Genomic DNA, 144179 nt, shown 5'->3' with positions numbered 1-144179 from the left:
GCAGACATACAGTGAAAGAGAGAGAGAGAGAGAGAGGGACAGAGAGATAGTGGTTTGAGTGAGAGAGCGACTGAGTGAAACAGAGACAGAGACACAGACAGACATACAGTGACAGGGAGAGAGAGAGGGAAAGAGAGATAGTGGTGTGAGTGAGAGAGAGACAGATAAACAGAGACAGACACACAGACAGACATACAGTGACAGACACAGTGAGAGAGAGAGAGAGGGACAGAGTGATAGTGGTGTGAGTGAGAGAGAGAATGAGAGAAACAGTGACAGAGACACAGACAGACATACAGTGACAGAGAGAGAGAAGGACAGAGTAATAGTGGTGTGAGTGAGAGAGAGACTGAGAGAACCAGAGACAGAGACACAGACAGACATACAGTGACAGAGAGAGAGGGAGAGGGACAGAGAGATAGTGGTCTGTATGAGAGACAGACTGAGAGAAACAGAGACAGAGGCACAGACAAACATACAGTGACAGAGAGAGAGATAGCGAGGGACAGAGTAATAGTGGTGTGAGTGAGAGAGACTGATAGAAACAGAGACAGAGACACAGACAGACATACAGTGACAGAGAGAGAGGGAGAGAGAGGGACAGAGTAATAGTGGTGTGAGTGAGAGAGAGACTGAGAGAAACAGAGACAGAGACAAACACAGACATACAGTAAAAGAGAGAGAGTGAGAGGGACAGAGAGATAGTGGTGTGAGTGAGAGAGAAATTGAGAGAAACAGAGACAGCGACACAGAGAGACATACAGTGACAGAGAGATAGCGGGGGACAGAGGGATAGTGGTGTGAGTGAGAGAGAGACTGAGAGAAACAAAGACAGAGACACAGACAGACATACAGTGACAGAAAGAGGGACAGTGTATTAGTGGTGTGAGTCAGAGAGAGACTGAGAGAAACAGAGAGACACAGACAGACATACATTGACAGTGAGAGAGGGAGAGGGGCAGAGAGATAGTGGTGTGAGTGAGAGAGAGAATGAGAGACAGAGACAGAGATACAGACAGACATACAGTGACAGAGAGAGAGGGAATTGGACAGAGAGATCGTGGTGTGAGAGAGAGACTGAGAGAAACAGAGACAGAGACACCGACAGACATACAGTGACAGGGAGAGAGAGAGAGAGAAAGAGAGGGACAGAGTAATAATGGTGTGAGTGAGAGAGAGACTGAGAGAAACAGAGACAGAGACACAGACAGACATACAGCGACAGAGAGGGAGAGAGAGGGACAGAGATATAATGGTGTGAGTGAGAGAGTGAGAGAGAGACTGAGAGAAACAGAGACAGTGACACATACATAGATACAGTGACAGAGAGAGAGAGGGACAGAGATATAGTGGTGTGAGTGAGAGAGCGACTGAGTGAAACAGAGTCAGAGACACAGACAGACATACAGTGACAGGGAGAGAGAGGGAGAGCGACAGAGAGATAGAGTTTTGAGTGAGAGAGACACTGAGAGAAACAGTGACAGAGACACAGACAGACATACAGTGACAGAGAGAGAGGGAGAGGGACAGAGAGATAGTGGTGTGAGTGAGTGAGAGACTGAGAGAGACAGAGACACAGACAGACATACAGTGACAGGGAGAGAGAGAGGGACAGAGAGATAGTGGTGTGATTGAGAGAGAGACTGAGAGAGACAGAGACACAGACAGACATACAGTGACAGGGAGAGAGAGAGGGACAGAGAGATAGTGGTGTGAGTGACGGAGAGACTTGAAATAAACAGTGACAGTGACACAGACAGATATACAGTGACAGGGAGAGAGTGAGGGACCGAGAGATAGTGGTGTGAGTGAGAGAGAGACAGAGAAACAGAGACAGAGACACAGACAGACATACAGTGACATGGAGAGAGAGCGAGAGGGACAGAGAGATAGTGGTGTGAGTGAGAGAGAGAGAATGAGAGAAACAGTGACAGAGACACAGACAGACATACAGTGACAGAGAGAGAGAGGGAGAGAGTAATAGTGGTGTGAGTGAGAGGGAGACTGTGACAACCAGAGACAGAGACACAGACAGACATACAGTGACAGAGAGGGACAGAGAGATAGTGGTGTGAGAGAGAGAGAGACTGAGAGAAACAGTGACAGAGACACAGACAGACATACAGTGACAGAGAGGGAGAGGGACAGAGTAATAGTGGTGTGAGTGAGAGAGAGACAGATAAACAGAGACAGACACACAGACAGACATACAGTGACAGACAGAGTGACAGAGAGAGAGAAGGACAGAGTAATAGTGGTGTGAGTGAGAGAGAGACTGAGAGAACCAGAGACAGAGACACAGACAGACATACAGTGACAGAGAGAGAGGGAGAGGGACAGAGAGATAGTGGTCTGTATGAGAGACAGACTGAGAGAAACAGAGACAGAGGCACAGACAAACATACAGTGACAGAGAGAGAGATAGCGAGGGACAGAGTAATAGTGGTGTGAGTGAGAGAGACTGATAGAAACAGAGACAGAGACACAGACAGACATACAGTGACAGAGAGGGAGTGGGACAGAGTAATAGTGGTGTGAGTGAGAGAGAGACTGAGAGAAACAATGACAGAGACACAGACAGACATTCAGAGACAGAGAGAGAGGGAGAGAGAGGGACAGAGAGGTAGTGGTGTGAGTGAGAGAGAGACTGAGAGAAACAGAGACAGAGACAAACACAGACATACAGTAAAAGAGAGAGAGTGAGAGGGACAGAGAGATAGTGGTGTGAGTGAGAGAGAAATTGAGAGAAACAGAGACAGCGACACAGAGAGACATACAGTGACAGAGAGATAGCGGGGGACAGAGGGATAGTGGTGTGAGTGAGAGAGAGACTGAGAGAAACAGAGACAGAGACACAGACAGACATACAGTGACAGAAAGAGGGACAGAGTATTAGTGGTGTGAGTCAGAGAGAGACTGAGAGAAACAGAGAGACATAGACAGACATACATTGACAGTGAGAGAGGGAGAGGGACAGAGAGATAGTGGTGTGAGTGAGAGAGAGAATGAGAGACAGAGACAGAGATACAGACAGACATACAGTGACAGAGAGAGAGGGAATTGGACAGAGAGATCGTGGTGTGAGAGAGAGACTGAGAGAAACAGAGACAGAGACACCGACAGACATACAGTGACAGGGAGAGAGAGAGAGAGAAAGAGAGGGACAGAGTAATAATGGTGTGAGTGAGAGAGAGACTGAGAGAAACAGAGACAGAGACACAGACAGACATACAGCGACAGAGAGGGAGAGAGAGGGACAGAGATATAATGGTGTGAGTGAGAGAGTGAGAGAGAGACTGAGAGAAACAGAGACAGTGACACATACATATATACTGTGACAGAGAGAGAGAGGGACAGAGATATAGTGGTGTGAGTGAGAGAGCGACTGAGTGAAACAGAGTCAGAGACACAGACAGACATACAGTGACAGGGAGAGAGAGGGAGAGCGACAGAGAGATAGAGTTTTGAGTGAGAGAGACACTGAGAGAAACAGTGACAGAGACACAGACAGACATACAGTGACAGAGAGAGAGGGAGAGGGACAGAGAGATAGTGGTGTGAGTGAGAGAGAGACTGAGAGAGACAGAGACACAGACAGACATACAGTGACAGGGAGAGAGAGAGGGACAGAGAGTATGTGGTGTGATTGAGAGAGAGACTGAGAGAGACAGAGACACAGACAGACATACAGTGACAGGGAGAGAGAGAGGGACAGAGAGATAGTGGTGTGAGTGACGGAGAGACTTGAAATAAACAGTGACAGTGACACAGACAGATATACAGTGACAGGGAGAGAGTGAGGGACCGAGAGATAGTGGTGTGAGTGAGAGAGAGACAGAGAAACAGAGACAGAGACACAGACAGACATACAGTGACATGGAGAGAGAGCGAGAGGGACAGAGAGATAGTGGTGTGAGTGAGAGAGAGAGAATGAGAGAAACAGTGACAGAGACACAGACAGACATACAGTGACAGAGAGAGAGAGGGAGAGAGTAATAGTGGTGTGAGTGAGAGGGAGACTGTGACAACCAGAGACAGAGACACAGACAGACATACAGTGACAGAGAGGGACAGAGAGATAGTGGTGTGAGAGAGAGAGAGACTGAGAGAAACAGTGACAGAGACACAGACAGACATACAGTGACAGAGAGGGAGAGGGACAGAGTAATAGTGGTGTGAGTGAGAGAGAGACAGATAAACAGAGACAGACACACAGACAGACATACAGTGACAGACAGAGTGACAGAGAGAGAGAAGGACAGAGTAATAGTGGTGTGAGTGAGAGAGAGACTGAGAGAACCAGAGACAGAGACACAGACAGACATACAGTGACAGAGAGAGAGGGAGAGGGACAGAGAGATAGTGGTCTGTATGAGAGACAGACTGAGAGAAACAGAGACAGAGGCACAGACAAACATACAGTGACAGAGAGAGAGATAGCGAGGGACAGAGTAATAGTGGTGTGAGTGAGAGAGACTGATAGAAACAGAGACAGAGACACAGACAGACATACAGTGACAGAGAGGGAGTGGGACAGAGTAATAGTGGTGTGAGTGAGAGAGAGACTGAGAGAAACAATGACAGAGACACAGACAGACATTCAGAGACAGAGAGAGAGGGAGAGAGAGGGACAGAGAGGTAGTGGTGTGAGTGAGAGAGAGACTGAGAGAAACAGAGACAGAGACAAACACAGACATACAGTAAAAGAGAGAGAGTGAGAGGGACAGAGAGATAGTGGTGTGAGTGAGAGAGAAATTGAGAGAAACAGAGACAGCGACACAGAGAGACATACAGTGACAGAGAGATAGCGGGGGACAGAGGGATAGTGGTGTGAGTGAGAGAGAGACTGAGAGAAACAGAGACAGAGACACAGACAGACATACAGTGACAGAAAGAGGGACAGAGTATTAGTGGTGTGAGTCAGAGAGAGACTGAGAGAAACAGAGAGACATAGACAGACATACATTGACAGTGAGAGAGGGAGAGGGACAGAGAGATAGTGGTGTGAGTGAGAGAGAGAATGAGAGACAGAGACAGAGATACAGACAGACATACAGTGACAGAGAGAGAGGGAATTGGACAGAGAGATCGTGGTGTGAGAGAGAGACTGAGAGAAACAGAGACAGAGACACCGACAGACATACAGTGACAGGGAGAGAGAGAGAGAGAAAGAGAGGGACAGAGTAATAATGGTGTGAGTGAGAGAGAGACTGAGAGAAACAGAGACAGAGACACAGACAGACATACAGCGACAGAGAGGGAGAGAGAGGGACAGAGATATAATGGTGTGAGTGAGAGAGTGAGAGAGAGACTGAGAGAAACAGAGACAGTGACACATACATATATACTGTGACAGAGAGAGAGAGGGACAGAGATATAGTGGTGTGAGTGAGAGAGCGACTGAGTGAAACAGAGTCAGAGACACAGACAGACATACAGTGACAGGGAGAGAGAGGGAGAGCGACAGAGAGATAGAGTTTTGAGTGAGAGAGACACTGAGAGAAACAGTGACAGAGACACAGACAGACATACAGTGACAGAGAGAGAGGGAGAGGGACAGAGAGATAGTGGTGTGAGTGAGAGAGAGACTGAGAGAGACAGAGACACAGACAGACATACAGTGACAGGGAGAGAGAGAGGGACAGAGAGATAGTGGTGTGATTGAGAGAGAGACTGAGAGAGACAGAGACACAGACAGACATACAGTGACAGGGAGAGAGAGAGGGACAGAGAGATATTGGTGTGAGTGACGGAGAAACTTGAAATAAACAGTGACAGTGACACAGACAGATATACAGTGACAGGGAGAGAGTGAGGGACCGAGAGATAGTGGTGAGAGTGAGAGAGAGACAGAGAAACAGAGACAGAGACACATACAGACATACAGTGACATGGAGAGAGAGCGAGAGGGACAGAGAGATAGTGGTGTGAGTGAGATAGAGAGAATGAGAGAAACAGTGACAGAGAAACAGACAGACATACAGTGACAGAGAGAGAGAGGGAGAGAGTAATAGTGGTGTGAGTGAGAGGGAGACTGTGACAACCAGAGACAGAGACACAGACAGACATACAGTGACAGAGAGGGACAGAGAGATAGTGGTGTGAGAGAGAGAGAGACTGAGAGAAACAGTGACAGAGACACAGACAGACATACAGTGACAGAGAGGGAGAGGGACAGAGTAATAGTGGTGTGGGTGAGACAGAGACTGAGAGAAACAGTGACAGAGACACAGACAGACATTCAGTGACAGAGAGAGAGGGAGAGGGACAGAAATATAGTTGTGTGAGTGAGAGAGAGACTGAGAGAAACAGAGAGAGACACAGACAGACATACAGTGACAGAGAGGGAGAGAGGGAGAGGGAGAGAGAGATAGTGGTGTGAGTGAGAGAGAGACTGAGAGAAACAGAGACACAGACAGTGACAGAGAGTGAGTGGGGGAAAGAGAGATAGCGTTGTGAGTGAGAGAGAGACGGAGAGAAACAGAGACAGAGACACAGGCAGACATACAGTGAAAGAGAGAGAGAGAGGGATAGGGACAGAGAGATAGTGGTGTGAGTGAGAGAGCGATTGAGTGAAACAGAGACAGAGACACAGACAGACATACAGTGACAGGGAGAGAGAGGGAGAGCGACAGAGAGATAGAGGTTTGAGTGAGAGAGACACTGAGAGAAACAGAGACAGAGACACAGACAGACATACAGTGAAAGAGAGAGAGGGAGAGGGACAGAGAGATAGTGGTGTGAGTGAGAGAGAGACTGAGAGGAAAAGAGACAGAAACACAGACAGACATACAGTGACAGGGAGAGAGATGGAGAGGGACAGAGAGATAGTGGTGTGAGTGAGAGTGAGAGACTGAGAGAAACAGGGACAGAGACACAGACAGACATTCAGTGACAGAGAGAGAGAGAGAGGGACAGAGAGATAATAGTGTGTGTGAGAGAGAGACTGAGAGAAACAGTGACAGAGACAGACATACAGTGACAGGGAGAGAGAGAGGGAAAGAGAGATAGTGGTGTGCGTGAGAGAGAGACAGAGAAACAGAGACAGAGACACAGACATACATACAGTGACAGACAGAGTGAGAGAGAGAGAGAGATCGACAGAGAGATAGTGGCGTGAGTGAGAGAGAGATTGAGAGAAACAGTGACAGAGACAGAGACAGACATAGAGTGACAGAGAGAGAGGGACAGAGAGATAGTGGTGTGAGTGAGAGAGAGACTGACAGAGACAGACACACAGACAGACATAGAGTGACAGAGAGAGAGAGGGACAGAGAGATAGTGGTGTGAGTGAGAGACATACTGAGAGAAACAGAGATAGAGACACAGACAGACATACAGTGACAGGGATAGAGTGTGCGAGAGGGACAGAGAGATAGTGGTGTGAGTCAGTACGAGAATGAGACAAACAGTGACAGAGACACAAACAGACATACAGTGACAGAGAGAGAGCGGGACAGAGTTATAGTGATGTGAGTGAGAGAGAGACTGAGAGAAACAGAGACACAGACAGACATAGAGTGACAGAGAGAGAGAGGAACAGAGAGATAGTGCTGTAAGTGAGAGACAGACTGAGAGATACACAGACAGAGACACAGACAGATATACAGTGACGGAGAGAGAGAGGGAGAGGGACAGAGAGTTAGTGGTGTGAGAGAGAGAGACGGAGAATAACAGCGACAGGGACACAGACGGACATACAGTGACAGTGAGAGAGGGAGAGGGACAGAGAGATAGTGGTGTGAGTGAGAGAGAGACTGAGAGAGAGAGACAGAGATACAGACAGACATACAGTGACAGAGAGAGAGGGAATTGGTCGGAGAGATCGTGGTGTGAGAGAGAGAGACTGAGAGAAACAGAGACAGAGACACCGACAGACATACAGTGACAGGGAGAGAGAGAGAGAGAGAGAGAGGGACAGAGAAATAGTGCTTTGAGTGATGGAGAGACTGAGAGAAACAGTGACAGAGACACAGACAGAGATACAGTGACAGAGAGAGAGAGGGACTGATTAATAATGGTGTGAGTGAGAGAGAGACTGAGAGAAACAGAGACAGAGACACAGACAGACATACAGTGACAGAGCGGGAGAGAGAGGGACAGAGATATAATGGTGTGAGTGAGAGAGTGAGAGAGAGACTGAGAGAAACAGAGACAGTGACACATACATATATACAGTGACAGAGAGAGAGAGGGACAGAGAGATAATTTTGTGAGTGAGAGAGCGACTGAGTGAAACAGAGACAGAGACACAGACAGACATACAGTGACAGGGAGAGAGAGGGAGAGGACAGAGAGATTGTGGTGTGAGTGAGAGAGAGACTGAGAGAAACAGAGTCAGAGATACAGACAGACATACAGTGACAGGGAGAGAGAGGCAGCTAGTCAGAGAGATAGTGGTATGAGTGAGAGAGAGAGACTGAGAGAAACAGTGACAGAGACACAGACAGACATTCAGTGATAGAGAGAGAGGGACAGAGAGATAGTGGTGTGAGTGAGAGAGAGACTGAGAGAGACAGAGACACAGACATACAGTGACAGGGAGAGAGAGAGGGACAGAGAGATAGTGGTGTGAGTGACGGAGAGACTAGAGAGAAACAGTGACAGTGACACAGACAGATATACAGTGACAGGGAGAGAGTGAGGGACCGAGAGATAGTGGTGTGAGTGAGGGAGAGACAGAGAAACAGAGACAGAGACACAGACAGACATACAGTGACAGGGAGAGAGAGCGAGAGGGACAGAGAGATAGTGGTGTGAGTGAGATAGAGAGAATGAGAGAAACAGTGACAGAGACACAGACAGACAGACAGTGACAGAGAGAGAGATAGCGAGGGACAAAGTAATAGTGGTGTAAGTGAGAGAGACTTAGAGAAACAGAGACAGAGACAAAGACAGACATTCAGTGACAGAGAGAGAGGGAGAGGGACAGAGAGATAGTGGTGTGAGAGAGAGAGAGACTGAGAGAAACAGTGAAAGAGACAGACAGACATACAGTGACAGAGAGGGAGAGGGACAGAGTAATAGTGGCGTGAGTGAGACAGAGACTGAGAGAAACAGTGACAGAGCCACAGACAGACATTCAGTGACAGAGAGAGAGGGAGAGGGACAGAAATATAGTGGTGTGAGTGAGAGACAGACTGAGAGAAACAGAGAGAGACACAGACAGACATACAGTGACAGAGAGTGAGAGAGGGAGAGGTAGAGAGATAGTGGTGTGAGTGAGAGAGAGACTGAGAGAAACAGAGACACAGATAGTGACAGAGAGTGAGTGGGGGACAGAGAGATAGCGTTGTGAGTGAGAGAGAGACGGAGAGAAACAGAGACAGAGACACAGGCAGACATACAGTGAAAGAGAGAGAGAGAGGGAGAGGGACAGAGAGATAGTGGTGTGAGTGAGAGAGCGACTGAGTGAAACAGAGACAGAGACACAGACAGACATACAGTGACAGGAAGAGAGAGGGAGAGCGACAGAGAGATAGTGGTGTGAGTGAGAGTGAGAGACTGAGAGAAACAGTGACAGAGACACAGACAGACATTCAGTGACAGAGAGAGAGAGAGAGGGACAGAGAGGTAGTAGTGTGTGTGAGAGAGAGACTGAGAGAAACAGTGACAGAGACAGAGACAGACATAGCGTGACAGAGAGAGAGGGACAGAGAGATAGTGGTGTGAGTGAGAGAGAGACAGAGACACAGACAGACATACAGTGACATGGAGAGAGAGAGGGAAAGAGAGATAGTGGTGTGAGTGACAGAGTGATTGAGAGAAACAGTGACAGTGACACAGACAGACATACAGTGACAGGCAGAGAGAGAGAGGTACAGAGAGATAGTGGTTTGAGTGAGAGAGAGACAGAGAAACAGAGACAGAGACACAGACAGACATGCAGTGACAGACAGAGTGAGAGAGAGAGAGAGAGCGACAGAGAGATAGTGGTGTGAGTGAGAGAGAGAATGAGAGAAACAGTGACAGAGACACAGACAGACATACAGTGACAGAAAGAGAGAGGGACAGAGTAATAGTGGTGTGAGTGAGAGAGAGACTGAGAGAACCAGAGACAGAGACACAGACAGACATACAGTGACAGAGAGAGAGGGAGAGGGACAGAGAGATAATGGTGTGTATGAGAGACAGACTGAGAGAAACAGAGACAGAGGCACAGACAAACTTGCAGTGACAGAGAGAGAAAGAGTAATAGTGGTGTGAGTGAGAGAGACTGATAGAAACAGAGACAGAGACACAGGCAGACATAGAGTGACAGAGAGGGAGAGGGACAGAGTAATAGTGGTGTGAGTGAGAGAGAGACTGAGAGAAACAATGACAGAGACACAGACAGACATTCAGTGACAGAGAGAGAGGGAGGGAGAGGGACAGAGAGGTAGTGGTGTGAGTGAGAGAGAGACTGAGAGAAACAGTGACAGAGACACAGACAGATATACAGTGACAGAGAGAGAGAGGGACAGAGAGATAGTGATGTGAGTGAGAGACATACTGAGAGAAACAGAGATATAGACACAGACAGACATACAGTGACAGGGATAGATTGAGCGAGAGGGACAGAGAGATAGTGGTGTGAGTGAGAGCGAGAATGACAGAAACAGTGACAGAGACACAAACAGACATACTTTGACAGAGAGAGAGAGGGACAGAGTTATAGTGATGTGAGTGAGAGAGAGACTGAGAGATACAGAGACACAGACAGACATACAGTGACAGAGAGAGAGAGGGACAGAGATATAGTGGTGTAAGTGAGAGACAGATTGAGAGAAACACAGACAGAGACACAGACAGACATACAGTGACAGAGAGAGAGGGAGAGGGACAGAGAGTTAGTGGTGTGAGAGAGAGAGAGATGGAGAGAAACAGAGACAGAGATACAGACAGGCATACAGTGACAGAGAGAGAGAGGGAGGTGGACAGAGAGATCGTGGTGTGAGAGAGAGAGACTGAGAGAAAGAGAGACAGAGACACCGACAGACATACAGTGACAGGGAGAGAGAGAGAGAGAGAGAGAGAGGGACAGAGAAATAGTGATGTGAGTGAGAGGGAGACTGAGAGAAACAGTGGCAGAGACACATACAGACATACAGTGACAGAGAGAGAGGAAGAGGGACAGAGATATAGTGGTGTTAGTGACAGAGAGACTTAGAGAAACAGTGACAGAGAGAGAGAGGGACAGAGTAATAATAGTGTGAGTGAGAGAGAGACTGAGAGAAACAGACTCAGAGACACATACATGTATACAGTGACAGAGAGAGAGAGGGACAGAGATATAGTGGTGTGAGTGAGAGAGCGACTGAGAGAAACAGTGACAGAGACACAGACAGACATACAATGGCAGAGAGAGAGGGAGAGGGACAGAGAGATAGTGGTGTGAGTGAGAGAGAGAGACTGAGAGAAACAGAGTCAGAGACACAGACAGACATACAGTGACAGGGAGAGAGAGGCAGACGGACAGAGAGATAGTGGTATGAGTGAGAGAGAGAGACTGAGAGAAACAGTGACAGAGACACAGACAGACATTCAGTGACAGAGAGAGAGGGATAGAGAGATAGTGGTGTGAATGAGAGAGAGACTGAGAGAGACAGAGACACAGACAGACATACAGTGACAGGGAGAGAGAGAGGGACAGAGAGATAGTGGTGTGAGTGACGGAGAGACTAGAGGGAAACAGTGACAGTGACAGAGACAGATATACAGTGACAGATAGAGAGTGAGGGACCGAGAGATAGTGGTGTGAGTGAGAGAGAGACAAAGAAACAGAGACAGAGACATAGACAGACATACAGTGACAGGAAGAGAGAGCGAGAGGGACAGAGAGATAGTGGTGTGAGTGATAGAGAGAGAATAAGAGAAACAGTGACAGAGACACAGACAGACATACAGTGACAGAGAGAGAGAGGGAGAGAGTAATAGTGGTGTGAGTGAGAGAGAGACTGTGAGAACCATTGACAGAGACACAGACAGACATACACTGACAGAGAGAGAGGGAGAGGGACAGAGAGATAGTGGTGTGTGTGAGAGGCAGACTGAGAGAAACAGAGACAGAGACACAGACAAACATACAGTGACAGAGAGAGAGATAGCGAGGGACAGAATAATAGTGGTGTGAGTGAGAGAGACTGAGAGAAACAGTGACAGAGACACAGTGAGACATACAGTGACAGAGAGGGAGAGGGATAGAGTAATAGTGGTGTGAGTGAGACAGAGACTGAGAGAAACAGTGACAGAGACACAGACAGAAATTCAGTGACAGAGAGAGAGGGAGAGGGACAGAAATATAGTGGTGTGAGTGAGAGAGAGACTGAGAGAAACAGAGACAGAAACACCGACGGACATACAGTGACAGGGAGAGAGAGAGAGAGAGAGAGAGAGAGAGAGAGAGGGACAGAGAGATAGTGGTGTGAGTGAGAGAGAGACTGAGAGAAACAGAGACAGAGACACAGACAGACAAAAATTGACAGAGAGAGAGAGAGAGAGAGAGGGACAGAGAGATATGCTGTGAGTGAGAGAGACACTAAGAGAAACAGTGACAGATGCACAGACAGACATACAGAGACAGGGAGAGAGAGAGAGAGGGACAGAGAGATAGTGTTGTGAATGAGAGCGAGACTGAGAGAAACAGTGACAGAGACACAGACAGACATACAGTGACAGGGACAGAGATAGAGAGGAACAGAGAGATAATGGTGTGAGTGAGAGAGAGACAGAGAGAAACAGTGACAGAAGCACAGACAGACATACAGAGACAGGGAGAAAGATGGTGAGGGACAGAAAGATAGTCGTGTGAGTGAGAGAGAGACTGAGAGAAACAGTGACAGAGACGCAGACAGATATACAGTGACAGAGAGAGAGAGAGGGACAGAGAGATAGTGGTGTGAGTGAGAGAGAGACTGAGTGCAACAGTGACAGAGACACAGACAGACACACAGTGACAGAGAGAGAGGGGGAGAGGGACAGATGGAGCGAGGGAGACTGCGAGACAGTGTCATATTGAAATGAAGAGAGAGAGATAGACTGCAAAAGAGGGGAAAAGAGAGGAAGAGAGAGAGAGTGGAGAGACTGAGGTTTGTCTCGTCCATTCCCGGGGACTGTACAGTGGTCACATTTTGGACCTACAACAACATCTTATATTTATATAGTGACTTTAACATGGCGAAACATCCCAAGATGCTCCATATGTATTATGAAATAAACAAACTTGACACTGACCCTCACAAGTATAAAGTAGTGCAAGCGATCAAGAGGAAGATTATAAGGAACATCTTTAAGGGGATAAAGAGTTCGGGAGGTGGAGATGATTAGGGACAAATTCCAGAGTTGGGGCCCAGGCAGCAGAAGTCATGGTCACCAATGGTGGAGCGATTATAATCGGGAAAGTCCAAGAGAGCAGAATTAGCGTGTTGCAGACATCTCCAGGTTTGTGGGGTGGAGGAGATTACATAGATAGAGAGGGGCTAAGGGCAATGGAGGGATTTTAAAACAAGAATGAGGATTTTGAAATCGAGGCGTTGTTTAACCGGGAGCCAATTTAGTTCAGCGAGCACAGGGGAGATGGGTGACAGGAATTTGATGCGAGTTGTGTCATGGGCAGCAGAGTTTCGGATTATCTCTAGTGTACGTCGGGTAGAATGTGGGAGGCCTTCCAGGAGTCTGTTGGAATAGTCATGTCTATAGGTTATTGATGAACGGACGAAGGTTTCAGCAGCGGATGAGCTGAGGCAAGGAGCTGAGATCTGCGATGTTACAGAGTTGGATATAGGTGGTCTTAGTTCTGCTGCAGATATGTGGTGGAAAGTTAATTTCAGGATCACATGTAACAGCAAGGTTGTGAATAGCCTGGTTCCGTCTCAGACAGTAGATGGGGAAAGGGATGGAGTCAGGAGCTCGGGAACGGAGTTTGTGGCGGGGACTGAAAATAATGGCTTTGGTCTTCCAAATATTCAATTGGAGAAAATTTCTGCTCATCTGGAACAACACAGGTGGAGGTGCAGCACATGTTGTGTGATTGCTGGGAGGAGGCTAAATACAACAATCCTTAGGCTCACGGAGTCCCCAGCTCAGTTCCAGTTACATTCTGCGAGCTTCTGGTCCCTTTTTTGAAAGTGTTTCTCCGGGTTATTCCAATCATGTTACGAGAGACGGGATAAGGTTTGTGGACCAGCTTGTACCTCAGAGTCTGTGAGAGAAGGAGGGAACGGCAGCAGACAAAGAGAAAACAACTTCTCCAAAACTGATCCCAACTCCTCACCAAGTCTGAGGGTAGATAAGTTCATCGCCTTCTTAGGAAGTTTCATCACTTTATTCACCTTCTTATTTGAGCTCTGTTTGGAATCCGTTTATTTTATTATTCTTGTTGAGTGTTTAACGACAGCATTGAAGTGGGTCAGAGAAACTTGGAGCAGTTTATTCTCACAATGCTACAACCAGACTAGAAAGAGTTTAAGATTTTTAATGAACCTTTCACAAAATGAAGCTTTGAAAACACGTTTCCTCCTAAGTTTCGAAGATGATTTCGGAAGAAATCAGTTTTTGCCTTCTCTAAATAAGTCCCAATCTGGTCTTAAAATCCAAACGCTTCTAAAGAGGGTCCGAATTGCTCAACACGTTTAAAATTGATGGTCTTCAATATTTGATGTTGATCGATTGAATAAAGTGATCAGCTTTACACAAACACACACCCCATACTGTTGAGGAGGGAAGGGCAGTGGAGGATGTCTAGGAGTTACACGTTAATTTTTATTGACATTAAAAAGTATCATTAAGCTGTTTAGGAAGAGAAGCAAGAAAAGATTTTAAAACACAAACCTTTTTATTTTATATAACAGAAAACAGAAATTGCAGGAAATACTCAGCAGGTCAGGCAGTAACTGTGGAGAGAGAAACAGAGTTAATGTTTCAGGTCTGTCAACTTTCACCAGAACTGTAAAATGATCGAGATGTAACAGATTTAAACCAGGTGCAGAGGCAGAGAAAGTTCGGAGGGAGGAAAGCAAAAAGGAAAGGTCTGTGTTGTGGTGGAAGACAGACACAGTTAATTCTTCCACCTTTTTCCGAAAACTCCTCACACTGAGGCACAGACCCTTCAGGCTTGCCGTTTTAACACACTTTGCCCCTTTAGAATTTTTCTGTAATGTGACCCTTTTTGCCTTGGGTTTCTCTGCCCTTCACTTTTACTATTCTCCTTTCCATCTTTTGCTTCTGCCTCCATTTTATTTCCCTCTGTCTCCCTGCATAGTTTTCCATTGCCGTGCCATGTTAGTTTAACTCCTCCCCAACAGCGCTAGACAATACTCCCCCTAGGACATTTGTTCCGGTCCTGTCCAGGTGCAGACTGTCCGGTTTGTACTGGTGCCACCTTCCCCAGAACAGGTTCCACTGTCCCAGGAATTTGAATCCCTCCCTCGTGCACCACTCCTCAAGCCACGTATTCATCTGAACTACCCTGTGATTCCTACTCTAACTAGCAAGTGGCACTGGTAGAAATCCGGAGATTTACAGTAGAATACCCGAACACTATAGCTCTCCCACTCTTTTTCGTGCCCTCCTGTGAAGCAGAGCCACCCACAGTGCCATGAGCTTGGCTGCTGCTGTTCCCCCCTGATGGGTCATCCCAACAAAAGTACCCAAAGCTGTGTATCTGTTTTGCAGGGGAATGACTGCAAGGGTCTCCTGCACTACTTTTCTTGCAATGCTCTTCCTGCTGGTCACCCATTTACTATCTGACTGTGTACCCTTTACCTGCGGTAAGACCAACTCACTAAACGTGTTTTCACGTCATCCTCACCATCTTGGATGCTCTAGAGTTCATCCACCCGCAGCTCCATTGCCGCAATGTGGTCCATCAGGAGCTGGAGGCGGATGCACTTCCCGCACACGTCGCCGTCATGGGCACCGGAGGCTTCCTGTACTAACCACGTAGTACAGGAGGAGCACAACACGAGTCCAAGCTCTCCTGCCATGTCTTAACTTGGCAACAACAAAGCTAAAAGATTACTTACTGATCGAGAAAGAAAAATTAAAAACTACTTACCAATTGTGCATTAATCGAATAACATATCAGTGGAGTCTAAAACAGGCCCTAAATGCCCAGCAACTGTATTCAGGCAGGAGGGTCTGAGAGCTACAGAGAAGCCCATGACCTGATCCCACACTTCCAGGATGGTGTTTCAATCCAAATCCAAACCCTTCCCTTACAGCATAACCCTAACTCTGATTCAAATGGGCTGACACATGGCAGATTAATTTAACACTGAGAATTGTGAAATAAGGTATGTTGGTAGGAAGATTGAGGAGAGGCAATATGAACCAAATTGTACAATTTAAAGAGAGAGCAAGGAATTAGCGACCTGGGGTTTATTTACACTAATCTTTGAAGGCTGCCGGTAAGTTGAAAAGGATGTTAAATGTCCTTCTGTGCCATTTGCTTCATTAAGAGAGCAATAGAGCACAAAAGCAAGGAAGTTATGTTAAGATATTTTAAAACACTGCTTCGGCTTCAGCTGGGGTATGGTGTTCATTTCAGGGCACCTCACGTTGGGAAAAATTTAAAGGCATTGGAGCATGTACAGAGGAGAAATTCTAGAGTGTTCCATGGATGAGGGTCTTCAGTTACGTGGAGACACTGGAGAACTGGGGATCTTCTCCTTAGAACAGAGGATGTTAATGGCAGATTGATCAGAATGGTACGAGGAATGGGGACGTCAGTTATATAGATTGACTGGAGATACTGGTGTTGTTCTGATATGAGCAGAGATGGTCAAGTATTTCTCTCGGTATATCAAAAGAAAAAACGGCTAATGTAATTGTTGGTCCCTTTGAGGACGAGACCTGGGAACTAGTAATGGAGAACATGGAGATGGCAGTAACTCTGAACAATTATTTTGTATCAGTCTTTACAGTAGAGGATACTAACAATATTCCAACAGTGGATATTCATAGGGCAATAGCGGGGGAGGAACTAAACACAATCAAAATCATTAAGGAGGTGATTCTCAGTAAGATAATGGGACAAAAGGCAGGTAAATCCCTTGGACCTGATGGCTTGCATCCTACGGTCTTAAGAGAAGTAGTGGCAGGGATTGTGGATGCATTGTTTGAATTTACAAAAATTACCTGGATTCTGGAGAGGTCGCAGCAGATTGGAAAACTGCAAATTGAACGCCTCCTATTTAAAAAAGGAGGCAAACAAAAATCAGTAAACTATAGACCAGTTAGCCTAACATCTGTGCTTGGGAAAATGTTGGAGTCCATTATTAAAGAAGCAGTAGCAGGACATTTGGATAAGCAAAATTCGGTCATACAGAGTCAGCATGGATTTATGAAGGGGAAGTCATGTTTGACAAATTTGCTGGAGGACTTTCAGGATGTAATGAATGGGGTAGATGAAGGGGAAGCAGAGGATGTGGTGTATTTCGAATCCCAGAAGACATTTGACAAGGTGCCACATAAAAGGTTACTGCACAAGATAAAAATTCACGGGCTTGGGGGTAATAGTTTATCATGGTTGGAGGATTGGCTAACTAACAGAAAACAGAGTCACGGTAAATGGTTCTTTTCTTGGTTGGCAATCAGTAACTAGTGGGTGCCAAAGGGATCAGTGCTGAGACCCCAACTATTTACAATCTATACTAACGAATTGGAAGAAGGGACTGAGTGTAATATAGCCAAGTTCACTGACGATACAAAGATGGAAGGAAAAACAATGTTTGAGGAGGACACATAAAATCTGCAAAAAGACATAGACAGGCTAAGTGAGTGGGCAAAAAATTGGCAGATGGAGTATAATGCTGGAAAGTGTGTTATCATGTACTTTGGCAGAAAAAATCATAGAGCAAGTTATTATTTAATGTAGAAAGTTTGCAAAGGGCCGCATTACAGCGGGAACTTGGGGTACTTGCGCATGAAACACAAAAGGATAATATCCAGTTACAGATATTTATCAGGAAGGCCAATGGTATCTTGGACTTTATTGCAAAGTGGATGGAGTATAAAAGCAGGGAAGTCTTGCTACAGTTGTACAACGTATTGGTCAAGCCACACCTGGAGTACTGCGTGCAGTTTTGGTTTCCTTATTTACGAAAGGACATACTTGCTTTGGAGGCAGTTCAGAGAAGGTTCACTCGGTTGATTCCGGGGATGGGGTAGTAGACTTATGAGAAAAGGTTGGGCCTCTATTCATTGCAGTTCAGAAGAATGCGAGGTGATCTTATTGAAACGTATAAGATTATGAGGGGGCTTGACAGGGTGGATGCAGAGAGGATGTTTCCACTGATGCGGGAGTCTAGAACTAGAGGGCATGATCTTAGAATAAGGTGCCCCCCATTTAAAACTGAGATGAGGAGGAATTCCTTCTCTCAGAGGCTTGTAAATCTATGGAATTTGCTACCTCGGAGAGCTGTGGAAGCTGGGACATTGAATAAACTTAAGACAGAGATAGACAGTTTCTTGAGCGATAAGGAGATAAGGAATTATGGGGAGTGGGCGGGAATGTGCAGCTGAATCCAGGATCTGATCAGCCATTATCTTATTGCATGGCGGAACAGGCTCGAGGGACCGAATTGCCGACTCCTGTTCCTATTTCTTATGTACTCATGTACTTATGTTAATGAGAGATTGACCAGAATGGTTCCCGGAATATGGTCCTTTAGTTACGTGGAGAGACGGGAGATGCTGGGGTTGTTCTCCGTAGAGCTGAGATGGTTAAAGGAGATTGACCAGAATTGCTCCATGGATAGGGGATTTCAGTTATGTGGAGAGATTGTAGAAGCTGGGTATGTTGTGCTGAGAGCAGAGAAGGCTAAGAAGAGATTCAATAGACGTCTTCAAAGTCCTAAATTGTTTCAATAAAGTAATAAAGGAGCAAATGTTGCCAATGACAGGTGGGTCGGTAACCAGAGGACACAGATTTAATGTGATTGACAAAACAACCAGAAGCGACTGAAGGAAGATTTTGTTTAAATAGCGAGATGTTGTGATCTGAAATGAACTGTCTGAAAGGGAGGTGGAAGCAGATTCAATCGTAACTTTCAAAAGGGAATTTGGCAAAAATACTTGAAGTTAAGAAGATACAGGGGATAGAGCAGAGGAATGGGATTAATTGGAAAGATCCACCAAAGAGACAGAGCCGGCACGATTTGCCCAATGGACTCTCTCTGCGCTGAACAATTCTATGATTCTACAATCACCGACACCTGAGGAAATAAGAAACTGAATGGGCCAGAAGATCAAAGTGAATTTGTGGTTCAGGTGAACAAATCATTAAAAACTGTATCGCAGGTCAGCAAAGCGATTCAAGTGAAACAGTGAATTAGGGTTTATTTCTAAGCCAATTCAAATCAAAAGCATTGAAACTGGCAAAGGTGAGAAGTGATGTTCCACAAGCATCGGTGCTGGGACCACTCCTGTTCAACATTTACATAACCATTCGGACTCGGGAATCGGGAGTGACATTTCAAACGTTGTGGATATGTATCGTTAACACTGAGGAGCTAAGCGGCAAAAACATTCAATATATTAATAAACTTGCAAACTTGGCGTGTAATTGGCAAAGGAACTTCATTGTGTATCTGTAAAGCAAGCACTCCCATGTTCCACCACCAGGTAGCGCATCCCCTGAAGTCCCAAGGGATCGCAGCATTTGTTGGGAGCACTGTATATTAGCCGGTTGCAAGGCCTGTTCCTCACTCTGGAGTGTCGTAATAAAGACTGATGTCACTGTTACTTTAACCTCCCTGTGTGTCGTATCATCTGTGTTAGGAAAACAATACATCAATATAGAGGAGTGTGAGTTGGTGAGTTTTAATAGGAATAATATGAAGGTGACATTCTCCTTGGAAAATAATGATCTAAACGTGAATGAGGAACAGAGGGATGGGACGGTACAGTTATGCAAATCACTAAATGTAGTGATGCTGGTTCATCAATCCATAAAAAACAAAGAACAGGCTTGTGTTCATGTCTAGAGGGATAGAATTGTAAAACATTGAACTTATGTAAGCTTGTTTGGATCCTTGGTGTATATATTATAAAATGACATCGAGGCACTGGAGAAGGTGCAAAGTATATTCCCTGGAATTATTACAGAACTGAGAGGGTGTATTCTCAGGAAATGTTGAACAGGCCGTGGCTCTTTTCTTTAGCAAAGAGAAGACTGAGGGATGTTTAGAATGTGCCTTTCAGGATATGAAAGTCTTTGATCGGGTAGAGGGAGAAAATATGTTTCCACTTGTGGGAGAGACCAAAACTCAGGTGCATAGATAGAAGACAGCCATTAATAAATCCAACAGGGAATAGAGGACTTCTTAACATCGAGGCACAAAAGGACGTTTTAGACAATAATCTTGATCAAATATTTAGTCTTAACGGGAATCGTAAAGGAGGTGGAGAGTTAGAGACGAATAGAGGTTAGGGAGGGAATTCCAGAGCTTGGGAGCTAGGTAGCTGAAGGAGGAGGAGAGTTCGCGAGGTGGAGATGTTTCAGGAGAGAATCTCAGAGCTTGGCACCCAGGCAGCTGAAGGCGAAGGAGAGTTCCCATGGTGGAGAGGTTTAGGGAGAGAATCTCAGAGCTTGAGGCCCAGGTAACTGAAGGAGGATGAGGTCGCGAGGTAAAGAGGTTTAGAAAGAGAATCCCAGAGCTTGGGACCCAGGTAGCTGAAGGAGGAGGAGAGTTCGCGAGGTGGAGAGCTTTAGGGAGAGAATCCCAAAGCTTGGGACCCAGGCACCTGAAGGAGGAGGAGATTTCGCGAATTGCAGAGGTTTCGGGAGAGAATCCCAGAGCTTGGGACCCAGGCAGCTGAACGCTTGCCTAACATTGGTGAAGCAGTTTAAATCGGGGATGTGCAATCTGCCAGATTTGGAGAAGCGCAGAGAATTCGGGAGGTCTAAGTGCTGGTGCAGGTTACAGAGGCTGTGAAGTGATTTGAAAACAAAAATGAACATTTTGTAATTGAGGTGCTGTCGGACAGGGAGCCAATGTAGGTCAGCGAGCACAGATGTGATGGGGTATTGCGATAATGTGTAAGTTAGGACACAGGCAGCAGAATTTTGGATGAACTCAAGTATATGGATGGTGGGAGATTGGAAGCCCACCAGAAGAGCATTGGAGGAGTTATATGTGGAGCTAAAAAGGCACGTATGAAGGTTTGAGCAGCAAATGAACTGAGACAGGCGATGTAACAGAGGCACACAGATGCCCTCCTGGTGATGGAGTGGATATGGTGTCAGAAGACCATCTCCCGATCAAATAAGTCACCAAGGTTACTAACGGCTGGGTTCAGTCTTAGACTGGTGACAGGGAGAGGGATGGAGTCGGTGGCTAGGGCAATGGAGATGGTAAAGTGGGCCACTAGTACGGTCTCACAAATGTTTGTTCGGACAGCACCAGAACTGAAAAATAACAGTTATCAGGAACGATTGAACAAGTTGTGCATGGTTCCTGTAGAAGACAGAACATAGAGGAGTCCTGATCGAAGTCTTTTAAATTCTGATTGTTTTGGACCGGGTCGATGGGGAGAGAAAAGGTTATACTCGTGGGAGCATCCTAATCTGTGGAGCCACCAATGCAAGATAATCACTAATAACACCAATAGGGAAGTAAAGAACAATTCTTTACTCAGAGAGTAGTTAGAATGTGGAACGCCCTCCGTCAGGAAGTGGTTGAGATACATAGCTCAGATGCTGTCAAAGGAAAACTAGACGAGTAAATGAGAGAACATGAAATAGAAAGATATGCTGTGAGGCTGAGACGAAGTATTTGCAATGGGAGGAGTATGGTCTGGAACATAAACACAGCACAGACCAGTAGGGCCGAACTGTTTGTTACTATGCTGTATATTCTATGTCATGTAATCCTCTGAATTACAGCTCCACGCTGCCTACTACCTATTGACGAGCCTCTCACTCTGGAAGCTGCAATGAATTCCTTCATTAAATAGATGTAGTGACCCTTTACAGAAGAGCTCGGACAGAATGCAACAAGCTCGTGGTGCTGACCAGAAAGATAAGGTGGGAAATGTCAACCAGAAACAGTGCCGTGACCTAAACAGGTCGCTGGGTGTATTATCAGATCACCAGCCATTCCTGGTGTAATTCAGTGGATGGAAGTCTGTGGCTAAATATTATATTCCTGGACTGCAAACACTGGGACCCGCCTCTGGGCAGTGCTCAGTTGTTCTGTTTATTAATTAATTGTATAATTGATATAAACGGATATTTCACCGCGCTCTTCAACTGCTCTCTGAACTTGGACTGGGTCACACCGTAAATAACTGTGTTTGTGCAGCAACTTAAATTCCGCAGTATAAATCCAACTTGTGCAAAGGTATATAACGAATCACTGTAATCACTGGGATTTTTTCCTGCAATGATATAATATAAGAAATCTATAACAATTATCAGCCACAGCAGTATGAAGCTGCCGGATATGGTGAAGAGTAAAATCACAGACCTCCTCCTGCTCTCCATCTCTGGGTCACTGCCATTCTCCCCCTTGCTCTCATCCCTCAGTCTCTTCCGGACTCGACTGGCCACTAAAATGTGTCTGACTGTCAGAGCATTGAGCAACAAAATTACAGCGAATGGGAGCAGTGGGGTTAAAACCGTATCAAACCCGTCAAATCCCAGCCATCCGGGCTCAGTATAATAGGCTGGCATTGACAAACAGAACCACTGAACATTGTCGATTATATATCCAGGTACAATTGTAAAGTAGTGAGGAATGTTTTTTGCAGAGAGCAGAATGCAGCTTGTTCCCAGAACCACAGCCGCTTTTCTCCCGGTGCAATATTTGGTTTTCAGCTTCTGCCAACAAATGGCCACAAATCGATCAAAGGTGAAAGTGACGGTGAACCAGACAGAACAGTCTGCGGATACACGGGTCAGGAGATATATAACAGTGCACACAGGGGTGATATCCAGGAAAGACCACGGGAAATAATACCGATTAATCCACCGTAGTATGACCTCAGCGATGACCACCAGTAGATCCGCCGCTGCCATTGCCACCAGGTAGCGAGTGGTGCAGGTGGACAGACCGCACTTTCCCCGGGACAGGACCACAATCGCCACTAAATTCACTGTAATAAACAGAAGGGAAAAGAGACGGTCAATTATTGGTCAAACATTGTCGGTGACTGAGCCCAGACAGTAAGGCCTGTCATTTAGCACAAAAACAGCCGGGTTGCCATCAGCTCAGGAGTTAACATGTAAAGTACATCATCTCAACCCAACCTCCCTCCAACCCGCTGCTTCCCAGTTTAGCAGAGACGGGGCAGTGGGAGGGAAGCCGAGCCAGCCCAGCGGCCGGTAGGGTAATATTAATAGAAATATAGAAACATGGAACATAGGTGCAGGAGTAGGCCATTCGGCCCTTCAAGTCTGCACCAACATTCAATAATATCATGGCTGATCATTCCCTCAGTACCCATTTCCTGCTTTCTCTCCTTACCCCTTGATACCTTTAGCCGTAAGTGCCACATCTAACTCCCTATTAAAAATACCCAATGAACTGGCATCAACAACTCTCTGCGGCAGGGAATTCCACAGGTTAACAATTCTCTGAGTGAAGAAGTTTCTCCTCATCTTGGTCCTAAAAGGCTTACCCCTTATCCTTAGACTGTGTCCCCTGGTTCTGGACTTCTCCAACATCGGGAACATTCTGAAACAATGTCCTCTAGTTCTAGATTCCCCCACAAGGGGCAACACCCTCTCTGCATCTACCCTGTCGAGCCCCCTCAGAATCTTATACCTTTCAATAAGATCACTACTGATTCCTCTCAACTCCAAAAATTATAGGCCCAGCCTGCACAACATTTCCTCAAAAGACAAGACCTTCATCTCAGGAACCAGCCTGGTGAACCTTCGCTGAACAGTGTATGGTCACTGCAGGAAGATAATCAACCAGAGGGGGTCGGGGACCGGAGAACCACCCCACTACTGTAGCCCTTCAGTCCGAATTATTGACTCAACTGGTCACTGTCTCCATTACTCTGCATCGTCCCTCCTCTCCTACCCGCTCCACACAAGGTTACAGGCCCACAGGTTCAGGACCACAGAGGACAGGTATCCTCAGCTCAGAAAAAGGAAGACATGTTGTAAGCACTGGTGTGGGAGGTGGCATCATCGGACAGATACAACGCAGTCAGCGACACTCGGAGAATGTAATAGAGTCCTTTCAGCAAGCTGAGTGAGAGGTCATATCATCAAGGTAGCTGGAGGAGTCGGCCGGATTATGGTAGATATTTGTACAGAGCTTGTCCTCGGAAATGGACTTAGAGATGTCGAGGAAGGGAAGGGTAGTGTCAGGCGGAGCATGTGAAGGACAGAGAGGGGCGTAAATTAGAAGCAAGGTTAACTACATAATTATAATTATAATAATTATTATTAGTAATAATATTAATATTAACTAATATTATTAATAATAATAACAATAACGTTTGTTTATATCACGCCTTTAATGTAGTTAAACATCCCAAGGTGCTTCAGAACACTGTTAACAGGACAACACAGATACATATGACACCGAGATAAAAAAGAATAAATTAAAGCACATGACCAAAAGCTTGGTAAAAGAGGTTGATTTTCAGGATATCTTTAAAATGGAAAGAAGGTTGCAGAAGCGGAGAGGTTTAGGTAGGGACTTCCAGAGATTAGGGCCCAAACAGCTGAAGGTAAGGCCACCGATGGTTGAGCAGTATAATGAGAGATGTTCGAGAGGGCATCATTTGAAGAGCGGAGATATCTTGAGGGGTTATGAGGCAGAATAATATTACAGAAGTCGGGAGATACAAGGCCATGGAGAGATTTGTAAACAAGGATGAGAATTTTCAAAAGCGTGATGTTCTTTAACCTGGAGCCTATATAGGTCAAAAAGCACAGGGCTGAGGTATGGGTGATCATGACTTTGTGCGAGTTCGGACATTTTCAAGTTCATGGCTAGAAAAGTAAATTGCCTGAACACAGTCATCAATGTACCTGAACAATATTTGAAGGAGAGACCGGAGTAGAATTGGTACAACGAATGATCCCTGTATCCCAAGAAAAGGCAGCATAGCTAGGAACCATCCGAGCTCCCATACCAGCACCAGTGGAGTGTGGGGATGGAACATTGTTCAGACCAGAGGTCCAGCACTTGTACTTTCAGCAGGGGCAGTTCACTGGGGTCAGGATCAGGATCAGCAACCTGCAAGGGTTTTCATTCCCAACCCAAAGCCGGTGAGGGCGAGAGGACTTCCAGTGTTAAATTGTAAATGGGGCACTCAGAATGTATCAGCGGCGATAGGCGCAGGGAAACTCGCCATCCGCTGCGAGTTTCAGGGGAGCTCGGGTTTACTGTACAATTGGACCATTTTCCAGACCTCGGGAGCCGACAGTCAACAAAGGCAGACTTTGATGGCAAAGTCCAACACTGCCTTCAGTATGTCACTGCAGACTTCGGACGCCTGAGGAAGAATGTGTTTGAAGACCAGGACCTCAAACCCAGGACAAAGCTCATGGTCGACAGGGCAGTAGTGATACCGGCCCTCGTATATGGTTCAGAGACATGGAATATTTACAGCAGGCACCACAAGGCACTGGGGAAGTACCAATGCAGTCTCCGCAATTTCCTGCAAATTAATTGGCCGGAGTGGCACACCAAAATCAGTGTTCTCGGTCAGGTTAATATCCCCAGCAGCGAAGCATTGACCACAGTCGATCAGCTCCGTTGGACGGGCCACATCGTCGGCATGCCTGACATGAGATTCAAAAAGCAAACGCTCCACACGGTGATTCGTTATTGCAAGCGAGCCACAGGTGGGCAGAGGAAATCTACCATCACACACTCAAAACCTCTTTTAATAATTGCAACGGCCCCACCTATACTTGGTAAACCCTCGCCTAGACAGCCCAAGTGGAGGAAAAGCATCCGTACGGTGCAGAGCACATCGAGTCTTATCGCCAAGAGCAAGCTGAAGCCAAGCGTAGATACTGGAAGGAGTGCGCAGCAACCCGGGCACCCCACACTGCCGTTCGTTCAACCAGCGTCTGCCCGATTTATGACAGAGTATGCAGGTCATGCATTGGACTCTTCAGCACTCTGGGAAATAATTGTTAGGTTGGAATCGAGTCATCCTCGAGTCCGAGTGTACGCCTCAGAAGCGGAAGTAGAAGAAATAGTGACCCACACTGAGTATATCCTACAGTGACAGACAGTCCCAGTAATACATGGTCACTGGGTACGGTGTTCCACACCGGTTAGTGACCCACACTCAGTATATCCTACAGTGACACACACTCCCAGTAATACATGGTCACTGAGTTATGGTGTTCCACACCGGTTAGTGACCCACACTCAGTATATCATACAGTGACACACACTCCCAGTAATACATGGTCAGTGGGTTATGGTGTTCCACACCGGTTAGTAACCCATACTCAGTATATCCTACAGAGACACACACTCCCAGTAACACATTGTCACTGGGTATTGGTGTTCCACACCGGTTAGTGACCCACACTCAGTATATCCGACAGTGAGACACACTCCCAGTAATACATGGTCACTGGGGTGCAGTGTTCCACACCGGTTAGTGACCCACACACAGTACATCCCACAGAGACGCACATTTCCAGTAATACATGGTCAATGGTGTACGGTGTTCCACACCGGTTAATGACCCACACTCAGTATATCCTACAGTGCAACACACTCCCAGTAATACATGGTCACTGGGTTATGGTGTTCCACACCGGTTAGTGACCCAGACTCAGCATATCCTACAGTGACACACACTCCCAGTAATACGTGGTCACTGGGTTATGGTGTTCCACACCGGTTTGTGACCCACACTCAGTTTATCCTAAAGTGACATACACTCCCAGTAATACATGGTCACTGGTGGTACAGTGTTCCACACCGGTTAGTGACCCACACTGAGTATATCCTGCAGTGACATACACTCCCAGTAATATATGGTCACTGGGGGTACAGTGTTCCACACCGGTTAGTGACCCACACTCAGTATATCCTACAGTGTCAGACTCTCCCAGTAATACATGGTCACTGGGGGTGCAGTGTTCCACACCGGTTAGAGACCTACAGTGAGTATATCCTACAGTGACAGACACTCCCAATAATACATTTTCACTGGGGTAGGTGTTCCACACTTGTTAGTGACCCACACTCAATATATCCTACAGTGACACACACTCCCAGTAATACATGGTCACAGGGTTCCGTTGTACGACACTGGTTAGTGACCAACACTGAGTACATCCTATAGTGACAGATACAACCTGTAATACATGGCCACTGGGGTACGGTGTTCCACACCGGTTAGTGACCCACACTGAGTATATCCTACAGTGACACACACTCCCAGTAATACATGGTCACTGATGTACCGTTTTCCACGCTGGTTAGTGACCCACACTCAGTATATCCAACAGGGAAACATACTCCCAGTAATAAATTGTCACGAGGGTACAGTGTTCCACAACGGTTAGTGACCCACACTCAGTTTATCCAACAGTGACACACACTCCCAGTAATACATGGTCACTGTGGTACGGTGTTCGACACCTGTGAATGAACCACACTCATTACATCCTCCAGTGAAACACACTTCCTGTAATACATGATCACAGGGCTACGGTGTTCCACACCGGTTCGTGGCACTCACTCAGTCTATCCTACAGTGACACACATTTTCAGTAATACATGGTCACTGGGGTAATTCTGTTCCACACCGGTTAGTGACCCACACTCAGTATATCCTACAGTGACAGACACTCCCAGTAATACATGATCACTGGGAGTATGATGTTCCACGTGAGGTAGTGACTCACACTCAGTATATCCTACAGTGCAATCACCGCTACTCATTCCTTCTGTCAGATAGTTGCGCGGAACAAGGAAAAATTCAAAGGTACACAATATTCCACGAAAGACAATAGTTGAATAATTCAAGCAGCCTGTTCGTTTCAAACACAAGTTTATGTTCAGATGTTGCAATGGAATCAAACCGCAGTGGTTATTGAGGAAATTTGGCTGAACGGAATGATATCACCGTTGAGGTTTCTATACCCGTGACCAATAGTCCAGGATGTAAAATTATCAGTCACAGAGCAAAACCAGAGACCAGCTCACAAACAGATTTGCACGACTTCAATGGTTACATAAGAACATAAGAACATAAGAATTAGGAACAGGAGTAGGCCATCTAGCCCCTCGAGCCTGCTCCGCCATTCAAAATGATCATGGCTGATCTGGCCGTGGACTCAGCTCCGCTTACCCACCCGCTCCCCATAACCCTTATTGGTTAAAAATCTATCTCTCTGTGACTTGAATACATTCAATGTGCGAGCCTCAACTGCTTCCATGGGCAGAGAATTCCACGAATTCACAACCCTCTGGGAAAATAAATTCCCTCTCAACTCGGTTTTAAATTGGCTCCCCGTTATTTTGAGGCTGTGCCCCCTAGTTCTAGTCTCCCCGACAAGTGGAAACAACCTCTCTGCCTCTATCTTGTCTATCCATTTCATTATTTTAAATGTTTCTATAACATCACCCCTCATCCTTCTGAACTCCACCGAGTAAAGACCCAGTCTACTCAATCTATCATCATAAGTTAACCCCCTCATCTCTGGTATCAGCCTAGTGAATCGTCTCTGTACCCCCTCCAAAGCTAGTATATCCTTCCTTAAGTAAGGTGACCACAACTGCACGCAGTACTCCAGGTGCGGCCTCACCAATACCCTGTAATGTTGTAGCAGGACCTCCCTGCTTTTGTACTCCATCCCTCTCGCAATGAAGGCCAACATACAATTCGCCTTCCTTATTCCCTGCTGTACCTAAAACTAACTTTTTGGGAGTCATGCACAAGGACCCCCAGGTCCCTCTGCACTGCAGCATGTTGTAATTTCTCCCGATTCAAATAATATTCCCGGTATACTGGGTTTTTTTCCAAGGTGGATGACTTCACATTTTCCGACATTGTATTCGAACTGCCAAACCTTAGCCCATTCGCTAAACCTATCTAATTCTATTTGCAGCCTATCTCTGTCCGCTTTCCCAATAATCTTTGTGCCATCTGCAAATTTTGTTACACTACACTCTGTCCCCTCTTCCTGGTCATCTATGTATATTGTAAACAGTTGTGGTCCCAGCACCGATCCCTGTGGCACACCACTAACCACCGATTTCCGACCTGAGAAGAATTCATTTATCCCGACTCTCTGCTTTCTGTTCGGCAGTTAGTCACTTACCAGGAACACCAATGACGGCAATGATCATGTAGCATATTCGCTGGGCATATAGAATTGGAAGCATTTTCTGCGTGAAACGAAGTACCCTTTTGTGCTGCAGGCAATCTCCCTGAATTATACTCTGAGGCGGAACAATTCCAGGGCCTTTAAGTTATACCTTGGGGGCTCTCCACGGGGACGTTGAGGTTGCAACATCGCTCAAAATAGTTATTGTTAAAACTTGAACAAACAGATTACGACAGGCAATTTATGTCCCTGTTGTGATTCAAATTTAAACTGCAAAGGCTGGACAATTCTACTCACATTAATTAACAAATTAACGTTTCCAGCTGTATTCTCCCAGCAATTGGTTTGTTGTTTCAAAAACCATTAGGCCAACCTGGAAATCGCATATAGTTTCTGGTAATATCTTTTGCACTGCTGTGTACATTCAGAAATTACATCCCAATGTTAGAGTTTCCCTCTCAGGGCTGCTGTACTACACTCTGTGATGTGGCTGCCTTCTTTAACTCTAGCTATTCAGTAATTACATTCCCACTGTTCGAGTTTCCCTCTCAGTGCTGCTCTACTGCATTCTGTGATGTGGCTGCCTTCTTTAACTGTAGCTATTCAGTAATTACATTTCCAATGTTATACTTTTCCTCTCAGGGCTGCTGTACTACAAAGTGGGTCGTGGCTGCATCTTTCAATGCAGGCATTCAGTACATAAATTACAAATGATAGAAAGTCCTTCTCAAGGCTGTTTTAGTGCGGTCCAGGAAGTGACTGATCTCTTTAACTATGGACATCCAGTTAAACAATTAAAGTGATGTATTTCTATGATAGTCCTCAAATTTATATAGGCCCTCATATTCATTAAGCCTCTCATACCCATACAGCACCTCATACACATGCGGTGCCTTATGCTCGTAGATTACCTAAAAATAATACAGCACCACAAACTCATACAGCAAAAACAATGCAAACTAATACAGCATTTCTCATCATGCAGTCACTGAAAATAATACAGCACATCAAACTAATAGAGAACCTCAAACTAGTACATCCCCACAAATCAAGTGAACCTCAAACTAAAACTACCCTTTAATATTACAAAGTACCTCAAATTAAAACTAAAACTAATACAACCCCTCAAACTAAAAGACAACATCAAACTAAAAGAGAACCTCAAAGTAATAGAAAACCTGAAACCAGTAAAGAATATCAAACTAAATTTTAATAAATCTATAGATAACCTCAACATAACATGGACACAAAATAATAATGAATCTGAAACTAATACAGACCCTCAAAAAAATAGAGACACTGAAACTATTAATGAAACTCACACTTATATTTAAATTCAAATTAAGAGTGAATCTGAAACTGATAAAATTAAACTAATAGGGAGCCTCAAAATAATCCACTCAAACTAATAGAGAATCTCAAACTAATAGGGAGGATCAAATAATCCAAATATTCAACGTGAGAGAGAAAATAAAACTAATGCAGCCCTTCAAACTAATACTGACCCTCAAACTAATACACTCTCTCAAACTAATAAAGACCCTCAAACAAATACAGTCCTCAAACTAATACCGCCCTTCAAACTAATATAATCCATCAAACTAATACAGCCCCTCAAACTAATATAGTCCCTCAAACTAATACAGCCCATCAAACTAATACAGTCCATCAAACTAATAGAGAACCTCAAACTAATACAGTCCCTCAAACTCATATAGTCCATCGAACTGATACAGCCCATCAAACTAATATAGCCGCTCAAACTAATTCAACCCATCAAACTAATACAGACCGTCAAACTAATAGAGAACCTCAAACTCATCGAGAAACTCAAACTAATACAGTCCCTCAAACTAATACAGCCTCTCAAACTAATGCAATCCCTCAAACTAATACAGTCCATCAAACTAATACAGCCCCTCAAACGAATACAGTCCATCAAACTAATACAGCCTCTCAAACTAATGCAATCCCTCAAACTAATACAGTCCATCAAACTAATACAGCCCCTCAAACGAATACAGTCCATCAAACTAATACAGCCTCTCAAACTAATACAGTCCATCAAACTAATACAGCCTCTCGAACTAATACAGTCCATCAAACCAATACAGTCCCTCAAACCAATACAATCCCACAAACTAATGCAATCCCTCAAACTAATAGACCCCCTCAAACTAATACAGTTCCTCAAACTAATACAGCCCCTCAAACTAATATAGCCCCTCAAACTATTTCAACCCCTCAAACTAATACAGACCATCAAACTAATAGAGAACCTGAAACTCATCGAGAAACTCAAACTAATACAGTCCCTCAAACTAATACAGCCTCTCAAACTAATACAGTCCATTAAACTAATACAGTCCCTCAAACTAATACAATCCCACAAACTAATTCATCCTCTCAAAGTAATACAGCCCCACAAACTAATACAGAGCCTCAAACTAATACAGCCCCTCAACCTAATACAATCCAACTAACTAATGCAATCCCTCAAACTAATACAGTCCATCAAACTAATAAAGACCCTCAATGGAATACAGTCCATCAAACAAATACAGTCCCTCAAACTAATACAGCCCCTCAAACTAATATAGTCTCTCAAACTAATACAGCCCCTCAAATTAATACAGACCGTCAAGCTAATAGAGTACCTCAAACTCATCGAGAAACACAAACTAATACAGTCCCTCAAACTAATACAGTTCTTCAAACTAATAGAAAACCTCAAACTCATCGTGAATCTCACACTAATACAGCCCGTCAACATAAAACAGTCCCACAAACTAATGCAATCCCTCAAACTAATACAGTTAATCAAACTGATAAAGTCCCTCAAAATAATACAGCCCCTCAATCTAATACAGTACATTAAACTAACACAGTCCCTCAAGCTAATACTGCCCCTCAAACTAATCCAGACCCTCAAACAAATACAGCCGCTGAAACTAATATAGACCCTCAATATAATAAAATCCCTCAAACTAATACAATCACTCCAACTAATACAGACCCTCAAATTAATACAGCCGCTCAAACTAATAAAGAACCTCATATTAATAGATATACTACTACCTGTAGCGGACCTTGGGCAACTACAGTCGCTTAAGATAATACAAGAATATAAACTTTTCCAGAAGCTCAAATTAATGTATTTCCTCAAAATAATAGAGAAGCTCAAACTAATGCAACCGCTGAAGCTATTGGAGAACTCAACATAATAGAGAAGCTCAAACTAATAGAGAACCTCTAATTAATGCAGACCCTTAAACTAATAGAAAACCTTAAAATAATGCAATAAATAGAGAACGTCAAACTAACAGAGAACCTCAAGCTAATTGAGGACCTAAACCCAATACATCAACTCGACCACACACAGAAAGTTATATTCATAGAGCCATTGAAACTCACACAGCATTTCCGATAAAACAGTCGATCAAACTAATGCAGCCCTTAGAACTAATATAGAACGTGGACCAAATACAACCGCTAAAACAATAAAGATCCTCAAACTAATAAATAACCGCAAACTACTAGAAAACCTCAAAATACAACAGCCCATGAAACTGAAAAATACTATCAAATTAATAGAGAATCTCAAATAAATAGAGCATGGTCAAATAAAATAACATTTCCACCATTTATAGAAACTCAAGCTAATATACAACCTCAAACTATGAAAGAAACTCAAACCAATATGAGAACTTCAAAGAAATACAGCCACCTAAAATAATACATCTCAAACTATTAGAGAAACTGAAACTAATACGTCCCTTCAAATTAGTACAGCCCCTCAAACTATTATAGACCCTGATACTAATAGAGAAGGTGAATGTAATAAAGAAACTACAACTAATAGATAATTAATAGCGCAGGAGATTTAGCATCTAGCCGACAATCACGAAGTGGGTGGATTTTTCATTTGAGTAGAACCGGTGGCCCAATGTCTTATTCCACGGAAAGCCAAGAACAGAGAACTGCTCATCAAGGACAGTGAGGCACCCGGTGCTGGCTTGAAAGATCACTTCGAGGATCTTCGCAACAAAGAATCCGACTTCGAAGTGAGTGTCCTTGACTTCATCCCACAGCATGCTACCCATCACCTCCTTGGCACAATCACAGCTCGGCACGAGTTTGTAAAGGCCTTCCGACAACTAAAAACAAAAAGGCCTCAGGAGCAGAATGAATCCCCTTGGAAGTACTGAACTTGGCGGTGAAGCACTAATGGCACGTATTCATGACCTTATCTGGAAGGAGGAGATCATGCCAGGAGATCTCGGAGTAGATTTAATTGCGATGATCTTGAAGAAAGGTGACGAGTCTGACTGCGGTAACGACAGAGGAATGGCGCTGCTCTCAACCAAAGGCAAAGTCATCGCAAGTATTCTCCTCAACCACCTTCTCCCTGTGGCTGAAGAACTCCTCCCAGTTTCGCAATGTGGATTCCGCCCACTAATTGGCATAATGGATATCAGCTTCACCACGCGGCAGATACTAGAGAAATGCAGCGAATAACACCAATACTGGAACATGGCATATTTTAAACTCACGAAATCCTCCAACGCTGTCAAACATGAGGGTTTATTGAGCGTCCTCCTCACATTCGACAGCAGTTCAAGGTTTGTCACCATGCTCCACCTTCTGCAGGATGAAATGTAAGCCGTGCTCCCGGTCACGGCATCCACCACAGAACCATTCCACATACAGACCGGGGTCAAGCAAGGGTGTGTCATCGCACGACGAGGGGAAGGAAGTAGCAGCCAAGTTCATGGCACCGTGGGTGGCTCTGCTGCACAGGAGGGCAGGATAAAGAGTGGAAGAGCGACAGTGATAGGGGATTATATTGTAAAGGGAACAGATAGGCGTTTCTGCGGTAGGAACCGGGAATCCAGGATGGTAAGTTGCCACCAGGTGCAAGGGTCAAGGATGTCTCGGAGCGGATGCAGGGCTTTCTGAAGGGGGAGGGTGAACAGCCAATTGTAACTGTGCATATAGGTACCAACGATATCGATAAAAAGCGGGATGAGGTCCTACAAACTGAATTTAGGGAGCTAGGTGTTAAATTAAAAAGGAGAACCTCAAAGGTAGCAATCTGAGGATTGCTACCAGTGCCACGTTCTAGTCAGAGTCGGAATCGCAGGATAGCTCAGATGAATCCGTAGATTGAGGAGTGGTGCAAGAGGGAGTGATTCAAATTCCTGTGACATTGGAACTGGTTCTGGGGGAGGTGGGACCAGTACAAACGGGACAGTCTGCACCTGTGCAGCACCGGAACCAATGTCATGGCGGGGGTGTTTGCTCGTGCTGTTGGGGAGGGGTTAAACTAACATAGTAGGGGAATGGGGACACAAGCAGGGATTGAGAGGGAGGTAAGATGGGGGCAGAAGCAAAAGATAGAAAGGAGAATAGCAAAATTGGAGGGCAGATAAACCCAAGGGAAAAATATAAAATACCACATTACAGAAACATTCCAAATGGAAACAGGGGGATAAAAAGACAAGTCTGAAGGCTCAGTGCCTCAATGCGAGAAGTATTCAGAATAAAGTGGATGAATTAACTGCGCAGGTAGCTCTTTATGATTATAATATAATTGGGCTTACAGAGACATGGCTCCAGGGTGACCAAGGCAGGGAACTCAACATCCAGGGTTTTCAACATTCAGGAAGCACAGACAGAAACGAAAGGGAGGTTAATTGGCGTTGCTTGTTAAAGAGGAAATAAGCGCAAAAGTAAGAAAGGACATTAACTTGAATGATGTAAATCCGGATAGTTATAGCTACGGAATATCAAAATAGAGAAAACGCGAGTGAGAGTTGTGTCCAGACAACGAAACAGTAGTAACGAGGTTGGAGATGGCATCAAACAAGAAATTAGGGATGTTTGCAATAAAGGTACGGCAGTTATCATGGGCGGCTTTAATCTACAGATAGATTGGGCTAACCAAACTGGTAGCAAAGCGGTGGAGGAGGATTTCCTGGAGTGTATTATTGATGGCTTTAGAGACCAATATGTCTAGGAATCAACTAGAGAGCTGGCCAACCTAGACTGGGTGTTGTGTAATGTGAGAGGACTAATCAGCAATCTTGTTGTGCGAGGCCCCCGGAAGGGTGACGATAATATGGTAGAATTCTTTTAAAGATGGAGAGTGAAATGTTAATTCATAGACTAGGGGCCTTAATTTAAGGAAAGGTTACTTCGATGGTATGAGACGTGGATTGGGTAGGATAGACTGGCAAATGATACTTAAAGTGTTGACAGTGGATAGGCAATGGCAGAAATTTATAGATTACATGGATGAACTGCAACAATTGTACATCCCTGTCTGGGGTAAAAATAAATAGGGGAAGGTAGAACCACCGTGGCTAACAAAGGAAATTAGAGATAGTGTTAAATCCAAGGAAGCGGCATATAAATTGGCGAGAATAACCAGCAAACCTGAGGACTGGGTGAAATGTAGAATTCATCAGAGGACAAAGGGGTTAATTAGGGGCATTACAATAGAGTATGAGAGGAAGCTTGTTGGGAATATAAAAACTGACTGCAAAAGCTTCTATAGATGCGTGGAGAGAAAAAAGATTAATTACGACCAACGTAGGTCTTTTGCAGACATAATCAGATTAATTTATAATGGGGAACAAAGAAATGACAGAGCAATTGAACAAAAACTTTCGATCTGTCTCCACTAACGAAGACGCAAATAACCTTCCAGAAATACCAGTGTTTCGAGGGTCGAGTGAAAAGGAGGAAGGGAAGGAAATCCTTATTAGTCAGGAAATTGTGTTAGGGAATTTGATCGGATTGAAGGCCGATAAATCACCAGGGCCTGATAGGCTGCAACCCAGAGTAATAAAGGAAGTGGCACTCGAAATAGTGGATGCTATGGTGATCATCATTCAATATTCCATTGAATCTGGATCAGTTCCTATGAATTGGAGGGTAGCTAATGCAACACCACTTTTTAAAATAGGAGGGAGAGAGAAAACGTGAAATTATAGATGGGTTTGCCTAACATCGGTGGTGGGGAAAATGTTGGAATCAATTATTAATGATGTAATAGCAGTCGTTTTGGAAATAGTGGCAGGATCGGTCCTAGTCAGCATGGAATTATGAAAGAGAAATCATGCTTGACAAATCTTCTAGAATGTTTTTAGAATGTAACTAGTCGAGTGGAAAAGGGAGAACCAGTGGATGCGGTGTATTTGAACTTTCAAAAGGCTTTTGACAAGGTCCCACACAAGAAACTAGCGGGATAATTAAAGCACATGGGTTTGGGGGTAATGTATTGACGTGGACAGAGAACTAGTTGGCAGACAGGAAGGAGCGAGTCAGAATAAACGGGTCCTTTTCAGAAATGCAGGCAGTGCCCAGTGGGGTGCCGCAGGGTTCAGTGCTGGGACACCAGCCTTTTACAATGTAAATCAATGATTGAGATGAAGGAATTGAATGTAATATCTCCAAGCTTGCAGATGACACTAAGCTGGGTGGCGTTGTGAGCTGTCAGGATGATGCGAAGAGACTGCAGGGAGACTTGAACAGGTTAGGTGAGTGGGGCAAATGCATGGCAGATGCAATATAATGTGGATAAATGTGAGGTTATCCACTTCGGTGGCAAAAACAGGAAGACGGAATATTATCTGAATGGTGACAGATTAGGAAAAGGGGAGGTGCAACGAGACCTGGGTGTCATGGTACATCAGTCATTCAAGTTTGACATGCAGGTACAGCAGGTGGTGAAGAGGCAAATGGCATGTTGGCCTTCATAGCAAGTGGATTTGAGTATAGGAGCAGAAAGGTCTTACTGCAGTTGTACAGCGCCTTGGTGAGGACAAACCTGGAATATTGTGTTCAGTTTTGGTCTCCTATCTCAGCAAGGATGTTCTTGCTTTCGAGGGAGGACAGCGAAAGTTCAACAGATTTATTCCTGCGATTGCAGGACTGACATATGTGGATCAACTGGGCTTGTATCCACTGGAGTTTAGAAGAATAGAAACATACAAACATAGAAACTTAGAAAATATTTGCTGGAGTAGGCCATTCGGCCCTTCTAGCCTGCACCAACATTCAATGAGTTCATTGCTGAACATGCAACTTCAGTACCCCATTCCTGCTTTCTCGCCTACCCCTTGATCCCCCTAGTAGTAAGGAATTAATCTAACTCCTTTTTGAATATATTTAGTGAATTGGCATCAACAACTTTCTGTGGTAGACAATTCCACTGGTTCACCACTCTCTGGGTGAACAAGTTTCTCCTCATCTTGTTCCTAAATGGCTTACACCTTGTCCTTAGACTGTGACCCCTGGTTCTGGACTTCCCCAACATTGGGAACATTCTTCCTGCATCTAACCTGTCCAAACCCATCAGAATTTTAAACGTTTCTATGAGATCCCCTCTCATTCTTCTGAACTCCAGTGAATACATGCACAGTTGTTCCAGTCATTCTTGATATGTCAGTCCTGCCATCCCGGGAATCAGTCTGGTGAACCTCCACTGCACTCACTCAATAACAAAAATGTCCTTCCTCAAGTTAGGAGACCAAAACTGTACACAATACTCCAGGTGTGGCCTCAACAAGGCACTGTAAAATTGTAGCAACACCTCCCTGCCCCTGTACTCAAATCGCCTCGCTATGAAGGCCAACATTCCACTTGCATTCTTAACTGCCTGCTGTACCTGCATGCCAACCTTCAATGACTGATGTACCATGACACCCAGGTCTCGTTGCACCTCTCCTTTTCCTAATCTGTCACCATTCAGATAATAGTCTGACTATCGGTTTTGTACCACCAAAGTGGATAAACTCACATTTAATCACATTATCCTTAATCTGCCATGCATTTGCCCACTCAACTAACCTATCCAAGTAACTCTTCAGCCTCATAGCATCCTCCTCGCAGCTCACACTGCCACCCAACTATTTTTCATTCGCAAATTTGGAGATACTACATTTAAACCCTTCGTCTAAATCATTAATGTACAGTGTAAACAGCTGGGGCCCCAGCACAGAACCTTACGGTACCACACTAGTCACTGTCAGCCATTCTGTAAAATACCCATTTACTCCTACTCTTTGCTTCCTGTCTGACACCCAGTTCTCAATCCACGTCGGCACACTACCCCCAATCCCATGTGGTTTAATTTTGCACATTAATGTCTTGTGTGGGACCTTGTCGAAAGCCTTCTGAAAGTCCAAATATACCACATTAACTGTTTCTCCCTTGTCCACTCTACTGGAAACATCCTCAAAAAATTCCAGAAGATTTGTCAAGCATGATTTCCCTTTCACAAATCCATGCTGAACTTGGACCTATCACATCACCTCTTTCCAAATGCGCTGCTATGATATCCTTAATATTTGATTCCATCCCTTTACCCACTACCGATGTCAGGCTGACCGGTCTATAATTACTTGTTTTCTCTCTCACTCCTTTTTTTAAAAGTGGGGTTACATTGGCTTTCCTCCACTCGATCGCTATTGATCCAGATTCGAGGGAATGTTGGAAAATGACTGTCAATGCATCCGCTATTTCCAAGGCCACATCCTTAAACACTCTGGGATGTAATCCATCAGGCCCTGGGGATTTATCGGCCTACAGTCCAGTCCCTCAGGGATCACAGACCTGTCCCACAGGGATCACAGCCCTGTCCCACAGGGATCAGAGTCAAGTCCCACAGGGGTCACAGTCCAGTCTAGTCCAACAGTGATCACAGGCCAGTCCCACAGGGATCACAGTCCTGTCCCACAGAGATCACAGTCCAGTTCCACACGGATCACAGTGCAGTCCCATATAGATCACAGTCTAATCCCACAGGGGTCAAAGTCCAGTACCACAGGGATCACAGTTTAGCCCCACAGGGGTCACAGTCAAATCCCACAGTGGTCACAGTCCAGTCGTATAGGGATCACAGTCCATTCCCACAATGATCAAAGTCCAGTCCCACAGATATTACAGTCCAGTCCAACAGGGATTAAAGCAAGGTCCCACAGGGATCACAGTCCAGTCCCACAGGGGTCACAGTCCAGTCCCACAGGGGTCACAGTCCAGTCGAATAGGGATCACAGTCCATTCCCACAAGGATCACAGTCCAGTCCCACAGGGATCACAGTCCAGTCCACAGGGATCGAAGCCGAGTCCCATAGGGGTCGCAGTTCTGTCCCACACGGGTCAAACTCCGGTACCACAAGGATTGCAGTTCAGTCCCACAGGGGTCACAGTCCAGTCCCAAATGGATCAAAGTCCAGTCCCACAGGGATCACAGTCCAGTACCACATGGGTCAAACTCCGGTCACACAGGGAGCACAGTCCATTCCAACATGGACCACAGGCCGTCCCACGGGGATCACAGTCCAGTCCCACAGGGATCACAATCCAGTCCCACAGGGATCCTGATCGAGTCCCACAGAGATCACATCCAGTCCCACAGGGATCACAGTCCAGTCCCTCAGGGATCACAGTCCAGTCCCACAGGGATCACAGTGCAGTCCATCAGGTATCACAGTCAAGTGCCACAGGGATCACAGTCCAGTCCCACAGGGATCACAGTCCAGTCCCACAGGGATCACATTCCAGTCCAACAGGGATCACAGTCCAGTCCCACAGGGATCACAGTCAAGTGCCACAGGGATCATAGTCCAGTCCCACAGAGGTCACAGTCCAGTCCTACAGAGACTAAAGTCAGTCCAACGGGGATCACAGTCCAGTGCTACAGGAATCACAGTCCAGTCCCACAGGGTTCACAGTCCAGTCCCACAGGGATCACAGTTCAATCCCACAGAGATCAGAGTCCAGTCCCACAGGTGTGACAATCCAGTCCCACATGGATCACAGTTCAGTCCCACAGAGATCACAGTCCAGTCCCACAGGGATCACAGTCCAGTCCCACAGGGATCACAGTCCAGTCCCACAGGGATCACAGTCCAGTCCCACAGGGATCACAGTCCAGTCCCACGGAGACCACAGTCCAGTCCCACACGGGTCACAGTCCTGTCATAGAAACATAGCAGTGAAACATAGAAACTAGGTGCAGGAGTAGGACATTCGGCCCTTATATCCTGCACCACAACACAATGAGTTCATGGCTGAACATGCAACATCATTACCCCATTCCTGCTTTCTCGCCAGACCCCTTGATCCCCCGAGTAGTAAGGACTTCATCTAACTCCCTTTTGAATATATTTAGTGAACTGGCCTCAACAACTTTCTGTGGTAGAGAATTCCACAGGTTCACCAATCTCTGGATGAAAATGTTTCTCCGCACCTCGGTCCGAAATGGCTTACCCCTTATCCTTAGACTGTGACCCCTGGTTCTGGACTTCCCCAACATTGGGAACATTCTTCCTGCATCTAAACTGTCTAAACCCGTCAGAATTATAAACGTTTCTATGAGGTCCTCTCTCATTCTTCTGAACTCCAGTGAATACAAGCCCAGTTGATCCAGTCATTCTTGATATGTCAGTCCCGCCATCACGGGAATCAGTCTCGTGAGACTCCGCTGCACTCCCTCAACAGCAAGAATATCCTTCCACAACTTAGGAGACCAAAACTGTACACAGTACTCCTGAGGCAGTTGTAAGGCCTCACCAATGCCCTAACAACTGCAGTAACAACTCCCTGCCCCTGTACTAAATCCCCACGCTCTGAAGGCCAACATGACATTTGCTTTCTTAACCGACTGCTGTACCTGCATGCCAACCTTCAATGACTGATGTACCATGACACCCAGGTCTCGTTGCATCTTCCCTTTTCTTAATCTGTCACTGTTCAGATAATAATCTGTCTCTCTGTTTTTACCACCAATGTGGATAAACTCACATTTAACCACATTATACTTCATCTGCCATGCATTTGCCCACTCACCTAACCTATCCAAGTCACTCTGCAGCCTCATAGCATCCTCTTCGCAGCTCACACTGCCACCCAACTTAGTGTCATCCGCAAATGTGGAGATATTACATTTAATCCCCTCGTCTAAATCATTAATGTACAGTGTAAACAGCTGGGGCCCCAGCACAGAACCTTGCGGTACCACACTCGTCACTGCCTAATTCTAAATTTCTCCCAGTCCCCGGGTTCACTGCGATTTTTGGTCAATTTGTATGCCACTTCCTTGGCTTTAATACTATCTCTAATTTCCCTTGATAGCCCCGGTTGAGCCACCTTCCTTTTTTATTTTTATGCCAGACAGGAATGTACAATGGTTGTAGTTCATCCATGCGGTCTGTAAATGTCTGCCATTGACCATCCACTGTCAACCCCTTAAGTGTCATTCGCCAATCTATCCTAGCCAATTTACGCCTCATACCTTCAAAGTTACCCTTCTTTAAGTTCTGGACCATGGTCTCTGAATTAACTGTTTCATTCTCCATCCTAATTTAGAATTCCACCATATTATGGTCACTCTTCCCCAAGGGGCCTCGCAAAATGAGATAGCTAATTAATCCTCTCTCATTACACAAAACCCAGTCTAAGATGTCCTCCCCGCTAGTTGGTTCCTCGAAATATTGGTCTAGAAAACCATCCCTTATGCACTCCAGGAAATCCTCCTCCACCGTATTGCTTCCAGTTTGGTTCGCCCAATCTCTATGCATGTTAAAGTCACCCATGTTAACTGCTGCACCTTTATTGTATGCAACCCTAATTTTCGGTTTGATGCCCTCCCAAACATCACTACTGCAGTTTTGAGGTCTGTACACAACTGCCGCTAACGTTTCTCGCCATATCCCTTGATCCCCCAGTAGTAACATAAGAACATAGAACATAAGAATTCGGAACAGGAGTAGGCCATCTAGCCCCTCGAGCCTGCTCCGCCATTCAACAAGATCATGGCTGATTTGGCCGTGGACTCAGCTCCACTTACCGCCCGCTCCCCATAACCCTTAATTCCCTTATTGGTTAAAAATCTATCTAACTTTGATATGAATACATTTAATGAGCTAGCATCAACTGCTTCCTTGGGCAGAGAATTCCTTCTCAACGAGGTTTTAAGTTGGCTCCCCCGTATTTTGAGGCTGTGCCCCCTAGTTCTTGTCTCACCAACCAGTGGAAACAACCTCTCTGCCTCTATCTTGACTATCCCTTTCATTATTTTAAATGTTTCTATAAGATCACCCCTCATCCTTCTGAACTCCAACAAATAAAGACCTAGTCTACTCAATCTATCATCATAAGGTAACCGCCTCATCTCCGGAATCAGTCTAGTGAATGGTCTCTGTACCCCCTCCAAAGCTCGTCTCTCATTTCTTAAGTAAGTTGACCAAAACTGCACACAGTACTCCAGGTGCGGCCTCACCAATACCCTGCACAGTTGCAGCAAGACCTCCCTGCTTTTGTACTCCATCCCTCTCACAATGAAAGCCAGCATTCCATTCGCCTTCCTGATTACCTGCTGCACCTGCAAACTAACTTGTTGGGATTCATGCACAAGGACCCCCAGGTCCCTCTGCACCGCAGCATGTTGTAATTCCTCCCCATTCAAATAATATTCCCTTTTACTGTTTTTTTCCCCAAGGTGGATGACCTCACATTTTCCGACATTGTTTTTCCATCTGCCAAACCCTAGCCCATTCGCTCAACCTATCTAAATCTCTTCGCAGCCGCTCTGTGTCCTCCGCATAACCTGCTTTCCACTAATCTTTGTGTCATCTGCAAATGTTGTTACACTACACTCTGTCACCTCTTCCAGGTCATCTATGTACATTGTAAACAGTTGTGGTCTCAGCACCGGTCCCTGTGGTACACCACGAACCACCGATCTCCAACCCGAAAAGGACACATTTATCCCGACTCTCTGCTTTCTGTGAGCCAGCCAATTCTCGATCCAAGCTAATACATTTCCTATGACTCTGCGTACCTTTATCTTCTTCAGTAACCTTTTGTGTGGCACCTTATCGAATGCCTTTTGGAAATCTAAATACACCACATCCATCGGTACACCTCTATCCACCATACTCGTTATAGCCTCAAAGAATTCCAATAATTTGTTAAACATGAATTCCCCTTCATGAATCCATGCTGCGTCTGCTTGATTGCACTATTCCTATCTAGATGTCCCGCGATTTCTTCCTCAATGATAGCTTCAAGCATTTTCCCCACTGCAGATGTTAAACTAACCGGCCTATAGTTACCTGCCTTTTGTCTACCCCCTTTTTTAAACAGAGGCGTTACATTAGCTGCTTTCCAATCCGCTGGTACCTCCCCAGAATCCAGAGAATTTTGGTAGATTATAACGAATGCATCTGCTTTAACTTCCGCCATCTCTTTTAATACCCTGGGATGCATTTCATCAGGACCAGGGGACATGTCTACCTTGAGTCGCATTAGCCTGTCCAGTATTACCCATTTGTGAAAGTGATTATCTCAAGGTCCTCCCTTCCCACATTACGTGACCAGCAATTTTGGGCATGGTTTTTTTTGTCTTCCACTATGAAGACCCAAGCAAATTAATTGTTTTAGGTCTCAGCCATTTCCACATTTCCCATTATTAAATCCCCCTTCTCATCTTCTAAGGGACCAACATTTACTTTAGTCACTCTTTTCCATTTTATATATCGGTAAAAGCTTTTACTATCTGTTTTTATTTTTTGCACAAGTTTACTTTCGTAAACTATCTTCCCTTTCTTTATTGCTTTCTTAGTCATTCTTTTCTGTCGTTTAAAATTTTCCCAATCTTCTAGTTTCCCACTAACCTTGGCCACCTTATACGCATTGCTTTTTAATTTGATACTCTCCTTTATTTCCTTGGTTATCGACGGCTGGTTATCCCTTCTCTTAACGCCCTTCTTTTTCACGTGATTATTTTTTTGTTGAGCACTATGAAAGAGCTCCTTAAAATTCCTCTACAATTTAATCTCTGTTCCCAGTCTAGCCAACTCTGCCCTCATCCCACTGTAGTCCCCTTTGTTTAAGCATAGTACGCTCGTTTGAGACACTCCTTCCTCACCCTCTGGACATTAGTTTCTTTAAAAAACTGTATTCTGAGCGTTGATGTCATAAAAATATAGGCGGGCGGTTAACTTAACTCTCGGCGTTAACGTGATGCCTCAACTAATGCTGGAAGTAAATGGGTAATAAATGGGCGATAAATGGATGTTAGTTTCCATTTTTTGGGTAAATAGGAGATAAACAGGCGTTATAGCATCAGAGCGTTTAAATGGGTGGTAAGTGGTCGGTAACGGCAGAAACTAATGGAAAGTCTAGCCCTAAATCATTGATCTATAAAACAAAACGCAAGGGACGTATTACTGAGCGCAGCCGAACCCCACTGGAAACAGTCTTGCAGTCACAAACACCCGTCAACCAGTCCCCGTTGCTTCCTGCCACTGGGACAGTTATGGATCCAACTTGACACTTTCCCTTCGATCCCAAGGTTTCTATTTTTATTCCATGTCGCAGTTTGTTGCAAGTAATGGATAAAATACATGCAGACTACATCAAACGCACTGCCCTCATAGATTCTCCTTGTTACCTCCTTAAAAAATTCAATCAAATTAGTTCGGCATGACTGTCCCTTAACAAATCCATGCTGACTGTCATTGATTAATCCGTGCCTTTACACATGATGATTAATACTGTAGCTCAGAATTTTTTCCAATCATTTACCCACGGTCTAACTTAGGCTCACACAGCTTTAATTACTCGGTGAATCCCTTTCTCCATTTTAAACAATGGTGCAACTTTAGCAATCCACCAGTCTTCCGGCACCACACCTTTATCCAGCGCGGATTGGAAATTGATGGTCAGAGCCTACGCTATTTCCTCCATTGATTATCTTAACAGACTGGGATACATTTCTTCTGAGCCTCGTGAAGTATCTTCTTTCATATATGATAAACTTCTTAACATTTCCTTTCTCACTACGTTCATCTAATCTAATATTTCACACACCAACCTCATAACTGATATGGCTGCATCGTGTCCCTTGTGAAGACACGAACAAATTATTAATTGAGGAAAATTCCCACGTCTTCCAAATCCATACACATGCACGTTTTTGGTCTCTAATAGATCATACACTTTCTTTAGCTAGGCTTTTGCCCTTTATGTATTTATAAAACATGTTTGTATTATCTTTGATTGCATTTGCCAATGTTTTTCATGCTTTCTCAATGTACTTTTTAATTCCACGTTCTACACTCCGCTTGGCTTTCTGCAGTATTTAGATTTATGTATCTACCTTAAGCTTCCTTTTTTGCATTATCTTATTAATTGACATACAGGAGGCTCGAGATGTTGAGTCCCACGCTTTTTCATTATAGGAAGATATTTGCTCTGAACCCTCACTATTTCCTCATTGAATGCCTCACACTACTCCGACACTGATTTATCTTCAGTAGTTTCCAGTACACGTTCCATAAATCACATCCAACCTCAGTAAAATTGGCCTTTCCCCAATTGAAAAATGTATCTCCTAGTCTATCTTTCTCCTTTTTAATAACTACTATAAATCTTAATGAATTATGATCAATACCACCAAAATACTCGCACTCACCCACCGAACTTCATTCAATAAAACTAAGTTCAGAACTTCTTCCTGTTTTCTTTGTCTTGCTAAGTACTGGCTAAACATGCTCACCTCAATATATTTTATGAATACCACGCCCTTTATATATTCACAATAATTCTGTGCCTATTAATACTACGGATTTTGTGGTTGGTGGCAAAGGAAAGCCTTCACACCTGGCCACAATTATGCTCCGCACAAGTATCTAGCAACCTCTGTGTCGGAAATTTCGAGTCCTCCGACGTGTAATACAAATCAGCGGATAAAAGTGGGGAACCCTAGATTTTTTTATTCATTCCGGGACGTGGTCATCGCAGGCAAATGCAGCATTTATAGCCCATCGCGTAATTACCCTTGTGAAGGTGGTGGTGAAGGGTCTTCGTGAACTATTGCTGTCCTGGTGATAAATGTACTATTGGGGAGTGAGTTCCGGAATTTTGACTCTGCGACGATGGAGGAACGGCAAAATATTACCATGTCAGGTTGCTGTGTAGCTTGGAGGGGGACATCCAAATGCTGATGTTCCAATGCGCCTGCTGCCCTTGACCTTCTAACTGGTAGATGTTGCGGGTTTGCGAGGTGCTTTCAAAGAAGCCTCGGCGAGTTGCTGCAGTGCATCTTGCAGATGGTACACATTGCAGCCACGGTGCACTGGTGTTGGAGGGAGTGAATGTTTAGGTGGTGGATGCTTTGCCAATCAAACGGGCTGCTTTTTCCTGAATGGTTTCGAGCTTTTTGAGTGTTGTTGAAGCTGCACTCATCCAGGGCAAGTGGAGAGTATTCCATCACACACCTGTCATGTGCCTTGTAGATGGTAGAAAATCTGATTGAGGAGGTGTGAAACTCGCCAAGAATACCCAGCCTCCTCCGTGCTGTTGTTGCCACATTATTTATGTAGCTGGCCAAGTTATGTTTCTCCTCAATAGTGACCCCCAGGATTTAATAGTCGGGGAATCCGCGATGGTAATGCTGTTGAATGTTAAGGGAAGGTGGTTAGACACCCGATTGTTGGTGGTTGACATTGCACGCCACTTTTGTGTTGCGAAAGACCAGTCTGGCAGCTATGACCTTCAAGACTCGTCCAGCACGGTCAATAATGGTGTTACTGAGCCACTCTTGGTGATGGTCATTGAAGTCCCGGACCCAGTTTACATTCTGTGCCCATTGTATGCTCAGTGCTTCTTCCAAGTGGTGTTCAACATGAAGAAGAATTGATTCATCAGCTGAGGGAGGGCGCTAATTGGTAATCAGCAGAACGTTTTCTTCCCTTATTTGACCTGATGTAGTTGATTTTGTATCTATGGATATTGCGAATGTATTCGACAAAGTGACACACCAGAGATCCTTAAGAAGATGGAAGCCCAGGGAATTAAATGGAAAGTGACGGTATGCATGCAAAATTAGCTCAGTAACACCATCAATGTAGGGTGGTGCGTCGTTGCTTTTCAGACTGTGAGGTGGTTTCCGTCGTGTTCCCCAGGTGCCAATTTTGGATCTATTATTTTTAAATTTTTATAAACGACCTCGAATCGGCTGTAGGGAGTGGAATTCTAAACGTTACTGATAATACAAAACTTGGCATAGTAATTGGTAGTGATGTCGACAGTTATAGGATGATTGAGATAGGATGTTGAAATGGGCAGAAGCAAGGCAGATGGACTTCAACTTGGGATACCCCTTGGGAACACGAATCTGGAAATATATTAAACTATAATTGGCACGATTTGGAAAATTCTAGATGAGCAACGAGACCTTGGTGTCCATATCCACAAATCCTTATAGGTGGCAGAGTAAGTTGAGAAATTGGTTAAAATGGATATCGGTTACTTGGGTTTGTAAATAAATGAATAGAATATAAAGGCAAACAGATCATGTTTTGAAGTATATATCCAATATCCTTTTGAAAGTTACTATTGTATCTGCTTCCTTACATTTTCAGGTGTTGTGTTCCAGATCAGCACAAAGCGATGCATAAAAGCAATCCTCCTCATGTTCTTTCTGGATTTTGAGGAAATGCTACCTGCTGTCGCATCTTGCTACCGAAACTCCTTCCAGTGGAAGCAGTTTCTCCATATCTAATCTACAAAAACCTTCATGATAGTGGCCGTCTTTGTCAAATCACGGCTTAAACTTATCTGCCGAAGGAGAACATTCCCAGTTCCTCTAATCTCTTCACATAAATGTCGTGTCTGGCAACAATTCAGGTTTTAAGACTGATAAGAATCCCCTTTAATTTGTGTTCCTTTTACTCTGTCCTGGAAATGGGATCATAACTAAAACATACTCCTGGGAGTGAGTTGTTTGCAGTGGTTCTGTGGAACAGTTTGTATATGCAGATGAGTTCTCAGGAATTGTGCCTTAAATCCCGGAAGTCTATAGAAAATGTAAATCTTTATTCAGATACCAATGATTGCATCACTATATACAGGGATGGGGCGTTTGGACACTTATCGGACAGGCTCCTGGATGTGTACCAACATTGGTGGGAAGCCCTCAGGGATGTTTCAATATTTAGAGCAGGTACATGTTCATATCTGACATTGTATAGGGTCAATGGTTGTACATTTCTGGGAACGATTCATCGGCATGACTACACTTTCGTTATAGTCTCTCGGCGGGTGTCAGCATTTTAAGGGCTGTGGAAATAGGGCAATGTTCGCCATCGGTCATCAGAAACGATATAAATATATTACCGGGGGTTCAACCACATAATCTGGTTTCACTGGCTAAACTTAAAGTGCATACTGAGAATTAGAGAGAAATGTTCTGAAATAACCGAACCACATTATAAAATAATTAATCACAATCCTGAAGCAAACCTGTTCTCGATCACCCAGTGCTGTCGGACTGAAAATTTCACATAGTCTTTTCTACCCTGGACTTTGGGGAGATTCACTTTCCATCTGTGCAATATCTGACGAAATGTAAATGTGATATTGCAACATTTATACTAAACAGAGATGAAGTGAATCTGTTTGTTTAGTCGCTGTAACTAATATCATTCTCCTTGCACCCTAATTATATCAGTGGAGATTAATCCCGCCTTACACAAGGGCATTCACTCAATGTGTTAATCCAAATTGTCTCTCGGAGTTTGGTCTGCAGAACAAACCGAAGCAGCGTTCTGCAGATGTAGAACGCATGGATCGGAGTCAGTCAGTTGAATATAAGATATCGAGGATAATTAAACGTACACAGAAAATGTATTTTCCAGCCCTCGCTTTTACTGCTGTTCCTGGTAAGTCTCCGGTTCCAGATACTAATTCTGTAACCATTTTAATTGCAATCCGGATTTTAACGTTAAAATCCCAGTTTCTGTCGATGTTCCTTTCAAATGACCATATCTCTATTTCATTATGTAAATATATTTAACTGTAAACATTGTGCTCATTTAACAAGTCTCCATATACAACAATTCATTGTATTCAGTTTATCCCTCTTGTTATGTGAATGGAAGTATATTGTTCCCACGACATTGTCACTGGGTGATTTACTTAATCAATAGTTTATCATCTGCTGTCGACTCTGAGTCCTGGAAGCAGATTTGAATCGTTAACATCTTGGCGTTAAACAACAACTGATAAGGCCAGTGGAATCAAAAGGGAGTGGATAATGATTTCCATAACAGAGAAACATAGAAAATAGGTGCATTGTAGGATATTCGTCCCTTCGAGCCTGCACCACCTTTCAATGAGCTCATGGCTGAACATGCAACTTCAGTACCCCATTCCTGCTTTCTGGCCACACTCTTGATCCTCCGAGAAGTAAGGACTACCTCTAACTCGTTTTTGAATATATTTCGTGAATTGGCCTCAACAACGTTCTGTGGTAGAGAATACCACATGTTCACCAATCTCTGGTTGAAGAAGTTTCTCCTCATCTCGGTCCGAAATGGCTTACCCCTTATCCTCAGACTTTGACCCCTAGTTCTGGACTTCCCCAACATTGGGAACATTCTTCCTGCATCTAACCTGTCTAATCCCGTCAGTATTTTAAACCTTTTGATGAGATCGCCTCTCATTCTTCAGAACTCCAGTGAATACAAGCCCAGTTGATCCAATCTTTCTTGATATGTCAGTCCCGCCATCCCGGGCATCAGTCTGGTGAACCTTCCCTGCACTCCCTCAATAGCAAGAATGTCTTTCCTCAAGTTAGGAGAGCAAAACTGCACACAATACTCCAGGTGTGGCCTCACCAAGGCCCTGTATAACTGTAGTAACACATCCCTGCCCCTTCACTCAAATCCCCTCGCTATGAAGGCCAACATACCATTTGTTTCTTAACAGCCTGTTGTACCTGCATGCAAACCTTCAATGACTGATGTACCATGACACCCAGGTCTAGTTACACCTCCGATTTCCTTAACCAGTCACCATTCCGATAATAGTCCGTCTCTGATTTTAACCAGTAATGGTCCTTGCATTGAATTTAAAGGAAGGTGAATGGGAAGGGTTTTATTATTGCTGAGCAGTCTGTTCCCCGTCCAATTATCATTGTGTGCTCCGGACAGGGGGTGTTAATTGTTTGACAGTGAAAAGCATATCACTTCAAATCAGACAGTTATTCATTCCTTTAAGGATATTGTTTTTATACCGACTGGGTAAACTGAGTGCTGTAGCTCTCCAATTGGCCAAAAAGCATTCCGCTTGATTTTACTTCCAATTGATTGTAAATGGAGTAATGTTTAGACTAAATTCCATTATGAATTAATCGCTTTATATTCCATCGATCAACACGATTCAGTTGTTACTCACAGTTGTAAAACAGCAGAATAGCATCGATCCCGTTCCATTCAGATACCTACTCAACTTCAAGGTGGAAGTTTATATTGTTAGTTACACCCTCAGCCAAATTATAGCAACCGGCATGATTAGCTTTGCGATATAAGTGGAAATTCTCATATTAAAGGAATTATTAGAAAGAGATAGATAGAGTTAAAGGGATGGGATGAGAGATAGATCGACAGATTGACAGAGAGACAGACAGTGAGATAAGGAGGGGGAGGCATATATATATATATATATATATAGATATATGGACAGATAGATAGATATTTTATGGAGATAGAGACATGGAGATATAGAGAGATAGAGATTAATGGAGAGATAGACAAACATTTAGACATACAGACAGATAGATTGTGCACAGCTCAGTAAATTCCTTTTCATTGATTTAAATTGTTAGCAAAGCCGAGTAGGGTTTTAGAAACATTGGCTCATGCGAGAGCATCCGGATACACCTCTTCGCCAAAGTTGAAATGTTGCCCCAGTGATCAATGACTGAAATGGGGCAGAGTAGAAACCCCTCAGTCAATCCGCTCCTGGCATTAAATAGCAAGGAGCAAAAGGGAAAATTCCGCTATTATTTCCAATACCCATTTTTTAAAATATGTCTCCCTCCTCCTGCCCCAAAGAATTTGAGACCTTTTTGAGTTTTCACAACGGAGGTACCTCACGTGCCACAGGTGATTTCATAATATTCTCATTTGGTGCTTTTTGCTGGTGTTATATCACACCCCAGATGTTTCTTGCCCAGATAGACAACATTCAGCCTCACTCTGTCTAAGCTGTTTGCTGGTGTTTGACCTCACAAACAGACCACTCACTGCTCATGGCCCGGTGTCCTCCTCTGCACCTTGAGCTGAAATCTTTAGGTAGAAGTATATCCTCTGAGAGTGATTATCGCTCTCTCGTCTTCCGACCCATCTCGTGGCTGATGTTTATTTTCAAATGTGTAATTGATGGTTTTAATTCACTCATGATCTCTGCCATTTCCATCTAATTTCAGATAAAACTTGAACCACAACCTCCAGACGGGAACAAGGCGAATTCTGGTCGCACAAATTTTACAGGCTGGCCGGTTTGCTTCCCATTGAATTCAATGTTGCGTGCAATTGTACGGGGAGTAAATCCGGTGTCAGACTTGAACCCGCACCATTCCCGCTGGCCGGGTGAGTTTAAATCGGAATTTAAACAGTACCTTGCTTGGTTTCAGTTCCAAGGCCCACTGTGAAATTACCATTCTTAAAGTTGATGCTAGGAACCCGCTGTAACAGGTCCATCTGCCACGGCACGTAACGTGGCTGACCAAACATTGATGTCCTCGAATATTCAAACCTTTTGCAGCAGAATGCTTTTCACACCGATCAGCATCAGCCCCCAAGTGATTATCCCAATATTTCCCACCATACCTGATCAGGACCAGGACACAGGAGAGTAGCCGCAACATATCCCCGTGAAACTGATCACCAGCAGGAACCAGGAGATTGCCCCAATAAATCCCAGCATCACTGATCAGGAGCAGGACACAAGGGATTGCCCCAATATATCCCAGCATCACTGATCAGGGGCAGGACCAGGGGATTACCCCAATATATACCATCATCACTGATCAGGAACAGGACCCAGGGGATTGGCCCAATATATCCCAGCATCACTGATCAGGAGCATGGGCCAGGGGATTGCTCCAATATATCCCAGAATCACTGATCAGGAGCAGGACCCAGGGGATTGCCCCAACATGTACAGAATCACTGATCAAGAACTGGCCCCGGGGCATTGTCCTAACATAAAGCAACATCACTGATCATGGGCAGGACTCAGGGGAATATCCCAATATATCCCATCATTAATGATCAGGGGCAGGACCGAGGGATTGCTTCAATATATACCAGCATCACTGATCAGGAGCAGTACCCAGGGAATTGCCACAATATATCCCAGCATCACTGACCAGTGGATGGACCCAGTGGATTGCTCCAATATAGCGCAGCATAAATGATCAGGAGCAGGACCCCGGGGATTGCCCAAACACGTACAGCATCACTGATCAAGAATTGGCCCCAGGGCATTGCCCTAACATAAAGCAACATCACTGATCAGGGGCAGGACCCAGGGGAATACCTCAATAAATCCCAGCATCACTGATCAGAGGCAGAACCCAGGGGATTACCACAACATGTACCAAGATCACTGATCAGTGGATGGACCCAGGGGATCACCCCAATATAACCCAGCAGAAATGATCAGGAGCAGGACCCAGGGGATTGCCCCAATATATATCAGCATCACTGATCAGGTGCAAGATCCAGGGGATTATCACAACATGTACCAAGATCACTGATCAGGGCATGGACCCAGGGAATACCCAAATATAACCCAGCAGAAATGATCAGGAGCAGGACCCAGGGGATTGCCCCAATATATATCAGCATCACTAATCAGGTGCAGGATCCAGGGGATTACCACGATATGTACCAAGATCACTGATCAGGGGATGGACCCAGGGGAATACCCAAATATAACCCAGCAGAAATGATCAGGAGCAGGACCCAGGGGATTGCCCCAATATATCCCAGCATCACTGATCAGGGGATGGACCCATGGGATTGCCCCAATATATTCCAGCATCACTGATCAGGGGCAGTACCCAGGGGATTAACCCAATATATACCAGCATCACTGATCAGGGGATAGACGCATGGGATTGCCCCAATATATCCCAGCATCACTGATCAGTTGCAGGACCCAGAGGATTACCCCAATATATACCAGCATCACGGATCAGGAGCAGGACCCAGCGGATGCCACAATATATAACAAAATAACTGATCAGGAGCTGGACCCAGGATATTGCCCCAATATATACCAGCATCACTGATCAGGGGCAGGACCCAGGGGATTGCCCCAATATATCCAGCATCACTGATCAGGGGCAGGACCCAGGGGATTGCCCCAATATATCCCAGCATCACTGATCAGGGGCAGGACCCAGGGGATTGCTCCAATATATACCAGCATCACTGATCAGGGGCAGGACCCATGGGATTACCCCAATATATGCCAGCATCACTGATCAGGGGCATGATGTGGGAATTACCCCAATATATCCCAGTATCACTGATCAGGAGCATGGCACAGGGGATTACGCCAATATATGCCAGCATCACTGATCTGGTGAAGGAACCAGGGGTTACCCCAATATATACCAACATCACTGATCTGGGGCAGTCCCAGGGGATTGCCCCAATATATCCCAGCGTCACTGATCAGGAGCATGGTACAGGGGATTACGCCAATATATCCCAGCATCATTGATCAGGAGAAGGACCCAGGTGAGTGCCCCAATATATACCAACATCACTGATCAGGAGCCGGACCCAGGGGATTGCTCCAATATATCCCAGCATCACTGATCAGGGGCAGGATGCAGGGGATTGCACCAATATATACCTGCATCAGTGATCAGGGGCAGGACCCAGGGGGATACCCCAATATATACCAGCATCACTGATCAGGGGCAGGACGCAGGGGATTGCTCCAATATATACCAACATCACTGATCAGGGGCAGGACCCAGGGGATTGCTCCAATATATACCAGCATCACTGATCAGGGGCAGGACCCATGGGATTACCCCAATATATGCCAGCATCACTGATCAGGGGCATGATGTGGGAATTACCCCAATATATCCCAGTATCACTGATCAGGAGCATGGCACAGGGGATTACGCCAATATATGCCAGCATCACTGATCTGGTGAAGGAACCAGGGGTTACCCCAATATATACCAGCATCACTGATCTGGGGCAGTCCCAGGGGATTGCCCCAATATATCCCAGCGTCACTGATCAGGAGCATGGTACAGGGGATTACGCCAATATATCCCAGCATCATTGATCAGGAGAAGGACCCAGGTGAGTGCCCCAATATATATCAACATCACTGATCAGGAGCCGGACCCAGGGGATTGCTCCAATATATCCCAGCATCACTGATCAGGGTCAGGATCCAGGGGATTGCTCCAATATATCCCAGCATCACTGATCAGGGGCAGACCCAGGGGATTGCCCCAATATATACCAGCATCACTGATCAGGGGCAGGACCCAGGGGATTACCCCAATATATCCCAGCATCACTGATCAGGGGCAGACCCAGGGGATTGCCCCAATATATACCAGCATCACTGATCAGGGGCAGGACCCAGGGGATTGCTCCAATATATCCCAGCTTCAATGTTCAGGGGCAGGACACAGGGGATTGCCCAATATATCCCAGCATCACTGATCAGGGGCAGGATCCAGGGGATTAGCACAACATGTACCAAGATCACTGATCAGGGGATGGACCCAGGGGATTAACCCAATATATTCCAGCATCACTGATCAGGGGCCGTACCCAGGGGATTAATTCAATATATACCAGCATCACTGGTCAGGGGATGGACCCAGGGGATTGCCCCAATATATACCAGCATCACTGATCAGGGGATGGACGCAGGGGATTGCCCCAATATATACCAGCATCACTGATCAGGGGATGGACTCATGGGATTGTCCGAATATATCCCAGCATCACTGATCAAGGGCAGACCCAGGGGCTTACCCCATATATATCCCAGCTTCAATGTTCAGGGGCAGGACAGGGGATTGCCCAATATATCCCAGCATCACTGATCAGGGGCAGGACCCAGGGGAATGCCCCAATATATCCCAGCATCACTCATCAGGAGCAGGAACCAGAGGTTTGCCGCAATATATACCAGCGTCAGTGATTAGGGACAGAATCCAGGGGATTGCCCCAATATATACCAGCATCACTGCTCAGGGGCAGTACCCAGGAGATTACTCCAATATATAGCAGCATCAATGATCAGGGGCAGTACCCAGGGGATTGCCCCAATATATCCCAACAACACTGATCAGGAGCTGGACCCAGGGCTTAACCCCAATATATACCAGCATCACTGCTCAGGGGCAGTGCCCAGGAGATTACTCCAATATATACCAGCATCAATGATCAGGGGCTGTACACAGGGGATTGCCCCAATATATCCCAACAACACTGATCAGGGGCAGGACCCAGGGGATTGCCCCAATATATCCCAACAACACTGATCAGGAGCTGGGCCCAGGGGCTAACCCCAATATATACCAGCATCACTGATCAGGAGCTGGACCCAGGGGATTGCTCCAACATATCCCAGCTTCACTGATCAGGGGCAGGACCCGGGGGATTGCCCCAATATATCCCAGCATTAATGATCAGGAGCTGGACCCAGGGGATTGCTCCAATATATACCAGCATCACTGATCAGGAGCTGGACCCAGGGGATTAACCCAATATATACCAGCATCACTGATCAGAGGCAGGACCCAGAGGATTGCTCCAATATATACCAGCATCACTGATCAGGAGCTGGACCCAGGGGAATGCCCCAATATATACCAGCATCACTGATCAGGAGCTGGACCCAGGGGATTGCTCCAACATATCCCAGCTTCACTGATCAGGGGCAGGACCCGGGGGATTGCCCCAATATATCCCAACAACACTGATCAGGAGCTGGGCCCAGGGGCTAACCCCAATATATACCAGCATCACTGATCAGGAGCTGGACCCAGGGGATTGCTCCAACATATCCCAGCTTCACTGATCAGGGGCAGGACCCGGGGGATTGCCCCAATATATCACAGCATTAATGATCAGGAGCTGGACCCAGGGGATTGCTCCAATATATCCCAGCATGAATGATCAGAAGCAGGACCCAGGGGATTACCCCAATATATCCCACCATCACTGATCAGGGGCAGGACCCAGGGGATTACCCCAATATATACCAGCATCACTGATCAGGAGCTGGACCCAGGGGATTACCCCAATATATACCAGCATCACTGATCACAGGCAGGACCCAGGGGATTGCTCCAATATATACCAGCATCACTGATCAGGAGCTGGACCCAGGGGAATGCCCCAATCTATCCCACCATCACTGATCTGTGACATGTCCCATTAGATTGCCACAACATATCTCAGCATCAGTAATCAGGAACAGGACCCAGGGGATTACCACAATATATACCAGCATTATTTATCAGAGACAGGACCCAGGGAATTGTCCCAATGTATTTCAGCATCGCTGATCAGGAGCAGCACCCAGGGGATAAACCCAATATATCCCAGCATCACTGATCAGGTGCAGGACCCAGGGGATTGCCGCAATATATACCAGCATCACTGATCTGTGACATGTCCCAGTAGATTGCCACAGCATATCTCAGCATCAGTAATCAGGAACAGGACCCAGGTGATTGCCGCAATATATACCAGCATCACTGATCAGGGGCAGGACCCAGGGTATTGCCCCAATATATCCCAGCATCACTGATCAGGGGCAGGACCTTGTGGATTGCCCCAGTATATCCCAGCATCACTGATCAGGGGCAGGACCTTGTGGATTGCCCCAATATATCCCCCCATCACTGATCAGGAGCAGGACCCAGGAGATTGCTCCAATATATCCAAGCATCACTGATCAGGGGCAGGACCCAGGCGATTGCCACAATATATCTTGGCATCACTAATCAGGAGCCGGATCCAGGGGATTGCCCCAATAAATCCCAACTTCACTGATCAGGGGCAGACCCAGGGGATTGCCCCAATATTTACCAGCATCACTGATCAGGGGCAGGAACTTGGGGATTGCCTTAATATATACCAGCATCAGTGATCAGGAGCAGGACTTCTGGGCAATGGCGAACAGAAGAGGCGGGAGTCAACATCAACCTAATGGAAAGAACATACAAACGTTGTCATAATAATCTCGTCCGAGTGGTCTGTCAGAGATATAACGAACAGACAATATAAGATACCAAGAGCTGCAAAGAAGTAATAAGAAATTAAACTTGCGATGGATATCATGAATAAAACATAACATTTTTATTATTGTGTCAGGAAAGAGAATTCAGTGGAAATGTGAGCCCTTTAAATCAGATGTGGGTCATATTGCAAATGAAAACAATGAAATAGAAGAGTTTTTGAGTAATTTTATTATGACCGCACAAATAGTAGAGAAAGTCGATACAGTACGTGAAATTACAGGAAAATGATTCCTGGATCAAGGACTGGAACTCACTGAAGTTAACGTAAGCAAGAAACTAGTATTAGAAAAATTAATATCATGAAAAAATGACAAACATCAATACCTGCTGGTTTCCACCAATTGTTATTGAGCAATTAGATCAACGTAAATGTTTAGTTAGAGCCAACATGGAATGAAAAAAGGTAGGTCATGTCTAACGATCATTTGTGATTTTTTTTTTGAGGAAATAACCAAATTATCAGGCAAGGGAATGTCTATGGACGTAGTTTATATGGACATCCAGAAGGCAATAAATACGGTTCCACGTTACGGAATGTTAGTTAAAGTGAGAAATAGAATTGAAGGCCAATAATTGAACCGGTTAGTAGACTGGTTGTTCAGGAGAATATAGAGAAGAAGAATCATTGTTGTGTACATGAATTGGAAGCAATAAATTAGTAATGTGCAGCAAAGCAAATGTTGGTCTCTCAGTGGACGAGATCAGGGAATTAGTGATGGGGAACATGGAGATGGCAGAAATTCTGAACAACTATTTTGAATCGGTCTTTATGGTAGTGTACACCATAAATAACCCAACAGTAAATAGCCAAGGGATTCTAGGAGGGAGGAACTTAACAAAGTCACAATAACGAAGGAGGTGTTATTCAGCAAAATAATGGGCCTCAATGCGGCTAAATCCGCTGGACATGATGGATTGCTGCCTATGGTCTTAAGAGGTGTAGAAGCAGGGATAGTTGATGCATTGACTGCATTTTACCAAACACTCCTGGATGCTGGGGAGGTCCCAGCTGTGGCAGTATGAGTGAGGTCAGTGATGTATCTGGATGTTCAGTGACAGTATCAGTGCGGTCAGTGATGTAACTGGATGGGTATTGACAGGATGAGTGAGATCAGTGATGCATCTGAATGTGCAGTGACAGTATGAATAAGGTCAGTGATACATCTGGATGCATACTGAAAGTATGAGTGAGGTCAGTGATGTATCTGTATGTGCAGTGAGAGTATGAGTGTGGTCAGTGTTGTACCTGTATGTGCAGTGAGAGTATGAGTGAGGTCAGTGTTGTACCTGGATGGGTAGCGAGAGTATGAGTGAGGTCAGTGATGTATCTGGATGGGTAGTGACAGTATGAGTGATGTTAGTGAAGTACCTGGATGGGGAGTGTTTGTATGAGTGAGATCAGTGATGTATCTGGATGGGAAATGAAATTATGAGTTAAGTCAGTGATGTATCTGGATGGCAAGTGAGATTATGAGTGACGTCAGTGATGTATCTGGATGGGTAATGACAGTGTGAGTGAGTTCAGTGATGTAACTGGATGGATAGCGACAGTATGAATGAGGTCAGTAATGTAACTGGATGGTTAGTGAGAGTATGAGTGAGGTCAGTGATGTACCTCGATGGGTAGTGACAGTATGAGTTAGGACAGTGTGTATGTGGATGGGTAGTGACAGTATGAGTGAGGTCAGTGTTGTATCTGGATGGATAGTGACAGTATGAGTGATGTCAGTGGTGTATCTGGAGGGATAGTGACAGTATGCGTGAGGTCAGTGATGTACCTGGATGGTTTGTGACAGTATGAGTTCGGTCAGTGATGTATCTGTATGGGTAGTGACAGTATGAGTGAGGTCAGTGATGTATATGGATGGGTAGTGATAGTATGAGTGAGGTCAGTGATGTACCTGGATGGGTAGTGACAGTATGAGTGAGGACAGTGATGTATGTGGATTGGTATTGACAGTATGAGTGAGGTCTGTGGTGACTCTGTATTGGAAGTGAATGTATGAGTGAGGTCAGTGTTGTATCTGGATGGATAGTGACAGTATGAGTGAGGTCAGTGGTGTATATGGATGGATAGTGACAGTATGAGTGAAGTCAGTGATGTACCTAAATGGTTTGTGACAGTATGAGAGAGGTCAGTGTTGTATCTGGATGGATAGTGACAGTATGAGTGAGGTCAGTGGTGTATCTGGATGTGTAGTGACAGTATGAGTGAGGTCAGTGTTGTATCTGGATGGGTAGTGACAGTATGAGTGAGGTCAGTGATGTACGTGGATGGGTAATGAGAGCATGAGTGAGATCAGTGATGTATCTGGATGGTAGTGACAGTATGAGTGAGGTCAGTGATGTAGCTGGATGGGTAGTGACAGTATGATTGAGGTCAGTGATGTACCTGGATGGGTAATGACAGTATGAGTGAGATCAGTGGTGTATCTGGATGGATAGTGACAGTATGAGTGATGTCAGTGATGTATCTGGATGGGTAGTGACAGTATGATTGAGGTCAGTGATGTATCTGGATGGTAGTGACAGTATGAGTGAGATCAGTGATGTATCTTGATGGGTAGTGATAGTATGAGTGAGGTCAGTGATGTATCTTGATGGGTAGTGACAGTATGAGTGAGATCAGTGATGTACGTGGATGGTTCGTGACAGTATGAGTGAGATCAGTGATGTACCTGGATGGATAGTGACAGTATGAGTGAGGTCAGTGATGTATCTGGATGGGTAGTGACAGTATGAGTGAGGTAAGTGATGTACCTGGATGGGTAGTGACAGTATGAGTGAGATCAGTGGTGTAACTGGATGGATAGTGACAGTATGAGTGACGTTAGTGATGTATCTGGATGGGTAGTGACAGTATGTGTGAGGTCAGTGATGTATCTGGATGGGTAGTGACATTAAGAGTGAGATCAGTGATGTATGTGGATGGTAGTGATAGTATGAGTGAACTCAGTCGTGTATCTGGATGGGTAGTGACAGTATGAGTGAGGTCAGTGATGTACCTGGATGGATAGTGACAGTATGAGTGAGGTCAGTGATGTATCTGGATGGGTAGTGACAGTATGAGTGAGGTCAGTGATGTATCTGGATGGCTAGTGACAGTATGAGTGACATCAGTGATGTACCTGGATGGGTAGTGACAGTATGAGTGAGGTCAGTGGTGTATCTGGATGGGTAGTAACTGCATGAGTGAGATCAGTGATGTATCTGGATGGGGAGTGAAAGTATGAGAGAGCTCAGTGATGTTTCTGGATGAGTAGTGACAGTATTTGTGTGGTCAGTGATGTATCTGGATGGTAGTGACAGTATGAATGAGGTCAGTGATGTATCTGAATGGGTAGTGACAGTATGAGTGAGATCAGTGATGTATCTGGATGGGTAGTGACAGTATGAGTGAGGTCAGTGATGTATTTGGGTGGGTAGTGACAGTATGAGTGAGGTCAGTGATGTATCTGGATGGGTAGTGACAGTATGAGTGAGGTCAGTGATGTATCTGGATGGGTAGTGAGAGTATGAGTGAGGTCAGTGATGTATCTGGATGGGTAGTGACAGTATGAGTGTGGTCAATGATGTATCTGGATGGGTAGTGACAGTATGAGTGAGGTCAGTGATATATCTGGATGGTAGTGACAGTATGAGTGAGATCAGTGTTGTATCTGGATGGATAGTGACAGTATGAGTGAGGTCAGTGATGTATCTGGATGGGTAGTGACAGTATGAGTGTGGTCAGTGATGTATCTGGATGGGTTGTGACAGTATGAGTGAGATCAGTGATGGACCTGGATGGGTAGTGACAGTATGAGCGAGATCAGTGATGGACCTGGATGTGTAGTGACAGTATGAGTGAGGTCAGTGATGTATCTGGATGGGTAGTGACAGTATGATTGAGGTCAGTGATGTATCTGGATGGGTAGTGACAGTATGAGTGAGGTCAGTGATGTATCTGGATGGGTAGTGACAGTATGAGTGAGGTCAGTGATGTACCTGGATGGGTAGTGACAGTATGAGTGAGATCAGTGATGTATCTGGATGGGTAGTGACAGTATGAGTGAGGTCAGTTATGTATCTGGATGGGTAGTGACATTATGAGTGAGGTCGGTGATGTATCTGGATGGGTCGTGCCAGTATAAATGAGGTCAGTGATGTACCTGGATGGGTAATGACAGTATGAGTGAGGTCAGTTATGTATCTGGATGGGTAGTGTCAGTATGAGTGAGATCAGTGATGTACCTGGATGGGTAGTGACAGTATGAGTGAGGTCAGTGATGTATCTGGTTGTGTTGTGACAGTATGAGTGAGGTCAGTGATGTATCTGGATGGGTTGTGACAGTATGAGTGAGATCAGTGATGGACCTGAATGGATAGTGACAGTATGAGTGAGGTCAGTGATGTATCTGGATGGTAGTGACAGTATGAGTGAGGTCAGTGATGTATCTGGATGGGTAGTGACAGTATGAGTGAGGTCAGTGATGTATCTGGATGGGTAGTGACAGTATGAGTGAGGTCAGTGTTGTATCTGGATGGGTAGTGACAGTATGAGTGAGGTCAGTGATGTATCTTGATGGGTAGTGATAGTATGAGTGAGGTCAGTGATGTATCTTGATGGGTAGTGACAGTATGAGTGAGATCAGTGATGTACGTGGATGGTTCGTGACAGTATGAGTGAGATCAGTGATGTACCTGGATGGATAGTGACAGTATGAGTGAGGTCAGTGATGTATCTGGATGGGTAGTGACAGTATGAGTGAGGTAAGTGATGTACCTGGATGGGTAGTGACAGTATGAGTGAGATCAGTGGTGTAACTGGATGGATAGTGACAGTATGAGTGACGTTAGTGATGTATCTGGATGGGTAGTGACAGTATGTGTGAGGTCAGTGATGTATCTGGATGGGTAGTGACATTAAGAGTGAGATCAGTGATGTATGTGGATGGTAGTGATAGTATGAGTGAACTCAGTCGTGTATCTGGATGGGTAGTGACAGTATGAGTGAGGTCAGTGATGTACCTGGATGGATAGTGACAGTATGAGTGAGGTCAGTGATGTATCTGGATGGGTAGTGACAGTATGAGTGAGGTCAGTGATGTATCTGGATGGCTAGTGACAGTATGAGTGACATCAGTGATGTACCTGGATGGGTAGTGACAGTATGAGTGAGGTCAGTGGTGTATCTGGATGGGTAGTAACTGCATGAGTGAGATCAGTGATGTATCTGGATGGGGAGTGAAAGTATGAGAGAGCTCAGTGATGTTTCTGGATGAGTAGTGACAGTATTTGTGTGGTCAGTGATGTATCTGGATGGTAGTGACAGTATGAATGAGGTCAGTGATGTATCTGAATGGGTAGTGACAGTATGAGTGAGATCAGTGATGTATCTGGATGGGTAGTGACAGTATGAGTGAGGTCAGTGATGTATTTGGGTGGGTAGTGACAGTATGAGTGAGGTCAGTGATGTATCTGGATGGGTAGTGACAGTATGAGTGAGGTCAGTGATGTATCTGGATGGGTAGTGAGAGTATGAGTGAGGTCAGTGATGTATCTGGATGGGTAGTGACAGTATGAGTGTGGTCAATGATGTATCTGGATGGGTAGTGACAGTATGAGTGAGGTCAGTGATATATCTGGATGGTAGTGACAGTATGAGTGAGATCAGTGTTGTATCTGGATGGATAGTGACAGTATGAGTGAGGTCAGTGATGTATCTGGATGGGTAGTGACAGTATGAGTGTGGTCAGTGATGTATCTGGATGGGTTGTGACAGTATGAGTGAGATCAGTGATGGACCTGGATGGGTAGTGACAGTATGAGCGAGATCAGTGATGGACCTGGATGTGTAGTGACAGTATGAGTGAGGTCAGTGATGTATCTGGATGGGTAGTGACAGTATGATTGAGGTCAGTGATGTATCTGGATGGGTAGTGACAGTATGAGTGAGGTCAGTGATGTATCTGGATGGGTAGTGACAGTATGAGTGAGGTCAGTGATGTACCTGGATGGGTAGTGACAGTATGAGTGAGATCAGTGATGTATCTGGATGGGTAGTGACAGTATGAGTGAGGTCAGTTATGTATCTGGATGGGTAGTGACATTATGAGTGAGGTCGGTGATGTATCTGGATGGGTCGTGCCAGTATAAATGAGGTCAGTGATGTACCTGGATGGGTAATGACAGTATGAGTGAGGTCAGTTATGTATCTGGATGGGTAGTGTCAGTATGAGTGAGATCAGTGATGTACCTGGATGGGTAGTGACAGTATGAGTGAGGTCAGTGATGTATCTGGTTGTGTTGTGACAGTATGAGTGAGGTCAGTGATGTATCTGGATGGGTTGTGACAGTATGAGTGAGATCAGTGATGGACCTGAATGGATAGTGACAGTATGAGTGAGGTCAGTGATGTATCTGGATGGTAGTGACAGTATGAGTGAGGTCAGTGATGTATCTGGATGGGTAGTGACAGTATGAGTGAGGTCAGTGATGTATCTGGATGGGTAGTGACAGTATGAGTGAGGTCAGTGTTGTATCTGGATGGGTAGTGACAGTATGAGTGAGGTCAGTGATGTACCTGGATGGGTAGTGACAGTATAAGTGAGATCAGTGATGTATCTGGATGGGTAGTGACAGTATGAGTGAGGTCAGTGATGTATCTGGATGGGTAGTGACAGTATGAGTGAGGTAAGTGATGTACCTGGATGGGTAGTGACAGTATGAGTGAGATCAGTGGTGTAACTGGATGGATAGTGACAGTATGAGTGACGTTAGTGATGTATCTGGATGGGTAGTGACAGTATGTGTGAGGTCAGTGATGTATCTGGATGGGTAGTGACATTAAGAGTGAGATCAGTGATGTATGTGGATGGTAGTGATAGTATGAGTGAACTCAGTCGTGTATCTGGATGGGTAGTGACAGTATGAGTGAGGTCAGTGATGTACCTGGATGGATAGTGACAGTATGAGTGAGGTCAGTGATGTATCTGGATGGGTAGTGACAGTATGAGTGAGGTCAGTGATGTATCTGGATGGCTAGTGACAGTATGAGTGACATCAGTGATGTACCTGGATGGGTAGTGACAGTATGAGTGAGGTCAGTGGTGTATCTGGATGGGTAGTAACTGCATGAGTGAGATCAGTGATGTATCTGGATGGGGAGTGAAAGTATGAGAGAGCTCAGTGATGTTTCTGGATGAGTAGTGACAGTATTTGTGTGGTCAGTGATGTATCTGGATGGTAGTGACAGTATGAATGAGGTCAGTGATGTATCTGAATGGGTAGTGACAGTATGAGTGAGATCAGTGATGTATCTGGATGGGTAGTGACAGTATGAGTGAGGTCAGTGATGTATTTGGGTGGGTAGTGACAGTATGAGTGAGGTCAGTGATGTATCTGGATGGGTAGTGACAGTATGAGTGAGGTCAGTGATGTATCTGGATGGGTAGTGAGAGTATGAGTGAGGTCAGTGATGTATCTGGATGGGTAGTGACAGTATGAGTGTGGTCAATGATGTATCTGGATGGGTAGTGACAGTATGAGTGAGGTCAGTGATATATCTGGATGGTAGTGACAGTATGAGTGAGATCAGTGTTGTATCTGGATGGATAGTGACAGTATGAGTGAGGTCAGTGATGTATCTGGATGGGTAGTGACAGTATGAGTGTGGTCAGTGATGTATCTGGATGGGTTGTGACAGTATGAGTGAGATCAGTGATGGACCTGGATGGGTAGTGACAGTATGAGCGAGATCAGTGATGGACCTGGATGTGTAGTGACAGTATGAGTGAGGTCAGTGATGTATCTGGATGGGTAGTGACAGTATGATTGAGGTCAGTGATGTATCTGGATGGGTAGTGACAGTATGAGTGAGGTCAGTGATGTATCTGGATGGGTAGTGACAGTATGAGTGAGGTCAGTGATGTACCTGGATGGGTAGTGACAGTATGAGTGAGATCAGTGATGTATCTGGATGGGTAGTGACAGTATGAGTGAGGTCAGTTATGTATCTGGATGGGTAGTGACATTATGAGTGAGGTCGGTGATGTATCTGGATGGGTCGTGCCAGTATAAATGAGGTCAGTGATGTACCTGGATGGGTAATGACAGTATGAGTGAGGTCAGTTATGTATCTGGATGGGTAGTGTCAGTATGAGTGAGATCAGTGATGTACCTGGATGGGTAGTGACAGTATGAGTGAGGTCAGTGATGTATCTGGTTGTGTTGTGACAGTATGAGTGAGGTCAGTGATGTATCTGGATGGGTTGTGACAGTATGAGTGAGATCAGTGATGGACCTGAATGGATAGTGACAGTATGAGTGAGGTCAGTGATGTATCTGGATGGTAGTGACAGTATGAGTGAGGTCAGTGATGTATCTGGATGGGTAGTGACAGTATGAGTGAGGTCAGTGATGTATCTGGATGGGTAGTGACAGTATGAGTGAGGTCAGTGTTGTATCTGGATGGGTAGTGACAGTATGAGTGAGGTCAGTGATGTACCTGGATGGGTAGTGACAGTATAAGTGAGATCAGTGATGTATCTGGATGGGTAGTGACAGTATGAGTGAGGTCAGTTATGTATCTGGATGGGTAGTGACAGTATGAGTGAGGTCAGTGATGTTACTGGATGGGTAGTGACAGTATGAGTGAGGTCAGTGATGTACCTGGATGGGTAGTGCCAGTACGAGTGAGGTCAGTGATGTACCTGGATGGGTAGTGACAGTATGAGTGAGGTCAGTGATGTCCCTGGATGGGTAGTGACAGTATGAGTGAGGTCAGTGATGTACCTGGATGGTTGTGACAGTATGAGTGAGATCAGTGTTGTACCTGGATGGGTAGCGAGAGTATGAGTGAGGTCAGTGATGTATCTGGATTGGTAGTGACAGTATGAGTGATGTTAGTGAAGTACCTGGATGGGGATTGATTGTCTGAGTGAGATCAGTGATGTATCTGGATGGATAATGAAATTATGAGTTAAGTCAGTGATGTGTCTGGATGGCAAGTGAGAATATGAGTGACGTCAGTGATGTATATGGATGGGTAATGACAGTGTGAGTGAGTTCAGTGATGTAACTGGATGGATAGCGACAGTATGAATGAGGTCAGTGATGTAACTGGATGGTTAGTGAGAGTATGAGTGAGGTCAGTGATGTACCTCGATCGGTAGTGACAGTCGGAGTGAGGACAGTGATGTATGTGGATGGGTAGTGACAGTATGAGTGAGGTCAGAGTTGTATCTGGATGGATAGTGACAGTATGAGTGATGTCAGTGCTGTATCTGGATGGATAGTGACAGTATGAGTGAGGTCAGTGGTGTATCTGGATGGATAGTGACAGTATGAGTGAGGTCAGTGATGTACCTGGATGGTTTGTGACTGTATGATTTAGGTCAGTGATGTATCTGTATGGGTAGTGACAGTATGAGTGAGGTCAGTGATGTATATGGATGGGTAGTGATAGTATGAGTGAGGTCAGTGATGTACCTGGATGGGTAGTGACAGTATGAGTGAGGACAGTGATGTATGTGGATTGGTATTGACAGTATGAGTGAGGTCTGTGGTGAATCTGTATGGGAAGTGAATGTATGAGTGAGGTCAGTGTTGTATCTGGATGGATAGTGACAGTATGAGTGAGGTCAGTGGTGTATCTGGATGGGTAGTGACCGTATGAGTGAGGTTTGTGATGTATCTAGGTGGGTAGTGACAGTATGAGTGAGGTCAGTGATGTATCTGGATGGATAGTGACAGTATGAGTGATGTCAGTGGTGTATGTGGATGGATAGTGACAGTATGAGTGAGGTCAGTGATGTATATGGATGGGTAGTGATAGTATGAGTGAGGTCAGTGATGTACCTTGGATGGGTAGTGACAGTATGAGTGAGGACAGTGATGTATGTGGATTGGTATTGACAGTATGAGTGAGGTCTGTGGTGAATCTGTATGGGAAGTGAATGTATGAGTGAGGTCAGTGTTGTATCTGGATGGATAGTGACAATATGAGTTAGGTCAGTGGTGTATCTGGATGGATAGTGACAGTATGAGTGAGGTCAGTGATGTACCTAAATGGTTTGTGACAGTATGAGTGAGGTCAGTGATGTATCTGGATGGGTAGTGACAGTATGAGTGAGGTCAGTGTTGTATCTGGATGGATAGTGACAGTATGAGTGAGGTCAGTGGTGTATCTGGATGGATAGTGACAGTATGAGTGAGGTCAGTGATGTACCTTGATGGTTTGTGACAGTATGAGTGAGGTCAGTGATGTATCTGGATGTGTAGTGACAGTATGAGTGAGGTCAGTGATGTATCTGGATGGTAGTGACAATATGAGTGAGGTCAGTGATGTAGCTGGATGGGTAGTGACAGTATTATTGAGGTCAGTGATGTACCTGGATGGGTAATGACAGTATGAGTGAGATCAGTGGTGTATCTGGATGGATAGTTACAGTATGAGTGATGTCAGTGATGTATCTGGATGGGTAGTGACAGTATGAGTGAGGTCAGTGAAATATCTGGATGGTAGTGACAGTATGAGTGAGATCAGTGATGTATCTTGATGGGTAGTGATAGTATGAGTGAGGTCAGTGATGTATCTGGATGGGTAGTGACAGTATGAGTGAGATCAGTGATGTACCTGGATGGTTAGTGACAGTATGAGTGAGATCAGTGATGTACCTGGATGGATAGTGACAGTATGAGTGATGTCAGTGATGTATCTGGATGGGTAGTGACAGCATGTGTGAGGTCAGTGATGTATCTGGATGGGTAGTGACAGTAAGAGTGAGATCAGTGATGTATGTGGATGGTATTGATAGTATTACTGAGGTCAGTGATGTATCTGAATGGGTAGTGACTGTATGAGTGAGATCAGTGATGTATGTGGATGGTAGTGACAGTATGAGTGAGGTCAGTGATGTATCTGGATGGGTAGTGACAGTATGAGTGAGGTCAGTGATGTACCTGGATGGGTAGTGACAGTATGAGTGAGGTCAGTGATGTATCTGGATGGGTAGTGACAGTATGAGTGAGGTCAGTGATGTATCTGGATGGCTAGTGACAGTATCAGTGACATCAGTGATGTACCTGGATGGGTAGTGAAAGTATGAGTGAGGTCAGTTGTGTATCTGGATGGGTAGTAACTGTATGAGTGAGATCAGTGATGTATCTGGATGGGGAGTGATAGTATGAGTGAGCTCAGTGATGTTTCTGGATAGGTAGTGACAGTATGAGTGAGGTCAGTGATGTACCTGGATGGGTAGTGACAGTATGAGTGTGGTCAGTGATGTATCTGGATGGTTGTGACAGTATGAGTGAGGTCAGTGATGTATCTGAATGGGTAGTGACAGTATGAGTGAGATCAGTGATGTATCTGGATGGGTAGTGATAGTATGAGCGAGGTCAGTGATGTATCTGGGTGGGTAGTGACAGTATGAGTTAGGTCAGTGATGTACTTGGAAGGGTAGTGACAGTATGAGTGAGGACAGTGATGTATCTGGATAGGTAGTGAGAGTATGAGTGAGGTCAGTGTTGTACCTGGATGGGTAGTGACAGTATGTGTGAGGTCAGTGTTGTACCTGGATGGGTAGTGAAAGTATGAGTGAGGTCAGTGATATATCTGGATGGGTAGTCTCAGTATGAGTGAGGTCAGTGATGTACCTGGATGGGTAGTGAGAGTATGAGTGATGTCAGTGATGTATCTGGATGGGTAATGACAGTATGAGTGAGGTTAGTGATGTATCTGGATGGGTAGTAACAGTATGAGTGAGGTAAGTTATGTACCTGGATGTGTAGTGACAGTATGAGTGAAATCAGTGATGTATCTGGATGGTAGTGACAGTATGAGTGAGGTCAGTGATGATTCTGGATGGTAGTGACAGTATGAGTTAGGTCAGTGATGTATCTGGATGGTAGTGACAGTATGAGTTAGGTCAGTGATGTATCTGGATGGTAGTGACAGTATGAGTGAGGTCAGTGATGTATCTGGATGGGTAGTGACAGTATGAGTGAGGTCAGTGATATATCTGGATGGTAGTGACAGTATGAGTGAGATCAGTGGTGTATCTGGATGGATAGTGACAGTATGAGAGAGGTCAGTGATGTATCTGGATGGGTAGTGACTGTATGAGTGAGGTCAGTGATGTATCTGGATGGAGTGTGACAGTATGAGTCAGATCACTGATGGACCTGGATGGGTAGTGACGGTATGAGTGAGGTCTGTGATGTATCTGGATGGGTAGTGACAGTATGAGTGAGGTCAGTGATGTATCTGGATGGGTAGTGACAGTATGAGTGAGGTCAGTGATGTATCTGGATGGTTAGTGACAGTATGAGTGAGGTCGGTGATGTATCTGGATGGGTAGTGCCAGTATGAGTGAGGTCAGTGATGCACCAGGGTGGGTAGTGACAGTATGAGTGAGGTCAGTGATGTACCTGGATGGGTAGTGACAGTATGAGTGAGATCTGTGATGTATCTGGATGGGTAGTGACAGTATGAGTGACGTCATTTATGTATCTGGATGGGTAGTGACTGTATGAGTGATGTCAGTGATGTATCTGGATGGGTAGTGACAGTATGAGTGAGGTCGGTGATGTATCTGGATGGGTCGTGCCAGTAAGAGTGAGGTCAGTGATGTACCTGGATGGGTAGTGACAGTACGAGTGAGGTCAGTGATGTAGCTGAATTGGTAGTGACAGTATGAGTGAGGTCAGTGATGTATCTGGATGGGTAGTGAAAGTATGAGTGAGGTCAGTTATGTATCTGGATGGGTAGTGACAGTATGAGTGAGATCAGTGATGTACCTGGATGAGTAGTGACAGTATGAGTGAGATCAGTGATGTATCTGGATGTATAATGACAGTATGAGTGAGGTCAGTGATGTATCTGGATGGGTAGTGACCGTATGAGTGAGGTCAGTGATGTATCTAGGTGGGTAGTGACAGTATGAGTGAGGTCAGTGATGTATCTGGATGGGTAGTGACAGTGTGAGTGAGGTCAGTGATGTATCTGGATGGGTAGTTACAGTATGAGTGAGGTCAGTGATGTATCTGGATGGGAAGTGAATGTATGAGTGAGGTCAGTGATGTTACTGGATGGGTAGTGACAGTATGAGTGAGGTCAGTGATGTACCAGGATGGGTAGTGCCAGTACGAGTGAGGTCAGTGATGTACCTGGATGGGTAGTGACAGTATGAGTGAGGTCAGTGATGTCCCTGGATGGGTAGTGACAGTATGAGTGAGGTCAGTGATGTACCTGGATGTGTAGTCACAGTATGAGTGATGTCAGTGATGTATCTGGATGAGTTGTGACAGTATGAGTGAGGTCAGTGATGTATCTGGATGGATAGTGACAGTATGAGTGAGATCAGTGATGAATCTGGATGGGTAGTGACAGTATGAGTGAGATCAGTGGTGTATATGGATGGGTAGTGACAGTATGAGTGAGATCAGTGATGTATCTGGATGGGTAGTGACAGTATGAGTGAGCTCAGTGATGTAGCTGGATGGGTAGTGACAGTATGAGTGAGGTCAATTTTGTACCTGGATGGGTAGTGACAGTATGAGTGAGGTCAGTGATATATCTGGAAGTGAAGTGACAGTATGAGTGAGGTCAGTTATTTATCTGGATGGGTAGTGACAGTATGAGTGAGATCAGTGATGTATCTGGATTGTAGTGACAGTATGAGTGACATCAGTGGTGTATCTGGATGGATAGTGACAGTATGAGTGAGGTCAGTGATGCATCTGGATGGTAGTGACAGTATGAGTGAGGTCAGTGATGTATCTGGATGGGAAGTGAATGTATGAGTGAGGTCAGTGATGTTACTGGATGGGTAGTGACAGTATGAGTGAGGTCAGTGATGTACCTGGATGGGTAGTGCCAGTACGAGTGAGGTCAGTGATGTTACTGGATGGGTAGTGACAGTATGAGTGAGGTCAATGATGTACCTGGATGGGTAGTGCCAGTACGAGTGAGGTCTGTGATGTACCTGGATGGGTAGTGACAGTATGAGTGAGGTCAGTGATGTCCCTGGATGGGTAGTGACAGTATGAGTGAGGTCAGTGATGTCCCTGGATGTGTAGTCACAGTATGAGTAAGGTCAGTGATGTTACTGGATGGGTAATGACAGTATGAGTGAGATCAGTGGTGTATATGGATGGATAGTGACAGTATGAGTGAGGTCAGTGATTATCTGGATGGGTAGTGACCGTATGAGTGAGGTCAGTGATGTATCTGGAAGGGTAGTGACAGTATGAGTGAGGTCAGTGATGTATCTGGATGGTAGTGACAGTATGAGTGAGATCAGTGTTGCACCTGGATGGGTAGCGAGAGTATGAGTGAGGTCAGTGATGTATCTGGATTGGAAGTGACAGTATGAGTGATGTTAGTGAAGTACCTGGATGGGGATTGATTGTATGAGTGAGATCAGTGATGTATCTGGATGGATAATGAAATTATGAGTTAAGTCAGTGATGTATCTGGATGGCAAGTGAGATTATGAGTGACGTCAGTGATGTATATGGATGGGTAATGACAGTGTGAGTGAGTTCAGTGATGTAACTGGATGGATAGCGACAGTATGAATGAGGTCAGTTATGTAACTGGATGGTGAGTGAGAGTATGAGTGAGGTCAGTGATGTACCTCGATGGGTAGTGACAGTATGAGTGAGGACAGTGATGTATGTGGATGGGTAGTGACAGTGTGAGTGAGGTCAGTGATGTATCTGGGTGGGTAGTGACAGTATGAGTTAGGTCAGTGATGTACTTGGATGGGTCGTGACAGTATGAGCGAGGTCAGTGATGTATCTGGGTGGGTAGTGACAGTATGAGTTAGGTCAGTGATGTACTTGGATGGGTAGTGACAGTATGAGTGAGGTCAGTGATGTATCTGGATAGGTAGTGACAGTATGAGTGAGGTCAGTGATGTATCTGGATGGGTAGTGATAGTATGAGCGAGGTCAGTGATGTATCTGGGTGGGTAGTGACAGTATGAGTTAGGTCAGTGATGTACTTGGATGGGTAGTGACAGTATGAGTGAGGACAGTGATGTATCTGGATAGGTAGTGACAGTATGAGTGAGGTCAGTGTTGTACCTGGATGGGTAGAGACAGTATGTGTGAGGTCAGTGTTGTACCTGGATGGGTAGTCACAGTATGAGTGAGGTCAGTGATATATCTGGATGGGTAGTGTCAGTATGAGTGAGGTCAGTGATGTACCTGGATGTGTAGTGAGAGTATGAGTGAGGTCAGTGATGTATCTGGATGGGTAGTGACAGTATGAGTGAGGTCAGTGATGTATCTGGATGGGTAGTGAGAGTATGAGTGAGGTCAGTGATGTATCTGGATGGGTAGTGACAGTATGAGTGAGGTTAGTGATGTATCTGGATGGGTAGTAACAGTATGAGTGAGGTAAGTTATGTACCTGGATGTGTAGTGACAGTATGAGTGAAATCAGTGATGTATCTGGATGGTAGTGACAGTATGAGTGAGGTCAGTGATGTATCTGGATGGTAGTGACAGTATGAGTTAGGTCAGTGATGTATCTGGATGGGAGTGACAGTATGAGTTAGGTCAGTGATGTATCTGATTGTAGTGACAGTATGAGTGAGGTCAGTGATGTATCTGGATGGGTAGTGACAGTATGAGTGAGGTCAGTGATATATCTGGATGGTAGTGACAGTATGAGTGAGATCAGTGGTATATCTGGATGGATAGTGACAGTATGAGAGAGGTCAGTGATGTATCTGGATGGGTAGTGACTGTATGAGTGAGGTCAGTGATGTATCTGGATGGGTTGTGACAGTATGAGTCAGATCACTGATGGACCTGGATGGGTAGTGACGGTATGAGTGAGGTCAGTGATGTATCTGGATGATAGTGACAGTATGAGTGAGGTCAGTGATGTATCTGGATGGGTAGTGACAGTATGAGTGAGGTCAGTGATGTATCTGGATGGGTAGTGACAGTATGAGTGAGGTCGGTGATGTATCTGGATGGGTAGTGCCAGTATGAGTGAGGTCAGTGATGCACCAGGGTGGGTAGTGACAGTATGAGTGAGGTCAGTGATGTACCTGGATGGGTAGTGACAGTATGAGTGAGATCTGTGATGTATCTGGATGGGTAGTGACAGTATGAGTGACGTCATTTATGTATCTGGATGGGTAGTGACTGTATGAGTGATGTCAGTGATGTATCTGGATGGGTAGTGACAGTATGAGTGAGGTCGGTGATGTATCTGGATGGGTCGTGCCAGTAAGAGTGAGGTCAGTGATGTACCTGGATGGGTAGTGACAGTACGAGTGAGGTCAGTGATGTAGCTGAATTGGTAGTGACAGTATGAGTGAGGTCAGTGATGTATCTGGATGGGTAGTGAAAGTATGAGTGAGGTCAGTTATGTATCTGGATGGGTAGTGACAGTATGAGTGAGATCAGTGATGTACCTGGATGAGTAGTGACAGTATGAGTGAGATCAGTGATGTATCTGGATGTATAATGACAGTATGAGTGAGGTCAGTGATGTATCTGGATGGGTAGTGACCGTATGAGTGAGGTCAGTGATGTATCTAGGTGGGTAGTGACAGTATGAGTGAGGTCAGTGATGTATCTGGATGGGTAGTGACAGTGTGAGTGAGGTCAGTGATGTATCTGGATGGGTAGTTACAGTATGAGTGAGGTCAGTGATGTATCTGGATGGGAAGTGAATGTATGAGTGAGGTCAGTGATGTTACTGGATGGGTAGTGACAGTATGAGTGAGGTCAGTGATGTACCAGGATGGGTAGTGCCAGTACGAGTGAGGTCAGTGATGTACCTGGATGGGTAGTGACAGTATGAGTGATGTCAGTGATGTCCCTGGATGGGTAGTGACAGTATGAGTGAGGTCAGTGATGTACCTGGATGTGTAGTCACAGTATGAGTGATGTCAGTGATGTATCTGGATGAGTTGTGACAGTATGAGTGAGGTCAGTGATGTATCTGGATGGATAGTGACAGTATGAGTGAGATCAGTGTTGAATCTGGATGGGTAGTGACAGTATGAGTGAGATCAGTGGTGTATATGGATGGGTAGTGACAGTATGAGTGAGATCAGTGATGTATCTGGATGGGTAGTGACAGTATGAGTGAGCTCAGTGATGTAGCTGGATGGGTAGTGACAGTATGAGTGAGGTCAATTTTGTACCTGGATGGGTAGTGACAGTATGAGTGAGGTCAGTGATATATCTGGAAGTGAAGTGACAGTATGAGTGAGGTCAGTTATTTATCTGGATGGGTAGTGACAGTATGAGTGAGATCAGTGATGTATCTGGATTGTAGTGACAGTATGAGTGACATCAGTGGTGTATCTGGATGGATAGTGACAGTATGAGTGAGGTCAGTGATGCATCTGGATGGTAGTGACAGTATGAGTGAGGTCAGTGATGTATCTGGATGGGAAGTGAATGTATGAGTGAGGTCAGTGATGTTACTGGATGGGTAGTGACAGTATGAGTGAGGTCAGTGATGTACCTGGATGGGTAGTGCCAGTACGAGTGAGGTCAGTGATGTTACTGGATGGGTAGTGACAGTATGAGTGAGGTCAATGATGTACCTGGATGGGTAGTGCCAGTACGAGTGAGGTCTGTGATGTACCTGGATGGGTAGTGACAGTATGAGTGAGGTCAGTGATGTCCCTGGATGGGTAGTGACAGTATGAGTGAGGTCAGTGATGTCCCTGGATGTGTAGTCACAGTATGAGTAAGGTCAGTGATGTTACTGGATGGGTAATGACAGTATGAGTGAGATCAGTGGTGTATATGGATGGATAGTGACAGTATGAGTGAGGTCAGTGATTATCTGGATGGGTAGTGACCGTATGAGTGAGGTCAGTGATGTATCTGGAAGGGTAGTGACAGTATGAGTGAGGTCAGTGATGTATCTGGATGGTAGTGACAGTATGAGTGAGATCAGTGTTGCACCTGGATGGGTAGCGAGAGTATGAGTGAGGTCAGTGATGTATCTGGATTGGAAGTGACAGTATGAGTGATGTTAGTGAAGTACCTGGATGGGGATTGATTGTATGAGTGAGATCAGTGATGTATCTGGATGGATAATGAAATTATGAGTTAAGTCAGTGATGTATCTGGATGGCAAGTGAGATTATGAGTGACGTCAGTGATGTATATGGATGGGTAATGACAGTGTGAGTGAGTTCAGTGATGTAACTGGATGGATAGCGACAGTATGAATGAGGTCAGTTATGTAACTGGATGGTGAGTGAGAGTATGAGTGAGGTCAGTGATGTACCTCGATGGGTAGTGACAGTATGAGTGAGGACAGTGATGTATGTGGATGGGTAGTGACAGTGTGAGTGAGGTCAGTGATGTATCTGGGTGGGTAGTGACAGTATGAGTTAGGTCAGTGATGTACTTGGATGGGTCGTGACAGTATGAGCGAGGTCAGTGATGTATCTGGGTGGGTAGTGACAGTATGAGTTAGGTCAGTGATGTACTTGGATGGGTAGTGACAGTATGAGTGAGGTCAGTGATGTATCTGGATAGGTAGTGACAGTATGAGTGAGGTCAGTGATGTATCTGGATGGGTAGTGATAGTATGAGCGAGGTCAGTGATGTATCTGGGTGGGTAGTGACAGTATGAGTTAGGTCAGTGATGTACTTGGATGGGTAGTGACAGTATGAGTGAGGACAGTGATGTATCTGGATAGGTAGTGACAGTATGAGTGAGGTCAGTGTTGTACCTGGATGGGTAGAGACAGTATGTGTGAGGTCAGTGTTGTACCTGGATGGGTAGTCACAGTATGAGTGAGGTCAGTGATATATCTGGATGGGTAGTGTCAGTATGAGTGAGGTCAGTGATGTACCTGGATGTGTAGTGAGAGTATGAGTGAGGTCAGTGATGTATCTGGATGGGTAGTGACAGTATGAGTGAGGTCAGTGATGTATCTGGATGGGTAGTGAGAGTATGAGTGAGGTCAGTGATGTATCTGGATGGGTAGTGACAGTATGAGTGAGGTTAGTGATGTATCTGGATGGGTAGTAACAGTATGAGTGAGGTAAGTTATGTACCTGGATGTGTAGTGACAGTATGAGTGAAATCAGTGATGTATCTGGATGGTAGTGACAGTATGAGTGAGGTCAGTGATGTATCTGGATGGTAGTGACAGTATGAGTTAGGTCAGTGATGTATCTGGATGGGAGTGACAGTATGAGTTAGGTCAGTGATGTATCTGATTGTAGTGACAGTATGAGTGAGGTCAGTGATGTATCTGGATGGGTAGTGACAGTATGAGTGAGGTCAGTGATATATCTGGATGGTAGTGACAGTATGAGTGAGATCAGTGGTATATCTGGATGGATAGTGACAGTATGAGAGAGGTCAGTGATGTATCTGGATGGGTAGTGACTGTATGAGTGAGGTCAGTGATGTATCTGGATGGGTTGTGACAGTATGAGTCAGATCACTGATGGACCTGGATGGGTAGTGACGGTATGAGTGAGGTCAGTGATGTATCTGGATGATAGTGACAGTATGAGTGAGGTCAGTGATGTATCTGGATGGGTAGTGACAGTATGAGTGAGGTCAGTGATGTATCTGGATGGGTAGTGACAGTATGAGTGAGGTCGGTGATGTATCTGGATGGGTAGTGCCAGTATGAGTGAGGTCAGTGATGCACCAGGGTGGGTAGTGACAGTATGAGTGAGGTCAGTGATGTACCTGGATGGGTAGTGACAGTATGAGTGAGATCTGTGATGTATCTGGATGGGTAGTGACAGTATGAGTGACGTCATTTATGTATCTGGATGGGTAGTGACTGTATGAGTGATGTCAGTGATGTATCTGGATGGGTAGTGACAGTATGAGTGAGGTCGGTGATGTATCTGGATGGGTCGTGCCAGTAAGAGTGAGGTCAGTGATGTACCTGGATGGGTAGTGACAGTACGAGTGAGGTCAGTGATGTAGCTGAATTGGTAGTGACAGTATGAGTGAGGTCAGTGATGTATCTGGATGGGTAGTGAAAGTATGAGTGAGGTCAGTTATGTATCTGGATGGGTAGTGACAGTATGAGTGAGATCAGTGATGTACCTGGATGAGTAGTGACAGTATGAGTGAGATCAGTGATGTATCTGGATGTATAATGACAGTATGAGTGAGGTCAGTGATGTATCTGGATGGGTAGTGACCGTATGAGTGAGGTCAGTGATGTATCTAGGTGGGTAGTGACAGTATGAGTGAGGTCAGTGATGTATCTGGATGGGTAGTGACAGTGTGAGTGAGGTCAGTGATGTATCTGGATGGGTAGTTACAGTATGAGTGAGGTCAGTGATGTATCTGGATGGGAAGTGAATGTATGAGTGAGGTCAGTGATGTTACTGGATGGGTAGTGACAGTATGAGTGAGGTCAGTGATGTACCAGGATGGGTAGTGCCAGTACGAGTGAGGTCAGTGATGTACCTGGATGGGTAGTGACAGTATGAGTGAGGTCAGTGATGTCCCTGGATGGGTAGTGACAGTATGAGTGAGGTCAGTGATGTACCTGGATGTGTAGTCACAGTATGAGTGATGTCAGTGATGTATCTGGATGAGTTGTGACAGTATGAGTGAGGTCAGTGATGTATCTGGATGGATAGTGACAGTATGAGTGAGATCAGTGATGAATCTGGATGGGTAGTGACAGTATGAGTGAGATCAGTGGTGTATATGGATGGGTAGTGACAGTATGAGTGAGATCAGTGATGTATCTGGATGGGTAGTGACAGTATGAGTGAGCTCAGTGATGTAGCTGGATGGGTAGTGACAGTATGAGTGAGGTCAATTTTGTACCTGGATGGGTAGTGACAGTATGAGTGAGGTCAGTGATATATCTGGAAGTGAAGTGACAGTATGAGTGAGGTCAGTTATTTATCTGGATGGGTAGTGACAGTATGAGTGAGATCAGTGATGTATCTGGATTGTAGTGACAGTATGAGTGACATCAGTGGTGTATCTGGATGGATAGTGACAGTATGAGTGAGGTCAGTGATGCATCTGGATGGTAGTGACAGTATGAGTGAGGTCAGTGATGTATCTGGATGGGAAGTGAATGTATGAGTGAGGTCAGTGATGTTACTGGATGGGTAGTGACAGTATGAGTGAGGTCAGTGATGTACCTGGATGGGTAGTGCCAGTACGAGTGAGGTCAGTGATGTTACTGGATGGGTAGTGACAGTATGAGTGAGGTCAATGATGTACCTGGATGGGTAGTGCCAGTACGAGTGAGGTCTGTGATGTACCTGGATGGGTAGTGACAGTATGAGTGAGGTCAGTGATGTCCCTGGATGGGTAGTGACAGTATGAGTGAGGTCAGTGATGTCCCTGGATGTGTAGTCACAGTATGAGTAAGGTCAGTGATGTTACTGGATGGGTAATGACAGTATGAGTGAGATCAGTGGTGTATATGGATGGATAGTGACAGTATGAGTGAGGTCAGTGATTATCTGGATGGGTAGTGACCGTATGAGTGAGGTCAGTGATGTATCTGGAAGGGTAGTGACAGTATGAGTGAGGTCAGTGATGTATCTGGATGGTAGTGACAGTATGAGTGAGATCAGTGTTGCACCTGGATGGGTAGCGAGAGTATGAGTGAGGTCAGTGATGTATCTGGATTGGAAGTGACAGTATGAGTGATGTTAGTGAAGTACCTGGATGGGGATTGATTGTATGAGTGAGATCAGTGATGTATCTGGATGGATAATGAAATTATGAGTTAAGTCAGTGATGTATCTGGATGGCAAGTGAGATTATGAGTGACGTCAGTGATGTATATGGATGGGTAATGACAGTGTGAGTGAGTTCAGTGATGTAACTGGATGGATAGCGACAGTATGAATGAGGTCAGTTATGTAACTGGATGGTGAGTGAGAGTATGAGTGAGGTCAGTGATGTACCTCGATGGGTAGTGAGAGTATGAGTGAGGACAGTGATGTATGTGGATGGGTAGTGACAGTGTGAGTGAGGTCAGTGATGTATCTGGGTGGGTAGTGACAGTATGAGTTAGGTCAGTGATGTACTTGGATGGGTCGTGACAGTATGAGCGAGGTCAGTGATGTATCTGGGTGGGTAGTGACAGTATGAGTTAGGTCAGTGATGTACTTGGATGGGTAGTGACAGTATGAGTGAGGTCAGTGATGTATCTGGATAGGTAGTGACAGTATGAGTGAGGTCAGTGATGTATCTGGATGGGTAGTGATAGTATGAGCGAGGTCAGTGATGTATCTGGGTGGGTAGTGACAGTATGAGTTAGGTCAGTGATGTACTTGGATGGGTAGTGACAGTATGAGTGAGGACAGTGATGTATCTGGATAGGTAGTGACAGTATGAGTGAGGTCAGTGTTGTACCTGGATGGGTAGAGACAGTATGTGTGAGGTCAGTGTTGTACCTGGATGGGTAGTCACAGTATGAGTGAGGTCAGTGATATATCTGGATGGGTAGTGTCAGTATGAGTGAGGTCAGTGATGTACCTGGATGTGTAGTGAGAGTATGAGTGAGGTCAGTGATGTATCTGGATGGGTAGTGACAGTATGAGTGAGGTTAGTGATGTATCTGGATGGGTAGTAACAGTATGAGTGAGGTAAGTTATGTACCTGGATGTGTAGTGACAGTATGAGTGAAATCAGTGATGTATCTGGATGGTAGTGACAGTATGAGTGAGGTCAGTGATGTATCTGGATGGTAGTGACAGTATGAGTTAGGTCAGTGATGTATCTGGATGGGAGTGACAGTATGAGTTAGGTCAGTGATGTATCTGATTGTAGTGACAGTATGAGTGAGGTCAGTGATGTATCTGGATGGGTAGTGACAGTATGAGTGAGGTCAGTGATATATCTGGATGGTAGTGACAGTATGAGTGAGATCAGTGGTATATCTGGATGGATAGTGACAGTATGAGAGAGGTCAGTGATGTATCTGGATGGGTAGTGACTGTATGAGTGAGGTCAGTGATGTATCTGGATGGGTTGTGACAGTATGAGTCAGATCACTGATGGACCTGGATGGGTAGTGACGGTATGAGTGAGGTCAGTGATGTATCTGGATGATAGTGACAGTATGAGTGAGGTCAGTGATGTATCTGGATGGGTAGTGACAGTATGAGTGAGGTCAGTGATGTATCTGGATGGGTAGTGACAGTATGAGTGAGGTCAGTGATGTATCTGGATGGGTAGTGACAGTATGAGTGAGGTCGGTGATGTATCTGGATGGGTAGTGCCAGTATGAGTGAGGTCAGTGATGTACCTGGGTGGGTAGTGACAGTATGAGTGAGGTCAGTGATGTACCTGGATGGGTAGTGACAGTATGAGTGAGATCTGTGATGTATCTGGATGGGTAGTGACAGTATGAGTGAGGTCAGTGATGTACCTGGGTGGGTAGTGACAGTATGAGTGAGGTCAGTGATGTACCTGGATGGGTAGTGACAGTATGAGTGAGATCTGTGATGTATCTGGATGGGTAGTGACAGTATGAGTGAGGTCGGTGATGTATCTGGATGGGTCGTGCCAGTAAGAGTGAGGTCAGTGATGTACCTGGATGGGTAGTGACAGTACGAGTGAGGTCAGTGATGTACCTGAATTGGTAGTGACAGTATGAGTGAGATCAGTGATGTATCTGGATGGGTAGTGAAAGTATGAGGGAGGTCAGTTATGTATCTGGATGGGTAGTGACAGTATGAGTGAGATCAGTGATGTACCTGGATGGGTAGTGACAGTATGAGTGAGATCAGTGATGTATCTGGATGTACAATGACAGTATGAGTGAGGTCAGTGATGTATCTGGATGGGTAGTGACCGTATGTGTGAGGTCAGTGATGTATCTAGGTGGGTAGTGACAGTATGAGTGAGGTCAGTGATGTATCTGGATGGGTAGTGATAGTATGAGCGAGATCAGTGATGAATCTGGATGGGTAGTGACAGTATGAGTGAGATCAGTGGTGTATCTGGATGAGTTGTGACAGTATGAGTGAGGTCAGTGATGTATCTGGATGGATAGTGATAGTATGAGTGAGATCAGTGATGAATCTGGATGGGTAGTGACAGTATGAGTGAGATCAGTGATGTATCTGGATGGGTAGTGATAGTATGAGTGAGCTCAGTGAAGTACCTGGATGGGTAATGACAGTATGAGTGAGGTCAATTTTGTACCTGGATGGGTAGTGACAGTATGAGTGAGGTCAGTGATATATCTGGAAGTGAAGTGACAGTATGAGTGAGGTCAGTGGTGTATCTGGATGAGTTGTGACAGTATGAGTGAGGTCAGTGATGTATCTGGATGGATAGTGACAGTATGAGTGAGATCAGTGGTGTATATGGATGGGTAGTGACAGTATGAGTGAGATCAGTGATGTATCTGGATGGGTAGTGATAGTATGAGTGAGCTCAGTGAAGTACCTGGATGGGTAATGACAGTATGAGTGAGGTCAATTTTGTACCTGGATGGGTAGTGACAGTATGAGTGAGGTCAGTGATATATCTGGAAGTGAAGTGACAGTATGAGTGAGGTCAGTGATTTATCTGGATGGGTAGTGACAGTATGAGTGAGATCAGTGATGTATCTGGATGGTAGTGACAGTATGAGTGAGATCAGTGATGTATCTGGATGGGTAGTAACAGTATGAGTGAGGTCAGTGATGTACCTGGATGGGTAGTGACAGTATGAGTGAAGTCAGTGATGTACCTGGATGGGTAGTGACAGTATGAGTGAGGTCAGTGATGTATCTGGATGGGTAGTGACAGTATGAGTGAGGTTAGTGATGTATCTGGATGGGTAGTAACAGTATGAGTGAGGTAAGTAATGTACCTGGATGTGTAGTGACAGTATGAGTGAGATCAGTGATGTATCTGGATGGTAGTGACAGTATGAGTGAGGTCAGTGATGTATCTGGATGGTAGTGACAGTATGAGTGAGGTCAGTGATGTATCTGGATGGTAGTGACAGTATGAGTGAGGTCAGTGATGTATCTGGATGGGTAGTGACAGTATGAGTGAGGTCAGTGATATATCTGGATGGTAGTGACAGTATGAGTGAGATCAGTGGTGTATCTGGATGGATAGTGAGAGTATGAGTGAGGTCAGTGATGTATCTGGATGGTAGTGACAGTATGAGTGAGGTCAGTGATGTATCTGGATGGGAAGTGAATGTATGAGTGAGGTGAGTGATGTTACTGGATGGGTAGTGACAGTATGAGTGAGGTCAGTGATGTACCTGGATGGGTAGTGCCAGTACGAGTGAGGTCAGTGATGTTACTGGATGGGTAGTGACAGTATGAGTGAGGTCAATGATGTACCTGGATGGGTAGTGCCAGTACGAGTGAGGTCAGTGATGTACCTGGATGGGTAGTGACAGTATGAGTGAGGTCAGTGATGTCCCTGGATGGGTAGTGACAGTATGAGTGAGGTCAGTGATGTCCCTGGATGTGTAGACACAGTATGAGTAAGGTCAGTGATTATCTGGATGGGTAGTGACCGTATGAGTGAGGTCAGTGATGTATCTGGAAGGGTAGTGACAGTATGAGTGAGGTCAGTGATGTATCTGGATGGTAGTGACAGTATGAGTGAGATCAGTGTTGCACCTGGATGGGTAGCGAGAGTATGAGTGAGGTCAGTGATGTATCTGGATTGGAAGTGACAGTATGAGTGATGTTAGTTAAGTACCTGGATGGGGATTGATTGTATGAGTGAGATCAGTGATGTATCTGGATGGCAAGTGAGATTATGAGTGACGTCAGTGATGTATATGGATGGGTAATGACAGTGTGAGTGAGTTCAGTGATGTAACTGGATGGATAGCGACAGTATGAATGAGGTCAGTGATGTACCTGGATGGGTAGTGACAGTATGAGTGAGGACAGTGATGTATGTGCATTGGTATTGACAGTATGAGTGAGGTCTGTGGTGAATCTGTATGGGAAGTGAATGTATGAGTGAGGTCAGTGTTGTATCTGGATGGATAGTGACAGTATGAGTAGGGTCAGTGGTGTATCTGGATGGATAGTGACAGTATGAGTGAGGTCAGTCATGCACCTAAATGGTTTGTGACAGTATGAGTGAGGTCAGTGATGTATCTGGATGGGTAGTGACTGTATGAGTGAGGTCAGTGTTGTATCTGGATGGATAGTGACAGTATGAGTGAGGTCAGTGGTGTATCTGGATGGATAGTGACAGTATGAGTGAGGTCAGTGATGTACCTGTATGGTTTGTGACAGTATGAGTGAGGTCAGTGAGGTATCTGGATGTGTAGTGACAGTATGAGTTAGGTCAGTGATGTATCTGGATGGGTAGTGACAGTATGAGTGAGGTCAGTGATGTACGTGGATGGGTAATGATACCATGAGTGAGATCAGTGATGTATCTGGATGGTAGTGACAGTATGAGTGAGGTCAGTGATGTAGCTGGATGGGTAGTGACAGTATGATTGAGGTCAGTGATGTACCTGGATGGGTAATGACAGTATGAGTGAGATCAGTGGTGTATCTGGATGGATAGTGACAGTATGAGTGATGTCAGTGATGTATCTGGATGGGTAGTGACAGTATGAGTGAGGTCACTGATGTATCTGGAAGGGTAGTGACAGTATGAGTGAGGTCAGTGAAGTATCTGGATGGTAGTGACCGTATGAGTGAGATGAGTGATGTATCTTGATGGGTGGTGATAGTATGAGTGAGGTCAGTGAAGTATCTGGATGGGTAGTGACAGTATGAGTGAGATCAGTGATGTACATGGATGGTTAGTGACAGTATGAGTGAGATCAGTGATGTACCTGGATGGATAGTGACAGTATGAGTGACGTCAGTGATGTATCTGGATGGGTAGTGACAGTATGTGTGAGGTCAGTGATGTATCTGGATGGGTAGTGACAGTAAGAGTGAGATCAGTGATGTACCTGGATGGATAGTGACAGTATGACTGAGGTCAGTGATGTATCTGAATGGGTAGTGACTGTATGAGTGAGATCAGTGATGTATGTGGATGGTAGTGACATTATGAGTGAGGTCAGTGATGTATCTGGATGGGTAGTGACGGTATGAGTGAGGTCAGTGATGTACCTGGATGGGTAGTGACAGTATGAGTGAGGTCAGTGATGTATCTGGATGGGTAGTGACAGTATGAGTGAGGTCAGCGATGTATCTGGATGGCTAGTGACAGTATGAGTGACATCAGTGATGTAGCTGGATGGGTAGTGACAGTATGAGTGAGGTCAGTTGTGTATCTGGATGGGTAGTAACTGTATGAGTGAGATCAGTGATGTTTCTGGATGAGTAGTGACAGTATGAGTGTGGTCAGTGATGTATCTGGATGGTAGTGACAGTATGAGTGAGGTCAGTGATGTATCTCAATGGGTAGTGACAGTATGAGTGAGATCAGTGATGTATCTGGATGGGTAGTGACAGTATGAGTGAGGTCAGTGATGTATCTGGATGGGTAGTGACAGTATGAGTGTGGTCAGTGATGTATCTGGATGGGTAGTGACAGTATGAGTGAGGTCAGTGATGTATCTGGGTGGGTAGTGACAGTCTAAGTGAGGTCAGTGATGTACTTGGATGGGTAGTGACAGTATGAGTGAGGACAGTGATGTATCTGGATAGGTAGTGACAGTATGAGTGAGGTCAGTGTTGTACCTGGATGGGTAGTGACAGTATGTGTGAGGTCAGTGTTGCACCTGGATGGGTAGTGATAGTATGAGTGAGGTCAGTTATATATCTGGATGGGTAGTGAGAGTATGAGTGAGGTCAGTGATGTATCTGGATGGGTAGTGACAGTATGAGTGAAATCAGTGACGTATCTGGATGGTAGTGACAGTGTGAGTGAGGTCAGTGATGTATCTGGATGATAGTGACAGTATGAGTTAGGTCAGTGATGTATCTGGATGGTAGTGACAGTATGAGTGAGGTCAGTGATGTATCTGGATGGGTAGTGACAGTATGAGTGAGGTCTGTGATATATCTGGATGGTAGTGACAGTATGAGTGAGATCAGTGGTGTATCTGGATGGATAGTGACAGTATGAGTGAGGTCAGTGATGTATCTGGATGGGTAGTGACAGTATGAGTGAGGTCAGTGTTGTATCTGGATGGGTAGTGACAGTATGAGTGAGGTCAGTGATGTATCTGGATGGGTAATGACAGTATGAGTGAGGTCGGTGATGTATCTGTATGGGTAGTGCCAGTATGAGTGCTGTCAGTGATGTACCTGGATGGGTAGTGACAGTATGAGTGAGGTCAGTGATGTATCTGGATGGGTAGTGACCGTATGAGTGAGGTTTGTGATGTCTCTAGGTGGGTAGTGACAGTTTGAGTGAGGTCAGTGATGTATCTGGATGGGTAGTGACAGTGTGAGTGAGGTCAGTGATGCATCTGGGTGGGTAGTGACAGTATGAGTGAGGTCAGTGATGTACTTGGATGGGTAGTGACAGTATGAGTGAGGACAGTGATGTATCTGGATAGGTAGTGACTGTATGAGTGAGGTCAGTGTTGTACCTGGATGGCTAGTGACAGTATGTGTGAGGTCAGTGTTGTACCTGGATGGGTAGTGACAGTATGAGTGAGGTCAGTGATATATCTGGATGGGTAGTGACAGTATGAGTGAGGTCAGTGATGTACCTGGATGTGTAGTGAGAGTATGAGTGAGGTCAGTGATGTATCTGGATGGGTAGTGACAGTATGAGTGAGGTCAGTGATGTATCTGGATCGGTAGTGAGAGTATGAGTGAGGTCAGTGATGTATCTGGATGGGTAGTGACAGTATGAGTGAGGTTAGTGATGTATCTGGATGGGTAGTAACAGTATGAGTGAGGCAAGTTATGTACCTGGATGTGTAGTGACAGTATGAGTGAAATCAGTGATGTATCTGGATGGTAGTGACAGTATGAGTGAGGTCAGTGATGTATCTGGATGGTAGTGACAGTATGAGTGAGATCAGTGGTGTATCTGGATGGATAGTGACAGTATGAGTGAGGTCAGTGATGTATCTGGATGGTAGTGACAGTACGAGTGAGGTCAGTGATGTATCTGGATGGGTAATGACAGTATGAGTGAGGTCAGTGATATATCTGGATGGGTAGTGACAGTATGAGTGAGGTCAGTGATGTATCTGGATGGGTAATGACAGTATGAGTGAGGTCGGTGATGTATCTGGATGGGTAATGACAGTATGAGTGAGGTCGGTGATGTATCTGGATGGGTAGTGCCAGTATGAGTGAGGTCAGTGATGTACCTGGATGGGTAGTGAAAGTATGAGTGAGGTCCGTGATGTACCTGGATGGGTAGTGACAGTATGAGTGAGATCAGTGATGTATCTGGATGGGTAGTGAAAGTATGAGTGAGGTCAGTTATGTATCTGGATGGGTAGTGACAGTATGAGTGAGATCAGTGATGTATCTGGATGGGTAGTGACAGTATGAGTGAGGTCGGTGATGCATCTGGATGGGTCGTGCCAGTATGAGTGAGGTCAGTGATGTACCTGGATGGGTAGTGACAGTATGAGTGAGGTCAGTGATGTATCTGGATGGGTAGTGATAGTATGAGTGAGGTCAGTGATGTATCTGGATGGGTAGTGACAGTATGAGTGAGGTCAGTGATGTACCTGGGTGGGTAGTGACAGTATGAGTGAGGTCAGTGTTGTACCTGGATGGGCAGTGACAGTATGTGTGAGGTCAGTGTTGCACCTGGATGGGTAGTGACAGTATGAGTGAGGTCAGTGATATATCTGGATGGGTAGTGACAGTATGAGTGAGGTCAGTGAAGTATCTGTGTGGGTAGTGACAGTATGTGTGAGGTCAGTGATGTACTTGAATGGGTAGTGACAGTATGAGTGAGGTCAGTGATGTATCTGGATTGGTAATGACAGTATGAGTGAGGTCGGTGATGTATCTGGATGGGTAGTGCCAGTATGAGTGAGGTCAGTGATGTACCTGGATGGGTAGTGACAGTATGAGTGAGGTCAGTGATGTATCTGGATGGGTAGTGACCGTATGAGTGAGGTTTGTGATGTATCTAGGTGGGTAGTGACAGTATGAGTGAGGTAGGTTATGTACCTGGAAGTGTAGTGACAGTATGAGTGAAATCAGTGATGTATCTGGATGGTAGTGACAGTATGAGTGAGGTCAGTGATGTTTCTGGATGGTAGTGACAGTATGAGTTAGGTCAGTGATGTATCTGGATGGTAGTGACAGTATGAGTGAGGTCAGTGATGTATCTGGATGGGTAGTGACAGTATGAGTGAGGTCAGTGATGTATCTGGATAGTAGTGACAGTATGAGTGAGGTCAGTGATGTATCTGGATGGGTAGTGACAGTATGAGTGAGGTCAGTGATGTATATGGATGGGTAGTGACAGTATGAGTGAGGTCAGTGATGTATCTGGATGGGTAATGACAGTATGAGTGAGGTCGGTGATGTATCTGGATGGGTAGTGACAGTATGAGTGAGGTCAGTGATGTATCTGGATGGTAGTGACAGTATGAGTGATGTCAGTGATGTATCTGGATGGGTAGTGACAGTATGAGTGAGGTCAGTGTTGTATCTGGATGGGTAGTGACAGTATGAGTGAGGTCAGTGATGTATCTGGATGGGTAATGACAGTATGAGTGAGGTCGGTGATGTATCTGTATGGGTAGTGCCAGTATGAGTGCTGTCAGTGATGTACCTGGATGGGTAGTGACAGTATGAGTGAGGTCAGTGATGTATCTGGATGGGTAGTGACCGTATGAGTGAGGTTTGTGATGTATCTAGGTGGGTAGTGACAGTTTGAGTGAGGTCAGTGATGTATCTGGATGGGTAGTGACAGTGTGAGTGAGGTCAGTGATGCATCTGGGTGGGTAGTGACAGTATGAGTGAGGTCAGTGATGTACTTGGATGGGTAGTGACAGTATGAGTGAGGACAGTGATGTATCTGGATAGGTAGTGACTGTATGAGTGAGGTCAGTGTTGTACCTGGATGGCTAGTGACAGTATGTGTGAGGTCAGTGTTGTACCTGGATGGGTAGTGACAGTATGAGTGAGGTCAGTGATATATCTGGATGGGTAGTGACAGTATGAGTGAGGTCAGTGATGTACCTGGATGTGTAGTGAGAGTATGAGTGAGGTCAGTGATGTATCTGGATGGGTAGTGACAGTATGAGTGAGGTCAGTGATGTATCTGGATCGGTAGTGAGAGTATGAGTGAGGTCAGTGATGTATCTGGATGGGTAGTGACAGTATGAGTGAGGTTAGTGATGTATCTGGATGGGTAGTAACAGTATGAGTGAGGCAAGTTATGTACCTGGATGTGTAGTGACAGTATGAGTGAAATCAGTGATGTATCTGGATGGTAGTGACAGTATGAGTGAGGTCAGTGATGTATCTGGATGGTAGTGACAGTATGAGTGAGATCAGTGGTGTATCTGGATGGATAGTGACAGTATGAGTGAGGTCAGTGATGTATCTGGATGGGTAGTGACAGTATGAGTGAGGTCAGTGATATATCTGGATGGGTAGTGACAGTATGAGTGAGGTCAGTGATGTATCTGGATGGGTAATGACAGTATGAGTGAGGTCGGTGATGTATCTGGATGGGTAATGACAGTATGAGTGAGGTCGGTGATGTATCTGGATGGGTAGTGCCAGTATGAGTGAGGTCAGTGATGTACCTGGATGGGTAGTGAAAGTATGAGTGAGGTCCGTGATGTACCTGGATGGGTAGTGACAGTATGAGTGAGATCAGTGATGTATCTGGATGGGTAGTGAAAGTATGAGTGAGGTCAGTTATGTATCTGGATGGGTAGTGACAGTATGAGTGAGATCAGTGATGTATCTGGATGGGTAGTGACAGTATGAGTGAGGTCGGTGATGCATCTGGATGGGTCGTGCCAGTATGAGTGAGGTCAGTGATGTACCTGGATGGGTAGTGACAGTATGAGTGAGGTCAGTGATGTATCTGGATGGGTAGTGACAGTATGAGTGAGGTCAGTGATGTATCTGGATGGGTAGTGACAGTATGAGTGAGGTCAGTGATGTACCTGGGTGGGTAGTGACAGTATGAGTGAGGTCAGTGTTGTACCTGGATGGGTAGTGACAGTAAGTGTGAGGTCAGTGTTGCACCTGGATGGGTAGTGACAGTATGAGTGAGGTCAGTGATATATCTGGATGGGTAGTGACAGTATGAGTGAGGTCAGTGAAGTATCTGTGTGGGTAGTGACAGTATGTGTGAGGTCAGTGATGTACTTGAATGGGTAGTGACAGTATGAGTGAGGTCAGTGATGTATCTGGATTGGTAATGACAGTATGAGTGAGGTCGGTGATGTATCTGGATGGGTAGTGCCAGTATGAGTGAGGTCAGTGATGTACCTGGATGGGTAGTGACAGTATGAGTGAGGTCAGTGATGTATCTGGATGGGTAGTGACCGTATGAGTGAGGTTTGTGATGTATCTAGGTGGGTAGTGACAGTATGAGTGAGGTAGGTTATGTACCTGGAAGTGTAGTGACAGTATGAGTGAAATCAGTGATGTATCTGGATGGTAGTGACAGTATGAGTGAGGTCAGTGATGTTTCTGGATGGTAGTGACAGTATGAGTTAGGTCAGTGATGTATCTGGATGGTAGTGACAGTATGAGTGAGGTCAGTGATGTATCTGGATGGGTAGTGACAGTATGAGTGAGGTCAGTGATGTATCTGGATGGTAGTGACAGTATGAGTGAGGTCAGTGATGTATCTGGATGGGTAGTGACAGTATGAGTGAGGTCAGTGATGTATATGGATGGGTAGTGACAGTATGAGTGAGGTCAGTGATGTATCTGGATGGGTAATGACAGTATGAGTGAGGTCGGTGATGTATCTGGATGGGTAGTGACAGTATGAGTGAGGTCAGTGATGTATCTGGATGGGTAATGACAGTATGAGTGAGGTCGGTGATGTATCTGGATGGGTAATGACAGTATGAGTGAGGTCGGTGATGTATCTGGATGGGTAGTGCCAGTATGAGTGAGGTCAGTGATGTACCTGGATGGGTAGTGAAAGTATGAGTGAGGTCCGTGATGTACCTGGATGGGTAGTGACAGTATGAGTGAGATCAGTGATGTATCTGGATGGGTAGTGAAAGTATGAGTGAGGTCAGTTATGTATCTGGATGGGTAGTGACAGTATGAGTGAGATCAGTGATGTATCTGGATGGGTAGTGACAGTATGAGTGAGGTCGGTGATGCATCTGGATGGGTCGTGCCAGTATGAGTGAGGTCAGTGATGTACCTGGATGGGTAGTGACATTATGAGTGAGGTCAGTGATGTATCTGGATGGGTAGTGACAATATGAGTGAGGTCAGTGATGTATCTGGATGGGTAGTGACAGTATGAGTGAGGTCAGTGATGTACCTGGGTGGGTAGTGACAGTATGAGTGAGGTCAGTGTTGTACCTGGATGGGTAGTGACAGTATGTGTGAGGTCAGTGTTGCACCTGGATGGGTAGTGACAGTATGAGTGAGGTCAGTGATATATCTGGATGGGTAGTGACAGTATGAGTGAGGTCAGTGAAGTATCTGTGTGGGTAGTGACAGTATGTGTGAGGTCAGTGATGTACTTGAATGGGTAGTGACAGTATGAGTGAGGTCAGTGATGTATCTGGATTGGTAATGACAGTATGAGTGAGGTCGGTGATGTATCTGGATGGGTAGTGCCAGTATGAGTGAGGTCAGTGATGTACCTGGATGGGTAGTGACAGTATGAGTGAGGTCAGTGATGTATCTGGATGGGTAGTGACCGTATGAGTGAGGTTTGTGATGTATCTAGGTGGGTAGTGACAGTATGAGTGAGGTAGGTTATGTACCTGGAAGTGTAGTGACAGTATGAGTGAAATCAGTGATGTATCTGGATGGTAGTGACAGTATGAGTGAGGTCAGTGATGTTTCTGGATGGTAGTGACAGTATGAGTTAGGTCAGTGATGTATCTGGATGGTAGTGACAGTATGAGTGAGGTCAGTGATGTATCTGAATGGGTAGTGACAGTATGAGTGAGGTCAGTGATGTATCTGGATGGTAGTGACAGTATGAGTGAGGTCAGTGATGTATCTGGATGGGTAGTGACAGTATGAGTGAGGTCAGTGATGTATATGGATGGGTAGTGACAGTATGAGTGAGGTCAGTGATGTATCTGGATGGGTAATGACAGTATGAGTGAGGTCGGTGATGTATCTGGATGGGTAGTGCCAGTATGAGTGAGGTCAGTGATGTACCTGGATGGGTAGTGACAGTATGAGTGAGGTCAGTGATGTATCTGGATGGGTAGTGACCGTATGCGTGAGGTTTGTGATGTATCTAGGTGGGTAGTGACAGTATGAGTGAGGTCAGTGATGTATCTGGATGGGTAGTGACAGTGTGAGTGAGGTCAGTGATGTATCTGGGTGGGTAGTGACAGTATGAGTGAGGTCCGTGATGTACTTGGATGGGTAGTGACAGTATGAGTGAGGACAGTGATGTATCTGGGTGGGTAGTGACAGTATGAGTGAGGTCAGTGATGTACTTGGATGGATAGTGACAGTATGAGTGAGGACAGTGATGTATCTGGATAGGTCGTGACAGTATGAGTGAGGTCAGTGTTGTACCTGGATGGCTAGTGACAGTATGTGTGAGGTCAGTGTTGTACCTGGATGGGTAGTGACAGTATCAGTGAGGTCAGTGATGTATCTGGATGGGTAGTGACAGTATGAGTGAGGTCAGTGATGTAGCTGGATGTGTAGTGAGAGTAAGAGTGAGGTCAGTGATGTATCTGGATGGGTAGTGACAGTATCAGTGAGGTCAGTGATGTATCTGGATGGGTAGTGAGAGCATGAGTGAGGTCACTGATGTATCTGGATGGGTAGTGACAGTATGAGTGAGGTTAGTGATGTATCTGGATGGGTAGTAACAGCATGAGTGAGGTAAGTTATGGACCTGGATGTGTAGTGACAGTATGAGTGAAATCAGTGATGTATCTGGATGGTAGTGACAGTATGAGTGAGGTCAGTGATGTATCTGGATGGTAGTGACAGTATGAGTTAGGTCAGTGATGTATCTGGATGGTAATGACAGTAAGAGTGAGGTCAGTGATGTATCTGGATGGGTAGTGACAGTATGAGTGAGGTCAGTGATATATCTGGATGGTAGTGACAGTATGAGTGAGGTCAGTGATGTATCTGGATGGGTAGTGACAGCATGAGTGATGTCAGTGGTGTATCTGGATGGGTTGTGACAGTATCAGTGAGATCAGTGATGGACCTGGATGGGTAGTGACAGTATGAGTGAGGTCAGTGATGTATCTGGATGGTAGTGACAGTACGAGTGAGGTCAGTGATGTATCTGGATGGGTAGTGACAATATGAGTGAGGTCAGTGATGTATCTGGATGGGTAGTGACAGTATGAGTGAGGTCAGTGATGTATCTGGATGGGTAATGACAGTATGAGTGAGGTCGGTGATGTATCTGGATGGGTAGTGCCAGTATGAGTGAGGTCAGTGATGTACCTGGATGGGTAGTGACAGTATGAGTGAGGTCCGTGATGTACCTGGATGGGTAGTGACAGTATGAGTGAGATCAGTGATGTATCTGGATGGGTAGTGAAAGTATGAGTGAGGTCAGTTATGTATCTGGATGGGTAGTGACAGTATGAGTGAGGTCAGTGATGTATCTGGATGGGTAGTGACAGTATGAGTGAGGTCGGTGACGTATCTGGATGGGTCGTGCCAGTATGAGTGAGGTCAGTGATGTACCTGGATTGATAGTGACAGTATGAGTGAGGTCAGTGATGTACCTGGATGGGTAGTGACAGTATGAGTGAGATCAGTGATGTATCTGGATGGGTAGTGACAGTATGAGTGAGGTCAGTTATGTATCTGGATGGGTAGTGACAGTATGAGTGAGATCAGTGATGTACATGAATGGGTAGTGACAGTATGAGTGAAATCAGTGATGTATCTGGATGTATAATGACAGTATGAGTGAGGTCAGTGATGTATCTGGATGTATAATGACAGTATGAGTGAGGTCAGTGATGTATCTGGATGGGTAGTGACAGTATGAGTGAGGTCAGTGATGTACCTGGATGGGTAGTGACAGTACGAGTGAGGTCAGTGATGTATCTGGATGAGTTGTGACATTATGAGTGAGGTCAGTGATGTATCTGGATGGGTAGTGACAGTATGAGTGAGATCAGTGATGTACATGAATGGGTAGTGACAGTATGAGTGAGGTCGGTGATGTATCTGGATGGGTAGTGACAGTATGAGTGAGGTCAGTGATGTATCTGGATGGTAGTGACAGTATGAGTGATGTCAGTGATGTATCTGGATGGGTAGTGACAGTATGAGTGAGGTCAGTGTTGTATCTGGATGGGTAGTGACAGTATGAGTGAGGTCAGTGATGTATCTGGATGGGTAATGACAGTATGAGTGAGGTCGGTGATGTATCTGTATGGGTAGTGCCAGTATGAGTGCTGTCAGTGATGTACCTGGATGGGTAGTGACAGTATGAGTGAGGTCAGTGATGTATCTGGATGGGTAGTGACCGTATGAGTGAGGTTTGTGATGTATCTAGGTGGGTAGTGACAGTTTGAGTGAGGTCAGTGATGTATCTGGATGGGTAGTGACAGTGTGAGTGAGGTCAGTGATGCATCTGGGTGGGTAGTGACAGTATGAGTGAGGTCAGTGATGTACTTGGATGGGTAGTGACAGTATGAGTGAGGACAGTGATGTATCTGGATAGGTAGTGACTGTATGAGTGAGGTCAGTGTTGTACCTGGATGGCTAGTGACAGTATGTGTGAGGTCAGTGTTGTACCTGGATGGGTAGTGACAGTATGAGTGAGGTCAGTGATATATCTGGATGGGTAGTGACAGTATGAGTGAGGTCAGTGATGTACCTGGATGTGTAGTGAGAGTATGAGTGAGGTCAGTGATGTATCTGGATGGGTAGTGACAGTATGAGTGAGGTCAGTGATGTATCTGGATCGGTAGTGAGAGTATGAGTGAGGTCAGTGATGTATCTGGATGGGTAGTGACAGTATGAGTGAGGTTAGTGATGTATCTGGATGGGTAGTAACAGTATGAGTGAGGCAAGTTATGTACCTGGATGTGTAGTGACAGTATGAGTGAAATCAGTGATGTATCTGGATGGTAGTGACAGTATGAGTGAGGTCAGTGATGTATCTGGATGGTAGTGACAGTATGAGTGAGATCAGTGGTGTATCTGGATGGATAGTGACAGTATGAGTGAGGTCAGTGATGTATCTGGATGGGTAGTGACAGTATGAGTGAGGTCAGTGATATATCTGGATGGGTAGTGACAGTATGAGTGAGGTCAGTGATGTATCTGGATGGGTAATGACAGTATGAGTGAGGTCGGTGATGTATCTGGATGGGTAATGACAGTATGAGTGAGGTCGGTGATGTATCTGGATGGGTAGTGCCAGTATGAGTGAGGTCAGTGATGTACCTGGATGGGTAGTGAAAGTATGAGTGAGGTCCGTGATGTACCTGGATGGGTAGTGACAGTATGAGTGAGATCAGTGATGTATCTGGATGGGTAGTGAAAGTATGAGTGAGGTCAGTTATGTATCTGGATGGGTAGTGACAGTATGAGTGAGATCAGTGATGTATCTGGATGGGTAGTGACAGTATGAGTGAGGTCGGTGATGCATCTGGATGGGTCGTGCCAGTATGAGTGAGGTCAGTGATGTACCTGGATGGGTAGTGACAGTATGAGTGAGGTCAGTGATGTATCTGGATGGGTAGTGACAGTATGAGTGAGGTCAGTGATGTATCTGGATGGGTAGTGACAGTATGAGTGAGGTCAGTGATGTACCTGGGTGGGTAGTGACAGTATGAGTGAGGTCAGTGTTGTACCTGGATGGGTAGTGACAGTAAGTGTGAGGTCAGTGTTGCACCTGGATGGGTAGTGACAGTATGAGTGAGGTCAGTGATATATCTGGATGGGTAGTGACAGTATGAGTGAGGTCAGTGAAGTATCTGTGTGGGTAGTGACAGTATGTGTGAGGTCAGTGATGTACTTGAATGGGTAGTGACAGTATGAGTGAGGTCAGTGATGTATCTGGATTGGTAATGACAGTATGAGTGAGGTCGGTGATGTATCTGGATGGGTAGTGCCAGTATGAGTGAGGTCAGTGATGTACCTGGATGGGTAGTGACAGTATGAGTGAGGTCAGTGATGTATCTGGATGGGTAGTGACCGTATGAGTGAGGTTTGTGATGTATCTAGGTGGGTAGTGACAGTATGAGTGAGGTAGGTTATGTACCTGGAAGTGTAGTGACAGTATGAGTGAAATCAGTGATGTATCTGGATGGTAGTGACAGTATGAGTGAGGTCAGTGATGTTTCTGGATGGTAGTGACAGTATGAGTTAGGTCAGTGATGTATCTGGATGGTAGTGACAGTATGAGTGAGGTCAGTGATGTATCTGGATGGGTAGTGACAGTATGAGTGAGGTCAGTGATGTATCTGGATGGTAGTGACAGTATGAGTGAGGTCAGTGATGTATCTGGATGGGTAGTGACAGTATGAGTGAGGTCAGTGATGTATATGGATGGGTAGTGACAGTATGAGTGAGGTCAGTGATGTATCTGGATGGGTAATGACAGTATGAGTGAGGTCGGTGATGTATCTGGATGGGTAGTGACAGTATGAGTGAGGTCAGTGATGTATCTGGATGGGTAATGACAGTATGAGTGAGGTCGGTGATGTATCTGGATGGGTAATGACAGTATGAGTGAGGTCGGTGATGTATCTGGATGGGTAGTGCCAGTATGAGTGAGGTCAGTGATGTACCTGGATGGGTAGTGAAAGTATGAGTGAGGTCCGTGATGTACCTGGATGGGTAGTGACAGTATGAGTGAGATCAGTGATGTATCTGGATGGGTAGTGAAAGTATGAGTGAGGTCAGTTATGTATCTGGATGGGTAGTGACAGTATGAGTGAGATCAGTGATGTATCTGGATGGGTAGTGACAGTATGAGTGAGGTCGGTGATGCATCTGGATGGGTCGTGCCAGTATGAGTGAGGTCAGTGATGTACCTGGATGGGTAGTGACATTATGAGTGAGGTCAGTGATGTATCTGGATGGGTAGTGACAATATGAGTGAGGTCAGTGATGTATCTGGATGGGTAGTGACAGTATGAGTGAGGTCAGTGATGTACCTGGGTGGGTAGTGACAGTATGAGTGAGGTCAGTGTTGTACCTGGATGGGTAGTGACAGTATGTGTGAGGTCAGTGTTGCACCTGGATGGGTAGTGACAGTATGAGTGAGGTCAGTGATATATCTGGATGGGTAGTGACAGTATGAGTGAGGTCAGTGAAGTATCTGTGTGGGTAGTGACAGTATGTGTGAGGTCAGTGATGTACTTGAATGGGTAGTGACAGTATGAGTGAGGTCAGTGATGTATCTGGATTGGTAATGACAGTATGAGTGAGGTCGGTGATGTATCTGGATGGGTAGTGCCAGTATGAGTGAGGTCAGTGATGTACCTGGATGGGTAGTGACAGTATGAGTGAGGTCAGTGATGTATCTGGATGGGTAGTGACCGTATGAGTGAGGTTTGTGATGTATCTAGGTGGGTAGTGACAGTATGAGTGAGGTAGGTTATGTACCTGGAAGTGTAGTGACAGTATGAGTGAAATCAGTGATGTATCTGGATGGTAGTGACAGTATGAGTGAGGTCAGTGATGTTTCTGGATGGTAGTGACAGTATGAGTTAGGTCAGTGATGTATCTGGATGGTAGTGACAGTATGAGTGAGGTCAGTGATGTATCTGAATGGGTAGTGACAGTATGAGTGAGGTCAGTGATGTATCTGGATGGTAGTGACAGTATGAGTGAGGTCAGTGATGTATCTGGATGGGTAGTGACAGTATGAGTGAGGTCAGTGATGTATATGGATGGGTAGTGACAGTATGAGTGAGGTCAGTGATGTATCTGGATGGGTAATGACAGTATGAGTGAGGTCGGTGATGTATCTGGATGGGTAGTGCCAGTATGAGTGAGGTCAGTGATGTACCTGGATGGGTAGTGACAGTATGAGTGAGGTCAGTGATGTATCTGGATGGGTAGTGACCGTATGCGTGAGGTTTGTGATGTATCTAGGTGGGTAGTGACAGTATGAGTGAGGTCAGTGATGTATCTGGATGGGTAGTGACAGTGTGAGTGAGGTCAGTGATGTATCTGGGTGGGTAGTGACAGTATGAGTGAGGTCCGTGATGTACTTGGATGGGTAGTGACAGTATGAGTGAGGACAGTGATGTATCTGGGTGGGTAGTGACAGTATGAGTGAGGTCAGTGATGTACTTGGATGGATAGTGACAGTATGAGTGAGGACAGTGATGTATCTGGATAGGTCGTGACAGTATGAGTGAGGTCAGTGTTGTACCTGGATGGCTAGTGACAGTATGTGTGAGGTCAGTGTTGTACCTGGATGGGTAGTGACAGTATCAGTGAGGTCAGTGATGTATCTGGATGGGTAGTGACAGTATGAGTGAGGTCAGTGATGTAGCTGGATGTGTAGTGAGAGTAAGAGTGAGGTCAGTGATGTATCTGGATGGGTAGTGACAGTATCAGTGAGGTCAGTGATGTATCTGGATGGGTAGTGAGAGCATGAGTGAGGTCACTGATGTATCTGGATGGGTAGTGACAGTATGAGTGAGGTTAGTGATGTATCTGGATGGGTAGTAACAGCATGAGTGAGGTAAGTTATGGACCTGGATGTGTAGTGACAGTATGAGTGAAATCAGTGATGTATCTGGATGGTAGTGACAGTATGAGTGAGGTCAGTGATGTATCTGGATGGTAGTGACAGTATGAGTTAGGTCAGTGATGTATCTGGATGGTAATGACAGTAAGAGTGAGGTCAGTGATGTATCTGGATGGGTAGTGACAGTATGAGTGAGGTCAGTGATATATCTGGATGGTAGTGACAGTATGAGTGAGGTCAGTGATGTATCTGGATGGGTAGTGACAGCATGAGTGATGTCAGTGGTGTATCTGGATGGGTTGTGACAGTATCAGTGAGATCAGTGATGGACCTGGATGGGTAGTGACAGTATGAGTGAGGTCAGTGATGTATCTGGATGGTAGTGACAGTACGAGTGAGGTCAGTGATGTATCTGGATGGGTAGTGACAATATGAGTGAGGTCAGTGATGTATCTGGATGGGTAGTGACAGTATGAGTGAGGTCAGTGATGTATCTGGATGGGTAATGACAGTATGAGTGAGGTCGGTGATGTATCTGGATGGGTAGTGCCAGTATGAGTGAGGTCAGTGATGTACCTGGATGGGTAGTGACAGTATGAGTGAGGTCCGTGATGTACCTGGATGGGTAGTGACAGTATGAGTGAGATCAGTGATGTATCTGGATGGGTAGTGAAAGTATGAGTGAGGTCAGTTATGTATCTGGATGGGTAGTGACAGTATGAGTGAGGTCAGTGATGTATCTGGATGGGTAGTGACAGTATGAGTGAGGTCGGTGACGTATCTGGATGGGTCGTGCCAGTATGAGTGAGGTCAGTGATGTACCTGGATTGATAGTGACAGTATGAGTGAGGTCAGTGATGTACCTGGATGGGTAGTGACAGTATGAGTGAGATCAGTGATGTATCTGGATGGGTAGTGACAGTATGAGTGAGGTCAGTTATGTATCTGGATGGGTAGTGACAGTATGAGTGAGATCAGTGATGTACATGAATGGGTAGTGACAGTATGAGTGAAATCAGTGATGTATCTGGATGTATAATGACAGTATGAGTGAGGTCAGTGATGTATCTGGATGTATAATGACAGTATGAGTGAGGTCAGTGATGTATCTGGATGGGTAGTGACAGTATGAGTGAGGTCAGTGATGTACCTGGATGGGTAGTGACAGTACGAGTGAGGTCAGTGATGTATCTGGATGAGTTGTGACATTATGAGTGAGGTCAGTGATGTATCTGGATGGATAGTGATAGTATGAGTGAGATCAGTGATGAATCTGGATGGGTAGTGACAGTATGAGTGAGATCAGTGGTGTATATGGATGGGTAGTGACAGTAAGAGTGAGATCAGTGATGTATCTGGATGGGTATTGTTAGTATGAGTGAGCTCAGTGATGTTTCTGGATGGGTAGTGACAGTATGAGTGAGATCAGTGATATACCTGAATGGGTAGTGACAGTATGAGTGAGGTCAGTGATGTACCTGGATGGGTAGTGACAGTATGAGTGAGATCAGTGATGTATGTGGATGGTAGTGATAGTATGAGTGAGGTCAGTGGTGTATCTGGATGGGTAGTGACAGTATGAGTGAGGTCAGTGATGTATCTGGATGGGTAGTGACAGTATGAGTGAGGTCAGTGATGTATCTTGGTGGGTAGTGACAGTATGAGTGAGGTCAGTGATGGACTTGGATGGGTAGTGATAGTATGAGTGAGGGCAGTGATGTATCTGGATAGGTAGTGACAGTATGAGTGAGGTCAGTGTTGTACCTGGATGGGTAGTGACAGTATGAGTGAGGTCAATGTTGTACCTGGATGACGTTGTGACAGTATGAGTGAGGACAGTGATATATCTGGAAGTGTAGTGACATTATGAGTGAGGTCATTGATGTATCTGGATGGGTAGTGACAGTATGAGTGAGATCAGTGATGTATCTGGATGGTAGTGACAGTATGAGTGAGGTCAGTGCTGTACCTGGATGGGTAGTGACAGTATGAGTGAGGTCAGTGATGTATCTGGATGGGTAGTGAGAGTATGAGTGACGTCAGTGATGTATATGGATGGGCAGTGACAGTATGAGTGAGGTCAGTTGTGTATCTGGATGGGTAGTAACTGGATGAGTGAGATCAGTGATGTATCTGGATGGGGAGTGATAGTATGAGTGAGCTCAGTGATGTATCTGGATGGGTAGTGACAGTATGAGTGAGGTCAGTGATGTATCTGGATGGGTAGTGACAGTATGAGTGAGGTCAGTGATGTATCTGGATGGGTAGTGACAGTCTGAGTGAGGTCAGTGATGTATCAGGGTGGGTAGTGACAGTATGAGTGAGGTCAGTGATGTACTTGGATGGGTCGTGACAGTATGAGTGAGGACAGTGATGTATCTGGATAGGTAGTGACAGTAGGAGTGAGTTCAGTGTTGTACCTGGATGGGTAGTGACAGTATGTGTGAGGTCATTGTTGCACCTGGATGGGTAGTGACAGTATGAGTGAGGTCAGTGATATATCTGGATGGGTAGTGACAATATGAGTGAGGTCAGTGATGTACCTGGATGTGTAGTGAGAGTATGAGTGAGGTCAGTGATGTATCTGGATGGGTAGTGACAGTATGAGTGAGGTCAGTGATGTATCTGGATGGGTCGTGAGAGTATGAGTCAGGTCAGTGATGTATCTGGATGGGTAGTGACAGTATGAGTGAGGTTAGTGATGTATCTGGATGGGTAGTAACAGTATGAGTGAGGTAAGTTATGTACCTGGATGTGTAGTGACAGTATGGGTGAAATCAGTGATGTATCTGGAGTGTAGTGACAGTGTGAGTGAGGTCCGTGATGTATCTGGATGATAGTGACAGTATGAGTTAGGTCAGTGATGTATCTGGATGGTAGTGACAGTATGAGTGAGGTCAGTGATGTATCTGGATGGGTAGTGACAGTATGAGTGAGGTCAGTGATATATCTGGATGGTAGTGACAGTATGAGTGAGATCAGTGGTGTATCTGGATGGATAGTGACAGTATGAGTGAGGTCAGTGATGTATCTGGATGGGTAGTGACAGTATGAGTGAGGTCAGTGATGTATCTGGATGGGTTGTGACATTATGAGTGAGATCAGTGATGGACCTGGATGGGTAGAGACAGTATGAGTGAGGTCAGATATGTATCTGGATGGTAGTGACAGTATGAGTAAGGTCAGTGATATATCTGGATGGGTAGTTACAGTATGAGTGAGGTCAGTGATGTATCTGGATGGGTAGTGACAGTATGAGTGAGGTCAGTGATGTATCTGGATGGGTAATGACAGTATGAGTGAGGTCGGTGATGTATCTGGATGGGTAGTGCCAGTATGTGTGAGGTCAGTGATGTACCTGGATGGGTAGTGACAATATGAGTGAGGTCAGTGATGTATCTGGATGGGTAGTGACCGTATGAGTGAGGTTTGTGATGTATCTAGGTGGGTAGTGACAGTATGAGTGAGGTCAGTGATGTATCTGGATGGGTAGTGGCAGTGTGAGTGAGGTCAGTGATGTATCTGGGTGGGTAGTGACAGTATGAGTGAGGTCAGTGATGTACTTGGATGGGTAGTGAGAGTATGAGTGAGGACAGTGATGTATCTGGATAGGTAGTGACAGTATGAGTGAGGTCAGTGTTGTACCTGGATGGCTAGTGACAGTATGTGTGAGGTCAGTGTTGTACCTGGATGGGTAGTGACAGTATGAGTGAGGTCAGTGATATATCTGGATGGGTAGTGACAGTATGAGTGTGGTCAGTGATGTACCTGGATGTTTGGTGAGAGTATGAGTGAGGTCAGTGATGTATCTGGATGGGTAGTGACAGTATGAGTGAGGTCAGTGATGTATCTGGATGGGTAGTGAGAGTATGAGTGAGGTCAGTGATGTATCTGGATGGGTAGTGACAGTATGAGTGAGGTTAGTGATGTATCTGGATGGGTAGTAACAGTATGAGTGAGGTAAGTTATGTACCTGGTTGTGTTATGACAGTATGAGTGAAATCAGTGATGTATCTGGATGGCAGTGACAATATGAGTGAGGTCAGTGATGTATCTGGATGGTAGTGACAGTATGAGTGAGATCAGTGGTGTATCTGGATGGATAGTGACAGTATGAGTGAGGTCAGTGATGTATCTGGATGGGTAGTGACAGTATGAGTGATGTCAGTGATGTATCTGGATGGGTTGTGACAGTATGAGTGAGATCATTGATGGACCTGGATGGGTAGTGACAGTATGAGTGAGGTCAGTGATGTATCTGGATGGTAGTGACAGTACGAGTGAGGTCAGTGATGTATCTGGATGGGTAGTGACAGTATGAGTGAGGTCAGTGATGTATCTGGATGGGTAGTGACAGGATGAGTGAGGTCAGTGATGTATCTGGATGGGTAGTGACAGTATGAGTGAGGTCAGTGATGTACCTGGGTGGGTAGTGACAGTATGAGTGAGGTCAGTGATGTACTTGGATGGGTAGTGACAGTATGAGTGAGGACAGTGATGTATCTGGATAGGTAGTGACAGTATGTGTGAGGTCAGTGTTGTACCTGGATGGGTAGTGACAGTATGTGTGAGGTCAGTGTTGCACCTGGATGGGTAGTGACAGTATGAGTGAGGTCAGTGATATATCTGGATGGGTAGTGACAGTATGAGTGAGGTCAGTGATGTACCTGGATGTGTAGTGAGAGTATGAGTGAGGTCAGTGATGTATCTGGATGGGTAGTGACAGTATGAGTGAGGTCAGTGATGTATCTGGATGGGTAGTGAGAGTATGAGTGAGGTCAGTGATGTATCTGGATGGGTAGTGACAGTATGAGTGCGGTCAGTGATGTATCTGGATGGGTAGTGACAGTATGAGTGAGGTCAGTGATGTATCTGGATGGGTTGTGACAGTATGAGTGAGATCAGTGATGGACCTGGATGGGTAGTGACAGTATGAGTGAGGTCAGTGATGTATCTGGATGGTAGTGACAGTATGAGTGAGGTCAGTGATGTATCTGGATGGGTAGTGACAGTATTAGTCAGGTCAGTGATGTATCTGGCTGGGTAGTGACAGTATGAGTGAGGTCAGTGATGTATCTGGATGGGTAGTGACAGTATGAGTGAGGTCAGTGATGTATCTGGGTGGGTAGTGACAGTATGAGTGAGGTCAGTGATGTACCTGGATGGGTAGTGACAGTATGAGTGAGGTCAGTGATATATCTGGATGGGTAGTGACAGTATGAGTGAGGTCAGTGATGTATCTGGATGGGTAGTGACAGTATGAGTGAGGTCAGTGATGTATCTAGGTGGGTAGTGACAGTATGAGCGAGGTCAGTGATGTATCTGGATGGGTAGTGACAGTGTGAGTGAGGTCAGTGATGTATCTGGATGGGTAGTGACAGTATGTGTGAGGTCAGTGATGTATCTGGATGGGTAGTGACAGTATGAGTGAGGTCAGTGATGTATCTGGGTGGGTAGTGACAGTATGAGTGAGGTCAGTGATGTACTTGGATGGGTAGTGACAGTATGAGTGAGGACAGTGATGTATCTGGATAGGTAGTGACAGTATGAGTGAGGTCAGTTTTGTACCTGGAAGGGTAGTGACAGTATGAGTGAGGTCAGTGTTGTACCTGGATGGGTAGTGACAGTATGAGTGAGGTCAGTGATGTATCTGGATGGGTAGTGGCAGTGTGAGTGAGGTCAGTGATGTATCTGGGTGGGTAGTGACAGTATGAGTGAGGTCAGTGATGTACTTGGATGGGTAGTGACAGTATGAGTGAGGACAGTGATGTATCTGGATAGGTAGTGACAGGATGAGTGAGGTCAGTTTTGTATTTGGATGGGTAGTGACAGTGTGAGTGAGGTCAGTGATGTATCTGGATGAGTAGTGACAGTATGAGTGAGATCAGTGATGTATCTGGATGAGTAGTGACAGTATGAGTGAGGTCAGTTATGTATCTGGAAGGGTAGTGACAGTATGAGTGAGGTCAGTGATGTATCTGGATGTATAGTGACAGTATGAGAGAGGTCAGTGATGTATCTGGATGGGTAGTGACAGTATGAGTGAGGTCAGTGATGTATCTAGGTGGGTAGTGACAGTATGAGCGAGGTCAGTGATGTATCTGGATGGGTAGTGACAGTGTGAGTGAGGTCAGTCATGTATCTGGATGGGTAGTGACAGTATGAGTGAGGTCAGTGATGTATCTGGAATGGAAGTGAATGTATGAGTGAGGTCAGTGATGTTACTGGATGGGTACTGACAGTATGAGTGAGGTCAGTGATGTACCTGGATGGGTCGTGCCAGTATGAGTGAGTTCAGTGATGTACCTGGATGGGTAGTGACAGTATGAGTGAGGTCAGTGATGTATCTGGACGGTAGCGACAGTATGAGTGAGGTCAGTGATGTATCTGGATGGTAGTGACAGTATGAGTAAGGTCAGTGATGTATCTGGATGGTAGTGACAGTATGAGTGTGGTCAGTGATGTATCTAGATGGATAGTGACAGTATGAGTGAGGTCAGTGATATATCTGGATTGTAGTGACAGTATGAGTGAGGTAAGTGATGTATCTGGATGGATAGTGATAGTATGAGTGAGCTCAGTGATGTTTCTGGATGGGTCGTGACAGTATGAGTGTGGTCAGTGATGTATCTGGACGGTAGTGACAGTATGAGTGAGGTCAGTGATGTATCTGAATGGGTTGTGACAGTATGAGTGAGATCAGTGATATATCTGGATGAGTAGTGACAGTATGAGTGAGGTCAGTGATGTATCTGGATGGGTAGTGACAGTATGAGAGAAGTCAGTGATGTATCTGGATGGGTAGTGACAGTATGAGTGAGATCAGTGATGTCTCTGGATGGGTAGGAACAGTATGAGTGAGGTCAGTGATGTACCTGGATGTGTAGCGAGACTACGAGTGAGGTCAGTGATGTATCTGGATGGGTAGTGACAGTATGAGTGAGGTCAGTGATGTATCTCGATGGGTAGTGTGAGTATGAGTGAGGTCAGTGATGTATCTGGATGGGTAGTGACAGTATGAGTGAAGTCAGTGATGTATCTGGATGGGTAGTGACAGTATGAGTGAGGTCAGTGATGTATCTGGGTGGGTAGTGACAGTATGAGTGAGGTCAGTGATGTACTTGGATGGGTAGTGACAGTATGAGTGAGGACAGTGATGTTTCTGGATAGGTAGTGACAGTATGAGTGAGGTCAGTGTTGTACCTGGATGGGTAGTGACAGTATGAGTGAGGTCAGTGTTGTACCTGGATGGGTAGTGACAGTATGAGTGAGGTCAGTGATATATCTGGATGGGTAGTGACAGTATGAGTGAGGTCAGTGATGTATCTAGATGGATAGTGACAGTATGAGTGAGGTCAGTGATATATCTGGATTGTAGTGACAGTATGAGTGAGGTCAGTGATGTATCTGGATGGATAGTGATAGTATGAGTGAGATCAGTTATGAATATGGATGGGTAGTGACAGTATGAGTGAGATCAGTGATGAATCTGGATGGGTAGTGAGAGTATGAGTGAGGTCAGTGATGTATCTGGATGGGTAGTGAAAGTATAAGTGAGGTCAGTGATGCATCTGAATGGGTAGTGACAGTATGAGTGAGATCAGTGATGTACTTGGATGGGTAGTGAGAGTATGAGTGAGGACAGTGATGTATCTGGATAGGTAGTGACAGTATGAGTGAGGTCAGTGTTGTACCTGGATGGGTAGTGACAGTATGAGTGAGGTCAGTGATGTATCTGGAATGGAAGTGAATGTATGAGTGAGGTCAGTGATGTTACTGGATGGGTAGTGACTGTATGAGTGAGGTCAGTGATGTACCTGGATGGGTCGTGCCAGTATGAGTGAGGTCAGTGATGTACCTGGATGGGTAGTGACAGTATGAGTGAGATCAGTGATGTACCTGGATGGGTAGTGACAGTATGAGTGAGGTCAGTGATGTATCTGGATGGCTAGTGACAGTATGAGTGACATCAGTGATGTACCTGGATGGATAGTGACAGTATGAGTGAGGTCAGTGATGTATCTGGATGGCTAGTGACAGTATGAGTGACATCAGTGATGTACCTGGATGGGTAGTGACAGTTTGAGTGTGGTCAGTGGTTTATCTGGATGGGTAGTGACAGTATGAGTGAGATCAGTGATGTATCTGGATGGGTAGTGATAGTATGAGTGAGCTCAGTGATGTTTCTGGATGGGTAGTGACAGTATGAGTGAGGTCAGTGATGTATCTGGATGGGTAGTGACAGTATGAGTGAGGTCAGTGAAGTATCTGTGTGGGTAGTGACAGTATGTGTGAGGTCAGTGATGTACTTGAATGGGTAGTGACAGTATGAGTGAGGACAGTGATGTAACTGGATAGGTAGTGACAGTATGACTGAGGTCAGTGTTGTGCCTGGACGGATAGTGACAGTATGAGTGAGGTCAGTGATGTATCTGGATGGGTAGTGACCGTATGAGTGAGATCAGTGATGTATGTGGATGGTAGTGAAAGTGTGAGTGAGATCAGTGATGTATCTGGATGGGTAGTAACAGTATGAGTGAGGTCAGTGATGTACCTGGATGTGTAGCGAGACTATGAGTGAGGTCAGTGAAGTATCTGGATGGGTAGTGACAGTATGAGTGAGGTCAGTGATGTATCTGGATGGGTAGTGAGAGTATGAGTGAGGTCAGTGATGTATCTGGATGGGTAGTGACAGTATGAGTGAGGTTAGTGATGTATCTGGATGGGTAGTAACAGTATGAGTGAGGTCAGTGATGTACCTGGATGTGTAGTGACAGTATGAGTGAGATCAGTGATGTATCTGGATGGTAGTGACAGTATGAGTGAGGTCAGTGATGTATCTGGATGGTAGTGACAGTATGAGTGAGGTCAGTGATGTATCTGGATGGGTTGTGACAGTATGAGTGAGGTCAGTGAAGTATCTGTGTGGGTAGTGACAGTATGTGTGAGGTCAGTGATGTACTTGAATGGGTAGTGACAGTATGAGTGAGGTCAGTGATATATCTGGATTGTAGTGACAGTATGAGTGTGGTCAGTGATGTATCTGGACGGTAGTGACAGTATGAGTGAGATCAGTGATGTATCTGAATGGGTAGTGACAGTATGAGTGAGATCAGTGATGTATCTGGATGGGTAGTGACAGTATGAGTGAGGTCAGTGATGTATCTGGATGGGTCGTGATAGTATGAGTGAGGTCAGTGATGTTCTGGATGGGTAGTGAGAGTATGAGTGAAGTCAGTGATGTATCTGGATGGGTAGTGACAGTATGAGTGAGGTCAGTGATGTATCTTGATGGGTAGTGACAATATGAGTGAGGTCAGTGATATATCTGGATGGTAGTGACAGTATGAGTGAAATCAGTGGTGTATCTGGATGGATAGTGACAGTATGAGTGAGGTCAGTGATGTATCTGGATGGGTTGTGACAGTATGAGTGAGATCAGTGATGGACCTGGATGGGTAGTGACAGTATGAGTGAGGTCAGTGATGTATCTGGATGGGTAGTGACAGTATGAGTGAGGTCACTGATGTATCTGATGGGTAATGACAGTATGAGTGAGGTCGGTGATGTATCTGGAAGGGTAGTGCCAGTATGAGTGAGGTCAGTGATGTACCTGGATGGGTAGTGACAGTATGAGTGAGGTCAGTGATGTATCTGGATGGGTAGTGACCGTATGAGTGAGGTTTGTGATGTATCTAGGTGGGTAGTGACAGTATGAGTGAGGTCAGTGATGTATCTGGATGGGTAGTGACAGTGTGAGTGAGGTCAGTGATGTATCTGGGTGGGTAGTGACAGTATGAGTGAGGTCCGTGATGTACTTGGATGGGTAGTGACAGTATGAGTGAGGACAGTGATGTATCTGGATAGGTAGTGACAGTATGAGTGAGGTCAGTGTTGTACCTGGATGGCTAGTGCCAGTATGTGTGAGGTCAGTGTTGTACCTGGATGGGTAGTGACAGTATGAGTGAGGTTAGTGATATATCTGGATGGGTAGTGACAGTATGAGTGAGGTCAGTGATGTACCTGGATGTGTAGTGAGAGTATGAGTGAGGTCAGTGATGTATCTGGATGGGTAGTGACAGTATGAGTGAGGTCAGTGATGTATCTGGATGGGTAGTGAGAGTATGAGTGAGGTCAGTGATGTATCTGGATGGGTAGTGACAGTATGAGTGAGGTTAGTGATGTATCTGGATGGGTAGTAACAGTATGAGTGAGGTAAGTTATGTACCTGGATGTGTAGTGACAGTATGAGTGAAATCATTGATGTATCTGGATGGTAGTGACAGTATGAGTGAGGTCAGTGATGTATCTGGATGGTAGTGACAGTATGAGTTAGGTCAGTGATGTATCTGGATGGTAGTGACAGTATGAGTGAGGTCAGTGATGTATCTGGATGGGTAGTGACAGCATGAGTGAGGTCAGTGATGTATCTGGATGGTAGTGACAGTATGAGTGAGGTCAGTGATGTATCTGGATGGGTAGTGACAGTATGAGTGAGGTCAGTGATGTATCTGGATGGGTAGTGACAGTATGAGTGAGGTCAGTGATGTATCTGGATGGGTAATGACAGTATGAGTGAGGTCGGTGATGTATCTGGATGGGTAGTGCCAGTATGAGTGAGGTCAGTGATGTACCTGGATGGGTAGTGACAGTATGAGTGAGGTCAGTGATGTATCTGGATGGGTAGTGACCGTATGCGTGAGGTTTGTGATGTATCTGGGTGGGTAGTGACAGTATGAGTGAGGTCCGTCATGTACTTGGATGGGTAGTGACAGTATGAGTGAGGACAGTGATGTATCTGGATAGGTAGTGACAGTATGAGTGAGGTCAGTGTGGTACCTGCATGACTAGTGACAGTATGTGTGAGGTCAGTGTTGTACCTGGATGGGTAGTGACAGTATGAGTGAGGTCAGTGATATATCTGGATGGGTAGTGACAGTATGAGTGAGGTCAGTGATGTATCTGGATGGGTAGTGAGAGTATGAGTGAGGTCAGTGATGTATCTGGATGGGTAGTGACAGTATGAGTGAGGTTAGTGATGTATCTGGATGGGTAGTAACAGCATGAATGAGGTAAGTTATGTACCAGGATGTGTAGTGACAGTATGAGTGAAATCAGTGATGTATCTGGATGGTAGTGACAGTATGAGTGAGGTCAGTGATGTATCTGGATGGTAGTGACAGTATGAGTTAGGTCAGTGATGTATCTGGATGGTAGTGACAGTATGAGTGAGGTCAGTGATGTATCTGGATGGGTAGTGACAGTATGAGTGAGGTCAGTGATATATCTGGATGGTAGTGACAGTATGAGTGAGATCAGTGGTGTATCTGGATGAATAGTGACAGTATGAGTGAGGTCAGTGATGTATCTGGATGGGTAGTGACAGCATGAGTGATGTCAGTGATGTATCTGGATGGGTTGTGACAGTATCAGTGAGATCAGTGATGGACCTGGATGGGTAGTGACAGTATGAGTGAGGTCAGTGTTGTATCTGGATGGTAGTGACAGTACGAGTGAGGTCTGTGATGTATCTGGATGGGTAGTGACAGTATGAGTGAGGTCAGTGATGTATCTGGATGGGTAGTGACAGTCTGAGTGAGGTCAGTGATGTATCTGGATGGGTAATGACAGTATGAGTGAGGTCGGTGATGTATCTGGATGGGTAGTGCCAGTATGAGTGAGGTCAGTGATGTACCTGGATGGGTAGTGACAGTATGAGTGAGGTCCGTGATGTAGCTGGATGGGTAGTGACAGTATGAGTGAGATCAGTGATGTATCTGAATGGGTAGTGAAAGTATGAGTGAGGTCAGTTATGTATCTGGATGGGTAGTGACAGTATGAGTGAGGTCAGTGATGTATCTGGATGGGTAGTGACAGTATGAGTGAGGTCGGTGATGTATCTGGATGGGTCGTGCCAGTATGAGTGAGGTCAGTGATGGACCTGGATGGGGAGTGACAGTATGAGTGAGATCAGTGATGTATCTGGATGGGTAGTGACAGTATGAGTGAGATCAGTGATGTGCCTGGATGGGTAGTGACAGTATGAGTGAGGTCAGTGATGTATCTAGGTGGGTAGTGACAGTATGAGTGAGGTCAGTGATGTATCTGGATGGGTAGTGACAGTATGAGTGGGGACAGTGATGTATCTGGATAGGTAGTGACAGTATGACTGAGGTCAGTGTTGTACCTGGATGTGTAGTGACAGTATGAGTGAGGTCAGTGTTGTACCTGGATGGGTAGTGACAGTATGAGTGAGGTCAGTGATATATCTGGATGGGTTGTGACAGTATGAGTGAGGTCAGTGATGTATCTGGATGGGTAGTGACTGTATGAGTGAGATCAGTGATGTATCTGGATTGTAGTGACAGTATGAGTGAGATCAGTGATCTATCTGGATGGTTAGTAACAGTATGAGTGATGTCAGTGATGTACCGGGATGTGTAGCGAGACTATGAGTGAGGTCAGTGATGTATCTGGATCGGTAGTGACAGTATGAGTGAGGTCAGTGATGTATTTGGATGGGTAGTGAGAGTATGAGTGAGTTCAGTGATGTATCTGGATGGGTAGTGACAGTATGAGTGAGGTTAGTGATGTATCTGGATGGGTAGTAACAGTATGAGTGAGGTCAGTGATGTACCTGGTTTGTAGTGACAGTATGAGTGAGATCAGTGGTGTATCTGGATGGATAGTGACAGTATGAGTGAGGTCAGTTATGTATCTGGATGGGTAGTGACGGTATGAGTGAGGTCAGTGATGTAACTGGATGGGTAGCGACAGTATGAGTGACATCAGTGATGGACCTGGATGGGTAGTGACTGCATGAGTGAGGTCAGTGGTGTATCTGGATGGATAGTGACAGTATGAGTGAGGACAGTTATGTATCTGGATGGGTAGTGACGGTATGAGTGAGGTCAGTGATGTATTTGGATGGGTTGTGACAGTATGAGTGAGATCAGTGATGTATCTGGATGGTAGTGATAGTATGAGTGAGGTCAGTGATGTATCTGGATGGGTAGTGATAGTATGAGTGACATCAGTGATGGACCTGGATGGGTAGTGACAGTATGAGTGACGTCAGTGATGTATTTGGATGGATAGTGACAGTATGAGTGAGGTCAGTGATGTATCTGGATGGGTAGTGACGGTATGAGTGAGGTCAGTGATGTAACTGGATGGGTAGCGACAGTATGAGTGACATCAGTGATGGACCTGGATGGGTAGTGACTGTATGAGTGAGGTCAGTGGTGTATCTGGATGGGGAGTGACAGTATGAGTGAGATCAGTGATGTATCTGGATGGGTAGTGTTAGTATGAGTGAGCTCAGTGATGTTTCTGGATGGGTAGTGAGAGTATGAGTGAGGTCAGTGATGTATCTGGATGGGTAATGACAGTATGAGTGAGATCAGTGATGTACCTGGATGGTAGTGACAGTATGAGTGAGATCAGTGATGTATCTGGATGTGTAGTGACAGTATGAGTGAGATCAGTGATGTATCTGGATGGGTAGTGACAGTATGAGTGACGTCAGTGATGTATTTGAATGGGTTGTGACAGTATGAGTGAGGTCAGTGATGTATCTGGATGGGTAGTGCCAGTATGAGTGAGGTCAGTGATGTACCTGGATGGGTAGTGACAGTATGAGTGAGGTCAGAGATGGAGCTGGATGGGGAGTGACAGTATGAGTGAGATCAGTGATGTATCTGGATGGTAGTGATAGTATGAGTGAGGTCAGTGATGTATCTGGATGGGTAGTGATAGTATGAGTGACATCAGTGATGGACCTGGATGGGTAGTGACAGTATGAGTGACGTCAGTGATGTATTTGGATGGATAGTGACAGTATGAGTGAGGTCAGTGATGTATCTGGATGGGTAGTGACGGTATGAGTGAGGTCAATGATGTAACTGGATGGGTAGTGACGGTATGAGTGACATCAGTGATGGACCTGGATGGGTAGTGACTGTATGAGTGAGGTCAGTGGTGTATCTGGATGGGTAGTGACAGTATGAGTGAGATCAGTGATGCATCTGGATGGGTCGTGTTAGTATGAGTGAGCTCAGTGATGTTTCTGGATGGGTAGTGACAGTATGAGTGAGGTCAGTGATGTATCTGGATGGGTAATGACAGTATGAGTGAGATCAGTGATGTACCTGGATGGTAGTGACAGTATGAGTGAGATCAGTGATGTATCTGGATGTGTAGTGACAGTATGAGTGAGATCAGTGATGTATCTGGATGGGTAGTGACAGTATGAGTGACGTCAGTGATGTATTTGGATGGGTTGTGACAGTATGAGTGAGCTCAGTGATGTATCTGGATGGTAGGGATAGTATGAGTGAGGTCAGTGATGTATCTGGATGGGTAGTGATAGTATGACTGAGGTCAGTGATGTAACTGGATGGGTAGTGATAGTATGAGTGAGGTCAGTGATGTATCTGGATGGGTAGTGACTGTATGAGTGAGGTCAGTGATGTATCTGGATGGTAGTGACAGTATGAGTGAGGTCAGTGATGTATCTGGATGGTAGTGATAGTATTAGTGAGGTCAGTGATGTATCTGGATGTTTAGTGACAGTATGAGTGGGGTCAGTGATGTATCTGGATGGGTAGTGACAGTATGAGTGAGGTCAGTGATGTATCTGGATGGGTAGTGACAGTATGAGTGAGGTCGGTGATGTATCTGGATGGGTAGTGCCAGTATGAGTGAGGTCAGTGATGTACCTGGATGGGTAGTGACAGTATGAGTGAGGTCAGTGATGTACCTGGATGGGTATTGGCAGTATGAGTGAGATCAGTTATGCATCTGGATGGGTAGTGAGAGTATGAGTGAGGTCAGTGATGTATCTGGATGTGTAGTGACATTATGAGTGAGATCAGTGATGTATCTGGATGGGTAGTGACAGTATGAGTGAGATCAGTGATGTATCTGGATGGGTAGTGACAGTATGAGTGAGGTCAGTGATGTATCTGGATGGGTAGTGACAGTATGAGTGAGGTCAGTGATGGACCTGGATGGGTAGTGACAGTATGAGTGAGGTCAGTGATGTATCTGGATGTGTAGTGACATTATGAGTGAGATCAGTGATGTATCTGGATGGGTAGTGACAGTATGAGTGAGATCAGTGATGTATCTGGATGGGTAATGACAGTATGAGTGAGATCAGTGATGTACCTGGATGGCAGTGACAGTATGAGTGAGATCAGTGATGTATCTGGATGGGTAGTGACAGTATGAGTGAGGTCAGTGATGTATCTGGATGGGTAGTGACAGTATGAGTGAGGTCAGTGATGTATCTGGATGGGTAGTGACAGTATGAGTGAGGTCAGTGATGTATCTGGATGGGTAATGACAGTATGAGTGAGGTCAGTGATGTATCTGGATGGATAGTGACAGTATGAGTGAGGTCAGTGATGTATCTGGATGGTAGTGACAGTATGAGGGAGGTCAGTGATGTACCTGGATGGGTAGTGACAGTATGAGTTAGATCAGTGATGTACCTGGATGGGTAGTGACAGTATGACTGAGGTCAGTGATGTATCTGGATGGGTAGTGACAGTATGAGTGAGGTCAGTGATGTATCTGGATGGGGAGTGTCAGTATGATTGAGGTCAGTGATGTATCTGGATGGGTAGTGCCAGTATTAGTGAGGTCAGTGATGTACCTGTATGGGTAGTGACAGTATGAGTTAGATCAGTGATGTACCTGGATGGGCAGTGACAGTATGACTGAGGTCAGTGATGTATCTGGATTGATAATGACAGTATGAGTGAGGTCAGTGATGTATCTGGATGCGTAATGAGAGTATGAGTGAGGTCAGTGATGTATCTGGATGGTAGTGACAGTATGAGTGAGGTCAGTGATCTATCTGGATGGGTAGTGACAGTATGAGTGAGATCAGTGATGTATCTGGATGGGTAGTGACAGTACGATTGAGATCAGTGATGTATGTGGATGACAGTGACAGTATGAGTGAGGTCAGTGATGTATCTGGATGGGGAGTTACAGTATGAGTGATGTCAGTGATGTATCTGGATGGGTAGTGACAGTATGAGTGAGGTCAGTGATGTATCTGGATGGGGAGTGTCAGTATGAGTGAGGTCAGTGATCTATCTGGATGGTAGTGACAGTATGAGTGTGGTCAGTGATGTATCTGGATGGTAGTGACAGTATGAGTGAGGTCAGTGATGTATCTGGATAGGTTGTGACAGTATGAGTGAGGTCAGTGATGTTTCTGGATGGGTAGTGACAGTCTGAGTGAGGTCAGTGATGTATCTGGATGGGTAGTGACAGTATGAGTGAGGTCAGTGATGTATATGGATGGGTAGTGACAGTATGAGTGAGGTCTTTGATGTATCTGGATGGGTAGTGCCACTATGAGTGAGGTCAGTGATGTACCTGGATGGTTAGTGACAGTATGAGTGAGATCAGTGATGTATCTGGATGGATAGTGACAGTATGAGTGAGGTCAGTGATGTTTCTAGGTGGGTAGTGACTGTATGAGTGAGGTCAGTGATGTATCTGGATGGGTAGTGACAGTGTGAGTGAGGTCAGTGATGTATCTGGATGGGTAGTGACAGTATGAGTGAGGTCAGTGATGTTACTGGATGGGTAGTGCCGGTATGAGTGAGGTCAGTGATGTACCTGGATGGGTAGTGACAGTATGAGTGAGGTCAGTGATGTCCCTGGATGGTTAGTGACCGTATGAGTGATGTCAGTGATGTACCTGGATGTGTAGTCACAGTATGAGTGAGGTCAGTGATGTATCTGGATGAGTTGTGGCAGTATGAGTAAGGTCAGTGATGTATCTGGATGGATAGTGATAGTATGAATGTAATCAGTGATGAATCTGGATGGGTAGTGACAGTATGAGTGAGATCAGTGATGAATCTGGATGCGTAATGAGAGTATGAGTGAGGTCAGTGATGTATCTGGATGGTAGTGACAGTATGAGTGAGGTCAGTGATCTATCTGGATGGGTAGTGACAGTATGAGTGAGGTCAGTGATGTATCTGGATGGGTAATGACAGTATGAGTGAGATCAGTGATGTACCTGGATGGCAGTGACAGTATGAGTGAGATCAGTGATGTATCTGGATGGGTAGTGACAGTATGAGTGAGGTCAGTGATGTATCTGGATGGGTAGTGACAGTATAATTGAGGTCAGTGATGTATCTGGATGGGTAGTGACAGTATGAGTGAGATCAGTGATATACCTGAATGGGTAGTGACAGTATGAGTGAGGTCAGTGATGTACCTGGATGGGTAGTGACAGTATGAGTGAGATCAGTGATGTATGTGGATGGTAGTGATAGTATGAGTGAGGTCAGTGGTGTATCTGGATGGGTAGTGACAGTATGAGTGAGATCAGTGATGTATCCGGATGGGTAGTGACAGTATGAGTGAGGTCAGTGATGCATCTGGATGGTAGTGACAGTATGAGTGAGGTCAGTGATGTATCTGGATGGGTAGTGACAGTATGAGTGAGATCAGTGATGTACCTGGATGGGTAGTGACAGTATGACTGAGGTCAGTGATGTATCTGGATTGATAATGACAGTATGAGTGAGGTCAGTGATGTATCTGGATGCGTAATGAGAGTATGAGTGAGGTCAGTGATGTATCTGGATGGTAGTGACAGTATGAGTGAGGTCAGTGATCTATCTGGATGGGTAGTGACAGTATGAGTGAGGTCAGTGATGTATCTGGATGGGTAGTGACAGTATGATTGAGATCAGTGATGTATGTGGATGACAGTGACAGTATGAGTGAGGTCAGTGATGTATCTGGATGGGGAGTTACAGTATGAGTGAGGTCAGTGATGTAACTGGATGGGTAGTTATAGTATGAGTGAGGTCAGTGATGTATCTGGATGGGTAGTGACAGTATGAGTGAGGTCAGTGATCTATCTGGATGGTAGTGACAGTATGAGTGTGGTCAGTGATGTATCTGGATGGTAGTGACAGTATGAGTGAGGTCAGTGATGTATCTGGATGGGTTGTGACAGTATGAGTGAGGTCAGTGATGTTTCTGGATGGGTAGTGACAGTCTGAGTGAGGTCAGTGATGTATCTGGATGGGTAGTGACAGTATGAGTGAGGTCAGTGATGTATATGGATGGGTAGTGACAGTATGAGTGACGTCGGTGATGTATCTGGATGGGTAGTGCCACTATGAGTGAGGTCAGTGATGTACCTGGATGGGTAGTGACAGTATGAGTGAGATCAGTGATGTATCTGGATGGGTAGTGACAGTATGAGTGAGGTCAGTTATGTATCTGGATGGGGAGAGACTGTAAGAGTGAGATCAGTGATGTACCTGGATGGGTAGTGACAGTATGAGTGAGATCAGTGATGTATCTGGATGTGTAGTGACAGTATGAGTGAGGTCAGTGATGTATCTGGATGGGTAGTGACAGTATGAATGAGGTCAGTGATGTACCTGGATGGTTAGTGACAGTATGAGTGAGATCAGTGATGTATCTGGATGGATAGTGACAGTATGAGTGAGGTCAGTTATGTATCTGGATGGGGAGAGACTGTAAGAGTGAGATCAGTGATGTACCTGGATGGGTAGTGACAGTATGAGTGAGATCAGTGATGTATCTGGATGTGTAGTGACAGTATGAGTGAGGTCAGTGATGTATCTGGATGGGTAGTGACAGTATGAGTGAGGTCAGTGATGTTTCTAGGTGGGTAGTGACAGTATGAGTGAGGTCAGTGATGTATCTGGATGGGTAGTCACAGTGTGAGTGAGGTCAGTGATGTATCTGGATGGGTAGTGACAGTATGAGTGAGGTCAGTGATGTTACTGGATGGGTAGTGCCGGTATGAGTGAGGTCAGTGATGTACCTGGATGGGTAGTGACAGTATGAGTGAGGTCAGTGATGTCCCTGGATGGTTAGTGACCGTATGAGTGATGTCAGTGATGTACCTGGATGTGTAGTCACAGTATGAGTGAGGTCAGTGATGTATCTGGATGAGTTGTGGCAATATGAGTAAGGTCAGTGATGTATCTGGATGGATAGTGATAGTATGAATGTAATCAGTGATGAATCTGGATGGGTAGTGACAGTATGAGTGAGATCAGTGATGAATCTGGATGCGTAATGAGAGTATGAGTGAGGTCAGTGATGTATCTGGATGGTAGTGACAGTATGAGTGAGGTCAGTGATCTATCTGGATGGGTAGTGACAGTATGAGTGAGGTCAGTGATGTATCTGGATGGGTAATGACAGTATGAGTGAGATCAGTGATGTACCTGGATGGCAGTGACAGTATGAGTGAGATCAGTGATGTATCTGGATGGGTAGTGACAGTATGAGTGAGGTCAGTGATGTATCTGGATGGGTAGTGACAGTATAATTGAGGTCAGTGATGTATCTGGATGGGTAGTGACAGTATGAGTGAGATCAGTGATATACCTGAATGGGTAGTGACAGTATGAGTGAGGTCAGTGATGTACCTGGATGGGTAGTGACAGTATGAGTGAGATCAGTGATGTATGTGGATGGTAGTGATAGTATGAGTGAGCTCAGTGGTGTATCTGGATGGGTAGTGACAGTATGAGTGAGATCAGTGATGTATCCGGATGGGTAGTGACAGTATGAGTGAGGTCAGTGATGCATCTGGATGGTAGTGACAGTATGAGTGAGGTCAGTGATGTATCTGGATGGGTAGTGACAGTATGAGTGAGATCAGTGATGTACCTGGATGGGTAGTGACAGTATGACTGAGGTCAGTGATGTATCTGGATTGATAATGACAGTATGAGTGAGGTCAGTGATGTATCTGGATGCGTAATGAGAGTATGAGTGAGGTCAGTGATGTATCTGGATGGTAGTGACAGTATGAGTGAGGTCAGTGATCTATCTGGATGGGTAGTGACAGTATGAGTGAGGTCAGTGATGTATCTGGATGGGTAGTGACAGTATGATTGAGATCAGTGATGTATGTGGATGACAGTGACAGTATGAGTGAGGTCAGTGATGTATCTGGATGGGGAGTTACAGTATGAGTGAGGTCAGTGATGTAACTGGATGGGTAGTGATAGTATGAGTGAGGTCAGTGATGTATCTGGATGGGTAGTGACAGTATGAGTGAGGTCAGTGATCTATCTGGATGGTAGTGACAGTATGAGTGTGGTCAGTGATGTATCTGGATGGTAGTGACAGTATGAGTGAGGTCAGTGATGTATCTGGATGGGTTGTGACAGTATGAGTGAGGTCAGTGATGTTTCTGGATGGGTAGTGACAGTCTGAGTGAGGTCAGTGATGTATCTGGATGGGTAGTGACAGTATGAGTGAGGTCAGTGATGTATATGGATGGGTAGTGACAGTATGAGTGACGTCGGTGATGTATCTGGATGGGTAGTGCCACTATGAGTGAGGTCAGTGATGTACCTGGATGGGTAGTGACAGTATGAGTGAGATCAGTGATGTATCTGGATGGGTAGTGACAGTATGAGTGAGGTCAGTTATGTATCTGGATGGGGAGAGACTGTAAGAGTGAGATCAGTGATGTACCTGGATGGGTAGTGACAGTATGAGTGAGATCAGTAATGTATCTGGATGTGTAGTGACAGTATGAGTGAGGTCAGTGATGTATCTGGATGGGTAGTGACAGTATGAGTGAGGTCAGTGATGTATCTAGGTGGGTAGTGACAGTATGAGTGAGGTCAGTGATGTATCTGGATGGGTAGTGACAGTGTGAGTGAGGTCAGTGATGTATCTGGATGGGTAGTGACAGTATGAGTGAGGTCAGTGATGTTACTGGATGGGTAGTGCCAGTATGAGTGAGGTCAGTGATGTACCTGGATGGGTAGTGACAGTATGAGTGAGGTCAGTGATGTCCCTGGATGGTTAGTGACCGTATGAGTGAGGTCAGTGATGTACCTGGATGTGTAGTCACAGTATGAGTGAGGTCAGTGATGTAGCTGGATGAGTTGTGGCAGTATGAGTGAGGTCAGTGATGTATCTGGATGGATAGTGATAGTATGAGTGTAATCAGTGATGAATCTGGATGGGTAGTGACAGTATGAGTGAGATCAGTGATGAATCTGGATGGGTAGTGACAGTATGAGTGAGGTCAGTGATGTATCTGGATGGGTAGTGACAGTATAATTGAGGTCAGTGATGTATCTGGATGGGTAGTGACAGTATGAGTGAGATCAGTGATATACCTGAATTGGTAGTGACAGTATGAGTGAGGTCAGTGATGTACCTGGATGTGTAGTCACAGTATGAGTGAGGTCAGTGATGCAATTGGATGGTAGTGACAGTATGAGTGAGGTCAGTGATGTATCTGGAAGCGTAGTGACAGTATGAGTGAGATCAGTGATGTATCTGGATGGGTAGTGACAGTATGAATGAGGTCAGTGATGTATCTGGATGGGTAGTGACAGTATGAGTGAGGTCAGTGTGGTATCTGGATGGGTAGTGACAGTATGATTGAGGTCAGTGATGTATCTGGATGGGTCATGACAGTATGAGTGAGGTCAGTGATGTATCTGGATGTGTAGTGACAGTATGAGTGAGGTCAGGGATGTATCTGGATGGTAGTGACAGTATGAGCGAGGTCAGTGATGTACCTGGATGGGTAGTGACAGTATGAGTGAGATCAGTGATGTACCTGGATGGGTAGTGACATTATGACTGAGGTCAGTGATGTATCTGGATGGGTAGTGACAGTGTGAGTGAGGTCAGTGATGTATCTGGATGGGTAGTGTCAGTATGAGTGAGGTCAGTGATGTATCTGGATGGTAGTGACAGTATGAGTGAGGTCAGTGATGTATCTGGATGGTAGTGACAGTATGAGTGAGGTCAGTGATGTATCGGGATGGGTAGTGACAGTATGAGTGAGGTCAGTGATGTATCTGGATGGGTAGTGACAGTATGAGTGAGGTCAGTGATGTATCTGGATGGGTAGTGACAGTATGAGTGAGGTCAGTGATGTATCTGGATGGGTAGTGCCAGTATGAGTGAGGTCAGTGATGTACCTGGATGTGTAGTGACAGTATGAGTGAGGTCAGTGATGTACCTTTGTGGGTAGTTACAGTATGAGTGAGATCAGTGATGTATCTGGATGGGTAGTGACAGTATGAGTGAGGTCAGTTTTGTATCTGGATGGGTAGTGACAGTATGAGTGAGATCAGGGATGTACCTGGATGGGTAGTGACAGTATGAGTGAGATCATTGATGTATCTGGATGTATAGTGACAGTATGAGTGAGGTCAGTGATGTAACTGGATGGGGAATGACAGTATGAGTGAGGTCAGTGATGTATCGAGGTGGGTAGTGACAGTATGAGTGAGGTCAGTGATGTATCTGGATGGGTAGTGACAGTGTGAGTGAGGTCAGTGATGTATCTGGATGGGTAGTGACAGTATGAGTGAGGTCAGTGATGTATCTGGATGAGTTGTGACAGTATGAGTGAGGTCAGCGATGTATGTGGATGGATAGTGATAGTATGAGTGAGTTCAGTGATGAATCTGGATGGGTAGTGACAGTATGAGTGAGATCCGTGATGAATCTGGATGGGTAGTGACAGTATGAGTGAGTTCAGTGATGAATCTGGATGGGTAGTGACAGTATGAGTGAGATCCGTGATGAATCTGGATGGGTAGTGACAGTATGAGTGAGGTCAGTGATGTATCTGGATGGGTAGTGACAGTATGAGTGAGGTCAGTGGTGTATCTGGATGGGTAGTGACAGTATGAGTGAGATCAGTGATGTATCTGGATGGGTCGTGATAGTATGAGTGAGCTCAGTGATGTTTCTGGATGGGTAGTGACAGTATGAGTGAGGTCAGTGATGTATCTGGATGGGTAATGACAGTATGAGTGAGATCAGTGATGTACCTGGATGGCAGTGACAGTATGAGTGAGATCAGTGATGTATCTGGATGGGTAGTGACAGTATGAGTGAGGTCAGTGATCTATCTGGATGGTAGTGACAGTATGAGTGAGGTCAGTGATGTATCTGGATGTGTAGTGACATTATGAGTGAGGTCAGTGATGTACCTGGGTGGGTAGTGACAGTATGAGTGAGATCAGTGATGTATCTGGATGGGTAGTGACAGTATGAGTGAGGTCAGTGATGTATCTGGATGGGTAGTGACAGTATGAGTGTGATCAGGGATGTATCTGGATGGATCATGATAGTATGAGTGATTTCAGTGATGAATCTGGATGGGTAGTGACAGTATGAGTGAGATCCGTGATGAATCTGGATGGGTAGTGACAGTATGAGTGAGGTCAGTGATGTATCTGGATGGGTAGTGACAGTATGAGTGAGGTCAGTGGTGTATATGGATGGGTAGTGACAGTATGAGTGAGATCAGTGATGTATCTGGATGGGTCGTGATAGTATAAGTGAGCTCAGTGATGTTTCTGGATGTGTAGTGACAGTATGAGTGAGGTCAGTGATGTATCTGGATGGGTAATGACAGTATGAGTGAGATCAGTGATGTACCTGGATGGCAGTGACAGTATGAGTGAGATCAGTGATGTATCTGGATGGGTAGTGACAGTATGAGTGAGGTCAGTGATCTATCTGGATGGTAGTGACAGTATGAGTGAGGTCAGTGATGTATCTGGATGTGTAGTGACATTATGAGTGAGATCAGTGATGTATCTGGATGGGTAGTGACAGTATGAGTGAGATCAGTGATGTATCTGGATGGGTAGTGACAGTATGAGTGAGGTCAGTGATGTATCTGGATGGGTAGTGACAGTATGAGTGAGGTCAGTGATGTATCTGGATGGGTAGTGACAGTATGAGTGAGGTCAGTGATGTAACTGGATGGGTAATGACAGTATGAGTGAGGTCAGTGATGTATCTGGATGGGTAGTGACAGTATGAGTGAGGTCAGTGATGTATCTGGATGGTAGTGACAGTATGAGGGAGGTCAGTGATGTACCTGGATGGGTAGTGACAGTATGAGTAAGATCAGTGATGTATCTGGATGGGTAGTGACAATATGAGTGAGGTCAGTGATGTATCTGGATGGGTAGTGACAGTATGAGTGACATCAGTGATGGACCTGGATGGGTAGTGACAGTATGAGTGAGGTCAGTGATGTATCTGGATGGGTAGTGACAGTATGAGTGAGATCAGTGATGTATCTGGATGGGTCGTGATAGTATGAGTGAGCTCAGTGATGTTTCTGGATGGGTAGTGACAGTATGAGTGAGGTCAGTGATGTATCTGGATGGGTAATGACAGTATGAGTGAGATCAGTGATGTAGCTGGATGGCAGTGACAGTATGAGTGAGATCAGTGATGTATCTGGATGGGTAGTGACAGTATGAGTGAGGTCAGTGATGTATCTGGATGGGTAGTGACAGTATGAGTGAGGTCAGTGATGTATCTGGATGGGTAGTGACAGTATGAGTGAGGTCAGTGATGTATCTGGATGGGTAATGACAGTATGAGTGAGGTCAGTGATGTATCTGGATGGATAGTGACAGTATGAGTGAGGTCAGTGATGTATCTGGATGGTAGTGACAGTATGAGGGAGGTCAGTGATGTACCTGGATGGGTAGTGACAGTATGAGTGAGATCAGTGATGTACCTGGATGGGTAGTGACAGTATGACTGAGGTCAGTGATGTATCTGGATGGGTAGTGACAGTATGAGTGAGGTCAGTGATGTATCTGGATGGGGAGTGTCAGTATGAGTGAGGTCAGTGATGTATCTGGATGGTAGTGACAGTATGAGTGAGGTCAGTGATGTATCTGGATGGGTAGTGCCAGTATGAGTGAGGTCAGTGATGTCCCTGTATGGGTAGTGACAGTATGAGTTAGATCAGTGATGTACCTGGATGGGTAGTGACAGTATGACTGAGGTCAGTGATGTATCTGGATTGATAATGACAGTATGAGTGAGGTCAGTGATGTATCTGGATGCGTAATGAGAGTATGAGTGAGGTCAGTGATGTATCTGGATGGTAGTGACAGTATGAGTGAGGTCAGTGATCTATCTGGATGGGTAGTGACAGTATGAGTGAGGTCAGTGATGTATCTGGATGGGTAGTGTCAGTATGATTGAGATCAGTGATGTATGTGGATGACAGTGACAGTATGAGTGAGGTCAGTGATGTATCTGGATGGGGAGTTACAGTATGAGTGAGGTCAGTGATGTAACTGGATGGGTAGTGATAGTATGAGTGAGGTCAGTGATGTATCTGGATGGGTAGTGACAGTATGAGTGAGGTCAGTGATCTATCTGGATGGTAGTGACAGTATGAGTGTGGTCAGTGATGTATCTGGATGGGAGTGACAGTATGAGTGAGGTCAGTGATGTATCTGGATGGGTTGTGACAGTACGAGTGAGGTCAGTGATGTTTCTGGATGGGGAGTGACAGTCTGAGTGAGGTCAGTGATGTATCTGGATGTGTAGTGACAGTATGAGTGAGGTCAGTGATGTATCTGGATGGGTAGTGACAGTATGAGTGAGGTCAGTGATGTATCTAGGTGGGTAGTGACTGTATGAGTGAGGTCAGTGATGTATCTGGATGGGTAGTGATAGTTTGAGTGAGGTCAGTGATGTATCTGGATGGGTAGTGACAGTATGAGTGAGGTCAGTGATGTTACTGGATGGGTAGTGCCAGTATGAGTGAGGTCAGTGATTTACCTGGATGGGTAGTGAGAGTATGAGTGAGGTCAGTGATGTCCCTGGATGGTTAGTGACCGTATGAGTGAGGTCAGTGATGTACCTGGATGTGTAGTCACAGTATGAGTGAGGTCAGTGATGTATCTGGATGAGTTGTGGCAGTATGAGTGAGGTCAGTGATGTATCTGGATGGATAGTGATAGTATGAGTGTAATCAGTGATGAATCTGGATGGGTAGTGACAGTATGAGTGAGATCAGTGATGAATCTGGATGGGTAGTGACAGTATGAGTGAGGTCAGTGATGTACCTGGATGGGTAGTGACAGTATGAGTGAGATCAGTGATGTATGTGGATGGTAGTGATAGTATGAGTGAGGTCAGTGGTGTATCTGGATGGTAGTGACAGTATGAGTGAGGTCAGTGATGTATCTGGATAGGTTGTGACAGTATGAGTGAGGTCAGTGATGTTTCTGGATGGGTAGTGACAGTATGAGTGAGGTCAGTGATGTATCTGGATGGGTAGAGACAGTATAATTGAGGTCAGTGATGTATCTGGATGGGTAGTGACAGTATGAGTGAGATCAGTGATATACCTGAATGGGTAGTGACAGTATGAGTGAGGTCAGTGATGTACCTGGATGGGTAGTGACAGTATGAGTGAGATCAGTGATGTATGTGGATGGTAGTGATAGTATGAGTGAGGTCAGTGGTGTATCTGGATGGGTAGTGACAGTATGAGTGAGATCAGTGATGTATCCGGATGGGTAGTGACAGTATGAGTGAGGTCAGTGATGCATCTGGATGGTAGTGACAGTATGAGTGAGGTCAGTGATGTATCTGGAAGGGTAGTGACATTATGAGTGAGGTCAGTGATGTATCTGGATGGGTAATGACAGTATGAGTGAGATCAGTGATGTACCTGGATGGCAGTGACAGTATGAGTGAGATCAGTGATGTATCTGGATGGGTAGTGACAGTATGAGTGAGGTCAGTGATCTATCTGGATGGTAGTGACAGTATGAGTGAGGTCAGTGATGTATCTGGATGTGTAGTGACATTATGAGTGAGGTCAGTGATGTACCTGGGTGGGTAGTGACAGTATGAGTGAGATCAGTGATGTATCTGGATGGGTAGTGACAGTATGAGTGAGGTCAGTGATGTATCTGGATGGGTAGTGACAGTATGAGTGTGATCAGGGATGTATCTGGATGGGTCGTGATAGTATAAGTGAGCTCAGTGATGTTTCTGGATGTGTAGTGACAGTATGAGTGAGGTCAGTGATGTATCTGGATGGGTAATGACAGTATGAGTGAGATCAGTGATGTACCTGGATGGCAGTGACAGTATGAGTGAGATCAGTGATGTATCTGGATGGGTAGTGACAGTATGAGTGAGGTCAGTGATCTATCTGGATGGTAGTGACAGTATGAGTGAGGTCAGTGATGTATCTGGATGTGTAGTGACATTATGAGTGAGATCAGTGATGTATCTGGATGGGTAGTGACAGTATGAGTGAGATCAGTGATGTATCTGGATGGGTAGTGACAGTATGAGTGAGGTCAGTGATGTATCTGGATGGGTAGTGACAGTATGAGTGAGGTCAGTGATGTATCTGGATGGGTAGTGACAGTATGAGTGAGGTCAGTGATGTATCTGGATGGGTAATGACAGTATGCGTGAGGTCAGTGATGTATCTGGATGGGTAGTGACAGTATGAGTGAGGTCAGTGATGTATCTGGATGGTAGTGACAGTATGAGGGAGGTCAGTGATGTACCTGGATGGGTAGTGACAGTATGAGTGAGATCAGTGATGTATCTGGATGGGTAGTGACAGTATGAGTGAGGTCAGTGGTGTATCTGGATGGGTAGTGACAGTATGAGTGAGATCAGTGATGTATCTGGATGGGTCGTGATAGTATGAGTGAGCTCAGTGATGTTTCTGGATGGGTAGTGACAGTATGAGTGAGGTCAGTGATGTATCTGGATGGGTAATGACAGTATGAGTGAGATCAGTGATGTAGCTGGATGGCAGTGACAGTATGAGTGAGATCAGTGATGTATCTGGATGGGTAGTGACAGTATGAGTGAGGTCAGTGATGTATCTGGATGGGTAGTGACAGTATGAGTGAGGTCAGTGATGTATCTGGATGGGTAGTGACAGTATGAGTGAGGTCAGTGATGTATCTGGATGGGTAATGACAGTATGAGTGAGGTCAGTGATGTATCTGGATGGATAGTGACAGTATGAGTGAGGTCAGTGATGTATCTGGATGGTAGTGACAGTATGAGTGAGGTCAGTGATGTACCTGGATGGGTAGTGACAGTATGAGTGAGATCAGTGATGTACCTGGATGGGTAGTGACAGTATGACTGAGGTCAGTGATGTATCTGGATGGGTAGTGACAGTATGAGTGAGGTCAGTGATGCATCTGGATGGGGAGTGTCAGTATGAGTGAGGTCAGTGATGTATCTGGATGGTAGTGACAGTATGAGTGAGGTCAGTGATGTATCTGGATGGGTAGTGCCAGTATGAGTGAGGTCAGTGATGTCCCTGTATGGGTAGTGACAGTATGAGTTAGATCAGTGATGTACCTGGATGGGTAGTGACAGTATGACTGAGGTCAGTGATGTATCTGGATTGATAATGACAGTATGAGTGAGGTCAGTGATGTATCTGGATGCGTAATGAGAGTGTGAGTGAGGTCAGTGATGTATCTGGATGGTAGTGACAGTATGAGTGAGGTCAGTGATCTATCTGGATGGGTAGTGACAGTATGAGTGAGGTCAGTGATGTATCTGGATGGGTAGTGTCAGTATGATTGAGATCAGTGATGTATGTGGATGACAGTGACAGTATGAGTGAGGTCAGTGATGTATCTGGATGGGAAGTTACAGTATGAGTGAGGTCAGTGATGTAACTGGATGGGTAGTGATGGTATGAGTGAGGTCAGTGATGTATCTGGATGGGTAGTGACAGTATGAGTGAGGTCAGTGATCTATCTGGATGGTAGTGACAGTATGAGTGTGGTCAGTGATGTATCTGGATGGGAGTGACAGTATGAGTGAGGTCAGTGATGTATCTGGATGGGTTGTGACAGTACGAGTGAGGTCAGTGATGTTTCTGGATGGGGAGTGACAGTCTGAGTGTGGTCAGTGATGTATCTGGATGTGTAGTGACAGTATGAGTGAGGTCAGTGATGTATCTGGATGGGTAGTGACAGTATGAGTGAGGTCAGTTATGTATCTGGATGGGGAGAGACTGTAAGAGTGAGATCAGTGATGTACCTGGATGGGTAGTGACAGTATGAGTGAGATCAGTAATGTATCTGGATGTGTAGTGACAGTATGAGTGAGGTCAGTGATGTATCTGGATGGGTAGTGCCAGTATGAGTGAGGTCAGTGATGTACCTGGATGTGTAGTGACAGTATGAGTGAGGTCAGTGATGTACCTTTGTGGGTAGTTACAGTATGAGTGAGATCAGTGATGTATCTGGATGGGTAGTGACAATATGAGTGAGGTCAGTTATGTATCTGGATGGGTAGTGACAGTATGAGTGAGATCAGGGATGTACCTGGATGGGTAGTGACAGTATGAGTGAGATCATTGATGTATCTGGATGTATAGTGACAGTATGAGTGAGGTCAGTGATGTAACTTGATGGGGAATGACAGTATGAGTGAGGTCAGTGATGTATCGAGGTGGGTAGTGACAGTATGAGTGAGGTCAGTGATGTATCTGGATGGGTAGTGACAGTGTGAGTGAGGTCAGTGATGTATCTGGATGGGTAGTGACAGTATGAGTGAGGTCAGTGATGTATCTGGATGAGTTGTGACAGTATGAGTGAGGTCAGCGATGTATCTGGATGGATAGTGATAGTATGAGTGAGTTCAGTGATGAATCTGGATGGGTAGTGACAGTATGAGTGAGATCCGTGATGAATCTGGATGGGTAGTGACAGTATGAGTGAGGTCAGTGATGTATCTGGATGGGTAGTGACAGTATGAGTGAGATCAGTGATATACCTGAATGGGTAGTGACAGTATGAGTGAGGTCAGTGATGTACCTGGATGGCTCGTGACAGTATGAGTGAGATCAGTGATGTATGTGGATGGTAGTGATAGTATGAGTGAAGTCAGTGGTGTATCTGGATGGGTAGTGACAGTATGATTGAGATCAGTGATGTATCTGGATGGGTAGTGACAGTATGAGTGAGGTCAGTGATGTATCTGGATGGTAGTGACAGTATGAGTGAGGTCAGTGATGTATCTGGATGGGTAGTAACATTAAGAGTGAGGTCAGTGATGTATCTGGATGGGTAGTGACAGTATTAGTGAGATCAGTGATGTATCTTGATGGGCAGTGACAGTATGAGTGAGATCAGCGATGTACCTGGATGAGTAGTGACAGTATGAGTGAGATCAGTGATGTATCTGGATGTGTAGTCACAGTATGAGTGAGGACAGTGATGTATCTGGATAGGTAGTGACAGTATGAGTGAGATCAGTGATGTATCTTGATGGGTCGTGACAGTGTGAGTGAGGTCAGTGATGTACCTGGATGGGGAGTGACAGTATGAGTGAGGACAGTGATGTATCTGGATAGGTAGTGACAGTCTGAGTGAGGTCAGTGATGTATCAGGTTGGGTAGTGACAGTATGAGTGAGGTCAGTGATGTATCTGGATGGGTAGTGACAGTATGAGTGAGGTCAGTGATGTATCTGGATGGGAAGTGACAGTATGAGTGAGGTCAGTGATGTATCTGGATGGGTAGTGACAGTATGAGTGAGATCAGTGTTGTATCTAGATGGGTAGTGACAGTATGAGTGAGGTCAGTGATGTACCTGGATGGGTAGTGACAGTATGAGTGAGGTCAGTGATGTATCTGGATGGGTAGTGACAGTATGAGTGAGGTCAGTGATGTATCTGGATGGGTAGTGACAGTATGAGTGAGATCAGAGATGTATCTGGATGGGTAGTGACAGTATGAGTGAGGTCAGTGATGTATCTGGGTGGGTAGTGACAGTATGAGGGAGGTCAGTGATGTACTTGGATGGGTAGTGACAGTATGAGTGAGGACAGTGATGTATCTGGATAGGTAGTGACAGTATGAGTGAGGTCAGTGTTGTACCTGGATGGGTAGTGACTGTATGAGTGAGGTCCGTGTTGTACCTGGATGGGTAGTGACAGTATGAGTGAGGTCAGTGCTTTATCTGGATGGGTAGTGACAGTATGAGTGAGGTCAGTGATGTTTCTGGATGGGTAGTGACAGTATGAGTGAGATCAGTGATGTATCTGGATGGTAGTGACTGTATGAGTGAGTCAGTGATGTAACTGGATGGGTAGTGACAGTATGAGTGAGGTCAGTGATGTACCTGGATGGGTAGTGACAGTATGAGTGAGGTCAGTGCTGTACCTGGATGGGTAGTGATAGTATGAGTGAGGTCACTGATGTATCTGGATGGGTAGTGAGAGTATGAGTGAGGTCAGTGATGTATCTGGATGGGTAGTGAGAGTATGAGTGAGGTCAGTGATGTATCTGGATGGGTAGTAACAGTATGAGTGAGGTCAGTGATGTACCTGGATGTGTAGTGACAGTATGAGTGAGATCAGTGATGTATCTGGATGGTAGTGACAGTATGAGTGAGGTCAGTGATGGAACTGGTAGGAAGTGACAGTATGAGTGAGGTCAGTGATGTATCTGGATGGTAGTGACAGTATGAGTGAGGTCAGTGATGTATCTGGATGGGTAGTGACAGTATTAGTGAGGTCAGTGATATATCTGGATGGGTAGTGACAGTATGTGTGAGGTCAGTGATGTACCTGGATGGGTAGTGACAGTATGAGTGAGGTCAGTGATGTACCTGAATGGGTAGTGACAGTATGAGTGAGATCAGTGATGTACCTGGATGGGTAGTGACAGTATGAGTGAGGTCAATGAAGTATCCGAATGGTTAGTGACAGTATGTGTGAGGTCAGTGATATATCTGGATGGTAGTGACAGTATGAGTGAGATCAGTGATGTACCTGGATGGGTAGTGACAGTATGAGTGAGGTCAGTGATGTATCCGGATGGGTAGTGACAGTATGTGTGAGGTCAGTGATGTACCTGGATGGGTAGTGACAGTATGAGTGAGATCAGTGATGTATCTGGATGGTAGTGACAATATGAGTGAGGTCAGTGATGTATCTGGATGGGTAGTGACAGTATGAGTGAGGTCAGTGATGTATCCGGATGAGTAATGACAGTATGAGTGAGGTCAGTGAAATATATGGATGGGTAGTGACAGTATGAGTGAGGTCAGTGATGTACCTGAATGGGTAGTGACAGTATGAGTGAGGTCAGTGATGTATCTGGATGGGTAGTGACAGTATGAGTGAGATCAGTGATGTATCTGGATGGGTAGTGACAGTATGAGTGAGGTCAGTGATGTATCTGGATGATTAATGACAGTATGAGTGAGGTCAGTGATGTATCTGGATGGGTAGTGACAGTATCAGATGAGGTCAGTGAAATATCTGGATGAGTTGAGACAGTATGAGTGAGATCAGTGATGTATCTGAATGGGTAGTGCCAGTATCAGTGAGGTCAGTGATGTATCTGGAAGGGTAGTGACAGTATGAGTGAGGTCAGTTATGTACCGGGATGTGTAGTCATAGTATGGGTGAGGTCAGTGATGTATCTGGATGGGTCGTGACAGTATAAGTGAGATCAGTGCTGTACCTGGATGGGTAGTGACAGTATGAGTGAGGCCAGTGATGTATCTGGATGGGAAGTGACAGTATGAGTGATGTCAGTGATGTGTCTGGATGGGTAGTGACAGTATGAGTCAGGTCAGTGATGTATCTGGAAGGGAAGTGACAGTATGAGTGAGGTCAGTGATGTATCTGGATGTGTAGTTACAGTATGAGTGAGGTCAGTGATGTACCTTGATGGGCAGTGACAGTATGAGTGAGATCAGTGATGTACCTGGATGGTTTGTGACAGTATGAGTGAGATCATTGATGTATCTGGATGGGCAGTGACAGTATGAGTGAGGTCAGTGGTGTACCTGGATGGGCAGTGACAGTATGAGTGAGATCAGCGATGTACCTGGATGGGTAGTGACAGTATGAGTGAGAACAGTGATGTATCTGGATGGGTAATGAGAGTATGAGTGAGGTCAGTGATGTATCTGGATGTGTAGTCACAGTATGAGTGAGGTCAGTGATGTACCTGGATGGGCAGTGACAGTATGAGGGAGATCAGTGATGTACCTGGATGGTTTGTGACAGTATGAGTGAGATCAGTGATGTATCTGGATGGGCAGTGACAGTATGAGTGAGGTCAGTGGTGTGCCTGGATCGGATAGTTATCGTGTGAGTGAATTCAGTGATATATCTGGATGGGAAGTGACCTAGCTATTTGGGTAAAAATAGGCAGAGTATGAATGTAAGAGACAAAAATTTTAATGGTAGCAGTGCAGCAGAGAATTATTTCACAGCAGGGAATAACGGTAAAACAAATCTTTATATGAATACACGTTGCTTTCATAATAACGTGATTGAACTAGTGGCTTAAATGAATGAGTTTGATGCAATGGCCATTAAAGGGACGTGGTTACATGTTGTCCAAGGTTGGAAACTACATGTTCCTGGGTACTTAAGTTTCGAAAAGACAGGCAGAATGCTAAAGGATGGGGGGTATCCCTGATAATAAATAATTAAATTAGAACAGAAGTGAGAAAGGATCTTGGATTGGAACATCAGAAAGTAGAATTAGAATGTGTGGAGTTCAGGCATAACAAGGGGCAGAAAACACTGGTGGGAGGAATATATAGCGCCCTTAAAGCAGCTATACCGTAGGACAGATTAATCAAGATATAGTGTGAACTTGTAAAGAATGCAACAATGGTGGGGGATGTTAATCTGCATATAGATTGGAGAAATCAAATTAGTTACTGTAATCTGGAGGACGAATTCAGGGACTTCATTCCAGTCAGTTTTAGAGAACATTACGTATTGAAACCAACCAGGAGACAGGCTATTTCGGATATTGTATTCGGCAATGAGACAATGTTCAATAACAATGTCATCGTGAAGGATCCTATCAGGCAGAGTGTACACAATACGATAGAATTTCGCTTTACGTTGGAGAGTGATTTGCCCAAATCCAACACTAGATTCTTAAAACTTAAGTAAGAATATCGATGAATATCGTGTTGGCGAAAGTTGATTGGAAACATAGATTATAAGCTATGGCAATAGATAAGCAGTCGCCAGCGCTTAAATAAATATTTCATAATTCTCAACAGTAATACATTCAATTGAGAAGCAAAAACTCCATATGGAAGTGATCCATCCGTGGCTAACGAAAGAAGTTAAGGATAACTTTTGATTGAGAGAAGAGGCGAATAATATTGCGATAAATAATAGTAAGCATGAGGATTGGGAGAATTTCAGAAACGAACAAAAGGTGACCAAACTATTGATAAAAAGGGAAACAATAGACTATGGGAGAAAACTAACAGGAAACTTAAAAACATATTGTGCGAGCTTATACAATTCCTTAAAAATGAAGAGAGTAGTTAAGATAAACATTGGTCCCTTGGAGACTGAGGCAGTAGAAATGATTATGAGCAGTAAGGAAATGGCAGAAAATTTAATCAAATATTCTGTACCTGTCTTCAGAGTACAAGACGCAAAATGCATACTTACATTGGTGGGAAACAAAAGGCGAATAACTCAGTGTAATTAATATAAGTTGAGGAAACATATCTGGAGAAGCTGTTGGGGCTAAAAGCCGAGAGGTGGCTGCAGAATTAATGGATGCTTTGGTTTTTATCTTTCTAAATTCCCTAGAATCTAAACCGGTCCCAGTGGATTGTAATATAGAAAATTTAACATCGCTGTTAACGAAAGGAGGGAGAGAGAACACAGGAAACTACAGGCCAGTTAGACTGACATCAGTCATCGGGAAAAGGCTGGAATCCAATCATAAGGACGTGGTGACAGGCCACTGAGATAATCAAAACAAGGTTAGGCAGCGTCAACGTGGTTTTATGCAAGGAACATCGTGTTGACAAATTAGCAGAGTTTTTTGAGGATGTAACTAGAATTGTGGATAAAGGGCAACCAGAGGATGTCATATATTTGAAATTCCAAAAGACATTCGAGAAAGTGCCATGTTAAAGTTTATTACACAAGATAAGTAATCAGGGGAATGGAGGTAATGTAATAGCATGGATAGAGGATTGGTTAACGGACAGAAAACAGGGAATTGAGATAATCGGGTCTGTTCCAGATTGGTAGGCTGTAACTGGTGGGGTGCAACAAGGATCAATGCTGGGGCCTCCGCTATTTACAACCTATATTAATGACCTAGATGAAGGGACCGACTGTAATGTATCCAAGCTTGCTAATGATAAAAATCTAGGTGAGACAGTAAGCAGTGATGGGAACACAAAGTGTCTTCAAAGGGATACAGATAGAATTAGTGAGAGGCAGTATGCTTGCAGATGGAGCATAATGTCGAGAAACGGAAGGTTATTCATTTTGGTACAAAGCAAAGAAAAACTAAATATTTTTTAAATGATAAGACACGTTTCAATGTTGGTCTTCAGAGAGATTTGTGTGTCTTTGTGAAAGAAACACAAAAAGCCAGCAGAGAGCTGCAGCAAGTAATAAGGATGGCGAATGGAATTGTGTGCTTTATTGCAAGGGGATTGGAGTGCAATTGTATGGAAGTGTTGCTACAATTATGCAGGGCATTGCTGAGACGACACCTGGACATCTGTACAAAGTTTTGGTTTCCTTTTCTAAGGAAGTATATATTTGCCTTAGAGATGGTACAACAGAGCTTCACTCGATTATTTCCTGAGATGAGAGGCTGTCTTATGCTGAGAGATTCTGCAGAATGGGCTTATACTCTCTGCAGTTGAGAAGAATAGGTGGTGATCACATTGCAACATTCAATATCCTGAAGGGGCTTAACATTGTAGATACTAAGAGGTTGTTTGGCCTAGCTGGAGTTTATATAATTAGGGAACACAGTCTCAGGATAAGGGGAACGCCATTTAAATAGTGACGAGGAGGAATTCCTCACACAGAGTGTGGTAAATTTTTTGAATTATCTGCCCCAGAGCTTTGTGGATGATGAATCTCTGCTTACAGTCAAGCTGAGATAGATATATTTTTGGCGTCTTGGGAAATCGAGCGATATGGAAGTTTGGAGGGAAAGTGGAGCTGAGGTCGACGATCAGCCATGATCTTATTGAATGTCTGAGCAAGGTCGATAGGCCATAGCGAGTACTCTTACTCCGATTCCTTATTTCTTATGGGTGACTTTAATATGCATATAGATTGGGCTAAGCAAACTGTAAAAAATACGGTGGAGGGGGATTTACTGTAGTGCTTAAGGGATGGTTTTCTAGACCAATATGTCGAGGAAGCAGCTAGCGGGGAGGCCATCTTACACTGGGTGTTGCGTAATGAGAGAGGATTAATTAGCAATCTATTGTGTGAGGCCCCTTGGGGAAGAGCGACCATAATATGGTGGAATTCTACATTAGCATGGAGAAGGAAACAGTTAATTCAGAGACCAGGGTCTAGAAATTAAAGAGGAGTAACTTTGAAGGTATGAGGCGTGAATTGGCTGGGATAGATTGGCGAATGATACATAAGGGATTAACAGTGGATGGGCAATTTAGAGACCGCATGGATGAACGACAAAAATTGTACATCCCTGTCCAGCGTAAAAATAAAAAAGGGAAGATGGCTCAACCGTGGCTATGAAGGGAAATCAGGAATAGTATTAAAGCCAAGGAAGTGGCATACAAATTGGCCAGAAATAGCAGCGAACCTGGGGACAGGGAGACATTTAGAACTCAGCAGAGGATGTCAAAGGGTTGGATTAGGGCAGGGAAAATAGAGTACGAGAGGAAGCTTGCAGGGAACATTAAAATGGACTGCAAAATATTCTATAGATATTTAAAGTTAAAAAGGTTAATAAAGACCAACGTAGGTCCCCTGCAGTCAGAATCAGGGGGAGTCATAATTGGGAACAAAGAACTGGCAGATCAATTGAACATGTACTTTGGTTCGGTATTCACTAAGGAGGACACAAACAACCTTCCGGATATAAAATGGGTCAGAGGGTCCAGTAAGAAGGAGGAAGTGTGGGAAGTCCTTACTAGTCGAGAAATTGTTTTGGGGAAATTGATGGGATTGAAGGACGATAAATCCCCAGAGCCTGATGGTCTGTATCCCAGAATATTAAGGAGGTGTCCTTGGAGTAGCCGATGCAATGACAGGCATTTCCAACATTCCATTGACTCTGTATTAGTTCCTGTGGAGTAGAGGGTAGCTAATGTAACCACACTTTAAAAAAAAGGAGGAAGAGAGAAAATAGGGAATTATAGACCCTTCAGCTTGGCATCGGTAGTGGGTAAAATGATGGAATCAATTATTAAGGATATTATAGCATCGCATTTGCAAAGAGGTGACATGATTGGTCCCAGCCAGCATGGATTTGTGAAAGGGAAATTATGATTCACAAATCTTCTGCAATTTGTTGAGGATATTTCCAGTAGAGTGGACAAGGGAGAACCAGTTGATGTGCTGTATTTGGACATTCAGAGGGCTTTCGACAATGTCCCACACAAGAGCTTAATGTGCAAAGTTAAAGCACATGAGATTGGGGGTAGTGTGCTGTCATGAATTGAGAACTGGTTGTCAGACAGGAAGCAAAGAGTAGGAGTAAATGGGGACTTTTCAGAATGGCAGAGAGTGACGAGTGGGTTACCGCATGGTTCTGTTCTGGGGCATCAGCTGTTTACACTGTTCATTAATGATTTAGACGAGGGGATTAAATGTAGTATCTCCAAATTTGCGGATGACAATAAGTTGGGTGGCAGTGTGAGCTGCGAGGAGGATGCTATGAGGCTGCAGAGTGAATTGGATAGGTTAGGTGTGTGGGCAAATGTATGGCAGAAGAAATAGAATGAGGATACATGTGAGGTTATACACTTTGGATGTAAAAACAGAGAGACAGAGTATTATCTGAATGGCGACAGATTAGGAAAAGGCGAGGTGCAACGAGACCTGGCTATCGTGGTACATCAGGCGGTTGAGAAGGCAAATGGCATGTTGGTCTTCATAGCATGGGGATTTGAGCACAGGGGCAGGTGAGGCCACACCTGGAGTATTGTGTACAATGTTGGTCTCCTAAATTGTGGAAGGACATTCTTCGTATTGAGGGAGTGCAGCGTAGGTTCACCAGATTGATTCCTGGGATGGCAGGACTGACATATCAAGACAGACTGTATCAACTGGGCTTGTATTCACTGGAGTTCAAAAGAATGAGAGGGGATCTCATAGAAACTTTTAAAATTCTGACTGGTTTAGATAGGTTAGATGCAGGAAAAATGTTCCCAATTTTGGGGAAGTCCAGGATCAGATGTCAAAGTCTAAGGATAAGGGGTAAGCCATTTAGGACCTAGATGAGGAGACACGTCTTCACCCAGAGAGTGGTGAACCTGTGGAATTCTCTACCACAGAAAGTTTTTGAGGTCAATTCACAAAATATATTCACAAAGGAGTTAGATGCAGTCCTTACTGATATGGGATTCAAGGGACATGGCGAGAAAGCAGGGACGGGTACTGAAATTGCATGTTCAGCCATGAACTCATTGAATAGCGGTGCGGGCTCGAAGGACCGAATGGCCTCCTCCTGCCACTATTTTCTCTGTTTCTTTGTTTCTAGCCGTGGTTAGTGGTGTGCCACAGGCATTGTGCTGGGACCACAACTGTTTACAATAAACATAGATGACCTGGAAGAGGGGACAGAGTTTAGTGTAACACAATTTGCAGACGACACAAAGATTAGTGGGACAGCGGGTTGTGTAGAGGAAACACAGAGGCTGCAAAGAGATTTAGATAGATGAAGAGAATGGGCTAAGTTTTGGCAGATGGAATACAATGTCGGTAAATGTGAGTTCATCCACCTCGAAAAAAAATCAATTAAAAGGGAATATTATTTGAATGGAGAAAAATTACAACATGCTGCGGTGAAGAGGGACCTGTGGTTCCTTTTGCATGAATCCAAAAAAGTTAGTTTGCAGGTGCAGCAGGTAATCAGGAAGGCGAATGGAATGTTGGCCTTCATTGCGAGAGGGATGGAGTAAAAAGGAAGGGAGGTCCTACTGCAACTGTACAGGGTATTGGTGAGACCACACCTGGAGTACTACACGCAGTTTTGATCACCTTACTTAAGGAAGACATACTAGGCTTGGAGGGGGTACAGAGACGAATCACAAGGCTGATTCCGGAGATGAGGGGGTTGCCTTATGATGATCGATTGAGTAGACTGGGTCTTTACTCGTTGGGAGTTCAGAAGGATGAGGGGTGATCTTATGGAAACATTTAAAATAATGAAAGAGATAGGCAACATAGAGACAGAGAGGTTGTTTCCACTGGTCGGCGAGACTAGAACTAGGGGGCACAGCCTCAAAATACGAGGGAGCCAATTTAAAACCGAGTTGAGAAGGAATTTCGTCTCCCAGAGGGTTGATAATCTGTGGAATTATCTTCCCAAGGAAGCAGTTGAGGCTAGCTCATTGAATGTATTCAAGTCACAGATAGATAGATTTTTAACCAATAATGAATTAAAAGTTATTGGGAGCAGGCGGGTAAGTGGAGCTGAGTCCACGGCCAAATCAGGCATGATCTTGCTGAACGGCGGAGCAGGTTCGAGGGGCTAGATGGCCTACTCCTGTTCCTTATTCTTATGTTCTATGTTCTTATGTTACTACCAGGGGGATCAAGGGTATGGCGAGAAAGCAGGAATGGGGTACTGAAGTTGCATTTTCAGCCATGAACTCATTGAATGACGGTACAGGCTCGAAGGGCCGAATGGCACACTCCTGCACCTATTTTCTATGTTTCTATGTTTCTGTGTTCCTTGACGGCTGTGGATGCTGAGCCGTTGACTATATTCAAGATAGAGGAGAATACATTTTGTGGAACGAGCAGAGTTAAGGGATTTGGGGAAGTAGAGGAAGGTGGAGTTGAGGGGACAGTCGTGTTGAATGGCAGAGCAGGCTCGACTGGCCAAATGGCCCAATACGGCTCCAATTCCTTATGTAAGTGATCATAACTTATATCAAAACAAGTAAATTGACCGAGTACCCTAAAACTGCCCAATTGACCATCATATAATCCAGCTTAAGTTAATTGCACCAACGCACTACCCAAGTTACTGTCAACTCATCCAATGAAAGAAAATTGACCAAATATCCTAAAATAATCATCAATTAAAGCAACACAAGTTATATGATCCAACACTGGAAATTGACCAAGTGGTGGTCACAGAACCAATCACACGGAAACCGTCCTAGAATGCAGAAATGAAGACATGAACATCATTTCACCAAGCACACATAAACTTACCCACACAGTTTTAAATGACCGCGTCACCAGCACATCATCCATTACTGGTAAACTGGCCAACACCCAGAAACTAACCAATTGACCATCTCCTAACTTAGCACATTTAAACTAACTCAGTACTCAGTACCAGAAACTGACGAAAGGATCAACATCAAACACAGCACACATCAACTTAACCAGCACCCAGAAACTGTCCTAGAGATCATCACCGAACCAAACACACATCACCTGTCCCAATATACATAAAATGATCAATTGACCATCTCCTACTACAGATGCATCAACTGACACATCGCCCAGAAACTGACCATGTTAACCACAGGCATCGCAATACATGCAAACTGAAAGAGTTCCCGTGGACTGGTCAGTTGAAAATCACCGAACCAAGCAGACTTAAACTGACACATTCCCAGGTATTACCAACATTTCATCACCAGGCCGGGATACGAAAACTATCCCAACACTCAGAATTTGTGTAAGTGACCATCAGCTAAGCCAATACATGTAAGCAGGGCCAGCATGAGGAAACTGATAAGTTGATCACAACCGACCCCAACACATTAAGTTGAATCAGCTTCCTTGAACTAAGCAAGTAACCATCACCTAACACAGGTCACGTAAAGCTACCCAGCACCTAGAAACTGATAGGTGAGCAACTAACCGAATGCATGTAAACAGACCCACCTCCAGAAACTTGAGCACTTGACCTGCACACAATCAAGCAGATGTTAACTGACCCAACATCGAGAAACTGACGAAGTGACTATGCCTAACCAAGTGGAACAAAACTGAGCAAATATCCTTAAACTGACCAAGTGACAATCACTTCACCCAACACTTGAAAACTAACCAAGTCGCAGAAACAATACAAGTGACCAACACCTAACCCAGAACATGAAAACTGACCCAGGATCTAGAGGCCGCTGTGGTTTCCAATGAACTGAACGTCTTCTTCAATATTAACATTAACCAGAAACAATAAAATGAACCTGAGCTCGGAAATAATGGCAAACGTCGGACTGTGTCAGGGATCTTTACATGTTGAACTGAAACATTAAATTGCCGATGCTGCAGATTCCAACACTATGTCAGTCTGAATAATGCGATCACTTGGAATAAATAGTAAACGGTAAAAACAGGATTTTCTGGGCAGTGACTTCACTCAACAGCCGCCTGTTTAAGAAACAGCTCGGAACGAATGGACTAACATCTCAGATTGCCCGGAGAGAAGCAGATATATATTTACACTGTACGAAACTGTCCAGAAAAACTTACTGACCGCACAGGTTAAGGAAATAAATCATCTTTCGCAGTACTAACGACCGAAGCTTCGCGCATTTTCTGTGAGAACTGGTGATTTATGTTCTTCTTGGAGAGGCTGCTGAGCGCTTGACTGGATGCCTGATTTACACACAAAGGAAACCTGCACTGAGACTCTCAGGTTACATTCGCCTATTAATGCCAGTCGGTTGCACACAGCAGCATTGTTCTGACTCATGGTTACAACCGAACAAAATATATTTAAATGGAAATATTAAGATGGACACTCAGAGTAATTCAACAGTCCATCCAATGTCAATTCAAACATCAAAGTCCCGGAATGGACAAACCCTCAGGTACGTAGATCACACAGAGACAGGTAAACTCACCTGTTTAACTGCGGAAACAGGGTCAGCAATTATTTTCATTTCCCGGCAGTGGGGGAGGAATTCCTGCTACTCAATAAAATGACATTTATGAGTAACGTCTCAGGCACTGAAAAGTTATCCCCGCATCAGTCTGTATTGAGCTGAAGAATCGACAATGATTTATAAATATGAGCAAGTGAGCTGCTGAAAAATCCATTTCTGCCAGAACCTTGTCGGCTTAGTGCCAGGTGCACAGAGAATAAGCAAACAGACTCTCGTTTTTGTACCTCTGGCAAAAAGAGGTAGCAAAAATCGCAGTCATGAAAAATAGGGTTTGCAAATGTTCTCAATAAGTTATATATTACTTCGGAGAGTTAAGAATATTTTAATCATCTCTCCGATTCTTTTGGAGTTCATGAACTTGCATCAAATTATACATCACGCATACAGCATAATAGCCATTGCAGCGAGTTAACACACAGAGCAGTGTGAGCAATTTGAGAATTCACATTCGTGGCCGCTGCCTTTGTTTCCCGGCACAGGTTCAAACCTTGCTCGCAGCACAGCTGCTCATTGTTTGCCTCGATGTGTGTAATAGTTTATATTCTTTAATCCACTTACTCTAGTAGGGTTTCAATGACGCTTTTAAGGGTACGAAAGAATTGTTGTATTACTGACCTGCTATAGATGCTGAGGTCATTTACAAATATTAATTCAAGAAATGAACTGTGAAACTAACTGTTCAAGAGGCTAACTGGGAAGCTTGGCCAATTCCAAAAGTTTGACTCAGGCTGTCTGGAAAGCTACAGATCTGGAGGCCTCACGAGCCTGCGGGGCACCGCTATCAACAGCAGATACTGTCTGTTAGCTTCAGCATGTGTAGCCATGGGGAAGATAGAATTGACAGTCACTTGCCTTGATACAAACAGGGGAAGAACTTGAAGAAGCATTAAACTTAGTACCAAGGAGGACGTCAACAATTAATGACGTCACTTGAAGCAGGTCAATTACCAATTCTGAGTTATGAATTGCACCACTAACTTAACGGTTGCCTGAATCGTCATCGGTCTGCCCCGGCTCAGCAGGTAGCGGCTCGCATCAGAATTAAACGGTTCAAGGCCTCTACAAATGCTTTAATTCTCAATAGGTTTTCTTCTTAATTATTCCAATAACCAGAGAATATAGGCCAATTCTACTCACACTCTACTCATCAGATAGAACAATTGTCCGAGGAATTAATCCAGTAAACCATCACCTCTGAAGACGATTTTTCATTTTCTTCAGTAAGCAGACTAAAACAGTACACAGTGCAAATTCCCCATTATTTTCTCGGCACCGATGCGATGGGTCGTGAAGGGAGAGATGAGCCCCAAGACGCATTGAGCCTGAGTAACACCGAGCTGCAGGCCAACATAAATATAGTTTAATCTCCAGTAGCGGGTCCAGGATCAGGGAGATATTTTCTGATCCTGTTGCTGAAACTAATTTACAGCAAACATACCTTGAACTGCACCGAAAAATTCAGAGCTGGGGACCACCTGTGAAATCTGACAAAAATTGGAAAGCTCAAACCGACCAATGGAGGCTTGAACCATTGACGCTGAAATGAAGAGATTCAAGCTCTATCCGTTGAGCGAACCAGACATAAACAACAGCGGAAAGTTAACAAGTGAGCAGCAAATAACTCTACATAAGTAAACAGACCGATCACACAAACATTGAAAAATGATTACCTGCCCAAACACATGCAAACTTACCCAACACCAAGAAACTGCTCCTGTATCAATGAACTGAGGCAGAAACATTAAATAACCCATCGCCCGAAATTAATGACAGACTTTGACGTGAGTCAGAAACCGTTAAAAGCTGAAATAAAACAGTAATTACTGATGTTGTAGATTCCAAAATTATTCCAGCCTGAACAACGCGATCACATGGAATAAGTCATAAAAGGTAAATCACTATATTCTCGGCACTGGCCTCATTAAACAGCCACCTGTTAAAGAATCATCTCGGAACGATGGGGCTGACACCTCAGATCGACCGGAGAGAAACAGATAGATATTTACACAGTACAAATTGTGCATGAAAACTTACTCACCTCACTGGTTGAGGCAGAAACGCAGAAATCATCTTTAACAGAAATAACCTCCGATTCGTCTCGCATTTGCTTTGAGAACTGGTGATTTCTGTGCTTCTTGGAGAGACTGCTGAGCGCTTGACAGGATGTCTGATTTACACACAAAGGAAACCTGCACTGAGACTCTCAGGTTACATTCCCCTATTAGTCAAAGTCGGTTACACACAGCAGCGTTATTCCCATTCATGGTTACAACAGAAATAAATATTTAAACGGAAATATTGAGTATGGACACTCAGAGCAAATCAACAGCACAGTCCATGTCACTTCAATCTTCAAAGTCCCCGAGTGGGAACCCTAAAACATGTGGTTCACACAGAGACAGGAAAGCCCAACTGTTTAACAGCGGGAACAGACACAGCAATGGATCTTAGATTCTCCGCAGTGCAGGACAAACTCCTCTTTCAAAAACAATTACTTTTAAAAGTAATGTCTCACGAAAGGGAAAGTTCTCCCAACATCAGTCTCCATGGAGGTGAAGGATGGAGATTGATTTACCAATAGGAGTAAGTGAGCTGGTGGGAAAGCCCTCTCTGGTAGAACAGCGCCAGCTTAGTGTCACGTACACAGATAATAGCAACATAGATTCTCCTCTGTGTATCTGTGGCTGACAGAGGGAACAACATTCGCAGTAATGGAAATCATATTGTACCAAATATGAATACAATGTAATGTGTGTTTGTAACTGTTCTCAACATGCTACATTACTATTGCACTTCAGAGAGGAGAGATTTTGATGGTTGCTGCCAATCTTTTCGATATCACGACACTGCAGCAAATTGAACATCAGGAGCGTAGCACAATAAACATTGCAACGATTTAACAGACAGAGCAGGTCAGCGATTGGAGAATGTAAACTGTTGGGCGCTGCCTTTGTTTCCACCCACAGATTCAGAGCTTGCTCGAAGCGGATCTGCCCAGTGTTGGCCTTAATTCCTGTAATGGTTTATATTCTTTAAACCACTTTCTCTAGAAAGATTTTGGACATTTCAATAACGCTGTTAAGGATAATTTAGGATTGTTGTATTACTGAACCACTAAAGGAGCTGAGGTTAGTTAATTGTAATAACTCAAAAAAGGAACGATTAAACTGACTATACACCAAGACATTCTGGGAAGCCTGGCTAAAGTCCAAAAGTGTCATTCAATCTGTCTGGAAAGCGAGAGATCACGAGGATAAATTACACTGTGGAAAAGCGTTTTTAACACCAAGTGTGGTCAGGTAGCCTCAGTCTGTGTAACCATGGCGACAAAAAAAAAGACACTGGAAAGCTTGTTTTTTCAGTAGGAAAGGAATCAAAGCGGAAAATCTGAAGTGACAAAGAGAACACATTCCATGGGACAGTACAGGTGATAGACAATCGGGGAGAAGCATTTGAAGACAGATAATAACACCACCAAGAAGGACATCAATAAGTAACGAAAGTCTCTGGCTCCCAAATCAGAAGAATTGGCCGTTTTGAGATCCGATTTACACCACTGATATAAAGGTTGTCTGAACTACCATCAGTCTGCCGTGGCTCAGCTGGGAGCGCACTCTGCTGAGTTAGAAGATGCATTCCAGCTATATATCTGCCCCCGAGTTGGCTGTGGTGCGGATGAGACTGCCATTCATCTATCTTGGGATTGCCCCTTTGCAAGGCAGGTCTGGATGTCGATGCAGTGGTTGGTGTCGTGGTTTATGCCAAGCAGTTCCATAACACAGTACTCTGTGCTCTATGGGCTGTTCCTAGGGACACACACCGAGATAGATATCATCTGCTGCTGGAGGGCCATCAACTCAGTGAAAGACTCACTTTGGCCTTGCCGAAACTTGCTGGTCTTCCAGAACAAGTAGATGTCCATGTCTGCGTGTTGCAGACTGGAGCAATCCAAGGTCAGGAGTACGTGCTGAGGGACGTACTAAAAATTGCTGCAGTCTTCGCAAAGGCAGGATCGGGAAGAGCCACAGTTTAAAGCCCTTCTGTCTCGATAAACCCATGGGCTGGAATCAGTATAAAACTCCCCTCGGGCTGTATTGTAAACCTTTTGAATACATAGAACACCAGGATCTTAAAACACCTATGCAGTGCCATGTATAATGCAAGTTCTGTTTAGTAATGTGTATTGCAAAGAGATGTAACTGTACCCTCACCTATTCCGTGTACCATATAGTGCCACTAGAAAAGCAATATGATGACTGTATTATAATGTATCCTGGATTTTACTGAAATGTACCTCGAAATTGAATGGAACTGCCGTTAGCATCCAAATGTATTGTATAG

General features: G+C 45.1%; 1 protein-coding gene across 1 annotated transcript; it reads right to left on the bottom strand.

The window, feature by feature from the left end:
• Window positions 1-22165: 22165 nt before the first annotated feature.
• Window positions 22166-22999, bottom strand: LOC139238100 (neuropeptide SIFamide receptor-like). Its single transcript, XM_070867451.1, has one exon. It carries the CDS (start codon window positions 22997-22999, stop codon window positions 22166-22168), a length of 834 nt encoding a protein of 277 aa, XP_070723552.1.
• Window positions 23000-144179: the final 121180 nt, after the last annotated feature.

The sequence above is a fragment of the Pristiophorus japonicus genome, chromosome 25 (genome assembly GCF_044704955.1).
Source record: "Pristiophorus japonicus isolate sPriJap1 chromosome 25, sPriJap1.hap1, whole genome shotgun sequence".
NCBI classification, from domain to species: Eukaryota; Metazoa; Chordata; class Chondrichthyes; family Pristiophoridae; genus Pristiophorus; species Pristiophorus japonicus.
The sequence above is the reverse complement of the archived record's forward strand: the minus strand, read 5'-3'. Positions and strand labels throughout refer to the sequence as shown.

Bases quoted from the DNA above. Each gene is read 5' to 3' on its own strand.
- LOC139238100 (XM_070867451.1), bottom strand. From the start codon at position 22,999: ATGGCAGCGGCGGATCTACTGGTGGTCATCGCTGAGGTCATACTACGG.